The sequence below is a fragment of the Callithrix jacchus genome, chromosome 9 (genome assembly GCF_049354715.1).
Source record: "Callithrix jacchus isolate 240 chromosome 9, calJac240_pri, whole genome shotgun sequence".
In the NCBI taxonomy this organism is placed as follows: domain Eukaryota; kingdom Metazoa; phylum Chordata; class Mammalia; order Primates; family Cebidae; genus Callithrix; species Callithrix jacchus.
In genome coordinates this window covers 43,408,101-43,529,996 of record NC_133510.1, presented here as the reverse complement: position 1 = coordinate 43,529,996, position 121,896 = coordinate 43,408,101, and the positions used below count along the sequence as shown (strand labels likewise).

At 40.8% G+C, this 121,896-nt stretch overlaps 3 protein-coding genes and 1 pseudogene across 6 annotated transcripts; 2 read left to right on the top strand and 2 right to left on the bottom strand.

The window, feature by feature from the left end:
- Window positions 1-6,735: 6,735 nt before the first annotated feature.
- On the top strand, window positions 6,736-65,337 carry MRPS35 (mitochondrial ribosomal protein S35). 2 transcript variants are annotated; one of them, XM_035255968.3, is made up of 8 exons: window positions 6,736-6,859; window positions 12,020-12,057; window positions 13,491-13,658; window positions 16,654-16,714; window positions 30,141-30,280; window positions 47,608-47,717; window positions 50,043-50,112; window positions 64,213-65,337. In XM_035255968.3, the coding sequence occupies exons 1-8, from the start codon at window positions 6,748-6,750 to the stop codon at window positions 64,480-64,482; spliced, it is 969 nt and encodes a 322-aa protein (XP_035111859.2). In that variant the 5' UTR covers window positions 6,736-6,747; the 3' UTR covers window positions 64,483-65,337. The 2 variants fall into 2 exon arrangements, with proteins under 2 accessions (XP_035111859.2, XP_035111860.2); XM_035255969.3 differs by lacking the exons at window positions 47,608-47,717; window positions 50,043-50,112.
- LOC108590568 (cyclin-Q pseudogene) lies at window positions 7,029-8,769 on the bottom strand (annotated as a pseudogene). The gene has a single exon (XR_004728735.3). The product of XR_004728735.3 is annotated as a cyclin-Q pseudogene (transcript).
- A 2,699-nt stretch (window positions 65,338-68,036) lies between the features above and the next one.
- MANSC4 (MANSC domain containing 4) lies at window positions 68,037-80,966 on the bottom strand. 2 transcript variants are annotated; one of them, XM_035255965.3, is made up of 3 exons: window positions 77,346-80,963; window positions 73,017-73,151; window positions 68,037-69,626 (listed from the first exon to the last, which is right to left on the bottom strand). In XM_035255965.3, exons 1-3 carry the CDS (start codon window positions 77,572-77,574, stop codon window positions 69,007-69,009), a joined length of 984 nt encoding a protein of 327 aa, XP_035111856.1. In that variant the 5' UTR covers window positions 77,575-80,963; the 3' UTR covers window positions 68,037-69,006. The 2 variants fall into 2 exon arrangements, with proteins under 2 accessions (XP_035111856.1, XP_035111858.1); XM_035255967.3 differs by lacking the exon at window positions 73,017-73,151 and having other exon boundaries at window positions 77,346-80,966.
- A 5,427-nt stretch (window positions 80,967-86,393) lies between these two features.
- Window positions 86,394-109,921, top strand: KLHL42 (kelch like family member 42). The gene is made up of 3 exons (XM_035255964.3): window positions 86,394-87,587; window positions 99,868-100,061; window positions 104,763-109,921. The coding sequence occupies exons 1-3, from the start codon at window positions 86,716-86,718 to the stop codon at window positions 105,212-105,214; spliced, it is 1,518 nt and encodes a 505-aa protein (XP_035111855.1). The 5' UTR covers window positions 86,394-86,715; the 3' UTR covers window positions 105,215-109,921.
- Window positions 109,922-121,896: the final 11,975 nt, after the last annotated feature.

Genomic DNA, 121,896 nt, shown 5'->3' with positions numbered 1-121,896 from the left:
AATAAGGAGTACAGGAGGTGCTATTTTTTTTTTTTTTTTAAAGACAGGGTTTCACCATGTTGGTCAGGCTGGTCTTGAACTCCTGACCGCAGGTGATCTGCCCGCCTTGGCCTCCAAAGTGCTTGGATTACAGGCGTGAGCCACCATGCCGGGCTCAGGAGGTGCTATTTTATATTGAGTGGTGAAGGAAGGCCTCAGCGAGGAGGAGGCAATTAGCTAGACATCTGAAGGAAGACATCGAGCATCAGGGCAAACATTTGGGAAAGAGTGTTCTAGGCACAAAGAACTGCAAATGCAAAGATCCTGGAATGGGAGTGGATGTGAATGTGGATAGCAAAAGAGGCTGACATGCACGGAGCAGAGATGAGTTTGGAGAAGTAGCCAGCAAATGGATCAAGCTGATCAAACTTGTAAGCGGAAGTAAGGACTCAACCATGCTGAGTGATGGGAGACAGAAATGTCTTGACTGACCTGCATCTTAAAAACCTCCCCTGAGGCGGGCCTGGTGGCTTAATCTCAGCACACTGGAAGGCCAAAGTGGGTGGATCACTTGAGGCCAGGAATTCAAGACCCGCCTGGCCAACACGGTGAAAACCCATCTCTACTAAAAACACAAAAATAAGCCAGGCGCAGTAGCACATGCTTGTAATTTCAGCTACTCAGGAGACTGAAGCAGGAGAATCTCTTGAACCCAGGAGGCGGAGATTGCAGTGAGCAGAGATCACGCCACTGCACTCCAGGCTGGGTGACAGAGCAAGGCTCTGTCTCAAACGAACCAACCAACCAACCAATCAACCAACCCTCACTTGATTGCTGGGGGGAGACCTGATGGTAGAAGAAAAATAAGAGAAGCAGAACTCAGACAAGCAGCTGGGAAGCTATAGTCATCCAGATGAGAGAAAAAGGTCACCTGGAGCACAGTCGTAGAGGAGGAGGTATGAAGAGGTCAGATTTAGGATGTAGTTGAAGGTAAAGTATACAGTATTTGCTGATGATTGGATATGGGTTTGAAACATGCAACAATTAGATGCTGTATTTCCAAATGTCTTAAATAATAAGAATACACACAAACGCAGAAATAAATTTGTCTTTGACTTTCCTTTATCCATAGAAACCAAAAGATGGAGAAAAGCATTTTAGAGAAACAGTGCCAGCGTAGGTGATTGCCAGACAGGCACTGTGCGACTGGTGCCTTGCTGAGGAAAAAGTAAACATGGGCAAAGGAGATCCCAAGAGGCAAAAATGTCATTATACATATTCTTTGTGCATACTTGTCAGAAGGAGCACAAGAAGCAGCACCCAGCTGCTTCTGTCTGCCTCTCAGAGTGTCCTAAACAGTGCCAGAGAGGTAGAGGTCTGTGTCTGCTAAAGAGAAAGGAAAATTTGAAGACGTGGGAAACGCAGACAAAAGACCCATTATGGAAGAGAAAAGAAAACCTATGTCCCTCCAGAAGGGGAGACAAAAAAAAAAAAAGCCCAAGAAGCCTCCTTTGGCTTTTTTCTTATGTTCTGAGTATTGCCCTCAAATCAAAGGAAAATGTCCTGGCCTATCCATTGGTGATGTGAAGAAACTGGGAGCAAGGTGGAATGACACTGTTGCAGATGACAGGCAGCCTTATGAAAAGAAGGCTGCAAAGCGAAGGAAAAATATGAAAAGGATATTGCAGCAGACTGGGCTAAAGAAAAGCCTCATGCAGCAACTAAGGGAATTGCCAAGGGTGAAGAAAAACAAGAGGAGGAAGAGGAAGGAGGTGATGATGATAAACAAGTTTGTTGTAGCAGGTTTTTTCTTGTCTATAAAGCATTTAATGACTCCTTTACACAACTCACGCCTTTTAAAGCAAAAAATAAAAATAAAAATTTAAAATATAAGGCTGCGTAAGATTTGTTTTTAAACCTTCCAGTGTCTTTTCTTGCACAATTAACATGTTACTGAATGTCCCTTTAGATAGCCCTGTCCTGGTGTTTTTAATTGACATTAACCTTGCCTGGTACAATACGGGGGTTGTAACTGGCATGGAAATTTAAAGCAGGTTTTTGTTGGCTCATAGCACAGATTAGTCATATATGAGGATAGTTTTTTCATCTTCATTTTTCTCTGATGCAGCTTATACAAATAATTGTTGTTCTGCTAGCTGAATACCATTCTCTAATTGAAAAAAAAGTTGCAGCTGTTTTGTTGACATTCTGAATGCTTCCAATCAAATACAATTCTTTAATTTAAAAAACATTTTAGCCCTTTGCCTTCAGTAAACTGGGCATGAATAGGCCCAGGTGGCATGTTTTAAAGTTGTTAAGCAATAATTATTCCCACCTTGAATGCTTCTGGGAGTTTAGGTTATAGTACCCAGTCACTTAATGTTTCCTTGGTGTATAGTGACCCTTGTCGGCAGGAATGCTGTGTGGAATACACTATCAAGAAGGAGGTGACGTGAAGAACATGCAACTTGGAATCAGATGTGGATTTGAGTTTCAGTGCTCATAAGAGCAGAGTCAAGTGGCTTAACTCTTTGTTTCCTTATTTGTAAAATGGGAATTACTTCAAGCATTACATGCATTGCTTAATGGGGATATGTACTGAGAAATGCATTGTTAGGCAATTTCATTGTTTCGGGAATGTAATAAAGTGTACTTACACAGGCCTAGACAGTACAGCCTACTACACACCTAGCCTATGTGGCATAGCTCCTAGGCTACAGACCTATACAACATGTTACTCTGCCAATACTACAGGCAACTGGAACACAATGGTAAATATTTGTCTATCTGAACATATCCAAACACAAAAAAAGGTACAGTAAAAAGAAGGTATAAAAGGTAACAAAATAGTACACCTATATGGGGCACTTACAATGAATGGAGTTTGCAGGATTGGAAGTTGCTGTGGGTGAGTCGGTGAGTGGTGAGTGAATGCAAAGGTCTAGGACATTACTGGATGCTACCGTAGACTTTACAAACACTATTCACTTTATAACTTTAGCTGCACTAAATTTATGAAAGAATAAAGTAATTGTGCTATGACTGTACAATAGCCACAGTGTCACTAGGCAATAAGAATGTTTCAGCTCCATTATAGTCTTATGAGACCACCTTCATATATGCACAGTGGTTGACTAAAACATCTTTATGTGGCACATGACTGTAACTCAAGGGAGACAAAGCTTGTGGAACTATTTTCTATACTAAAGTGTAAGCTAACCAAAATTTCAGAGAACCTAGTACAAATTCTAAGTATTCATGTTATAAAGAGCTGAAAGCCATAAATCAGAGTCACCATTTTTTTTTCCAGGTGAAAATTAAAATGTAAAGCTTTTGTTGATTTTAAAAACACTGCATTCTCATTTAATTTTTTTTAAAGCTATATGCTTGGTATAAAAATTCAAGTACAGAAGTGGAGAAAGTGAAGTCTTCAGGAGTGTCTCCTCCATCCTCATACCCACTGCCTCAAATCTGCCGTTGACCCTTCCAGAATTTGTATTGCAAAAATAAAATATATAATGCACAAATGAGATTATGCAATCCATAAATGCTTTATAACCTGCATTAAAAAAACTTAATATATTTTGGAGAATTTTCTATACTAATAGATTTATATCCACTTCATCCTTGTTAAAGCTGACACCAGTGGTTCTCCGTCTTGCCTGAATATTAGATTCACTTGAAGAACTTAAACAAAAAACAAACAAAACCCTAGTGGTCCAAACACATCTAGACCAATTAATCAGCATCTCAGAGTGAGTCTAGATAATTAAAAAAAAATCTCCTAAGTTACTCTAATATTTAACCAGGATTGGGGCCCATGTATCTTAAGTAGTGTTGCAGGATTTTTCTTGGCTCCTTTGCTGGACTCCCAGCAGGGGCGCTCTGTCTACTCGGCCCACCACACTCAGCCCCTTTGGGGAGGAGGAGCACCTGAGAGAGCGAGTGCGGGGTTCAGCCTGCCACTTTACCAGCAAGTGTGTTTTCCTTCCTTTTGTTCCTCCTGCAAATCTTTTTAATAAACTTTCACTCCTGTTCTAAAACTTGCTTCGGTCTCTCTTTCTGCTTTATGCTCCTCGATCAAATTCTTTCTTCAGAGCAGGCAAGAATTGAGGTTGCCACAGACCCATACAGATTTGCTGCTGGTTACTGTATGAATATGATCATACTCCTTTTGTCTCTAAATTTCTATGGTATGGAACTTGCACTTGATTAAAATATACAAACTTGCAAGAACAAGAGGCTGTTGCGTTGACCCTGAGTTTAATGCCAATGCCCACCATTTATATTTATGCCTTTAATCAAGACTGTCCTAAGAAAAATATTATTGCTCCCATTTTCCTTGAAACTGAAAGTCAGAGAGGTTAGGTAGATTTGTCCAAAATCATGAAGAAGGAGAGCCTGAATCAAACCCCACATCCATCTGATTAAAAAGACCATGCTTTTGATCTTAAAAATAGTTTGAAGAGAGGAGAGAACAGCATTGGAATATGGGGGGCAGAAGGTGGTGTGATGTGTCTACCAACCAAGGAATGCCAAGGACTGCCAGCAACCATTAGAACCTAGAGATGCATGAAACATTTCATTAGAGATGCATGAAACAGATTCTCCCTCAGAACTTCCAGAAGGAACCAACTCTGCTGACACCTGGAATTTGGACTTCTAGACTCCAGGATCGTAAGAGAGTACATTTCTGTTGTTTGAAGTCATCCAGTCTATGGCACTTTGTTCCAATCCCCTAGGGAACTCCTACATTGTGCTTCTATTTTGGAACGATAACAGGACGGTAAAAGTCCAGAAAAGATGAAGATGATGATTGTTCCAAATACTTGTCCATCTCATGCTATTTATCTCCCTCCCCTACCTTACTGATTGATGTCCATGGCACACTGAATGCCTATGTATGGCTTTTTAAAAAAATGTTTTATTGAACTTCATTGTACAGAACAAAAAAATATATCCTGATTTTGCAATGATTTTCTCTCCCATGAAAGTGTGGGTAAAAAACAGTAACTTATAAAAATACTTTAGGACTCTAATAAGATAATATGTACATTCACACCTTATCTTCTCCATTTAAATGGAGAGAGGTTCACCTGAAAAAAGTTTTCCCCAGGAAGCCCTTAGAATATTGGACACCTGTTTACCTCTGCTCTACTGGTTGCATGCTTACCAAGAGTCAGTTTTGTTTATTCCTAGTTGTTTTTACTGTTATAATTTTGTCACTTTGAGACAAAATAGAAAAACAGGCCACATCCATGCCTGTAATCCTGACAATTTAGGAGGCCAAGGCAGGAGGATCACATGAGGCCAAGAGTTTGAGACCAGCCTGGGCAACATAGTGAGACCCCCCCAACTCTACAGAAAATTTACAAATAGAAAAAATAGTCCAGGTGTGGTAGCTCATGCCTGTAGTCCAATCACTTTGGGAGGCCAAGGCAGGAGGATTGTTTGAACCCAGGAGTTTGAGACCAGCCCTGACAACACAGCGAGATCTTACCTCTAGAAAAAAAATTTTTTTTAATTAGCTGGACGTGGTGGTGCATGCCTGTAGTCTCAGCTGCTTGAGAGGCTGAGGTAGGAGGATCACTTTAACCTGGGAGTTCAAGTCTGCAGCGAGCCACGGTCGTGCCACCACACTCCAGCCTGGCAACAGAGCAAGACTCTGTCTCAACAACAATAATAATTAATTAATTAAAATAAATAAAACGTTTACAAAATAATGAGAAAATACTGACTATTTTTATTAAGGCTTGCATGTTCATCCATCCTACCACAGAAAATAAGTGTTCCTCCAGGCACAGTGGCTCACACCTGTAATCCCAGCACTTTGGGTGGATGAATCACTTGAGGTCAGGAGTTCAAGACCAGTTTGGCCAACATGGTGAAACCCCATCTGTACTAAAAATACAAAAATTAGCAGGGCATGGTGTCACGTGCCTGTAATATCAGCTATTCAAGAGGCTGAGGCAGGAGAATTGCTTGAACCCAGGAGGCAGAGGTTGCAGTGAGCCGAAATTGTGCCACTACTCCACCCTGGGAGACAAGAGCAAGACTCCGTCTTAAAAAAATAATAATAATAAATAAATAAGAAAATAAGAGTGTTCATTAAGGGTTTATTTTCTAAGCCTGATGAGTTCTAACTTTTGTAATTCTAATTTGGTCTAACAAGCTAACTGTGTATAGCTAAAAGTTACAGGCTATGCACATGCGGTGTTCACTGTATGCCAATGCTGTTCATAAACATTTGACTATGCTAACTTGCCTAAGATCACACATTCCAGAAATGGTGAAGTCAAGTTTGAAACTCAAGCAGTCTGGCTCAGTATACTGCTCCTCTCCCCTTAGCGCGTATCACTTGCATTAATTGATGATTTCTTTAATCCAAGTAAATGTAGACAAGCAACAATTACAAAGAACCAGGAGTCCCTCGGGTAGACTGCCTGACTCTTGGATCATCTGAAGTTCCACCCAGACCACGCCTGCCTTTAGTGAGCCATATTTCCTCCATCCCTATGGTCCTTATCTGCAATTCTGTATGAAGTGATTGATTCGATTGGTAAGGAACTTTTTGTTTTCTTTTCATTACTTCTTTCTGTTCGGGGGTATCTTCCTGATATTTGACTCTGCCCTGAATGCGGAGAACCACGTATTTCCTGTTTCTCCGCCTAGGGCGGTGCCAGCCCAGGGAGCCTGCGTTTAGCCGACCCAGGCCCGCCCCTGACGCTGAACTGCGTGTGTCCCGTCCGGCTTGCCGTCCTTGCAGCTATGGCGGCCGCCGCGCTCCCGGCATGGGTGGCTCTGCAGTCGAGAGCAAGGACTCTGCGTGCATTTTCCACCGCCGTGTACCCGGCCACTCGGATCCCGAGACCTGGCCTACGTGAGTGTTTGTCTCGTCGCCTCCGGGCTTTGGGGGAGGTGCAAGGGCGGAATACCGGCCTTGTGAAGGCTGCGGCGGTGGCTAAGCCAGCGCCGCCTGGGAGAGGCCGGTGCGTCCGCTGCCAGGCCCGCCTGGTAGGAGAGCCGCGGACGTGCCCGCGTTGCCCGGCTCCTAGCCGCCCGTTTCTGCTCTGGGCATATGCTCAGAAAGCTTACATCTCCCTTTCCTGTAACCTGCTCCTGTGGTGCCCCCGCCCATAGCCGCTGGCACACGTAACTGTTCTGTATTGTTTATCGATCATCGGCAGTGTTGAACCGTGGATTTCCCCAAACATTAAGAGAGGCATACGGCAGTGCTAGGATAAATTGCTGCCTTGAATTCCAGGCCACCAAATGGGTGGCCTTCATTGAGCAGGCGTTGATGACTTCCATTTGACAGAGATTATAGCGATGTTTGATAGCGTGCTTACCCCGGAGGAGTCTAGTGGAAAATACAGATTTATTTTTTTATTTTTCCTGTTGATTAGTATCACATTTTATTACACAAAATAAATTTCATCCATGTTGCACATTCATTCTCGCTATAAATCTGGTTTTAAAAATCCCTCATCTATTTCATGATTTTCCTTTCATTGACATCATGCCTCTATTGTAGTCAGAGTCCTCTCAAAGGACAAAAGCAGATGTGGCTGCCTTGGGTCAGCTGCACACAGTGCGCTTCCGGCCTGCCCGCTAGAAGCGCGGCTCCCATCATCATCTGGACCGCGACTGCTTGGTACTGTCAAAGTGGCAGCATGTCATCGCCTTCACCAGCCCTTCTTCAGCAGCACAACCAGTCCTCCCAGCTGGTCCTCTGGGGACCAGCCGTCATGGCGACGTGGTGGCAGTGTCCCCAGGCAGCCGAACATCCTGGGCTTCTCTTTGTGCAGGCCTGGGCCAGGGCCTTAGGGTATCTCTGTGTCCATGGTATAAATCTGAATGAGCTCAGACACAATATTATCAATGATTGGCTTGGTAAGGTCGTCACTAAATACCTGCCACCATGGCTTCGCAGCCTCGACCTCAGCAGGTACCTTGACTCCGTAGACCTGCAGGGTCAGGTAGAGCACTGCCACGGCTATGTGCTGGGCCTGGAAGCTAACCCCCGTGGTAGCTGTCCCACAGCAGGGCCCAGGCAGTGATGGCGACAGGAGTCCGCTGCCAGCTGTGGCGGTTCAGCCAGTTCTTGAGGGAAACTAGGTAATGGAACAGGTACTTGTGTGGGTGCTGGAAGGAGACCTGGAAGCGCAGAACTCGCAGCATGAGAAGCTCACACTGCACAATGCTGTCTTGACGCTCCCAGAAGCGGGAGTCAAACTCCAGGGGCTCACCGCTTGGGTTAAAGTACCTGTTGGATACATTGATGATATAACGAGTCCGCAGATGCTGCTCTTCCACTTTGCCAGCCAAGTAAATGGAAGACATGGCGATCAAGTAAGGGTCATAGGCGTCCAGGTTGGTCTCGCAGAAGAACTTATGGTAAATGGTGCAAGCAGTGGCAATGGGAATGGACCGCATCCCCAGCTTGACAGCTGCCTCCATGATGAACCTCACCACTCGGAAGTGCACCCTGGCTTCGGGTGCCGACCGTCCCTCGGGGCCCCGCGCTACGGGTACCCGTCCTCCGCCCTTTGGGCCTTCCATGAGGCCCCGCGGCCCCGGTGGAAGGAAAAGCGGCCCAGGCGGAAGGAAAGCAGCCCAGACGGAAGGAAAAGCGGCCCAGGCGGAAGGAAAGCGGCCCAGGCGGAAGGAAAAGCGACCCCAGCGGAAGGAAAAGCGGCCCCGACGCGCAGAGGCCGGCAGAGCGGGGGCGGGGGGTACTCACGGCGGCCGCAAGCGCGCCACCCCACCACGGAAAATACAGATTTATTAACGGAGAAGTGCTATTTATTGAGAGTTGATATGATAGAAGTGTGGCTAAAGTGATCCGGGCATTGAGGAGGAACTGGCATGAGTCTGATCAATCAGTGGATCCTGCCTTTGCTGCTCCTTGTTATATCTCTAATTTACTCTCCTCATATTACCAACAACCTAGTCCAGGTGACCATCTCATTTCTACAAGTTTCTTTTCCGTTTGCTGTTTCCCCTCTTGCTCGCCTACGTTGAATTATCACAACAGTCAAATGAGGTTTTCAAACTTTAGATCTTGTCTTGCTGCTCCTGTGTTCAAGATCCACAAATGGTTTCCCATTGCTTTTCAGATAAAGTATAAATTCATTAATGCTTCATACTGGCTCTTCATAGTTCTAATACTTGTCTATTTTTAATTTTTCATTCTTTCCATGAATACTTAACTCCTGTTGTATACTATGCAATGTTCTAGACCCTCACTGGAGATACAGCAAGGTGGAGAAGTCAGAGTATAAACAATCAAACAACTAAATAAGATGTCAGATAGGGTTTAAGTTATGAAGAAAAATAAAGCAGAGTATTGAGAATGATGGATTGGTGGGGGAGTACTGGCCATAGGGTAGATAGGAAAGATATCTCTGAGAAAGTGACTTTTGAACAGAGCCCCCAAGCCATGCAGAGATCTGCGGAAAGAGCCTTTGGGATATTGGGAACTGTAAGTGCAAAGGCCAAAAGTTGAGAACAAGCTGAGGGGTGTGTTCAAGGAATGGAAAGAAAGCCAATGTGACAGGAGCTAAGTGTGAGTAGAGGAGAGAGTGGAGTGGTAGTATAAGATGTCAAAGAGTTAGTTAAGTAATGATCTGCTCTCTCAAGAGTTTGTAGACGTTTCATTTGGATTTTTGGCTTGGGTTTTATATTGGAAGGCTTTGAACAGGGAACTTAGATAGTGTGATTTGCATTTTTAAGGGATCACTGGCTGCTTTACTGGGGTAAAAGTGGAAACCAAAGACCTGTTTGGGGCCATTGCAGTAGTAAAAATGAGATGATGGTGACTTGGATTAGAATAAAAGTGGAGAAGGGGGTGTAGTTGTGTTTGCGATATATCTTGAAGATAGAGTTTATAGGATTTACTGATGGATTTGATGTGAAGCTTCAGGACGACTTAAAAAATCCTGTTACGTTTTTGTACTGAGCAGTTGGATGAATGATGATTCCATTTATATGAGCTGGAAAGACTGGAAGAAGAAAATCAAAAGGTCTGCCAAGAGGCTGGGCATGGTGGCTCATTCCTATAATCTCAGCACTGTGGGAGGTAGAGGCTTGTGGATCCCTTGAGCCCAGGAGTTTGAGACCAGCCTGGGCAACATGGCCAAACCTTGTCTCTACTGAAAATACAAGAAATTAGCCAGGCATGGTGATGCATGCCTATAGTCCCACCTACCTCAGAAGCTGAAGTGGGAGAATCACCTGAGCGTGGGAAGTCGAGACTGAAGTGAGCCATGATGGCACCACTGCTCTCTGGCCTGGGTGACAGGAGTGAGACTCTGTCTCAAAAAAAGAAAAAAAGCTCTGCCAAGGATGCATTACAGTTAAGAAACTTGTTAAGTGTCTTCGGCCTCCTCTTTCTCTCGTTTCTCTCTCCTAGTCTTAAATTTCAGCCATACTGAATTTGTTCACTTTGATTTTTCCATGCGCTGTTGCTCTGTCGAAACACTTTTTCTCACCTGCCTGCCTTCATGGCTAAGTTCTGCTCATGTTTCAGGTTTTAGCTTTAAGTTCACTTTCTTAAGGAGATTTTCCCCAACTGTATTAGTCAGGGTTTTCCAGAGAGACAGATGTAGCTGTAGGATAGGACAGATGTAGATGTAGATATATAGATATATGACAGGGGATTTTTAGGGGAATTGACTCACCCCACAATAGGTTGTCTGCAAGCTGGAAGCCCATGTCAGTTCAAGTCTGAAAGCCTCAGAAGCAGGGAAGCCATGTCATTTTCAGACTAAGGCTGAAGGCCTAAGAACTCAGAGGGCTGCTTGTACAAGTCCTGGAGTCCAAAGGCTGGAGCACCTGGAATTCTGATGTCTAAGGGCAGGGGAATAGTATCCCAGGTCCAGAAGAGAGAGAATATGTTCATCTTTTATCTACCTTTTCTCTCTTTACCCTCAGCTGATTGGATGATGCCCACCTGCATTGAGAGCAGGTATTCCTCACTCAGTCCACTGACCCACATGCCTATCTCCTCTGGAAACACCCCCACAGACATGCCCAGAAATAATGCTTTACCAGATATCTATGTATCCCTCAATCTAGTCAGATTGACACCTAAAGTTAACCATCACAGCTGAGCACGGTGACTCTCACCTGCAATCCCAGCCCTTTGGGAAGCCAAGGTGGGTGGATTGCTTGAGCTCAAGAGCTTGAGACCAGCCTGGGCAACATGGTGAAATGCTTGTCTCTAAGAATTAGCCGGGTATGCTTATGCCTTTAGTCCTAGCTACTTGGGCTGCTAAAGTGGAAGGATTGGCTTGAACCTGGTAGTTTGAGGCTGCAGTGAGCCGAGATTGCGCCACTACACTCCAGTCTGGGTGAGAGTGAGATGACCTTGTTTCAAAAAAAACAAAAAGAAAAAAATTTACCATCACACCAGCTAATTGACTAGGTTTAGTTACCTGCTATGTGTATTCATAATATTAATTACTGTTTATTGAAATTATTTGTTAAAAAGTTGTCTTATTCAACAGACTATAAGAGTCATTTTTTAGATGATGAGCTTACTGTATCGGCAATCATATTCAAATAACTATAGAATTTTTCTTACTGGGTCCGGGCACGATGGCTCACACCTGTCATCTCAGCACTTTGGGTCACCTACGTAGGTGGATAATTGAGGTCAGGAGTTCGAGACCAGCCTGGCCAACATGGTGAAACTCCATCTCTACTAAAAATACAAATTTAGCAAGGCATGGTGGGATGCACCTGTGGTCCCAACTACTCAGGAGAATTACTTGAATCTGGGAGGCAGAGGTTGCAGTGAGCCAAGATCACACCACTGCACTCCAACCTGGGCGACACAGCGAGACTCCCTGTTTCTGGTTTTTTGTCTTCATTAAGATGATTTTGGTCCCTGAGCTTACCAAAAAAAAAAAAAAATGGGGTTGTTTTATTGTTATGTTACTGAATACCTTACACTGTGTTGGAATAATGTGATCATGACTGATGTTAACTAACTTGACATTATAAAATTCTCTTTATTATCTTTTATGTACAACAGAAAGAACATCCAGAAATGAAAGGCCGCCAAAAAGAAAGGTAAAAAGTTCATATACTCTACTATCTTAATGGTTTCTGGAGTTCTAAAATAAGGCAGATATTCATGGCAGAAAGGTATTGGCAGAGAAGACTTCACAAGGTCATGTTTACTGGGTGATTGCCATAGCCTTGGCAGAGGTTAGTCTTTGCTTTTCTTCAGTACTCAGAGACTGGATCATCTTTGAGAGGTCGACTTACTGAGGAACTCCTAGGAAACAGGTGTATAAACCAGAATATGGAACAATTTCGAATGCTATCTTAAGTCCTGCAGCCTGGGACTTAAGCATTAATATAACTAGTTTGTTTATTTATTATTTTTTTGAGACAGAGTTTCACTCTTGTTGCCAGGCTAGAGTGCAATGGCACAATCTTGTCTCACTGCTACTTCTGCCTCCTGGGTTCAAGAGATTTTCCTGCCTCACCTTCCCAAGTAGCTGGGACTACAGGCACATGCCACCAGACCCAGCTAATTTTTTATATTTTTAGTAAAGCGGGGGTTTCACCATGTTGGTCAGGCTCGTCTTGAATTCCTGACCTCAGGTGATCCACCCGCCTCAGACCTCCCAAAGTGCTGGGATTACAGGCGTGAGCCACTGCACCTGACCATAGTCTTAACTAGTTTAGTCTCACCCTGTGGACATTTGGATTCCTTCCTTCTATGAATCTAAACTGTAAGGAGGAATCTAAACTGTAAGGTCAGTTGGTGAGCATAGCATCAGAACAAAGGCACATTAGTTGGAAGTTAAATGATATCAAATTACAATCATCAAGAGCAGACATTTCCTCAGGAGTATTACCTGCTTCTAGGACGTCGACTACACTGGTTTTGATACTGCATAGATGGGGCATGGCTGAATTTTGCCACTGTAAACCCTACTTTTGCCTGTGGCGATCCCCTAGTATTTGATTCCATTAAAAATAAATGTAAATGTGATTGACTAAGCTATCAAGTACTAGTTTTTCTCCGGGCCTAGGAGACATATAATTTCTCAATATGTATTTATTGAATCAGTTGAACCCTAATTATTCTTTTTACCTTTTCTTTTTACTTCCAAGTACTTAATGCCCTCATGTATTACTGACTTCCATCAGAGAACTTTGAAAAACTATTTCAAAATATATTACTTCATCTCTTCATAAGCAAAATGTACAAATTTTGCTAAAAGTCTAGTTAAAGAAAGAAATTTTTAATGAAGAAAATGTGATATTAAAAGGGATCCTTGCCAAAATGTTTGAAGAAACAGTGCAGAGATACTTAGGTAGATTTAGTGTTTTTAAAATTTGGATAGCAGCAGTTTTGTGGGAGATTTTACATACGTTGCAGATTTGCTTCTGTTTCTTGTAATTGTAGCTTTTTGCTTTAAAATTAAAATTCTCTAAAAATTAAAGAATGTGTTTATATTTGAAATACTAAAAGATTTTGTATTTCTTAGGCACTACCTCCTAGAACAGAGAAAATGGCTGTTGACCAGGACTGGGCTAGTGTTTACCCTGTTGCAGCACCATTTAAACCCTCTGCGGTACCTCTTCCCGTTCGAATGGGGTATCCAGTAAAAAAGGGTGTGCCCATGGCAAAGGAGGGAAATCTAGAACTTTTAAAGGTAAGACAAAACTTACATAGAAATAAATGCTGATCTTTCCCCCTCTTTCTACTCTCTGATGCTTTAAGGTTCAGTATATAGCTTATTGTATTTTAATTGAACTTTTTAAAAGTAATAGGTATTTTATTATACAACACCAGATAATAATAGGTGTTATATTTTGATTGTCGCTGGTAAAGAATATTCAAAAGAATCCTAAGCATTTAAGAATGTAATTAGTCAGCTGGGTGAGGTGGCTCACACCTGTAATCCTAGCACTTTGGGAGGCTGAGGTGGGCGGGTCACTTGAGGTCAGGAGTTCAAGACCAGCCTGGCCAGCATGGTGAAACCCTGTCTCTACCAAAATCATGCACAAAATTTGCTGGGTGTGGTGGTGGGCACCTGTAATCCCTGCTACTTGGGAGTTGGGAGGCCGAGACAGGAGAATTGCTTGAACCTGGGAGGCAGAGGTTGTGGTAAGCCAAGCTTGTGCCACTGCACTCCAGCCTGGATGATAAAGTGAGACTCTGTCTCAAAAAAAAAAAAAAACCAGAATGTAATTAGTCAATCTTGTGGCTTCCCTTTCCTGTTGTATCTTTTTTCCTTTTGGAGACAGCGGTCACTGTGTTGCCCAAGCTGGTCTCAAACTCTTGGGCTCAAGAGATCTGCCCACCTCAGCCTCCCAAAGTACTAGAATTACAGGTGTGAGCCACCACACCCAGCCTACGTATCTTTTCTATATTGTATCTTTTTAGTGGTATTAAGAAAAATGCAATAACCTAATTTGAGATTGAGAATTGGGAGGTGAAACTTCCAGTTTAAAAGGAAGAATTTAAAATTTTTCTGTCCAGAAAGGTAGAATATGATTTAGTATTATTATTACAGTCTACCAAATATAACTTTATTGCTTGAAGCAAAATAGGTTAAGGTGAATGCTTCATTTGATAGCATTTATGATGGGTGTTTTAAAGAAAATATAAATGCTTAGTCTGGGAATGCGTATCTTAGATGATTTCTTCTTAAATACAGTGAAAGTTATACAAAGGAAAATGAACTGTTTTCTATTAGATGAGAAAGTTATACAAAGGAAAACAACTGTTTTTCAAAGACCCAGGAGAATGGGTATGCTGGTGCCGGAGATGGGTAAATGAAATTTGGAAATGGTAATGTTTGAAAACTCAATAAAGCATACATCAAGGAAAACAGATCTTTTCTTTAAATAAAAGAAGTGAATTTTGTTTAGAGAGGTCTTTGGGGGAATCACTGAGTGAGAGGGTAGCAGTATATTTGCAATACTACTAATGGTTGTGAATCATATTTTAGTAAACATAAAAATCCAAACATTTAATGCACGCCATCTATTTGTAGTGATGGTGTCATTGAAGAAGCTTATTAACTGAGCTACTATATGTAAAGTACATAGAACTGTTCCTATGTAAGTCCATGTAAATTGTCTATTTTTCCTTTTATGATTTTTGAGGTTTATATGTTCATGTTTAAAAAATCAAAATCTATCACTGCGATCTGTTAAAAGTAAGCCCTTGACAGTAAGGTTTATAATTTTTAAAATGTATAAAAAGGAAAAAAAAATGAAAAGTAAAGTAAATGAAGCCACACATCCCCAAATCCCAGTTTTCAGTGCCTATTTTCTCTTGATTAAAACAATATTTTCTGTCCAGGCACAGTGGCTTACACCTGTAATCCCAGAACTTTGGGAAGCCAAGGCAGTAAGATCACTTGGAAGTCAGGAGTTTGAGACCAGCCTGGCCAACGTAGCAAAATCCTGTCTCTGCTAAAACTACAAAAAAATTAGACAGGTGTAGTGGTGCATGCTTCCCAGCTACTTGGCAGGCTGAAGCAGGAGAATTGAGGCGGAGGTTGCAGTGAGCCAAGATTGTGCCACTGTGACAGTGAGATTCTGTCTCAAAAACAAAAAACAAATATTTTCTGATCAACACTCAAGATAGTTGGCATAATTCTTGGAGTAACTTTCTGCTTATTTAAATTTTCTTTCCAAATGAGCCTTTAAGCTAAATTTTCTCTTTTGAAAACTTAACATTATTGAAGAAATGACCTAATAAATGCTAATCATTTATTTCAAGGGATCAAATCTCTGACCATTCCTGAATTTTCATTCACATTATGAATGATTCAGTAGCCTTTTAATGTATCATCATAAATATATTCCTAATTTCATTAAACTATCCTGTTAAGATTTTCTAGCTTCACTTATTAGTTTATAAAATGTGGGTTATGTACAAAATGGAAATACTGTCATGCTATGCAGTCCAGGGGAATTGGGATGATTAAACAGTGATTCTTATCCTGGCAGGGCACAGTGGCTCACTCCTATAATCCCAACACTTTGGGAGGCCAAGGCAGGTGGCTCACCTGAGGCCAGGAGTTCAAGACCAGCCTTGGCAACATGGTGAAACCCCATCTCTACTAAAAATACAGAAATTAGCCAGGCATGGTGACACACGCCTATAATCCTGGCTACTTGGAAGGCTGAGGCAGGAGAATTGCTTGAGCCTGGGAGATAGAGTTTGCAGTGAGCCGAGATCATGCCACTGAACTCCAGCCTAGGCGACAGAGCAAGACCCTGTCTCAAAAAAATAAAAAATAAATAAATAAATAAACAATGATCCATGTCCTTAAGTCATTTCAGTTTTATAAAGGAAATATACATATGTACCTGTAGATTCGTGACAGGAAGAATACTATCAAAATGATGTGTAGTTTTTCCTTGTGATTGTCATTATGAGATGTTTGGTAAAAGACTAAAGATTTATATGATCTGAAGACAAGGTATCATTGTAAATTACTTGGTACTGAATCTATATTTTAAGAAATTCATTTCTTGAATTGACAACATCTGTGACAAAATCAATATTGTAAAAAAACAGATTTTATTTACTACATGGTTTATTGGGCCTGTGATTTAATATGAGAAAATTACCTTTTTCATGTTTTCAGGACATTTAGGTAATTTATTCTTTAAATTTCTCTATTTAAGATTCCCAATTTTCTGCATTTGACTCCTGTAGCAATTAAAAAGCACTGTGAAGCTCTTAAAGGTTAGTGATTATTTTCTTATGTGAATTTTATATTGACTTTGAACATATATTTAAGAATTTCTGTTCGAATAGAATATATAGTCTTATATTCAGGTTGTTTTCAGTGAATTGTTACATGTCAAATCTGCAGATTATTTTTGCCAACCACTACAAGGTATTAGGAATGATAATTAGAAACCATGATCCTTGTCCACAGGTAGGTTAAGGACTGACTGTTGAGTTTTAGAAAACATGCACGTAACTCTGGGCACGGTGACTCACGCCTGTAATCCCAGCATATTGGGAGGCCGAGACGGGCAGATCACCTGAGGTTAAGATTTCGAGACCATCCTGGCCAACATGGTGAAACCCTGTCTCTACTAAAAATAAAAAAAAATTAGCTGGGTGTGGTGGTGAGCACCTGTAATCCCAGCTACTCTGGAGGCTGAGTCAGAAGAATCGCTTGGACCTTGGAGGCAGTGATTTCAGTGAGCCAAGATTATGCCATTGCATTCCAGCCTGGGCAACAAGAGGGAAACCCCATCTCAAAACGAAAAAAAGGAAACATGCATATAAGAAGACTGAAGAAAATGTTGCAGATACTTCAGAGAGAATTATCGTGAAGAAATTATTTAAAATTAAAAACAATTAGTAGGTGATACATGCATGTGGTAAATCAAATAATAGAGGAGCTTATGATGAAAAAGCACTACCAGCCTTATGTGCTTTCTTTACCATTCTCAGTCCTTCATCCAGAGTGTTCTCTTTTAATCATTATTTAGTTCAAGTACTTCCAGAGAATGTGTGTATATTTATTTATGTATATGCTTATATTTGTAATACTCTATATATAGTATATATATTTGTGTGTACTTACATACTCTCTTTAGTGTATATGTGTGTTTATGAAATAATAGAAGTAATCACTGGAATTTGATTACACTTTCAGTTCTGGATTTATTGATTTTGCAAATCTAGTGATTCCTAGGTATAAACACAGATTTCATGTACTTACACTACTACTTCTCCTCTTTCCTACATGCATGGAGGTAAAGGAAAATAACATTATTTAACTCATGGTTCTTTGTATGCTTTTATAATTATGTACATATCCCAATTTAAGTTATGATTGATTAGTTTAATTCAGGAGTTGGTACCTTTGGATAAAGTTTTAATATAGTCATGTTGATTTAAAGGTGTTGTATATACATGCTCAGTATACTTATTAAGGCTTTTCAGGAAAGAATGTGAAACCTAGAAACACTTCACATGTATCCCGATTATGTTGGGAAGGAGATGTAGAATAATAAACATAATTATGATTAAATTTGAGCTTTTGAAAGGGCCTTCCATTTAAAAATATAAGGAAGAATATATAAAGAGGTGCTAAAACATAGGAATAATAACTTACTCTTGAGATGAGGGAAGAAAAGTCTGTTTCCTTTCATTTATTTGGTCTTCTATTTTAGGACATTGGGATGCTTTTCTGTCCCTTTAGAGTATGTGTTTCTATATTCATTCATGCCTAGAATTAGACTAAAACTGATCACTTCAAAATTTGTTTCCCAGGCTGGGCATGGTGTCTCACACCTGAAATGCTTACACTTTGGGAGGCTGATGTAGATGGATTGCTTGAGCTCGGGAGTTCAAGACCAACATAAGCAATGTGGTGAAACCCCATCTCTACAAAAAATACAAAAGAATTAGCTGGGTCTATCAGGGTCTGACCTGTAGATTCTGACCCCGCAATGGATGAACAAATTCACTGAAACACAAATCTCCAGGGGAAGAGTGGGCTGGAGGTCTGTGGCCACTCACAGACACTTCTGAGAGATAGAGCAGCCACCGCCCTGACCAGCTGGTGCTCTAGGCATTTATTTAGTATAGATTTAATAACAGAGGCTTTGAGTCAACATACTTATGGATAATATTAAAAGCCAGATTCCCAGGCCTAAAGCAAACATCATTTGTGGGTGATATATCTGGTCGCCCTCCCCCAAGAGGGAGGGAGACCCTCTTTAATCTTTCTGGCCCATGAAAGATTAAAGTTTAGTCTTAGGACCACAAGAGCGAATAAGTTATTCAGATCAACTCCCCACATTCCCTAGTTATTTGCTTTTATCAACTAAAGATAAATGGGATTAGGCTGCCTTCAACCAAAACTTCTACTGAAACTATGCAGACCTATTAGCCTTCCAAGAAGGTTTGTGACTATATTCCATAATTTTGCAATCTTTCCAACCATCCTGACTGATCTCTCACATTTCCCCCTTTTCTCTTTTTTTGCGTCAGGTGTTGTTGATTGAAGATTACAAATGTATGCAGCAGCAGTTTTGTCAGGCAAGGAGGTCATTGCTCTTATTCCAGCTTTGCATCCTAGAAGTAGTAAATAACATAAGACAATCATGAGTATAGTTAGCAACATTCTTTTCCAGTCAAAGAGTGTACCCCAGGAACGGGGGTCTAACCAGGAGAGATGATCTTGTACACCCTTCCATATGGCTGTTTGTTGGGTATATAGATCTATGGTGTAAAGGGATTCTAAAATTTTAGTTTTAAGTTGCTTTATGTCTGCTGTTAAATTGTCATGAAAGATTCCCCAGAGGTGGTGTTTCACTTCATCCCAACTATGAATTGATTGATTCCATGGTAGAGAAGTGACATAGATATGTTTTTATGTACCCAGTCACAATTTAATTGATGTCAGAATGCCAGCACAACCTGTCGCTCTCCCACATATGCCATGGCAACCTCGAGGGCTTGCAGACATGTAAGAATCTTTTGATCTATTCTTTGCTGCAAGAGAAGTTCATTAGACACATTTCTGGCCAAATTATCTACAAAGGCAACTATTTGTACTGAATCAGCAATGGATGCCACAGCAATGCTAGCTGTTGCCAGGATGACTGTGGCTGAGACTATAAAGGCTATTTAAGTGTAACTATGAATATTTTGTGTCTGACTTGGGACAGGGCATGTTCTAACGTGGCAAGGGCAGAGGAACCTTGCCAGTCATATGTCAAATTTACTAGTAGGAATGCCTCAGGTTGTCTTCTTAATACCATGACACTAGTAATATTTAAATTAGATATATTGTAATTAGCGATACATGAGGTGAACCAAGCCTGTTCCTCTACCATTGTAATTAGTGATACATGAGGTAAACCAAGCCTATTCCTCTACCTGGGTCATAAATGTGGAGCTTTGGAATGTAATAGAAATACTGGTTCCCATAAGGAAAACATATGGATGGATAGTGCAAATCAGACACTGATCAGTGTGATTATGAATAAAGGTTATAGTATAATTATAACCGAAATTAGGCTGTGTCCCATGTCAGCTGTCAAGGGAGGTGCTGAGATGTCCCAGGTGCCATAGAGTGTCTTGGGGTGGCATGGACTTTAATTGGTCTGGGATATCTCATCCTCCACATTGGCCCAAATCATAGAGGAATGGGATGTGGCTATGAAACTGATTGATGCCATGATAGATGAGGGTATTAGTAAGGCTGCTCTGCAGATGGCTGTGAGGGCTGCAGTTTAAGATGTCATAATTGCCTAACTGGAGGCTACATGCCTGTCCCCCATGACAGACCTCCCAGCTAAATTGCATTCCTGCCTTTGTCCGTTAGCACGGGAAGGAGTGTTAGGGAAAGCGGCATTGATTGCATTACATGGTTTGAGGCTACCTGCAGGTAAGGCTGTTAAGACATTTCCTTTTCCATGATGTAGCCATAATTGTGTTTGGGCAGGTACACAGTAAGGGTTGTAACTTACACACAGTGGGAGGATAGTGGAGTGATATGTAGTGTTACCTGGCATCTTAGTCCGATGTATGCCATTATTGAGGGACCCCACTAGGGGTAAATCTCTCCCTCCTAGCCAAGCAGTTATTATAGGCTGGGAAGGGGGTGTCTGCCCAGGTAACAGGGCAAAAGAAAGGCATGTCTAAAATATGAGCCCAATAGAGTGTAGCAGATACAGGTTGCAGACAAAGCAAGAGCATAAAAAGGATCAATACCCTATGCAAGTTGCAATGTACAACAGAGAACATAGCAAGGAAAAAATTATCTGGAGTGAATGGTGTCTGTGTCCAAAGCAGGATTCACTTATCCTCTTGAGTTGTCTTCAGCATCCCCCATGTAGTTAGTGTCCAGGGCATGTGTTGTCCAAGGAAACTGTATCCTCTGGGGTTGCGGGTCCTGTAAGGTCAGCTCCTTCATCTGTGGTATTGGGTTAGGTCCTAGCCATGCCATGCCATGGTATGGTGTGATGCATCATGCTGGAATCCAAAGAGGACTGCAGGGGGTGTGAGCACAAGGATATCCTCTTCCCCACTTTAGCAATTCATTTGGACCACACCATTCACTACTATTTACACCTTTCCATAAAACTGTAGGTTTTATGACTTGAGAGGATTTAGCAAAGTGCTTTTCTACAGCTGATTGAAATTTGTAATCGAAATTTTAAAAATTAAGGGTAAACAAGGCTTGTGCTAGTAGTGTTGCAGGGTCCTTGCTCATGCTCCCCTTTTTTGTTTTCTAAGCATATTTTTAAGGGTAGGGTGGGCACATTCTACTAGGGCCTGTCCTTGGGGGTTATACAGGATGCCTGTGGAATGTTGACTGTTTCACCTATGACAGAATTGTTGAAATTATGAGCTGGCATAAGCTGGACCGTTATCAGTTTTAATTTTTCTAGGCCGCCCCACAAATGCAAAAGTTAAAAGAAGATGTTTAATAACATATCAAGTAGACTCTTCAGAAAGAGCATGTGCACTAACTAGACAAGTGTTGGTATCAACAGATACATTTACATATCTTAATTTTCAAAAATCATGGGTGTGTAACGTCTGTTTGCCATACTGATTAGGTTCTAGTCATCTGGGGTTAACTCCTGTTGAAGGAAGGGATGTACCCGTGAGCTGGCAATCTGGCATTACAGGATAATTTGTTTAGTCTTTGGGTACGTTGAAATTGTTTAATTTTCTCCAGTTTTGTTGGAAAAATTGATGCAATTGTATGGCTTGGTCAAGCACAATGTCATCACTTGTAGGTCTGCTTCTTCATTGCCATAAGCCAATGGGCCAGGCAGTGAGCTGTGGGCTCGAATGTGTGTGATAAAAGTAGGTTGTATGTGTTGATCCAGCAATTGCTGAACCCGAAGAAATAGTGCAAATAGGGAGGGCTTGAGTGAGTTCTTTATCAGAGCTGTCTCAAGGTTCTGTAATAAAAATACAGAGTAAGCAGAGTCACTGACTATATTGATGGGCTGAGCAGAAAAAGTCTCCAATGCCAATATCAGAGCTCCAATCTCAGCTCTCTTGAGTGCTAGTAAATCCAGATTGAGTGAGTGAATTATGTGGTCTCCACTAGACTGCTGCTTTTCCATGTTTAACCAAACCATCAGTAAACAGTGGTGAGATCACAGGAGTACAAGATAAGAACTGAAGGAGTTTGTCAGCAGGAAGGACATTTTCTATCTGTCCTGTGTAATCAGAGAGTGCTATCTGCACTCTCCATTGATAAGGTTAATACTGTTTTGAATTGCTTTTTACTTAAAGGAATCCTGATGATATCAGGATCATAACCTAGCAACTGACTGCATCATCTGTGGCCTGAATAGATTACTAATTAACTGAATATAAGGGGACAGCGTTTTAGTCCCAGTATGTGAGCAAAAAACCCATTCTAGGAATCGTTCTGGGACCATTTGTTCTGTTTACCCTGTAGGAATGTGTTTGGTGGGAAAGACAAACAGCTGAACTGAATAGAGTGGATCTATGCTATCTAACTCTTGTGAGAAATAGCTTGTTCTATTTCCTCAATCTCTCTTTTAGCTGCAGGGGTCAAATATCTAGGAGAATCCAGATATTTGCCATTTTTTTTTTTTGAGATGGAATTTCACTCTGTCACCCAGGCGGGAGTGCAGTGACATGATCTCAGCTAACTGCAACCTCCACCTCCCAGGTTCACTCAATTCTTCTGCCTCAGCCTCCTGAGTAGCTGGGAAGACAGGCGCATGCCATCACACCCAGCTAATTTTTGTATTTTTAGTTGAGATGGAGTTTCACCATATTAGCCCAGTTGGTCTCGAACTCCTGACCTCATGATCTGCCCGCCTCGGCCTCACAAAGTGCTAGGATTACAAACGTGAGCCACTGTGCCCAGCCTGTATGCTTTTTAAGATAGAAAACGGTTTTTGTAACTTAACTGTAGTAATCCCCAAGGTGGGGTGGAGCCAATTAACATCACCCAGAAATTGTTGATAATCATTTAAGGTATGTAAGTTGCGAGTATTTAACTTAAACTTTGAGGCTCGGGAAGTAAGTATGTATCCAAGACAGTTCTAAGGAGAGCACATTTGTACTTTTTCATGTGCTATGAGTAGGCATCTTAACTGTGTGTTCTTTATGACAGACTTATATAAATTCAAAAGTACTGGCTCCACTGGGGCTACCAGTAAAATATCATTCATAAGATGAATAATGCAATTGAGAAATTCCTTTGTACTGGAGAGCAAAGTCAGATCTACCTAATACTGACACATAGCAAGATGAGGCAGCATTTTCCAATGAAATCTGCAAGCTGGTCTTTCATCATTAATAGCTGGCAATATAAATGCAAATTTTTATCTGTCCTATTCTGCTAGAAAAATCATATAAAAACAGTCTTTCAAGTCAATAACAATTACAGGCCAGTCTTGAGCAATTGCCATGGGGGAAGGGAGCCCCAGTTGCAGAGGTCCCATAGGTTGTAATTTAGCATTAATAGCCCCTAAGTCATGCAAAAGTCTCCATTTGCCAGAATTTTTAGGAATGATGAAAATTGGCAAATGCCAAGTTCTGGTTGAAGGTTCTACATGTGTAGGTTTTAATTGCTCATCAACTAATTCACGGGCTCTCAGTAATTTCTCTCCCTTCAGAGGCCACTGTTCTACCCAAATAGGATCTTCAAAGAGCCATGTCAAGGGTAGGGGAGGGATATTAACAGTGGCCATTATTAGAAAGGGGTCTGCAGAGTGACCCCCACCGTTGGGCTCATGGGTCCCATCCCCAAAGGTTAACAGGGATAGGCATGATTAGAGGTTATATAACTTCCTTTCTCCCTTCTGAATTGCAGTATGTTAGGGGGTGCGTCCTCTCCTTGGCTGTGTGTGCTTCCCAAATTCTGACAATTTTTTGTTCCTGAGTAACATGAGGCCAAGTTTCTGGCTAGTTTTGATCACTTATGAGACGTCCACCCCTGTGTCCAATAAGCCAGTAAAATTCTTATTTCCAATTTTTAAGGTAATCACGGGTCTCTGATCAGTGATTAATTGATTCCAGTATACTTCTGTGGCTCCTGTGCTTGTAAAACTTCCCTTTCCCCTTTCCTTTATGTGGGCACTGGGGACCCAATATGGTAAAAATCAGTAACTGAGCTATTTTTGATCCAGGGGGAAGAATATGCAGACCTTTACATCCCATCATAACCAGTATCCAACCTTGATAATCACTATCAGTTACCCTAGTGAGCACATTAATTCCTTTACTGGACAGGCTAGACTGCCCTAGGACTAATCCCACTGTTCCTAGAGGCAATGGGGCCCAGATCCCAGTTGCAACCCTTTTAGGGTCTTTTCCTTCTTTTGGCAATAGTTCATTGGGGCAGAGTAAGTCCAATCCTGTGCTCCCAGTGGTGGCTGCTCTGAGAGAGGACTATGGGGCTTTCCATCTGACCAAGGAAAGCCACTGGCATTGCCCCAGTTTGAAGCGGGGCCTGGGGTAAGCCCCTCATGAAGTTTTGCACCTGGTTACTTACGGGATTTCCATTTTTATCAAATTTTGACCTGCATTGATTTGCCCAATGTTTCCCCTTTTTATATCAGTGGCATACAGAAGGGGGTTCTTTCCCCTAGTTACCTTGGTTTCTACTATGGGGGCATTCTCTATCCTATGACCTGGCTCTCTGCATAGAAAGCAATTTGGGTTTTTCTCCATTTTCATTTTTGGAGGCCTTAATGCCATAGCCAATGTCTTGGCTTTGTGTGTCTTAGTTCCCACTAGCTGACATGCTCATATAAGCTCCCTGACTGTGGCTGCCTTTCCTCTGATTGCCTGCATTGCTTGCTGGCAGTCTACATTAGCGTTTTCAAAAGCCAATTGCAACAAAAAGGTATCAGCAGCCTCAGTATGACTAATTTGTCTCTTAATTGCCTGGGTTAAATGATTGATAAACTCAACAAATGGCTCCTGAGGCCCTTCTCAAACATTTACAAAAGATCCCTGCTGAAATTCCGCTTTCAGGAGTTTGGTTCCAAGTCCTGAGAGTGCACAAACACACTTGAGCATAGCCCTGGGATCAAAATCTTGTTGTTGTACATTGGCATGAGGACCCCTCCCCTGGAGCATATCAGCTGTTATGTCTTGCCCAGCCGCCTGATTCCGGTTGGCTTTTTTGCACAACTCATCATATTCTGCCTTCCGGAGGAGGTATTGGCTAGGCTCCAAAGTTGTTTCAGCTAACATTGACCAGTCCCATGGGGTCATATGGAAGTGATCTGCCAAGGCATCAATCATTGCTGTCATAAATGGGCTAGTAGCTCTGTTTTCTTTAATGCTTTTTCTTAGCTCTTTTTAAGCGTTAAAAGAAATGGGTTCATGTACCTGATGGCCTTGTCAGTCTTGCATTACTGGTCAGGGTAAGAGCTCAGTTTTTGCACAACTCATCATATTCTGCCTTCCGGAGGAGGTATTGGCTAGGTTCCAAAGTTGTTTCAGCTAACATTGACCAGTCCCATGGGGTCATATGGAAGTGCCACTTGCTTAAGACAGGGTCCCATAGCTGGAGCGTGTCTGTTGTCCTTTTTCCTATTTATTGGAGGAGGAGGCTCAGGCAAGACCTTTGTTTTCTCCTTGTTATTTTGGTCCGGTGATACTGGGACTGAGGGACTCAGGGATGATAAAGTAGGTGACGGTTCTTTTTCCTTCCTGCCTTTCTAAGGCTCTTTTGTGTATAACAGGGCCAGAGCCATCCTAACTAGAGCCCATAACATTAGAGATGTTCCTGGGACCTGCTGCCTTTGCACAAATTCCATTTGACCTAGCAATCCCATTACTGGGTATATATTCAAAGGATTATAAATCGATCTACTATAAGGACATATGCACACCAATGTTCATTGCAGTACAGTTTACAATAGCAAAGACCTGGAACCAACCCAAATGCCTATTGATGATAGACTGGACAGGGAAAATGTGGCACAGATACACCAGGGAATATTATGCAGCCATCAAAAACGATGAGTTCATGTCCTTTGTAGGGACGTGAGTGAACCTGGAAACCATAATTCTCAGCAAACTGACACAAGAACAGAAAATCAAACACCGCATGTTCTCATAGCTGGGTATTGAACAATGAGAACACATGGACATAGGGAGGGGAGCATCACACACTAGGGTCTGTTGGGGGGAAACGGGAGGGACAGCAGGAGGTGGGGAATTGGGGAGAGATAGCATGGGGAGAAACGCCAGATATAGGTGATGGGGAGGAAGGCAGGAAATCACACTGCCATGTGTGTACCTATGCAACAATCTTGCATGTTCTTCACATGTACCCCAGAACCTAAAATGCAATAAAATAAATAAATAAATAAATAAAAAGATTTCTCCCTGCTTGTTCCCAGATCTCTAAATCTAATGTGACTTTTGCTGGGAAGCATGGATTATGGAAGACAGCAGTTGGCTTTAGGTCCCTTCATTGAGTCTGTGAAACTGAGGCTACACTAGGTTTAAGCAGCTGTTTCAGTACTTTTCTATACTGCTTCTGTTGAGCTGATAACTGTTGTCCCATGATGAAACTCTAGCCTGAGTAATTCCCCCTCCCACTGAACTTGGTAATCCCAAGTGGGTACCAGTGACTTACTGACTCACTGTGCAGTATCTTTTCACCTCCATTTTTGGGGTTTCTGTCATGATCCTCAATCCATTACAGCTCTCCTCACAAGTGGGTACCAGCTGTCAGGGTCTGACCTGCAGACCCTGACCCAGCAACAGATGAACAAATTTACTCAAACACAAATTCCAGTGAAGGAGTAGGCTGGGGGTCTGTGGCCACTCACAGACACTTCTGAGAGAGAGAGCAGCCATGGCCCTGACCAGCTGGTGCTCTAGGCATTTATTTAGTATAGGTTTAATAACAGAGGCTCTGAGTCAACACATGTATGATTAAAGGCCAGGTTCCAAGGCCTAAAGCAAACATCATTTTTTGGTAATGTATCTGGTCACCCTCCCCCAGAGAGAGCCATCTAGCCCATGAAAGATTAAAGTTTAGTTTTAGGACCACATAAGTAAATAAGTTATTCAGATAAACTCCCCCACATTCCCTAGTTATTTGCTTTTCTTTATCAAGGTAAAGGGGATTAGGCTGCCTTCAGCCAAAACTTCTATTGAAACTATGCAAACCTCTTGGCCTTCCAAGAGGGTTTGTAACTATATTCTATAATTTTACAATCTTTTCAACCATCCTGACTGATCTCCCACATGGGTGTGGTGGCACGTGCCTGTAGCCCCAGCTACTCAGGGGGCTGAGGTAGGAGGATTGCTTGAACCCAGGAGGTTGAGGTGGCAGCGAGCTCAGATTGAGCCACTGCACAGTCAGCCAGCCTGGGTGACAAAGTTAGACCCTGTCTCAAAACATTAAAAAAAAATAACAAACTGTGTCCCATTTGGCACAAATCATGTATCACTATTTGATCTTCTATAAAGCCAGTTAACAAATGGCATTGAACTGTGAAAAATTCCATGTTTCTTCTTTTTAAATGTGTGTTTATGATCTAGAAACTTGTACTTTTAATAAAATATTTCTATAATACTTTCTAATTTTTAAATGAAAGGCTTTTGACAGGGCATGGTGGCTCACGCTTTTAGTCCTACAGCACTTTAAGAGGCCAGGGAGAAAGGATTGCTTGATCCCAGGAGTTTAAGATCATCCTGAGCAACATAGTGAGATCATGTCTCCACAAAAAAAAAATTTAATAATTAGCTGGGGTGTGATGGCGCATGCCTGTGGTCCCAGCTACTCTGTAGACTGAGGTGGGCCTGGACAACAGAACAAGACTCTGTCTCAAGAAAACATAAAAATAAAAAATAAGTTTAAAAAAATTAAAGGCTTTCATACAGTACATTACAAAGAGTGGCATTATATTTTACTGTACTTAAAGAGTGTCTTAATCTTTCCTTAACTATTCCTTTACACTTCTGCCAGCCTCTGGATTTAGATTGCATCTTCCATATAACTCAAAGGCTTTTCAAGTACTTCTTAGTTTTCTTTCAAAGTAGGTCAGTTCAGATTTAATATCTAACTTGCAGATGGAAAATCTGAAGCACAGGAAAGTTAGGTAATTTACCAAAACTTTAATAATCAGTGGCAGAAGTTAAATAAAAACCAAGGTCTTCCAAAGTCTTGTCTATTGCTCTATCAGATGAGTAAAGGCTAATAGGAGACTATTATGTACTTTTCACTTGGCTGTGTTTTTAGACATATAATTTAGCTAATTTAATTTGAAAACTGTAATTATCATTTGGTGATTGAAATGACTTATTCACAGTTTCTTTAAAAAAAATGAAAGAATTACTGCAAACCCAAGAGCTCACAAAATTCCCCATACTAGTCTCTCTTTTAAAGTGCCTGGCAGTGATGCATCTTATAGTGCAGGATATTGGAATAAGTTCATGATGGGAATGAAATTCAGCCTCAACAATCTTGCTCTGCTCATGTTTTTTAAATGTTAAAATGATCTTAATTACAGAGACACTTCTTTCCCCTCAAAGCAACTGGCTATTGATCTTTTAAACACAATGTTTAAGGGATGGTGTGAACTGTACTTAATTTGCTAACATATTTAGTCCCAGATATCAGAGAGTCTTTGTAATCCAGAGTGACATTTTGCCGACTCTGATTTTAAAGCCTAAATGAGAGCTAAATATAATTCCTATTATAACAAAATTGTTAGCCCAGGGAAATGTTATTGGCAAAGGACTTCTCACTGTCCCTTAGATTATCACCTAGAAGAGCTCCCACACCTGCCTATGATTATGACCAGCCTCTTCTACAGTTATGCCTTTTTTCACAGGAAGCATGGATCTATGCAGTCTAATATGTTTGACCCAAGAAACCAGTTACTTTTAGCTGTTTTTAGAGTGAGGCTGTTTAAGAAAAGAGATTTCCGGCCAGGCGCTGTGGCTCACGCCTGTAATCCCAGCACTTTGGGAAGCCGAGGAGGGTGGATCATGAGGTCAAGAGATCGAGACCATCCTGGTCAACATGGTGAAACCCCGTCTCTACTAAAAATACAAAAAATTAGCTGGGCATGGTGGCGTGTGCCTGTAATCCCAGCTACTCAGGTGGCTGAGGCAGAAGAATTGCCTGAACCCAGGAGGTGGAGGTTGCGGTGAGCCGAGATTGTGCCATTGCACTCCAGCCTGGGTAACAAGAGCGAAACTCCGTCTCAAAAAAAAAAAAAAAAAAGAAAGAAAAGAGATTTCCATTGTGGAGAGCCTGATAGTGCCGGAAGTTTTCATCTCAAGCCGAAAGTTCTTTACCACACCAACTTGATTGAAAATGGGCAAGATGAAGTCAGCTGTGATACCTGGGGGATGCTGGGAGCTACCTCTTTTCCTTTAAGTTTCCCCCCTCCACCCCGTATTCAGGACCTGAGTTTGTACTTCTATGTTATGGCGATAGAGAGGCATGTTCACAGTGCTGGAGCTCCTGTTGTGGTCTATGTCTCAGACCTAGAGTTGCTCCAATGCTTGCCCCACTTGCTCTCTATGCTGTCTTGCCCCAATATGAGGACAAGGCTTTCTTTCCATTTAGCTCCATTGGCACACAGAAGTCACGTAGGAGAAATATAAGTCTTAGAAGAATCCATTTAAGGGCTTAGGCTTTTGTACCTGTTTGAGTTGAGGTTCTTTTCAGCCAAATTTCTAGATGGTTGTTGATTCCATCTCCGTTCCTTCTTAGGGCTTTTTGAGAGCTTCCCATTTTTTCAGCTGATCTTTAGTAACCTTTAGTGATTAATATTTTCTGTTACTTTTTTGAAAACAGTAATGCTCTGGGTACTATGAACTGTTTGCTTTTAGTTGGTATGGAGGAAGTAAACTGTCCCATAACAGATATGTGCAAAGCTTATAATAAGCTTCCATCAAGGCACTTCTCTTTTAACTGCAAGTACCACTACCACCAAATGGGAAATATCCAGAGAATCTCCTTAATTAAATTGCCTCATTTAGGGTGTACCTAATAGAAAAAGGGATAAGGGATGATAGTATATATGTAAAGGGCAGAAGAGAATCTGTTCTTTCTTAAGACCTGGCAATGATCTCAATAATTTGATATTGTCTGGTATGTATTACAATGAGAATTTACTTTCAAAAGTGTAATTGAAATTATTTCTTTTATTCTCAGATTTTTGCACTGACTGGCCAGCCGCACTTGACAGTGATGAGAAATGTGAGAAGCATTTTCCAGTTGAAATTGACACCAGTGATTATGTTTCATCAGGACTATCTGTTCGGAACCCCAAAGCACGAGTAGTAGTCTTAAGAGTAAGAGTTTTTTTGTTTTTTGTTTTGTTTTCAATAAGAATCATTCTAATACATTATTTAAAGATATCTTTGGTGGCTGGGCACAGTGGCTCACGTCTATAATCCCAGCACTTTGAGAGGCCACAGTAGGAGAATTGCTTGAGCCCAGGAATTTGGCACCAGCCTAGGCAACATAGCAAGAACCCATCTCTAAAAAATAAAAGAAAAAAAAGTACTTGATATGTGTGATTATAAAACTGTAGTATTTATCACAGAAATTTTGGACAATACAAGCTTTAAATTATAGGCCAGGCACGGTGGCTCATGACTGTAATCCCAGCACTTTGGGAGGCTGAGTTGGTTAGATCACTTGAGGTCAGGAGTTCGAGATCAACCTGGCCAACATGGTAAAACCACATCTCTACTAAAAATATAAAAAATTAGCTGGGGGAGGAACTCAAGATGGCGCTGTGACAACAATCCAGGATTTAAGCTCTCGGTTAATCCGTGGAGAGGTGAGTCAAAGCTGCATTTTCAGACTGATCTTTGTTGCCCACAGAACGGGGAAATTCCCAAGTATAAAGGAGACGCGGGACACCAGGCAGAGGCTCTGCCTGGAGAAGCCGGCAACCGGGGTGGCAGTGGCCGGCCCTACCCAGCGATCCCCACAGGGCGCGCTTCTCTGGGTGCCCTGTTGAAACAGCAACCTGAGACTTGAGAGGGCTGAACTCAAGACTGAAAGGGACTTGGGCAGTGGGCCAGCCCAGGGGATTCCAGGGACACAGCGTGTGGGATAGCGCAGTGGGACAGACAAAACGGCGATTCCAAACGCTCGCCATGGAGACTGTCCCTGAGGCGCTCCATGGGGGAGGGGCGTCCACCATTACCGAGGCAACCCGCCCCAACTGAGACTCACGCCCACTGCTGACGCAGCATGGAGTTGCCGAGGCAACCCGCCCCTACTGAGATACACGCCCACTGCTGATGCAGCCTGCCATTGCCGAGGCAACCCGCTACAACAGAGAGACTCTGCTGCAGGTCGTAGCCCGTGGTGGAGAACGCAGCAGAACAGCAAGAGCCTGCAGCAACAGGGCGAACCTCACAACATCAGGGCGGAGCCTCGGCAGTCAAATAGTGATTAGACTGCCTCCTAGCTGGGCAGGACACCTCAACAGACATCCAAAAACAAAGCCCCAACCCCCCAAGACAGAGCATTTGAGAAAAAAAGGGGTTTTTTAATGAGCTCTGTTGCAGCAGAATCAAACATAGCAGCCTAACAGCCCTGAATGAACAACAGAGCTCACAGCTCAGCAATTGAGCTCCTATAAAATACAGACTGTCTCCTCAAGCAGCTCCCTGACCCCTCTATATCCAAAAGACTGACATTTGGCAGGCATCATCCTGGGACAAAGACAGCAGAAAAAGAAACTGGTAGCATCTCTCACTGTTCCGCAGCTGCTATAGGTGTACCCCAGACAAGCAGGGCCTGGAGTGGAGCTCAGTAGTCATACAGCGAAGGGGCTAGACTGGTAGAAGGAAAACCAAGTAACAGAAATACTTCATCACCAACAATCTGGGTGTCCACTAAGAGACCCAATCGAAAAGTCAGCAACTACTCAGATGACAAGTGGATAAATCCACAAAGATGGGAAGAAACCAGCTCAAAAAGGAGGAAAACACGCAAAACCAGAACACGTCGCCTCCTAGAAAGGACCAAAACTCCTCACCAGCAAGGGAACAAAGCTGGACGGAGAATGACTGTGATGAAATGATGGAATTAGACTTCAGAAGATGGATAATGAGAAACTTCCATGAGCTAAAAGAACATGTTCTAAATCAATGCAAAGAAACGAAGAACCTTGAAAAAAGATTTGAGGAAATGATGACAAGAATGGATAACGTAGAGAGGAATATGAATGAACTAAAGGAGCTGAAAAACACAATACGAGAACTTCGCGAAGCATGCACAAGTTTCAATAGCCGAATTGACCAAGCAGAAGAAAGAATATCTGAAGTCGAAGATCAACTCAATGAAATAGAACGAGAAACCAAGATCAGAGAAAAAAGCACAAAAAGGAATGAACAAAGTCTCCAAGAAATGTGGGACTATGTGAAAAGACCTAACCTACGTTTGATAGGCGTACCAGAAGGGGACGAAGAGAATGAATCCAAGCTGGAAAATACTCTTCAGGACATCATCCAGGAAAATTTCCCCCACGTAGCAAGACAGGCCAACACTCAATTGCAGGAAATACAGAGAACACCACAAAGATATTCCACAAGAAGAGCAACCCCAAGGCACATAATCGTCAGATTCAACAAGGTTGAAATGAAGGAGAAAATACTAAGGGCAGCCAGAGAGAAAGGTCGGGTCACCCACAAAGGGAAGCCCATCAGACTCACAGCAGATCTCTCGGCAGAAACACTACAAGCCAGAAGAGAGTGGGGGCCAATATTCAACATTCTTAAAGAAAAGAACTTTCAACCCAGAATTTCATATCCAGCCAAACTGAGCTTCAGAAGTGAAGGAAAAATAAAATCCTTTGCGAACAAGCAAGTACTCAGAGATTTTGTCACCACCAGGCCTGCTTTACAGGAGCTCCTGAAAGAGGCACTACACATAGAAAGGAACAACCAGTACCAGCCATTTCGAAATCACACTAAATGCTAAAGAGCATCAACATAATGAAGAATCTACAACAACTAACGGGCAAAACAGCCACTTAGCATCAAAATGGCAGTATCAAATTCACACATAACAATATTAACCCTAAATGTAAATGGACTAAATGCACCAATCAAAAGACACAGACTGGCAAATTGGATAAAAATCCAAAACCCATCAGTGTGCTGAATTCAGAAAACCCATCTCACATGCAAGGATACACAAAGGCTCAAAATAAAGGGATGGAGGAAGATTTACCAAGCAAATGGAGAGCAAAAAAAAGCAGGAGTTGCAATTCTCATCTCTGATAAAATAGACTTTAAAGCAACAAAGATCAAAAGAGACAAGGAAGGCCATTACATAATGGTAAAAGGATCGATACAACAAGAAGAGGTAACGATCCTAAACATATATGGACCCAATACAGGAGCACCCAGATATATAAGGCAAGTTCTTAACGACTTACAAAGAGACTTAGACTCCCACACAATAATAGTGGGAGACTTTAACACTCCACTGTCAATATTAGACAGATCAACCAGACAGAAAATCAACAAGGATATCCAGGGCTTGAACTCAGACCTGGAGCAAGCAAACCTGATAGACATTTACAGAACTCTCCACCCCAAATCCACAGAATATACATTCTTCTCAGCACCACATCACATCTACTCTAAAAATTGACCACATAATTGGAAGTAAGGCACTGCTCAGCAAATGCAAAACAACTGAAATCATAACAAACAACCTCTCAGACCATAGTGCAATCAAGTTAGAACTCAGAATTCAGAAACCAACCCAGAACCGCACAGCTTCATGGAAACTGAACAACTGGCTCTTGAATGTTGACTGGGTAAACAATGAAATGAAGGCAGAAATAAAGAAGTTCTTCGAAACCAATGAGAACGAAGACACAACATGCCAGAATCTCTGGGACACATTTAAAGCAGTCTCTAGAGGAAAGTATATAGCAATAAGTGCCCATATGAGGAGAATGGAGAGATCCAAAATTGACACCCTATCGTCAAAATTGAAAGAGCTAGAGGTGCAAGATCAAAAAAACTCAAAACCCAGCAGAAGACAAGAAATAACTAAGATCAGAGCTGAATTGAAGGAGATTGAGACACGAAAAACCCTTCAAAAAATCAATAAACCCAAGAGCTGGTTTTTTGAAAAGATCAACAAAATAGACCACTAGCCAGACTGATTAAAAATAGAAGAGAGACCAACCAAATAGATGCAATAAAAAATGATAAAGGGGAAATCACCACAGACTCCACAGAAATTCAAACCATCATCAGAGAGTATTACAAACAACTCTATGCACATAAACTAGTAAACCTGGAAGAAATGGATAAATTCCTGGACTCCTGTGTCCTCCCAAGCCTAAACCAGGAGGAAGCTGAAACTATGAATAGACCAGTAACAAGGTCAGAAGTCGAGGCAGCAATTAAGAGCCTACCACACAAAAAAAGCCCAGGTCCAGATGGGTTCACAGCCGAATTCTACCAGACACACAAAGAGGAGCTGGTACCATTCCTTCTAAAACTATTCCAAATAATCCAAAAAGAGGGAATCCTTCCCAAATCATTTTATGAGACCAACATCATCCTGATACCAAAACCCGGCAGAGACCCAACAAGAAAAGAAAACTTCAGGCCAATATCCATGATGAATATAGATGCAAAAATCTTCAATAAAATATCGGCAAGCCAATTGCAACAGCAAATCAAAAAACTTATTCATCATGATCAAGTAGGATTCATCTCGGGGATGCAAGGCTGGTTCAACATACGCAAGTCTATCAGTGTAATTCACCACATAAACAGAACCAAAAACAAAAACCACATGATTATCTCAATTGACGCAGTGAAGGCATTTGACAAAATTCAACAGCCCTTTATGCTAAAAACCCTCAATAAACTCGGTATCGATGGAACGTATCTCAAAGTAATAAAAGCTATTTATGACAAACCAACAGCCAATATCATACTGAATGGGCAAAAACTGGAAGCATTCCCTTTGAAATCCGGCACTAGACAAGGATGCCCTCTTTCACCACTCCTATTCAATATAGTACTGGAAGTTCTAGCCAGAGCAATCAGGCAAGCAAAAGAAATAAAGGGTATTCAAATAGGAAAGGTGGAAGCCAAATTGTCTCTATTTGCAGACGACATGATAGTATACCTAGAAGACCCCATCGCCTCAGCCCAAAAACTCCTGAAACTGATAAGCAACTTCAGCAAAGTCTCAGGATATAAAATCAGTGTGCAAAAATCACAAGCATTCGTCTACACCAATAACAGACTTAAAGAAAGCCAAATCAAGAACGAACTGTCATTCGCAATTGCTACAAAAAGAATAAAATACCTTGGAATACAACTCACAAGGAACGTAAGAGACCTCTCCAAGGAGAACTACAAGCCACTTGCTCAGCGAAATCAGAGAGGACACAAACAGATGGAGAAACATTTCATGTTCATGGTTAGGAAGAATTAATACCCGAAAATGGCTATCCTGCCCAAAGTAATTTACAGAATCAATGCTATCCCCATCAAGCTACCATTGACTTTCTTCACAGAACTGGAAAAAACCACCATGAACTTCATAGGGAACCAAAAGAGAGCCCGCATAGCCAAATCAATTCTAAGCAAAAAGAACACAGCGGGGGGCATCACACTACCGGATTTCAAACTATACTACAAGGCTACAGTAGTCAAAACAGCATGGTACTGGTACCAAAACAGAGATATAGACCAATGGAACAAAACAGAGGCACCGGAGGCAACACAACATACATACAACTATACAATCTTTGATAAACCTGACAAAAACAAGCAATGGGGAAAGGATTCCGTATTTAACAAATGGTGTTGGGAAAACTGGCTAGCCATGTGCAGAAAGCAGAAACTGGACCCCTTCCTGACACCTTACACTAAAATTAACTCCAGATGGATTAAAGACTTAAACGTAAGACCTGGCACGATAAAAACCCTAGAAGGAAATCTAGGCAAAACTATCCAGGACATAGGATTAGGCAAGAACTTCATGAACAGAACACCAAAAGCATTGGCAACAAAAAAAGCCAAAATAGACAAATGGGACCTAATCAGACTCCACAGCTTCTGCATGGCAAAAGAAACAGTCACTAGAGTGAATCAGCAACCAACAGAATGGGAAAAAAAATTTGCAATTTACCCATCTGACAAAGGGCTGATATCCAAAACAAACAAGCCCATTCAAAAGTGGGCAAAGGATATGAACTGACACTTTACAAAAGGAGATATATGAGGCCAACAATCATATGAAAAAATGCTCATCGTCACTGGTCATCAGAGAGATGCAAATCAAAACCACATTGAGATACCATCTCACGCCATTTAGAATGGCGATCATTAAAAAATCTGGAGACAACAGATGCTGGAGAGGATGTGGAGAAAAAGGAACACTTTTACACTGTTGGTGGGAGTGTAAATTAGTCCAACCATTGTGGAAGACAGTGTGGCGATTTCTCAAGGCCTTAGAAATAGAAATTCCATTTGACCCAGCAATCCCATTACTGGGTATATACCCAAAGGACTATAAATTATTCTACTATAAGGACGCATGCACACGAATGTTCATTGCAGCACTGTTTACAATAGCAAAGACCTGGAACAAACCCAAATGCCCATCGATGATAGACTGGATTGGGAAAATGTGGCACATATACACCATGGAATATTATGCAGCAATCAGAAATGATGAGTTCGTGTCGTTTGTAGGGACATGGGTGAATCTGGAGAACATCATTCTCAGCAAACTGACACAAGAACAGAAAATGAAACACCGCATATTCTCACTCATAGGCGGGTGATGAAAAATGAGAACACATGGACACAGGGAGGGGATTACTAAACACTGGGGTCTATTGGGGGGAAAAGGGGAGGGCCAGTGGGAGGGGGAGCTGGGGAGGGATAGCCTGGGGAGAAACACCAAATGTGGGTGAATGGGTGAAAGCAAACAGAACACACTGCCATGTGTGTACCTATGCAACTGTATTGCATGCTCTGCACATGTACCCCAAAACCTAAAATGCAATAAAAAAATAAGAAAAACAAACAAACAAACAAACAAAATTAGCTGGGTGTATACATGCCTGTAATCCCAGCTGTTTAGGAGGCTGAAGTAGGAGAATCACTTGAACCCAGGAACCAGAAGTTGCAGTGAGCTGAGAGTGGGCCACTGCACTCCAGCCTGGGTGACAGAGCGAGACTCCATCTCGAAAACAAAAATTATAAAATTGCCCATAAATCTACCATTTGTAACCACTGTTAACTATAGTAGCTCATTTTAGTATATATTCACAGCCTACTTTTGTGTATATTAATGGGATTATACTGTGTGTTCATCAGTCTGTTCTTTCTTACTGAACAATAAGAATTAAACATATCCCAATAATAGTAAACATTACTTAATTTAATTTTAGTTTGAATTTTTTTGAGATAGGGTTTCATAGCTGGAGACTAGGGGCACTAACATAGCTCAATGTGGACTCCAATTCCTGGGCTCAATTAATTGTCCTGCCTCATCCTCCAAAGTGGCTGGGACTACAGGTGTGAGACACCATGCCCAGCCAATTTCCTAAAATTTTTGTAGATGCAGGGTCTCATTTTGTTGCCCAGGCTGTTCTTAAACTCCTGGGCTCCAGCACTCTTCCCCCTTCAGCTTCCCAAAGCACTGGAATTACAGGTGTGAGCCACTGCACCCAACTTAATTTAATTTTAATGGCTACATAGAATAATGTATAAATGAGAGACTGTTACGTACCAAGACAGTGTTCAAGTCTGGGGGTGTAATGTTGATCACTTCAAACTTAGCCTTTTTTCTGAGACTGAAGTGTGATATGTAAATAATTTCATAATATAGATCTACTAGAATTTTTTTGTTTTTTAAGATGGAGTTTCATTCCTGTTGCCCAGGCTGGAGTGCAGTGGCACGATCTCAGCTCATCACAACTTCTATCTCCTGGGTTCAAGCGATTCTCCTGCCTCAGTCTCCTGAGTAGCTGGGATTTCAGTTATGTACCACCATATTTGGCTAATTTTTGTATATTTAGTAGAGATAGGGTTTCTCCATGTTTGATCAGGCAGGTCTCAAACTCCTGAACTCAGGTGATCCACCCGAATCTGCCTCCCAAAATCATAATTTATTTAAGTTATCTGTGTGATGGAACCTTTAGCCTTTTTAGTGGTTTTCTTTGTTAGAAAAATGTTTTAATGAATATCCTTAGGTATTAATATTTGTATGTATTTCTAATGGTGTTCCTAAGATAACTTCCTGAAAGGAGAACTGTGAGGCCAAAGGGTATAGCTCTTGAAGTTTGTTTATATATATTGTAAAATTCCTGCAAGAACGGTAAAAAAAAATAACAACACCAGCAGATTGTGAGAAGGCTTGCTTTCCTATGCTCTCATCAACCTACATATTACCTATCAACTTGATAGATAAAAAATTTATTTAAAATTTGTATGTCTTTAAATACTAGTGAGGTTGAGGGTTTATTCTTTTGCAAAACACTTATTTTTGTCATTTGCCCATTTTGATGGTGTATTGATTTCTTGGATACTTTTTTTTTTTTTTTTTTTTTTTGAGACAGGGTTTCACTCTGTCACCCGGGCTAGAGTACAGTGGCTCGATCTTGGCTTACTGCAACCTCTTGCCTTCTGGGTTCAAGTGATCCTCCCATCTCAGCCTCCTGAGCAGTAGCTGGGACTGCAGGTGTGTGCCACCATGCCTGGCTAATTTTTTGTATTTTTGTAGAGACAGGGTTTTGCTATGGTGCCCAGGCTGGTCTCAAATTCCTGGACTCAGGCAATCTCCCTGCATTGGCCTCCTAAAGTGCTGGGATTGCAAATGTGAGCCACCGCTAGGCCATTGTTTCTTTTTAATGATGGCTTTATTGAGACATAGTTCACTTGCTATAGAATTCACCCCTCAACCATCCTCAAGCCCCTTTCACCCACTAATTTACTTTCTGTCTCTAGATTTTCCTATTCTTCACATGTTATAGAAATGGAACCATGCAATATGTTTTCTTTCACTTAGTGTAATGTTTTCAGTAGGTTTCACTTGTAGCATGTATTATTTTATCTCTTTTTATTGCCTATGCTTCGTGAATATACACATTTTATTTACCCATTCATCACTTGGTGGACATTTGGGTTGTGTCTGCTTTTTGGCTGTTATGAATAATGCTGTTGAACATTCATGTGCAGGTTTTTGTGTAGACATGTTTTTCAGTTCTCTTGGGTGTATACCTAGCACTGGAATGACTGAGTTGCATGGCACCTCCATATTTAACATTTTGAGGAACTGCCAAACTGTTTTTCAAAGTGGCTATACTATTTTATAATTTCATCAGCAAGTTTGAGGCTTTCTTTTTCTTCACATCCTCACTAATGTTTGTTATTACCCGTCTTTTAGTTTTAGCCAGTCTGATGACATGAAAGTATCTCATTGTAGTTTTGATTTGTGCCTCCCTAATAAACACCTTTTCATGTGCTTATTGACTATTTGTATACGTTTGGAGAAATGTCTGTTCAAATCCTTGGCCCATTTTTTAATTGGGTTGTTTATCTTTTGATTGTTGTAAGGGTATTTTATGTATTCTGGATACCAGCCCCTTCTCAGATACATGATTTGCCAACATTTCTTCCATTCTTTGGGTTGTTCTCTTACTTTCTAGATGGTGTCCTTTTTAAGCACCAAAGTTTTAATTTTGATGAAATCCAATTTATGTAAGTCATGTGCTGCGTAATGATGTTTCGGTCAATGATAAACACATATACAACAGTGGTCCTAAGAGATTATAATACTGTATATTCACTGTACTTTTTCTATGTTTGGATATGTTTAAATACACAAATATAATTGTGATACAATTGCTTACAGTATTTAGTACAGTTACATGCTACACAGGTTTGTAGTCTAGGAGCATAGACTACATTGACTATACCATGTAGTCTAGGTGTGTAATAGGCTGTACCATCTAGGATTGTGTAAGTACACTCTGATGTTTGTACATGACAAAATCACCTAGCCATGTGTTTGTCAAAAATCATTGTTAAGCTGCGTATAACTGTATTTTTTCTTTTGTCTCTTGTGCTTTTGGTGTCACATGTAAGAAATCAGTCTTATTCAAAGTCATAAAGATTCTCTCCTGTTTTTTCTCCTAAGAGTTTTATAGTTTTAGCTCTTACATTTAGATCTATGACCTATTGTTTATTAATTATCATAGAGTTGTTTCTCGGTATCTGTTTGGGATTGGTTCCAGGATGGCTTGCAGATATTTAGATGTGTGGATGCCCAAGTCCCTGATATAATATGGCATAGTATTTGAATATTGAATATTACCTAGTACATTCTCCCATATACTTTAAGTCATTTCTAGATTATTTATAATGGCTAATACAATGCAAATGGTATATAAATAGTTTTTACACTGTATTTTAAAAATATGCATTATTTTTATTGTCGTATTCTTATTTTTTCTGAATATTTTCAATCCACAGTTGGTTGAATCCACAAATGTGGAAGCTGTGGAGACAAAGGGCTAACTGGATAGGGAGTGAAGCCAGGGTCCAGCTTCATTCTTTTGCATTTTTTTTGCATGTTGATCCAGTACTATTTGTTGAAAGATTATTCTTTCTCCATTGAATGGTCTTGGCACCCTTGTCAAAAATTGTATGGTTATCTTTTAACTTTCGACTTGGCTGCTTTACCAAATTCCCTTTTTAAAATTTTTATTATGAAAGTTTTCAAATATATGGAGAAATACAAAGAGGCTGGTATAATAAACACCCAACTCACATGGCATCTTGATTTAGTAATTAATATTTTGACAGATTTGCTTCATACACACATATATACATCTAAGTACCTTAACATTTCTGACGCATAATGTTCCACACTAAAATACTTGTCAGTGTGTTATCTTTAAGAATTAAGGAGATGTTTAATTCCAATACTATTAACACATGTAACAAAACTGTCAATAATTCTCAAATATCATCTAAAATATCTACTCCACACTCAAATTTTCCCTATTACCTTACAAAATGGTATTGTTTAAGCCCTTTTATTGAAGCCAGAATCCAGTCAAAGACCATTGTATTTGGTTGTGATGTATCTTATGTTATCTGGAATGGCAGACAATCCCACCTCCCTCCCTTCTCCCTAATGAATTTGACTTGTTAAACAGACAGGAATTTTATCCTGTAGCATTTCCTACCTTCTGAATTTGCCTTATTGCATCTGGATGTTGTTTACCTTATTTCTTTATCTTGTGTATTTCACATAACCTGGATGTTAGATTTAAAAGACTGAAAAATTCTAGTTAAATATATTTGTCAAGAATACTTTATAGATGTTGCTATGTATTTTATATTACATCAGGGGCATGTAAAGTCTGGTTGCCTCATTCTCAGTTTGCTGAAATTGAGCACTTGGCTAAGAAGCTGACAGCCTCATCATTCCTTTATGAAGTTTTTTGTTGTTGTTTTGCTTTTCCCTTGAACAAGTAATATGTGGGTGGATATCAAGTAAAATCATTATTATTATTTTTTTGATCCTCGAAGTATATCTATCTAACTTTGGCCAGTGGCAACTCTTTTAAGTTGGTTCCTCTGTCCTTTTGTTACAGTCCCACTAGCATTTGAATGTTTCCTTATATTTTAACACAAGATGACTCAGGCTTCTGTTTATGACTTTCTTATCCCAGACCGTTTCTCAAGGAACCCTGATACCTGCCAGTGAACAATGGCGTTTACAGACCATAATCTGGATGCTTTTCAGTTGATTCTTTCAGAAGTTTCTCAAGAAATAATTGATAAATAATGGTAGTTTTAATTCCCTTTGTCAAGTATCCACAGCTTGTTTTTCTTTTGTCTTTTAAATTTCTGAAATCATATTTCTGTAGTCCCTTATGCTGTTTCATACTTTTAATTGGCTGTGCATCTAGTGTTTAACCTCAAGTATGAAGTGGGATTTCAGTGAGATAATGGTCTTTATTATATTAATGATGTATCCTATTCTTAGATTGCTAACATTTATGAAATTACCTCCTTTGAATTATTGAAGTCATAAATTACATGAATAGGATTTCAGTATTCTGATGCATTTCTGAACCCTGGTCAGTTCATGGTGTATCATTCCTTTGTTCTACTGCTGATCTGCTGTGCTAGAATTTTACTTAGGATCATTTGTCCGGGTGCCATATTGCTTTGGAGAAACATCAGATCCCTGCTCTTACTCACCTGGACCATGCCACATGCCTTTGCACTTTCAAATGTCTGCCCTAGTAACTTCTAATTTCATATTTGAAGCCACTGTTTCTTTGTCAAATAAATCTTGGTACACATGGCATATCTTTTCACACAGCAGTCATGGAACAGTTAACTGATACACTTTTTTAAAATTAAACTTTTTATTTTAGATGGTTTTTAATTTACAGAAAGGTTCCAAGAATATTAGAGAATTCCTATATATTTCGTACCCAGGGTCTCCTTTTGTAAACATCTTAAAATATACTGTGGTGTGTTTGTCACAGCTAGTGAATTAATATTGATACTGAATCAATATTGAATTTATTGTTATTAAAGTCCTTACTTTGTTCAGATTTTCTTATTTTTTTTTTTCTAAAACCTCTTTTCTGTTCAAGAATCCCATCCAGTTTACTACATTATGTTTAGTCATCATAACTCCTTAGGTTTCTCTTGGGTATGATGTTTCTCAGACTTGTTTTTAATGACCTTAACAGTTTTGAGAAGTACTAGTTGTATATTTTATAGAATGTCTTTCAACTTGTTTTGGGGAGAAAAACCCCGGAAATAAAGAATGCCATTCTCATCACATTACATCAAGAGTATAGACTAATAAGAGTATTTGTTTTGTTTGTTTGAGACAAGATCTCATTCTGTCATTTAGGCTGGAGTGCACTGGCACAATCATGACTCACTGCAGCCTCAACCTTCCTAGGCTCTAGTTAGTGATCCTCCCACCTTCACCTCGCCAGTAGCTGGGACTACAAGCACAAGCCACCACAGCCAGCTAACTTTTGTATTTTTTGTAGAGACAAGGTTTTGCCATATTGCCAGGGCTGGTCTCGAACTCCTGGGCTCAAGTGATCCTCCCACCTTAGCCTTCCCAAGTGCTGGGATTACAGGCAGTGAGCCACTGCGCTGGCCATGATTTGTCAGTGATGACGCTAATCTTGATCACCTGGCTGAGGTAGTATTTGTCCATTTTCTTCACCGCAAAATTACACTTCCTCCCCTCCTTTCCATACTGTACTCTTCAGAAGAAAGTTACTATGCAGAGCCCACACTTAAGGATCAGGAGGTATGCTCCACTTCTTTGAAAGGTCACGTAAATTATTTACAATCCTCTTATATGGCAAATTTGTTCATTCTCCCGTATTTATTTAATCATTTATGTCAGTATGGACTCATGAACATTTATTTTATACTCTGCGTTATAATCTAATAAAAGGTTATTTGTTTGCTCAAATTGTTTTGAGTTTAGCCATTGAGAACTCTTTCCACTGGCTCTTCTGTTCCTTTGCCATACCCCCATCATTTGTTTTTTTAAGCACTTCAAAATGCTCTGGGCTCTTTCCCTGTCCCATTCCTAGAATCAGCATTTCTCCAAGGAACCCTGACTAATGTGCTTTTGATTCATCTAGAAGGTGACTGCTACCTCTTTGAGGTGCCTCCTTGGACCCTCAAAATATTAACTTTTGTAGTCTGTGTAGCCTATGTTTTAAGCCAGAACATTCAAAGTACACTGCAAAAATGTGTTGAAAATCTATGCAGTCATTTTTACGTTACGTACTAGCAAATAATCTCTAATTTCTGGAATTTTCCGTTTTTTTCAGTGATATTGCTGTTCGATTTGTAGTTGTCTTTCTTTGCTAGGTTTCAGTAGCAGGGTTGTACCATCTTTTAAAAAAAGTTTTTAAATATAATTTTATTTTTTGAGACAGGGTCTTGTTCTGTTGCCCAGGCTGGAGTGCAGTGGCACAGTCTTGGCTCACTGCAACCTCCACCTCCCCAGGTTCAAGTGATTCTCCTGCTTCAGCCTCCCAAGTAGCTGGGATTGTAGTCATACTCCACCACATCTGACTAATTTTTGTATTTTTAGCGGAGATAGGGTTTCACCATGTTGGCCGGGCTGGTCTTGAACTCCCGACCTCAAGTGATTTGCCCTCCTTGGCCTTTCAAAGTTCTGGGATTACAGGCATGAGCCACTGTATCCGGCCTGTACCATCTTTATGAAGTGAATTATGAAGCTTCCCAACCTTTTTTATTTTATATAACAGTTGAAATATCACAACAATATACTTAAGTTCTTAGATTGAAGCTATTTTTAAATCACAGATAGTATATGTTTACTGTATAAAATTTTAAAAATCCCAATAACAGAACAAAACTGAAAGTTCAGCCGTAATTATGTCATTTCAGATTCATATTTTTAAGAACATATTAAATGTTATCTATTTTTCATAATAATGGTAACAACCACAATCAACAGTTGTTGAGCTCTGTTTTGTGTTGAAAAATCTCTGAACTGAGAGTCAGAAAACCTAGATCCTAATTCATGTTACTCACCTCACGTTTTGTGGGCCTGTCTTTAATCGTAGAATTGACATCTGATGTCCCTACTGGTTCTAAGTTTGCTTATTTTATTTCACACAAAAATAATCTCATTGCTTTATATGAAGGCCGGCACCAGATCTCAATTCTTAAATCACACTTTTCCTCTTGTCCTCTGTGCCTCATGCTAGCCTGTGATGCCTTCATTGCTCCCTTGTACCCCTTCTGCTGACTTGTGTCTGCCCTGCTAGACTCTGCACTCCACCTGCTGACTGTTGAGGCTCAGTGGTGGTGTCCTGGATGTGCCGTGTAGTTTAAAGGTAAACAGGTTAAACAGATGGCCTAAAGCACATGCAGTCCAGCATGATTAAAGCAATATTGTGAAGGTAGACAACTGTTATAAACTATTATTAGATCTACTCAAATTTTTAATTCATAAAAAATTTTGATAGTCATAAAAAGTAGTTTAGGATTAAAAGCAACTTATATTTATGTATAACTTCAAAAGTGTTTCTTTTATTAATCTCATTTCTGACAAAAATTCTGGAATTAAGTGTTCCTGAGGAAACTGAATCTCGGGGAGATAAATGATTTGTTTGAGGTAACATATTAAATGGCACATCTACAAATCAAACCAATTCTTGTCTTATATGTAATACCAGCATTCTTTAACTAACCACATCATACTTGCATATAGAGAAAATATTTCACAAGTTTAGACATTTCCCAATTTATGTAGCTCTTTTTGTGTTAAAATATAGGCATTTAAAGATATATATGTATGTGTGTGTGTGGTGTGTGTGTATGTGTATAACCAAAACCTTCTTTGATTTGAAATGTCAGCATTATTTTGGGATGTTAATAGTATTATATTGATTCTTTGAAATGTATCAATTGAGGGCAAAATATCTAAGTATTTTGAATTTTGATAAAAGACAGTGAATGTCACTTAGCCTTTGAAGTATGAGCCCAGGTTAAAGTACGATGTTGCAGTGCCTTTGAGTGCTACCAGGTGGCGTGAGTGCACCACACAACTGTATCTGAAATATTTATGATATTTGGCAAAAACTCCATATAGTTTCTGAACATTAAACTGTTAATGAAGTTTTAAATGAATGTGAATTTGAGCTTACATTACATTGTTATAGTAATGATCAGCATTACTTCCTCTTTTTGGACCACTTCTTATATAAAAAGCTAGAATACTTAAGTTTTTGAAACTTTTATATTCATTGTTAAGCATTATTATGATTTCATTGATGGGTGTTTTAAAAGGCAAGATCAGGACAGTCTCACTATCCTAATGTAAAAACTATTCATTTTTCTCTCCTTACTTATTCTGTATACATACATATGTACATATATTTGTATATACATAATATATGTACATATATATAATAAAGGTATCTTTTATTTTTTGTAATAAATTCTTCATACTGTTTTTAATTAGAGTATAAAATGGCTTATTTTACCTATCAAGTCAGTGACCTGGTAGTTGATATGTTCTCTTTCTAGAAAACTGGTGATTCACATCATCTAACAACATGTAAACATTTTATTGGATTGAGAGTTAATATTCAGTATTCATACTACTTGAGTTCTTTTTTTTTTTTTTTTGACGGAGTCTCATGGAGTGGTCTGGGCTCACTGCAACCTCCACCTTCTGGGTTCAAGAGATTCTCCTGCCTTAGCATCCCAAAGTAGCTGAGGCTACAGGCATGAGGAGTTCTTTTTAAGAGTGCATTTATATTTATCTATTTTCTCTAGTTCAAAAACGAAATACAAATACAAAAATTCAAAGTGTTTTAAAAAAAACAATATATCCTCCCTTTTAAAAATTTATGTGTTCACTTAGAAAATATTTGTTGCATGCAATTTAAGAGTTAGGCCAGTGCCAAGAATGAGATAGACATCATTCTTGCCCTCAAGGGTTTCAATTCAGTAGGGAAAAAAAAAGGGAAAATAAATAGGCTACTATACTGTGAAGTCTTGAGGGAAGTGTAGGATTATTGAAGCTACAGAAAACCAAATGGATTTCAAAATTCCATTTAGCTGTTTTTCTTCTTCAGATAGTTACAGCTCTTTTTTATTCATAATGCTCTCCATGGAAGAATAATCTATACCTTATTTAATTGTGTTCTGGTGTCTAACCTAACCTATCTTCTTGTATCAAACATAATCATCTCTAGACACCTTTAGTCCATGCCCTTATTCTCTGCAAATTAAAAAGTGTATTCATTTGGTGTAGCACTTCCCAATATATATCTAAGGAAGACTAGTGTTGTGAGCTGTCCCTTGAAAAGTGGAATCTGAGGTGAAATAAATTTGAGAATCATTACATATCAACACTGCATTTTGAGATTTCAAGATGCTTATTAGCATATTTTGTGTTCTAAGAAATACTACCTTAAAAAAAAATTGACCTCAGCATTTCCTAAACATTTTCAACAGAAAGAGCCTTTTACAAAAATTCTTCTTAACCTATGGGACTAGTGTTAACATTTTGAGAAACGTTGAGCTAAATTTTTTCAAGTGCTTTGATCCTTCTCTGGTGCTGTATTCCAGCTTCCATGAGATGTCTGTAGCTTTTTAAAAAAAGCTTGTTGCCGTGATACAAGTCTCATAATTGCATGGTAGAACTTGTTGTAATGATACAAGTCTCATAATTGCATGACAGAAATTTCTTAAAGCCCTTATGTTTTATCTATTTATTTCTATATTCCAACTTTACTAACACTAATTGAGTTTAATTCTATTAGTGCTACTCATAGCACCATAATTTCATTTATTTAGCAGACATGTCATTAGTTCTTTCAGGGAAGGCTCTGATGGCCAGAACTTTCAAAGAACTTCAAACAGCGTGTTCCCTTTCCCCTTACTTTTTTTTTTTCCATGAGTAAGATCAGGGTTTATAATGTGTCCCAACAGCTTGCTCTGTATAGCTCCTTTTTAGTGGATTTAATGTTAATAGGAATAACATTGCTACTTTTTTTTTTCACTGAACAAAGTATATGAAATTATTTTTTCTAATAACTTTTCTTATTTTTAAGATAAAGCTTTCCAGTTTGAATTTAGATGACCACGCAAAGAAGAAATTGATTAAACTTGTAGGAGAGCGATACTGCCAGACCACAGACGTGCTTACCATCAAAACAGATAGGTAAGGGGGAAAAGGTTCAGCCGACTACTCACATGTGTTTCCTCATTGTCCTCCACTTCCTTGGCAGTGCTTTTTAAAGAAATTATATTGAAGATGGAGGAGAGCATAGCCTTTTCTTACTAAGCAGAGATCTCTAATTCATATTTTTAATATCCTCACACTAGCTACTATTGCTGTGATCTTTATGCAGAGGCATGCTTAGCTAATTTAATGTTATTTTAACCTTGATTTTAATATATCCATGTATATAAGACTCAAGAGAGATATCAGAAGAAAAAAGTGTGATTTGCTAGTGATTAATGCTTAAACAGGCTTTTACACATTCAAAGCATATAAAAATCTTATAATTTAGAAGTATTATTAATGATCTATGTAGAAATTGGTCAAGGCACATTTCTAAATAGTTAGAATTTCAGAGCCAGGACAGATGCTTGTAAAGTCAGTCTTAAATTTATAATATATGAATTTATAAATTGGGTCATTTTTATTTGAAGTAAAGAAAGGTTATTGGTATGTTTTTACTAAATGGCTATTTTATTTTTAGAATTATACTTTAGTTGTTTTTAATTTATCACAAAATATGAAAGACCCACTTTTAGAGATAAGTAAGTGGGTCGATCTGCTTTCTTCCTGCCTATCCCAGTTTGAAAGCATTTGGAGGCGTCAATATCGATTAGGTCTCATGATTTGCAGCGGTGGGAAGAAGGAGCCTGACACACACGCAGAGATTGCAACAGTGTGGAGGCAGAAAAAGCTTGGGACCATGGTTTGTGATTATTAACATATGGGAGAAAGATTTGAAATACATTAGGAATAGTCCTTTTACTATCTTTAGATAATATTGGCTTTTTTTAGTTCATGCAACTTAAAAAGATGCCTTTAAAATGCTATTTGAAATTCTGTGAGTATCCAACAATGTTGCCTTTTTGCCTTTTTTTTTAATTAACAGAACACTTCAAGTTTCCAGGCATTTTTTTTCTTTAACTACTTTTACAAGTGTTAGTGTATGAATGTTTTATGGTTAACAACTATTTAGAGTAGCGGACTTAAATGTAAGTACAAAGTAAGCAGTACAGTTGAAGTTATTTGTCATATGATGGATTTCTTTGATATTTAAAGAAATTAGAAGTAATTATATCTTTCTCTACATTATTTTATTATCCTTAAAGCTCAGTGTGTCATCTCATGTATGTAGAAGTTTTACCTAGTTTAAGGTTATTAGTTCCATTTTCAATACAGCAGCAACAGCACAGCATTGGGTAGTGTAACTCATTTTTAAAAGAATTAGCTCTAGGAAAATCAGGATTAACATTTAGATTAGCATCTGTCATCTTTCTGTAGCTACTTATTTTTATTTTTTATTTTTAAATTTTTTTAGAGATAGAGTGTCACTCTGTCACCCAAGCTGGAGGTCAGTGGCACAGTCATAGCTCACTGAAGCCTTGAACTCCTGGGCCTATGCAGTCTCCTGCCTCCGTTTCCCAAGTAGCTAGGACTACAGGTGTGTACCACCATGCCTGGGTAATTTTTTGCTTTTTGTAGAAACAGGGTTTTGCTGTGCCGACCAAGCTGGTCTCAAACTCTGCCCTCAAGCAACCCTCCCACTTTGCCCTCTGGGATTACAATGAGCTACCATGCCCAACCCTATATCTACTTTTTAGGTGAGCTCATCAGATATGTTCATGTTATCTGGCAGATTCTTGGCACTGAGATGGTGAAGGGAACTTGTATTGGACACAATCATAGTAAAAGTAGTGGGCCAGGCGCTGTGGCTCACACCTGTAATCTCAGCACTTTGGGAGGCCGAGGCAGGTGGATCACCTGAGGTCGGGAGTTGGAGACCAGCCTGACCAGCATGGAGAAACTCTGTCTCTACTAAAAATAGAAAAATTAACCAGGTGTGGTGGCGCATGCCTGTAATCCCAGCCACTCGGCAGGTTGAGACAGGAGAATCGCTTAAACCCGGGAGGCGGAGGTTGCGGTGAGCCCAGATCACACCATTGCCCACCAGTCTGGGCAACAAGAGCGATACTCCATCTCAAAAGCAGTGCGATGCGGGGAGTGTAAAGCTATTATTGTATACAATATAACTCCATTACTAATGAAAACAAAGAGATACTCAAAATAAGTTAAAATAACACCAGTATTTAGCTTCTTCAAGTAATGAACCACAAAGACTATTTGTATTCCAAAAACAGTTTTCCTAAAAGCAGAGAAGGAATACCTGAAAACATTGTCTTCTGTATTTAGTATATTGTGTATTTTGCAAATCATTCTATATACTGAGTTTTTAGAATTTTGATTTCTCCTCTTTCTCCTTAATAGGTGTCCTTTAAAGAGGCAAAATTATGATTATGCAATGTATCTACTAACAGTGTTATACCATGAGTCTTGGGTAAGTGTCTGTGCATAGTTAATGATTTTGTCAGTGTAATTTAGATGATGTTAACCTTTGAAAACATGCTGTGTGGCAAGTACTCAATTGAGTATTTTATGAACTGCTAAATAATCTAAGTATTTATGAAATGTCACAGATAGAGTATACTGATTTTAAAAGTGAAGATCTTGAAATAGATTATTCAGTTCATCTCAGGACCATGCTGAAATCATATTCCTAAAATGCCTTAAAACTTTAGAGTTTTTGACTTTGTTTTTTTGTTTGACTTTGGGTGAAAGTTGTTAGCTATAAAGAGAATAATAGTTATCTGTATAATTTGAGAATTTACAATTCATCCTCTTTTTAAATAAACTGCAGAACAAAACTTTATAGAAAGGTATTTTATGTTTATTGAAATTTTTAGTTAACATGTAACATTTTGTGTGAACATTTGACTCTTATACATTAGGGACAACTAAAGCAATTAATTATAGCTTGAGTATTCCTTATCCAAAATGCTTGGGAACGGAAGTGTTTCAGATTTTAGATTTTTTCAGGTTTTGGAAATATTTGCATGTGTATAATGAGATATCTTGGGGATGGGACCCAAGTTTAAACAGGAAATTCACTTGTGTTTCATATATACTTTTTACACGTAGCCTAAAGGTAATTTTATACAATATTTTCAATAATTGTGTGCATGAAATGGAATTTTGACCGTACTCCATCACATGAGATTAGGTGTAAATTTTCCATTTGTGGTGTCCTATCGGGGTTCAAAAAGTTTTGGATTTTCAAGCATTTCAGATTTTGGATTTTCAGATTAGTAATGCTAAACCTGTGTTTAAATAATATTAAAAATGATCAAGTCTGAACTTAAACAGAGTTTTCATATAAGTATGTACATTTATAAGGAAGATTTTGCTGTGCTCAAGCAATAGCTCATCTGATTTGAAGTTGGTAGCCCATATGTTTAGGTAACTCACAGTTTAAAATAGTAATTTTTAAAATGAAAATAATTTTAGGTATGCATTTAAATTAAACTTTTTGTGCCTTACCCAACACAGGGGACTCAATAGCATTTTGTACTAGGAAAATTCAAAGTAATAAAGATAGCTGAAGAAGGGGGTCATGCTCTTTAGAAAGGACTTCATATGTCAGTGTCTATAGAAACAGTGAAGAAAAGGAAAACGAAGTAAAGAAAAATCTAAAACATAAAAGATTTCATATGAAAAAGGGCTTACATTTGTTTTTAATGACTTAGAGATACAACAAGATAAAAACAGTAGTAAGAGATAGACTTCAATTTAGTGAGAACTTTTTTTTGTTTTTCAGACAGTATCGCTCTATCACCCAGGCTGGAGTGCAGTGGCACCACCTCAGCTCACTGCAGCTTCTACTTTCTGGGTTCATGGGGTTACACCCAGCTCTTTTTTTTTTTTTTTTTTGTATTTTTAGTAGAGGATTTCACCATGCTGCCCAGGCTGGTCTCAAACTCATGGCCTCAAGTGATCTTCCTGCCTCAGACTCCCAAAGGAGAACTTAAAAAAACAAAAAACAAAACAAAACAAAAAAAACGGGTTTTACTCCATCGCCCAAATTGGAGTGCAGTGATGCAATCGTGGCTCACCTCAACCTCCACCTCCCAGGCTCAAGCAATTCTGCCTCAGCCTCCCGAGAAGCTGGGATTACAGGCATGCACCACTACTGCCTGGCTAATTTTTGCATTTGTAGTAGAGACGAAATTTTGCCATGTTGGCCAGGCTGGTCTTGAACTCCTGACCTCAGATGATCCACCCAAATTGGCCTCCCAAAATGCTGGGATTACCATGAGGCGTGAGGGCCCAGCCCTCCCAAAGGGAAACTTTCTAAAAGAGCCATCAGAAGATGCAGTGGACTATTTTGATAGGTAGAAAACATTCCATCCAGTACTCACCTAGTGAAGATAGGCAAAAAAACCAAAACAAACAAAAAAGCCATATTCCTTGAATAGGTAGTTAAATCCTATGGTCTTTGGAACCTCCTTTCAGCCCTGAGTTACTGTGATTCTGTGAATACATGCAGCTGTTTTCTAAACTGCTCATGGCTTTTCCTTTATATTATGATAAAAGAGTTTTAACACAAGAGGATGAATGGAAAGTGAAAGAAAAAAATTTTGTTGTGAGATTAGTAGAAGACAAAAAGTAGCTGGTAAGCTCTTTTCCTCTTTACAGTTATTTCTATTATCACAATTTATCTGGATTTTCTAGTTCCTGGCTTCAGGAGCAACTTCAGAATAGCAGTTAATCTCTCTTTCCTGCACAATTGATTTTAGGAATACCATTGGCTTAAGATAATTAAGTTTCCTTTTGAACCAGCAACACGGCTGAATTCGCTATAGCTTTATGGCTGCTGCTGAAAGAGTTAATAACGAACAAGAAATACAGCCAGTTTTGACTCTTATTTTGCCAGCATCTTATAAAATGAATTTGCCCAGAAGGAAATGATAGGTATAAATTCAATGGAAGTTGATTTATGGGATTCTTTCTGTGGTTCTGTGACATAGAATCCGAACGGGGTTGCATTCTGGATTCACACAGAAGCCTTTGATTTTTAATGCTAGTTACTTTGATGCCAGGATAAGTAGCCACATGCAACTGTCCAAACAGGTATACCTGAAGACTTCCTATATTAACATTGGTTCTTGGTCCTTTCTAAACAAGTACCATCAGTGAAGAAGCTTTTGAATACAGATGAGCTATGAGATTTTTGTGGAGCTGCTACAACAGAATTTTTATTGAATTGAAATATATTTTCTGTCACCAACATGGAATTCATTCTTGAAATTGATGTTATCACCTGTTATTTAATCAAATAGTTAGAGAGCCTCTTTTTAATCCATCACCTGATTTTGCATAAGCTAGCTTCTGAGCATTTAATACACAAATACATATTTCTCTTGGCTTTTTTTTTTTTTTTTTTTTTTTTAGAGAGAGGGTCTTGCTTTGTTGCCCAGGTCCCAGAGTGCAGTGGAACAATCATGGCTCACTGCAGCCTCGGCCTCCTGGGTTCAAGTGACCCTTCCGTCTCAGCCTCATCAATAGCTGAGACTACAGGTGCATGCCACCACACCCAGCTAATTTTTGTATTTTTTTTTATAGAGACGGGATTTAACTGTGTTGCTCAGGTTGGTCGTGAATCCCTGGGCTGAAACAATCCACCCTCCTTGCCTCCCAAAGTGTTGTGATTACAGACATGAGCCACTGCACCCTGCCTTCCCTCGGCTTTTTAAGCTTCTCCTAGAGCTTACCTCAAGTAACACTGAGGGGAAAGTAGCTGATACTTTTTTGTAGCTTGTAGTACTGAAATTCCTCTGGAGAAGTGATCATCTAGACTCCAGTAGAAGAATATGATTGTTGTATACTACTCAAAACAATTTAATTATGGAAGTGTCAAAATAGACTTCAGTAAGCATAGACATCACAAAGCATAAGCTTCAGGCATAAAAGCTTAATAATGCCTCAAAGAACAATTATTTCAGTGCTGGGAGGGGGATAAGAGACACATATTCACTGGACCATTCATTTATCCTTCAGCAGTTTAAAGAAGCAAGGATGCCAGGCACAGTGGCTCACACCTGTAATCTCAGCACTTTTGGGAGGCTGAGGTGGGCAAATTGCACAACTCAGGAGTTCAAGACCAGCCTAGGCATCATGATGAAACCCTGTCTCTACCAAAAATAGAAAAAATTAGCCAGGCATGGTCACGGGCACCCATAGTCCCAGCTACTTGAGAGGTTGAGGCACAAGAATTGCTTGAACCTAGGAGCTGGAGGTTGTAGTAAGCCGAGATCACACCATGGCACTCCAGTGTGGGTAACAGAGCAAGACGTTGTTTGTTCTTTTTTGCATTGAACAACTGTTTAGTTCTTGTGTACAAGATATAGTACTAGATGCCACTACCAAAATGAATGACTTTCTGCCTCAGGTACCTTGATTTCTGGAGGGAAACTGTTGGTTATAGTAATAGTCTGTTGAGCTTAATGGAAGTAGGAACATAGTGCTGTGAGAGGCACAGACAAGGGTTAACTCTCCCTGAAAACTGCACAGGAATGCTGATAGGTTTTAGAAAATGAATAGGAGTACACCGTACACAGTGAGTGAAGTACTTTCTAGGCCTTGTGGGTTTAAAGAGCATGCATAAGTTTGGTGTAGCCAGCTTATAGTCCAAGAAAGGAGGTGAGGCAAACAGTAAGTCAGAGACAGGCTGTGAAGCCTGTCATGGTGCTTATTTGCAAAATGTTGATTTGTAACCAGAGGGCAATATTGAGCTGATACAGTATGTTACTAGTTATTTGAAAAAGTACTTCTCACTATTTTTGTTTTATTTGATTTTATTTGGGGGGCTTTTCTGTGTGCTTGTGTTTTATTAGACAATTTTAGAAGTTTAGTTTTTCTTTGGAGACTGAGTTTTGCTTCATCACCCAAGTTGGAGTACAGTAGTAGCACAATCATAGTTCACTGCATGCAGCCTCTGCCTCCCAGGCTCAAATGATCCTCCTACCTCAGCCTCCCTAGTAGCTGGGACCACAGGCAAGCAAATGTCACCATGCAGAGCTAACTTTTTTATTTTTTTGTGGAGATGAAGTCTGGCTATGTTGACTACACTGGTTCTCGAACTCCTGGGCTCAGGTGATACTCCTGCCTCTGCCTCCCAAACTGCTGGAATTACAGGTATGAGCCACTGCACCTGGCCTCCTCTCACTGTTTCACTGTTCATGAAAGAGTAAACCATACTGTATCATATGTTAAGTGCACTTTCATTGGCTGGGCACAGTAGCTCATGCCTATAATCCCAGCACTTTGGGAGGCTGAGGCAGTGGATCACCTGAGATCAGGAGTTTGAGACCAGCCTGGCCAACATGGTGAACCCTGTCTCTACTAAAAATACAAAAATTAGCCAGGTATGGTGGTGGGCACCTGTAATCTCAGCTACTTGGGAGGCCGAGGCAGGAGAGTGACTTGAACCCAGGAGGCCGAGGTTGCAGTGTGCTGAGATTGCGCCACTGCACTCCAGCCTAGGAGACAAGAGCGAAACTCTGTCTCAAAATAAATAAATAAAATAAAAATGGCAAGTGTTTATGGTCCATTTCCTTGGGGTTGCTGGATATGAAGGTTAATAGATTGTGGGAAAACCATTGTTTCCAGTTGAAGAACCCTCTAGGGGGAGCAAGGAGGTGTAATAATAAATATTAAAAAAGTGTTAAGATTGTCTTAGTTTGAGCTGTTATAACAAATTACCATAGACTGAGTGGCTTAAACAACAGAAATGTATTTTTCACAGTTCTAGAGGCTGGGGAGTTGATCAGGGTGCCAGCATGGTTGGATTAGGGTAAGGGCCCTCCTCCTCGTTTGCAGGTGGCTGTCGTCTTACTGTGTTCTCACTTGGTGGAGAACAGAGAGAGAGGAAGTTCTCTCCTGGCTCTATCATATTGAGGGTTGGGATTCCAATATCTGAATTTGTTAGGGGGACACAAACACTTGGTCTGTAGCAAGGGTTGTATAATTTGCTATTTCATTTGTAATTCTTTTCTACTTATTTATTTCTTGTATATCTTTCAAGACCCTGACCTGCTTTGAGGCTGTTATTCTTTGTCTGACTCCTGCTTTGTATAGATAGCAAGTTATTATGTCTTATTTTATTTTCTATGCTGGTCCCTAGAACACCTGACTGCAGTTAGTTGTCTTAGTCACTGATTGTTCCATTTACGTTTTGTTTTTCTAACTTCAGGACCTCATTAGCAGGGTTCTGACCTATTGTACTTTGTACTTCAAAGTGTCTAGGTCAGTGCTAGGTAAGAATACTACATGTTGAATGACAGCTATTGAGGCTGGGCATGCTGGCTCACGCCTGTAATCCCAGCAGTTTGGGAGGCTGAAGCAGGCAGATCACTTGAGGCCTGGAGTTTGAGACCAGCCTGGCCAACACAGCAAAATCCCATCTCTACTAAAAATACCAAAAAAATACTAGCCAGGCGTGGTGGCTCATGCCTGTAGTTCTAGCTGCTCAGAATGCTGAGGGACAAGAATCTCGGAAGCCCGGGAGGTGGAGGCTGCAGTGAACTGAGATCACACCACTGCACTCCAGCCTGGGCAGCAAAGTGAGACTCCATCTCAAAAACAAAAAACAAAGAACAGCTATGGAAACATTGCCTATTCTGAATTTCCATAAATAGACTTTTGAAGTAGGTTTTCAACTCTGCATATATTGCAAAAAAATTTACAACAATTTGAGATAATTTGCATGAATGATTTGGATTATGTGTTTATAAGGTTTTTCATTTGTTTTTTTAAAGTACTTTTAAAATCTAATTCTACATCAGTTTGTAAGTTCTCTACAAATACTTGCTTCTGTGAGTTTAGTTTATGATGCAAATTTATAGTTGACAATGTTAATAGAATCTATATACTAAAATTGGCTCTTCCTGGCAAGATGTATCTCTTTAACATGAAATGTATGTTTTTATTTTACACTTTATGCATAAACTTACTAATGTTACGGTGTTGATTAAAGAAAAAAAACTGGCCAGGCACAGTGGCTCATGCTTGTAATCCCAGCACTTTGTGGGGCTGAGGTGGGCGGTCCATGAGGTCAGGAGATTGAGACCATCCTGGCTAACATGGTGAAACCCCGTCTCTACTAAAAATACAAAAAATTAGCCGGGCATGGGGGCACGTGCTTATAGCCCACTTACTCAGAAAACTGAGGCAGGAGAATCGCTTGAACCTAGGAGGTGGAGGTTTCAGTGAGCCAAGATCACGCCGCTGCACTCCAGCCTGGGCACAGACGGAGACTGTCTGAAAAAGAAAAAAGAAAAACAATAACTACACACATGCATTGAACGCCCATGAGTCTGAGCATTAGTGGTTGACTAGTAATGGTAAAGAGTGACTACATGCCACAGTTTTACTTGATTTGAAACAAATACATCTGGCCTTTTTTCTAAAAAGTGATGTTGCTCTGGTAGTTAACTGGGTCTCTGTCTCTGACTTTCTGACTTTAACTCTGTGTTGCTTCAACTATCACCTTGCATTAACACAAAAGGACACCAAAAAGGGGGTCAAATAGTTGTTGCATCTCCCCTACAAAACCCAGAGTGAGTCAGGGTCTTACTTGGTTGCCCAGGCTAGAGTGCAGTGGTATGATTTTGGCCCACTGCAGCCTCTGCCTCCCAGGCTCAAGTGACTCTCCCGCCTTAGCCTCCCAAGTAGGACTGCAGTCATGCCACCATGCCCAGTGTGTTCCATCTTTTAAAAGTGCTTCAAAATTGTTTGTCTTTTTTTTTTTTTAACACAAAGCATTTAGTGGAGCCATCCATTTAAAATTAGGGCTAACTTTGAAGATCAGGAATCAAACAGCTTAATCTTATTATAGCCTTTTTATTTTATACACTGAGAAATTAAGATTTAGAGGAAAGGTCAGGTACTTTGCCCAGGGTTACAGAGCTTTTTAGTGGAGGAACTCAGACCTGGACTGAAGCTTCAGCGTTTCATATTTTTTCCATGGTATCATATTATTTAGTTTTATTCAACTTTGACTTTCAAATGTTATGAAATAAGAGATGAAATCAAATCTGACTTTACCTGCTATTTACTCTCTTTTCACATTGAACAGTTGACTAATTAAAAATTCATTTCCATAACCTGTTTTCAGCTGGGGGTTTTATCAGTGCCACTTGGGAAGCTTTTAAAACTACAGATGCTTGGGCCCTGCAGAATCAGAAACGCTAGCTGTGAGACCCAGGTGTATACACTTTCAAAAGCTCCACAGGTGATTCTGGTGCTAAGCCCTGATTGTGAACAATTTCTCCAGTCTTCTAGTGTTGTAAATAAGGAAAATGATTAGATTGGCTTGTCTTTTTTAAGGCTGTTTTGTACATATAAGTTTAAGTATCCCTAATTTGAAAATCTGGTATCTGAAATGCTCCAAAATCTGCAGCTTTTTGAGCACTGACATGATGCTCAAAAGAGCATTTCACATTTCAGATTAGGAATGCTCAACCAGTCAGTATAATGCAAATATTCTGAAATCCTTTAAAAAACCGAAATCTGAAACACTTCTGGTCCTAAGGGTTTTGGATAAGGGACACTCAACCTATATCTAATATCAGAGCTTGAGGGCAAGGAGTGGTAATTAGAATGAAAGGGGCAGGCAAGAAAATGGAGGGATTTTTCTGTTGTACATAAATAGGAATTCAGACTTGATGTGTTAGGCAAGAGGCAGTGTTCTAGATCCCTGAGTGGGATGTGCTACACAGGAGACAAACTCATACCTCTGCCTGCAGGCAGGACTTCGTTTTATTGCATACTGAAAAGACCTTTAAGAAAAGCTCACCTTCTTCCCGCACCCAGTGTCTGAAGTCATAAATTTGAGAGTTAACAGTTTTCTTTCTTCTCTCCTGATGCTTAATAAGTTACCAAGTCTTTCAGTTTTTGCTTTTAAATAGTGGTTAAAACGGTTCCCCCTTCTTTATCCCTACCACTACACTCTAGTAAGTTCTCATCATCATTTCCCTGAAAACTACAATAGGCTTCTAATTTATTTCCCTGTCTCATCTACCTTCTATATTACTGTTAGAGTAATTGTCAAAAAACAAATCTCTTGTACCATATTCCTTTACAGAATCCTTCAGTGGTTTCCCATTACTTAGGTTAAAGTCTGGACTCTTTAGCATGTCATTCACAGCAATTTGCCACCTCATTACCAGCACTCAGGAAATATACGTTATATAGCCTATACCTTAGCCATAATGAACATAATATGTTCTTTCATAACTTAGCATATGTTACTCTCTTTTATGCTTATAATTCTTTTTTCAAATTGATCAGCTTTGCAAATTCATATGAATCTTTTAATGTACATCAAATGTAACCTCTCTGTTTCCTGCCCATTCCCTTTTCCCTCCTCCAGTTAGCATTCCTTTTATTACTTTTCTGGTAATTGCCTGTATACAAGTCTGCTCACCCCATTAGACTGTGAGATCACTGAGGACAAGGACTGTATATTCATTCATCTTTGTATTTCTAGCATCTAGTACAGTGTCTGGCAAATTTACATTTAGCACATTTTTTAAAAACCAATCTAAATTAATTCCTCGACATAGTTAAAATTTGGCTTTGGTAGCTGAAAGAATTGACAGTAATTCTTTTTTCACTTTTTATGAATATTTGCCTCTTCATATTTTTTATGATTTTCAAATTGCTTGGGATTTTTATAAATGGTTAAACTGTTTTCTCTCATACAGCACAAGGCCTTACTTGTAATCATGAGAAGTGGAATATTACTATGATTCATGTCCTAGGCAAAGAGAGTTGTAAATAAGAAGGTAGGAGGTGACAGGCTGTGTGTTCAGTGGAGCAGATGTTTCTTTGCCTTCTGTTATATCAGAATTTAACTGACTCTTGCATGAATTAGCTATTATGTTTTTCTCTGTATTAAATTCATACTTATAAGGAAAAAAAGATGATAGATTCAAATTATATTTTTTGTTAATCTTTTTATCGTACCTCGAGGTTTCTTAGAACATGTTGTTCTAACATTAACAAGCAGTGTGGTTTTAGGCAAATTATTCAATTGCTCTGGGCTTTAGCTTCCTGATCTGTAAAACAGATGATGATAATACTAACTCCTAGGTTTGTTGTGAGAATTAAATGAGTTAATACATGTAAGGCAGTTAGAATAGTGCCTGGCATATAGTGAGTATTCCAACAGCTGTTCAGCCTCAGCCCATGCCACTTCCTTCTCATTGGCCTTCATTTATTTCCTCGATTATGTTAAGCCCTTTCCAGCTTCCAGGCCTTTGTGGATGCTTCTCTACTGGGATCACAATATTCATTTGACTGGCTCACAGTCGACTTCAAGTCTCTCATTAGACTGAACATTCCCGGAGAACACTGTGCCTGGCAGAGTAGTTGTGCAATAAATATTTATTGAATTAATGAAAAAATGAATAATCGAGCTAACTGGAAAAGAGAACAGGATCACATGGAATGGAAAGTTGCTTCTTCAGGGGTTCGGGTCAGGGCAGATTCTCTTATTGCAGGCAAGAAGGAAAAGAAAAAGTGTGTGTATTATATATACTTATAAATTAAATGGTGAAATTGTAAGTATTTAATAGTGAAAGCATTCAAACAGGAGTTGACAAATTAATTCTTTGCCTAAGTTATGATCAATTTGAGTTTAAAATGGTATTTTTAATTGCCAGTTATTTTAATATGCTGTTGTTTGTGCTTTAAAATTAATATATTCCAATCACCCTTCAATAAAAGAAACTTTTTTTGTGTGATGGGGTCTGACCCTGTCACCCAGCCTGGAGTGCAGTTTTATTATTTTTTCGGTTATTTTTTTTTTTTTATCATGCCTCGAGGTTCCTTAGAACATGTTGTTCTAACACTAGCAAGCAGTGTGGTTTTGGGCAAATTATTCAATTGCTGGGCTTCAGCTTCCTGATCTGTAAAACAGATTATAATGGTACTAACTCCAGGTTTGTTGTAAGAATTAAATGAGTTAATACATGTAAGGCAGTTAGAATAGTGCCTGGCAAGTAGTGAGTATTCCTACATGTAGCCTGTAGTGATCTCAGCTCACAGCAACCTCCGCCTCCCAGGCTCATACAATCCTTCCACCTACACCTTCTGACTACAAAAAAGGAAACTCTGAAACAACTAAGGACTTCAATCGCTGGATGTGATTTTAGAAGTTGAAAATTTGATAGCAGGAGCCAGGCATGGTGGTACCTGTCTCTAATCCCACCTACTTGAGAGGTGAGGTTGGAGAATCACTTGAGCCCAGGAGTTCAAGTCCAGCCTGGGCAATGTAGTAAGACTCCACTTCTTTTAAAAGCAATTGATAGTGAACTATAAGTCAGGGTACAAAATTGTAAATAAAATATAATCATAGCAGGGTTTTAAATAACGGATTTAAGATATACACCAAGTGTTACCAGTGTTGATGGGCCATCTTTGGGTAACAGAATTATAGATGGTTGATTTTTCTTCTACTTTTTAGTGATTGCCATCTTTTCTAAGAAGATGTATTTAAAATTGCAACCTGCTGATATCGTATCAGAATTCAGTTCTGGGTTATTATCCCATTAGCATTAACCTCCTATTTTTAATATGACACTGAACTTTTGCCAAAAGACCCTGAAGTTAAAGAAAAGTGTTAAGGAAACTGTTACCCAAAAAAGCCATTTTAAGTCACATATATATAAACATCTTATTTCAAAATTGTTATTTTTAAATATAACATCTTGGAAACATACTGCTTACTTGTAAATAGTATGGAGTCGGTGACAAAGATCTAAAGACCTCTTGTTTCTGTATATTTTATCTAATTTTGTAAATATCACTATGATTTTGTGAGTGGGAATAATATGGTGAAACATTTGGACAGTTGTGTGTTTATTTATATTTACCTTTGCAGTTTTAGTTTACTGCTTCATAGTGGTGGTAGAGTGCATGTCATGTACACTTTGAAGCCATTGTCCAGGTTTGTGGAAACCCTTGCTTCCAATACTCCTCCCCAAACCCTTGGCATAGGTACATAGGTTTTAGAGATAGGGAAATGTCAGTTTGAAACCCACTCCTCTTTGAAGGTGTATTATTAACAACAACATTTATGTAATGTTTACTGTAAGCCAGGTCCTCTAAGTATGTGGATATTCCTTACCACTTTAAATCTTCAGAATAGCCCTGTGAAGTCAGTTCTTACAGGGATGCAAGTTCAAGGAACTCATCTATCACGGTAGTAAATGATGAAAGTTGGGATTTAAACTGAGGCCTGGGAAATACCAAAGCCCATGGTAAATGCCATCTTATACTAACTTCCTGGATGACCTTGAGCAAAACTTAGCTGTCTCGGCCCCGCGTCTGTAATTTTGAAACCCAAGAAGCTTTAGAAATTGTTAGTCTTTCCATAACTTATTTGGTGGCAAACATGTGACCTGACTAGATGAGAGGCTATTTGTATTTTTTGTTCATTCCATTTAATGTATTCATATATGTTGCATTAAAAATTATGTGTTGGATTAGGTGGTGCTGCTATAGGCCCCCCTCTAAAGGTGTTAAAAAATATATGCTATTTGCAGCACATTCACTTTCTAAAATACAAAAAGTTCTGAAATCTGAAATTCCCCAATAGATTGTGGTCCTCTGTTTTACTTCCATACTACTTAGTTTTCTTATCTATGTAATTCTTAAAATCTATCCCAGTGAATCTTAACAAGAATTATATGTAATAGTGTACGTAAGCATTTGAAGGATTCAAAGGAGAATTTCTTCTTCTAAGCCTCTTCCTTTTGCCTTGGTGATCTGAGCAGGGTTTGCCAAGTGGTGTCATCCCCAGTGGCCTGTTTGTGATTCATGGGGCTCCTCTATACCCCTTGAGGAACATATCTCCAATGCTTTCTTTTCATAGGCACTTGTAGTGGAGATGGGGGTGGGAGGGTGGCACCAGTGGAAACCTTACCTGCTTCTTGGTGCCCACTCAGCTCTGCAGAGCTTTGAAACTGTCTACTCAAGCTGGGATCTCTTCGAAGGGGATTTTCCAGTGGTAAAATATTATTTCTGACAGCCTCACAAATATACTTATCTTTTAATATTTTGCCACCTCTAAAACTTGTTACTCAGAGTAGTAGGTGATTCCATAGCAGCCTGTAGCTCAGAATATTGTTATGTGTTAATTTGGAAAAAATGTGACTGGTATTCAGCACTTCTTTGAACCAGTGTATATTACTTATTAGCTGTGTTGCTTGATTTTTCACAGACTGTTACATGTCCATTTAAATTGTAAATCTGAATTATGCTGTGTTACTGTAAAGCCTACCAGTATTCCCTAGCATGGTAATAATTTTTGTAAGAAGTAATAGTAACAAAACATTGTTCACATTATGGGAACAGAAAGATAGTAACAAAATAAAATTCCAGGATAGGCTGGGCTTGGTGTCTCATGCCTGTAATCCCTCCACTTTGGGAAGCCAAGGCAGGCAGATCATTTGAGACCAGCCTGGAAAACATGGTGGTGAAACCCCATCTCTACCAAAAATACAAAAATTAGCTGGTCGTGGTGGCAGGCACCTGTAATTACAGCTACTGAGGAGGCTAAGGCAGGAGAATCGTTTGAACTTGGCAGGTGGAGGTTGCAGTTAGCTGAGATTGTGCCACTATAATCCAGCCTGGGCAACAGAGTAAGACTGTGTCTCAAAAAAAAAGAAAAAGAATTCCAGGATATATGAAGTTATTATGACTAAAAACCATGTATTACGTACATGATATTTTTAATTTTGTTACAATAATTAATCTTCCTTGTCATCCACAGCATATTACAGAGATAAATACAGACTCCTCTCAGCTGTCAATATTTTTAATAACGAGCTCCTTGGTACTAAAGAAGTTGAAGATTACAACTCAGAAATGCAAAGTGTTGGGCCAGGCACAGTCACTCACTACTGTAACCCAGCACTTTGAGAGGCAGTGGCAGAATAAGCACTTGAGCCCAGGAGTTTGAGACCAGCCTGGGCAACATGGCAAAACCCCATCTCTATAAAAAACACAAAAATTAGCTAGGCCTGGTGGTGGGCACCTGTAGTCCCAGCTACTCAGGAGCCTGAGGTAGGAGGATTACCTGAGACTGCGAGGTTGAGGCTGCTGTGAGCTGTGATTGCGCCACGGCACTCCAGCCTGGGTGACAGAGTAAGACCCGTCTCAAGAAAAAAAAAAAAAGAAGATGAAGAAAAGGGAAATGTTGATGTATTTGGGTTTAGAGAATAGCTGCAAAAAATGATTTTCCATATCTGCTGGAGGACAGCGTGTCTTTGTAAGTAAAGTTTGCAAGGCAGACAGATTGTAATTTTGTGGATAGAGTTAGTGAGTGGTAACAAAGCTGGAGAGACCACTGTTCCCGTGACTAAGTGCAGGTGGCTAACAGTGCTGGGTTAAGGGGCCAAAGTCTACAGACAAGGCACTGGCCCTCTCCACATTTTGCAAATTTCACTTCTTTTAAAAAGGAAAAAAAAAAAAAAAAAGGAACTTGATATTTCTCAGAATTCAAAACTCATTTTTTTGTTTTGTTTTGTCTCAGAAAACTGAAGAATGGGAAAAAAGGAAGACTGAAGCAGACATGGAAGAGTATATATGGGAAAATAGCTCATCAGAAAGAAATATTCTGGAAACACTTCTCCAGATTAAAGCTGCTGAGAAAAATACGGAAGTAAATAAAGAAGAGCTCCTTGGTACTAAGGAAGTTGAAGAATACAAAAAGTCTGTTGTTAGTCTTAAAAATGAAGGGGAAAATGAAAATTCTGTTTCTCAGTACAAAGAATCTGTGAAGAGACTATTACATTTGACATGAATTACGGAGTAGAAAAATCTGCTTGATTTATTAATTTTATGATATATGTAATCAGTATCTAATTTGATATAAAATTGAAAATGTTTTAAAAAATTGTTTTTCATTAGAGTTAAAATTATTTCCTTCATACTAATGCTCAGTGGCAATGATTACTCCATAGTTTTCTTACTTTTACACTGGGGCAGTAGACTAGGAGATCTCTGATTTCTTCGTGGTCTAAAGTGTTTTGATTTCATTTCTACATAACAGCTTTGGTGTTTGTGTATATATATGCATTTAATTGTTATTTTGTCACTTTCCCTATGTCTCTCCACACAAGCTGGCATTCAGTAGTTGCTTCTGAGTAATGGTTTTGGTTAAAGGTAGGCCCAGAACCCAGTTCCTTTACTTGAAGTTCCAGGCTCTGTTCACATGACTGCTATCTAGCTGATGCATTTGTCACAGTTGTCAATTCTGGTTAGAAGCAGGTCCTCAGGAGTATTTTCTAAAAAGATAATGTTGACTCAACTTTGTTTAGCATCCTACTTTCTGTATTGTGGGGCTCATTTTGCCAGGCCGAAGCTACCAGAAAAATAGAAGTGGAGATTACCTGGTATGTATCCTGCTGGGTGCCCCAGTTAGAGCTGCCACAGCTCAGGAAAAAGATGAGGCATAAGGACCTTGGATTTAATTGGAGTAAGTGACAAAGTAAGAACTACCCTGGGAAACGTTGCATTCAATTTAGCTGTCAATTCAGTATTTTTAAGTACATCTGTAAGCTGTTTCTTACCACTTCTGTGGTTGTGACTAATTTAAGTGATTAAATTCAAAATAAGCAATTAATTTAAAATTAAAATAAAGGAATTACTGAGTTTATTTGCCTAATAGACTTACTTTGCCTAACAGAATTAGAGAGTATAAATGAAAGCCAAAATGAATTTTACAGCAATTTCCTAAACCATTTGTATCAAATGAAGGTATGACTTGGTGTGAGTGACACAAGGAGTCTGCAGATGATGAAGGACAATATGGTCTTGAGTACAAAACGAAGAGAAAGAGGCATGTCATGCCCCACTGTGTGGAAATAGTGGATGAAAAGCAGTATAGATAAAACCCAAATTTTAGATCATGTCTAGAGCATACTTCAAGAAACATATCAGTACATTTAGAGACTCATATGAAGTTAAGAAAAACTCAGCTTCCTAACAGTATTGAAGAAGAAACATTTTGAAGAGTTGAGGCTGAGAAGAGATGATCATTTGGGAAAATGTAAAGGAGTGGTAGCTTAGGGTGGTTCATCCTGTGTAATAACACAGTGCAGATGAAAGCAGAGAGGAGGATGTGCAATAAAGAATTTGACCTTACCCAGAAATCTGGTCTTTGCCCTGGTCTTCTGGGATGTAATCTGTATCATACCTGATAGGACTGTCTTTGTTTAGCAGGTAGCTGGCCCCAAAAGATCTCAGAAAGTCATGACCAACGTGCCAGAAAAACCTACCATGTATTTAGGGTGGGGGCTTTGAGTCACATGGCAGCTGTCCACTTGGCAGCTGAGATTGACTTACCAGACAATCAGCAATCATACCCACATAGTGGAGTCCAGTAAAATCTTTGAACACGGAGGCTTGAGTAAGCTTCTTGGGTTGGCAATATTCCATGCCTATTGTCACACACTGACATTAGGAGAGTAATGTGTCCTGACTCTGGGGTGGTGGGGAGGCATCAGAAGCTAAACATTTGAACCCTTCCTGAGCCTCAACTTAGGTGCTTCTTCCATTGAGTGACTTTAATGTATCCTTTCCCTGTAATAAACTGTGGTTGTGAGAATAATAGCTTTCATTCAGTCCTGAGTTCTAGTGAATTATTGAACCTGAGGTTGGTTTAGGGAATCCCCCCCCAAACTTACAGTTGGTGTCAGAAGTAGGACGGCCTTGTAGAGGACTCTACCCTTTTTTGCAGTTTGGACAACTCCAAGTAACCTGAAAACTCTTAAGTTATAATCATTGATGCCTAAGGGTAAAATCATAGGATTAATACAAAACTGCCTCAAAAATAGAACAGTTGGACCAGGTGCAGTTGCTCATGCCTGTAATCACAGCACTTTAGGAGGCTGAGGTGGGAGGATGACTTGAGGCCAGCCTAGGCAACATAGCAAGATCCTGTCTCCACTTTAAAAATGTATGTGTAATTTCTGTAAATAAAACTTTAGGATAATTTAAATCTTGCCCCCACCCACCATCACTCCCTGCTTCAAATAGCATGGAGTTATTCCCCCCAATGTATTAGAGGAGAAACTGATAAAATTTATGACACCTAATTTTATGAATTACTACAAGTTAAGATAAATTGACATTTTTTTTTTTGAGATAGAGTCTTACTCTGTTGCCCAGGCTGGAGTGCAGTGGCATGATCATGGCTCACTGCAACCTCTGCCTCCTGGACAGCTTCAACTTCCCAGGCTCAAGCAATCCTCCCACTGCAGCGTTCCAAATAGCTGGGAATACAAGTATGTGCCACAATGTCTGGCTAATTTTTTAATTGATTATGCATTTATTTATTTGAGACAAGGCCTTACTCTGTTGCCCAGGCTGGAGTGAATAGGCACATTAATGGCTCACTGCAGCCTCAACCTCCCGAGCTCAAGTGATCCTCCCACTTCAGCCTCCCAAGTAGCTGGAACTACAGGCACACACCAGCACACCCAACTAATTTTTGTATTTTTTGTGGAGATGGGGTCTTGCCGTGCTGCCCAGGCTGGTCTCAAGATCCTGGGCTCAAGTGATCCTCCTGCTTCAGCCTCCCATAGTGCTTGGATTATAGGTGTGAGCCACTGTGCCCCTCCTTTTGATTAAATTTAAAAAATCAGACTTCTAATTGCAGTTAGTATTCAACCACAAGAGATTTTAATTTTATATTTTTCTTTTATATTAAAAGAAATAGTCATTCTCTCTTTCCACCCAGTATTACTACCAGGGAAAGAGAAAAATATATCTTAAGCCACTGGACTTAGAAAAATTTGGGTTTTCTTTTTCTTTTGAAATTAAATGTTTTATTTTTATGTATTTAAGGGTACAAGTGCAGTTGTGTAACATGGATATATTGTGTAGTGGTGAAATCTGACATTTAGTGTACCCACGGATTATTTGTTTTAACCTATGAGGGAACAGTACTATTTTATAAATATTATAAATAGGATTTCCCCTTATTTGTTCTTTTTTTTTTCAGCAGAGTCTCACTCTGTTGCCCAGGCTGGAGTGCAGTGTTGCAATCTTGGGCTCATTGCAACCTCTGCCTCCTAGGTTCAAGTGGTTCACCTACCTCAGCCTCTTGAGTAGCTGGGATTACAGGCGTGTGCCACGACACATGGCACATTTTTGTATTTTTAGTAGAGACAGGGTTTTGCCATGTTGGTCAGGCTGATCTTGAACTCCTGACCTCAGGTGATCCTCCCGCCTCGGCCTCCCAAAGTGCTGGGATTACAGGTGTGAGCCACCACACCCAGTCCATTATTTATTCTTTATGCTTATTAACTGTCTTTTAATATCTGTTCTCACATTAAAAACAGGTTTCAGGAATGAGATGGCTTAAAAAGCTTAAGTTTATTAGAGACTTGAACTACAGTATTCCACTTAAGAGTCTTCTAAGATTTCGGGGACAAATCTGGTGTAAGATTTGGACAGAACTGAAACACTCAGAGCTAATCTTTACACCTGGGAAAACAGAATGTATACAAGTGAGGGATGTAACTAAAACTCCCAATCTTTATTCAACAGAAATCAATACAAAAAGCTCAAAGAGCTCAGTAGCACAATTACTGAAAGGAAGATGAAGATGGGTTGAGATTGAGAAGGATTAATCAATTGAATGCAAGAAAGCTAGATTAAGATCGGGAGGCATTTGTTTACGGGTTAGTAACTGTTAGTAACTTCTTTTGCTCACATTACTACATGATTGTATTACTGTACATGACAATAATTTGACCTTGACTGGGTGGCAAATATGATGATAATGATGATATTGTGGTGTTTTCTTCCTGATACTGATTTTTCATCTTTTTGGGAAAATAGAGGCTCTTAACAGTGATTTTTGAGCATGGACTTGAACCAGACTGCCTGTGTTTAATTAAGTCCTGACTTCACTACTTAATACTTGAGTGTCTTTAGGAAGTTGCGTAACCTGTCTTCACCTCAGCTGCCTCATCTGTAAAATGTCTGATAACAACAGTATCATGGTTAATAGCAGTATACCCACCTTTCGGGGTTGGAAGGATTCAGTGAGTTAATCCCCCTAAAGCACTGGAACAGTGTCTCTTACTCAGTACTAAGTAACAACTGTAAGGATCAGAATTTTGCAGTTCTCCTGCCTTGGCCTCCCAAAGGGTTGGGATTAGAGGTGTGAACCACCACGCCCAGCCTAATTTTTTTTTTTTTAACTGAACTGCCCTTTGTTATACAAAACTAAAAATGATATCCTTGAAAGCATATAATCTTGCTACAGCTTTTACTATGAAGAGTTCTCCTTCATATGGTTACAGTTTTTAATTTGCTAGGATTCTGATTTTCTCTGTCCTAGTTTATACTGGCCCTGCTGCTTTCCACAGCATCCAGATGCCAGGATGACTATACAACAGCCCAGAAAGATGATAGAGGTGCAAAGGGCCACAGAAGCCAGCCAGGTCCTTGAAGTCACAGATACCTCATCTTCATTTGCAGATGTGTGGTTTCTGCTATTGTATCCTTTGGTTTTGTTCAGTATTTGTTTGCTGCTGTTGAGTCGGGATGGAATAGGCATATGATAAAGTTTTGTGTCTATGGATACAAAGAAAGGAGAAATCGTCTTATTATCTGGATTGCTGATGACATCAGAACTTGGTGACACCATATTTACCTTTGTGGTAATGGTGTCATTCAGGGAAGTGAATCTTGCCCAAAAATCTGTGGTTAATTCTTTGGAATAGCCAGTACTGTTTGTATTTACAACCAAATCTTGATGTGTGGTTGAGGGTGGAGCCTCTGTGGATGGCAGCACATGGTTTATCACAGTGGTTTGTGGTTTATCTAAATTTACAGCTTTTAGAATCCTTAGTCTGTCCCATCTACTGGATGAAGAATGAGTGTTTAGATACATGGGAGATTGTTCAAAAACCAGCAAATCCGGATCTATACCTGAAAAATAAATAAGGCATCATTCGTTTTATTTTTACTTTCAAAGTGAAAACCTTTAAGTGCAGTTTGGAGAAGGGCTGGCTTTTGCCACTGTGAGTTATTGAATGAAGCTAAATTCACATTCTAATACTACATACTTCTGAAAGACTTCCAAATGGACTTCCAAACATGCTATATTGCCAGGTGCAGTGGCTCCTCTACATCTGAATTTATCTTAACTTTCTAAAACACTCTTTTTTAAATGAACAAATTAGATTACACCCAAGCAGAAGGTTTTATGTCTGTTAGGGTTTTTGTACAGTAGTGAATGTTACTTTGAGAGCTGTAGAAACAATAACCATCTGATATACAATATAGCATTTATTATTATTATTATTATTTTTGAGACAGAGTCTTGCCCTATCCCCAAGGCTGGAGAGCAGTGACGTGGTCTTGGCTCACTGCAACCTCTGTTTCCTGGGTTCAAGCAATCCTCTCACCTCAGTCTCCTTTGCTGGAATTACAGGTATGAGCCACCATGCCATGCTAATTTTTGTATTTTTTGTAGAGATAGGTTTTCGTCACATTGCCCGGGCTGGTCTCGAACTTCTGAGCTCAAGCAATCGGCCCTCCTTGGCCTCCCAGAGTGCTGGGATTATAGGCAGGAGTCACTGAACCTGGCAATATAGCATCTTTAAATCAAGTTAAACAAAATAGAACCTGAGAAGGGTGACTATAAGCAAAATCATGAGCAAAGCCTTAAGTCTCATTCCTTTTCGACCTGTGAGGGTCTTGCTTTGTCTTTAGTATTTTCTCCCTTGCATACTTCCCTCTGACTTCAGACATGAACAAATACTGCTTTGTCTTTAAAGGAGAAGAGAAAAAACTCTCAACAGCTTTCCAGTGGTCCCTGTTAGTGACTCCTCTCTGTCTGTCTGTCTCTCTGTCTGCCTCTCCTCTCCTCTCTCTCTCTCTCTCTCTCTCTCTCTCTCTCTCTCTCTCTCTCTCTCTCTCTCTGCCTGCAAACATGCCAACATCCACTGCTTCTGAGGTGCTCAGTTGTTTTCTTACTTCCTGATCGATCACATCTCCTTGCTTTGGCTTCTCTCTTGTCCTTGATACTGCCAGCCACCTTCTTAAAATTATTCTCCTATGATTCCCTGAACCCTGAACCCCTTGACATTTTTCCCCAAACTGCCTTCCTCTCACTTTTGCTTTCTTTTGCTGGTTCTCTTGTACAACCTCACTGGTTGTGTGGTTTCCACAATCTTCAGTCCTTGGTCTTCAGCTGTATTTTCTCTTCACTGCCCCCTCCCCTCCAACACACCCAGAGATTGTGCTCAATTGGCACCACTACATTAATGGCATTGAAATGCCTATCCTGTGTTTTCCCTTCTTTCTTGAGCTCTGATCTCATTTATCCCGTGTTCTACTGGAGGTTTCCATCTGGACCTCTTACATCATCCCTTAATATGCCTAAAGCCAAAATCATTACCTCCACCTCCTTGTCCCCTTCATTGGCATCATCCTTCTTCCATCACCCACACTGAAATCTTCACTGTAAGGTGATTTTTTTTTTTAAGAGACACCTGTCACTCAGGCTGGAGTGTGATAGTGCAATCATAACTAACTGTAACTGTGAACTCCTGGGCTCAAGTGATCCTCCCACCTCAGCCTCCTGAGTACCTGGGACCAACCACAGGCACACCACCATCTCACCTGCCTAGTTTTTTTTTTTTGTAGAGATGGGGTCTCTCTCTGTTGCTCAGTTTGGTCTCAAACTCCTGGGTTCAAGCAGTCCTCCTGCCTCAGCCTCCCAAAGTGCTAGAATTACAGTCATGAGCCACTGCACTCGGACCTGCAAAGTGATTTTTGACTCCACTCACTTCTTCATTTCCTTTATTAAAAAGGTGACTTAAGTCCTTATTCGATCTTCCCAATGCTCTGGTAATTATCCCTTCTCTTCATTTCAGCTACAGTCACTTTGGCAGACTCTAATGCTTTCCTGACCAGATTTTCTTACCAATACCTTCATATAATTGTCCTGGATTAGGACAAATAGCTATCACTTCACATGCTTTTTCATTAAATGCCCCGTTCTCTGTTTCTGACAAAGTCAAACCAAAATTCTACTCTGTCCATGGCCCTTATGATACCTGTCCCCACCTTATCTTAGCCATATTCTCATTGCAACTCTACGTCTCATTGTGGCCGGATCTGTTTGCTTACTTCCCTGTGGCATAATGTAGAACTCATTAGCTGCTGCTTCTGCCTGGCTTCTCCCATGAACCTCCTCTGAATACACTGGCTTTCACTAGCGTCCCCTTCTTTGAAACTTTGCACTGAGGCAGCTTCACACGTTTTTGTATTTAGTTGTGTCTTAACACTAATCGTAAGACTTGTCACATCAACTAGATTCTAAAGGGACTTGAGGGCAGAGATCTGGCTGCGGTCTTCCACAGTGTTGATTCCAGCCTGGGGCATCGGGTGTTCAATACATTACAGATTGATGATGAAATATATCTCCTTTGCTTTTGGATGGCAAAAATCTCTTTTTTTATGATCACTAATTTACACCCTGAGATAACATACATGGGCACAAAACACTTATATATTTAAAATAAAATATACTGGTTATCTTGAAGACCAATGATGTGCTAATGTATGTCAGCACACAGTGGTAAGTTTCCCTGAGCCTGACATCCCTCTTTACAGAATCCTGTATGCAGTGTCCATGGCCTTCAAAACTGCCATTTAGCATCTTCTTTATCTCCTAGTGGCACCTTCAGCCACTGCAGGAGAAACGCTTCCTTTGGCTTTGCTGAGAGTTCTTGAGATTCATTAAATATACAGTCAGTAAGCCCTTGTTTGATCACAGATGATTTATAATCTGGAGTGAACTCTTTGCTGAACACATCAAACTAAAGAAAGTTTTCTGGCCGGGTGCGGTGGCTCACGCCTGTAATCTCAGCACTTTGGGAGGCCAAGGCGGGTGGATCACGAGGTCAAGAGATCGAGACCATCCTGGTCAACATGGTGAAATCCCGTCTCTACTAAAAATACAAAAAATTAGCTGGGCATGGTGGCACGCGCCTTAGTCCCAGCTTCTCAGGAGGCTGAGGCAGGAGAATTGCCTGAACCCAGGAGGTGGAGGTCGCGGTGAGCCGAGATCATGCCACTGCACTCCAGCCTGGGTAACAACAGCAAAACTCTGTCTCCAAAAAAAAAAAAAAAGAAAGAAAGTTTTCTTTCAGTTTTCTGTCCTAGTTATCCAAAATTTTTCCAAAGTTCACTGGAAAATAGTGATTTTAGGGACTCACATACAGCTATTGCTACCCAGTTTCTCAGCTATATGCCTCTACTAGAGTATTGCCAGGATTCTTCAAAAGTCTTCAGCTATGTAATCATTACCATCTGTTATGTTGTACAAAATGGCACTGGTTCCAGGCTGTAATATGCAGCTCTCCAGTGTTGGGCAGTGAATATGGAGGCAGTTGATATTGTCATGAATAGGATCGTGGTAGAAGACAGCCAGGTTACAGGAAACTGAAAGGGAAACAAGCGAAATACATCTGCAGATGGTCTTGATTTCCACCAGTTTCATAAACTCTGAGTAACTTATATTTGTTTCAGGAATACTGGATTAACAGTATTTTTCAGGGCAATGTGCAGACATTTTGCGGAACGTTTATAAACTACTGTAACTGCTTCTGTGAATATGGAAAATACTTATTTTTGGTTTTTTGGAGATAGGGTCTTGCTCTGTCACTCAGGCTGGAGTGCAATGGTATGATAACAGCTCACTGCAGCCTAGACCTCCCAGATCTAAGCAATCCTTCCAACTCAGTCTCCCAAGTAGCTGGGACTAGAGGCACACATCACCATGTCAGCTAATTTTTGTGTTTTTTGTAGAGGCAGGGTTTCATCATGTTGCCCAGGCTGGTCTCAAACTCTGGAGCTCAAACAGTCCACCTCCCCAAAAGCTAGAATTACAGGGAGGAGCCACCACAGCCAGTAAGAATATGCCTTTTTAAAAGAAAATTCTTCTTTTCTCAAAGTAATCTTTCATACTTTCCATCCCACACAGGATATTTGGAATCATTCATTATATCCTGGTCCCCGAATTTTGTGTTCATGAAAAATTAGATTAGCTACAAAAACCTCTGGGGACTGGTGTGTGGTAGCTCACACCTGTAATCCGACTACTTTGGGACACCAAGGTGGGTAGATCACAAGGTCAGGAGTTCAAGACCAGCCTGACCAGGAGAAACCCCAACTCTATTAAAAATTCAAAATTAGCCGGGCATGGTGGCTCATGCCTATAATCTCAGCTACTTGGGATGCTGAGGCAGGAGAATCACTTGAACCCGGGAGGCAGAGGTTGTGGTGAGCTGAGATCATGCTATTGGACTCCAGCCTGGGCAACAAGAGCAAAACTCTGTCTCAAAAAAAAAAAAAATCTCTGGGGATTTATATCAGGTTTGTAGGGACAGTGTCCTTTCAGAATGCTGAGTCTGGGGGTCCTTAGAGAAAGAAATAGGAAAATAAAAGGATAAATGCTGTAAAGAAGAAGAGGGAGTATTGGGAAAGGCAAAAGAATAACACCTAAGTGGCCCAGATGGTGGAAAGGCTGCAGGCTGTGTGAACAGCACCCTTGCCCTGACTGAAGATGTGCACTCTCCCCACATGCAAAACCACATCCAAGGAAAAGCCTCATCAGTGTCATTTAAAGAGGCAGGGACTGGACAGGCAGGGATGCTAGCAGGTAGAATTCTAGCAGGTAGGGACACACTTGGCACATGCTGTCTTTCCTTTCCTAAGCAAATTTGCATTTTAAAACATGTTTTCTGACCAGGCGCAGGGGCTCACACCTGTAATTCCAGCACTTTAGGAGTCCAAGGTGGAGGACCACTTGAGGTCAGGAGTTCAAGACCAGCCTGGCCAACCTGGTGAAACCTCGTCTCTACTAAAAAAAATACAAACATGGGCTGGGCATGGTGGCACGCACCTGTAACCCCAGCTGCTACTCAGGAGGCTGAGGCACAAGAATCACTTGAAACCGGGAGGCGTAGGTTGTAGTGAGCTAAGATTGCGCCACTGCACTCCAGCTTGGGCAACAGAATGAGACTCTGTCTCAAAAACAAAAGCAAACAAAAAAAAAAAACTTGTCTGACAGAGGAAGAGAAGACTTGAAAAAATTTCCCTTATTTCTGGAAAACCCGAAGCAGATTTGTGTAATGCAAATTTTCAGTCTATCCTCACTAAAGTGCAACACAGATTTTATTTCTGCTGAAGTAAAGTAGAGATCATGTGATGTGATATATCCATTGGCCAAAAGGTATCAACTTTTTTTTTCAGTCACCCAGACTGGAGTGAAGTGGCACAATCTTGGCTCACTGCAGCTTCTGCCTCCTGGGTTCAAGCAATTCTGCCTCAGCCTCCTGATTAGCTGGGGTTACAGGTGTGTGCCATCACGCATAGCTAATTTTTATACTTTTAGTAGAGACAGGGTTTCACCATGTTGTCCAGGCTGGTCTCAAACTCCTAACCTCAAGTGATCTGCCTGTCTCGGCCTCCCAAAATGTTGGGATTAGGGGCATGAGCTACTACGCCCAGCCAAGGTGTCAACCTCTTTAATAAAATAAGATTATAGAGGGCTAGCGTCTGATTACCAGACCTCAGAGTATTCCTAAAACTGTGGATCTGCTGCTCGCAGAACCTGAACTGTTTCTGTGTAAGGTGAACTGTGAGGAGTTAATCTCCATCATTACTCGTAGGACATCCTCATGTTTCTGCACTCTATTTTTCCAGGACAAAGAATAATACAAAAATTAGTCAATAATACAATGCAAATAAGTTACAGATTATAAATACATTCCCTGAGAACTGTGCTGTAAAGCTTAAAAGAAAGAAAATAATATTCAAACTTAAGACTTTTACATTTCTGATGAGAAAGAAGTTGATTCTGTAGAGGATAATTTTCAAATATGTTTTACATTCCTTGTATACATTTCAGCATCCCAGCTCTGAGCAGGATTGTGGCATTTTTAAAGTTATGGCTTCCAGCTAAAAACTGGAATGTGCCTTCCTGTTCTTTCTTATTCTGAAAGAAAGCCACAACTGGGAAGTTACAGGGACTCTAAAATAATGGGATTGCCCTATATGCTTACAGTATCCCCAACAGTCCAAAGGCCAGAGCTTTCCTGCTGTAGAGTCAGGTAAATTCATGCTATGGGAAAATTCAAAAAAATGTACTGCCCCTCCACTATCTCTCCTCAGTGTGGCCTTATGGGAGTTAGATGCATCTAGAAGGTGGAAATATGGATTGGCTATCTTTTCAAAAAGATTTCCTTTTATTAAATTAATCATAACTCCAGTTTTCATCTCAAAAATCTTACACACATAATTGGGCAAGAGACACTGGAAGTTAACAAGTTGATATGAAACCATGGAAAGAAAGTGTAGAACAACCAAGGGAATTATTTTAAAGTGCTGTGTCGCTTTTGCTGTTTCTTTTCAAGTAGCTTTAAAATATTGGAAAAATGAAAAAGAAATGAAAGCTTTTAGGCAATTATAACTTGAAATTCTGTAATAATAAACATTCCTAATTGCAGGTCTTGATCATATTATATGGATGCAGTCTCCACCCAGATTCCATATTATAGACAAAACATCTATGAGGAATATTTGGAAATATGATTTGGGGCAGGTATTTGACATATATCACCCTATTTCTTTCAAAACATGAATCACACTCTAAATTCTTTTTTAATACATTCCACATTTAGTAAACCCAAGACAGCACATTTTAGTTTAGGGGGATGTGTGTTTATATATGTCTGTGTGTGTGTGAGAGAGAGATAGAGCGAGAGAGAGAGAGAGAGAGAGAGTGTCAGTCTCACTGTATTACCCAGGCTGGAGGGCAATGGCGTGATCTTGGCTCATTGCAACCTCTGCCTCCTGTGTTCAAGCAATTCTCCTACCTCAGTCTCCCAAGTAGCTGGGATTATAGATGTCTGCCACCACACCCAGCTAATTTTTGTATTTTTAGTAGAGATGATGTTTCGCCATGTTGGTCAGGTTGGTCTCCAACTCCTGACCTCAGGTGATCCACCTGCTTTGGCCTCCCAAAGTTCTGAGATTACAGGCATGAGCCACTGCACCTGGTCCAGCACATTAAAAAAAAATTGATGAGATACTAACATCACCAAGATGTACTTTGAAAGGGAAATTATAGTAAATATTTGACTGGGTTAGTGGTTCACATCTGTAATCCCAGGACTTTGGGAGGCTGAGGCAGGAGGATCACTTGAGCCCAGGAGTTCAAGACCAGCCCAGGTAACATAGTGAGGCCCTGTCTCTAAAAACTTAAAATAAAATGAGAAGTAAATAAATATTCAAAAATCATATATTTTATATTTTGAGCTGTAAAAATATTGTGAATTAATTTTGGGAGAAATATTTTCATTTAGCATTTTGGTGAAGAAAAGAGGATGCTGTTTCCTGTAGGTTCTATTGAATTCTAGGTCATTATTAGATCTGCAAATAGAGCCTGCTCTGGCCCAGACTTTGAAATCAGTTTCAATGGCTCTCTTTCCTCTCCCTCTCTCTCCCACACCCCAGGGCATCTTCTCTAGTCCTTTGCAACTATTTACAGGCCTCTACCTAGGGCTCTTCACTTAGGTCTTTATCCTTGGAAATTTTCTCTTATTTTTGCCCAAGCGTATCATGACTACTTACCATCCTTCTGAAGACAGCAGCTCCTACTGCACTTCTGGCCCGTGCTTTCAGAATAATACTTCAAGAACTGGGCTCCCAGCTTCTGAGACTCCTCCAGATCGACTAGAAGACCTGGGAAGCGACGGATCCAGCAGTCTCTGTAAAAAATGGTGGGTGAGCAGAGAGAGTCTGATGTCCATCCCATGCTCAGAAGCAATATTACGTTCACTACTACCACTGCCACATGCATTTTTCCTGTATGAAGGCAGACTCGAAGATAAATCTGATTCCAGACAGAAGCTGAACACAGGAGTTTAGGACAGTCTCTGGAATGTCAGGGGTGTTGCTAAGGGAGAGCTTCCTTGAACATTTCTGTAGAGTCACTTTCTAGAAAAATAAGATGTTTCTTTGACTGCATATTGATTTTTCTTTTCTTTCTTCCCAATTGAGCCCCAGGTGAACATTTGATTTGCCAGCGTTCTTTCTGAGCACTTTCCAGGCTATTTCAATGCTGTGTCCCTTAGCGTCTTAAGACATGCATTCTCTTTTCTGCTTTTCTTCTTTCTCTGAATGTGAATAGTCACAGACACCTTTTGCTTAGTAAATATAAAGACAAGTGGAAACCTTAGTCAAGAGTCTTTCTGAGGGAAACAATAAGTTAGTCACTTGACATCAGATAAAGAAGTATCCATTTCATCATAAACAAGACACGATTTTGTGAGGGCACTTCTGTTTGATTTTTAAGAACTTGTGACTGCAGATTGTATTTAAAAAAATCATCTCTATTTCTTTAAATTTAAGTTCCGACATTCAGGTTCACTAAAAAAAAGTTTTTGCACTGGTTTGGGTTTTTGTTCTTAATTAAATAAAAACCTTGGTCAGGCACAGTGGCTCACACTTGTAATCTCAACACTTTGGGAGGCTGAGGTGGGAGATTGCTTGAGCCTGAGAGGTGGAGGTTGCAGTGAGTCGAGATGACACTACTGCACTCTAGCCTGGGTGACAGAGTGAGACCCTGTCTCAGAAAAACCAAACCAAACCAGTCCAAACAAACTAACAACAACAAAAAATACTAGGAAATGGTGAAATGTTTTTAAATTTCTAAATAGTAATAAAATCATTTCAATTGCAATGCTTAAAAAGGCAGTAAAAATGGACTCTCGCTTTTGTGAAAGTTGTGGATTTCATATCCAGTGACGTCCAAGGTGACAAATTAGTTCAAAGCATAAAACTGCTGCTTTTTTGTATCCAGTTTTGTATGAAGCATTAGTGATAATCAGCTTTTGGCACAAAGCACTGTACTGTTTCTTTTTTAAAAAGAAACTTTCTAATCTGTGATCTCTATTTCTTTTATACCTTTTTATACAATGACTCATTCACCTTGACACAAAAATCATTAGCATTCTTTGAACTTTCATCTCTTCACCCATTTCCTAATAGTCAGTCTAATTATTACATAATTTTTTATTTTTAGAAGCATATGATAATAATTGATAATGAAAAGGAAAGTAGTTAAGACTGAACAGCTTTAAATATGAAACACTTCATAAATATTAATTCTTCTGAGCAAAAATTATATTATACACTAACTCCTAACTCTGCCTAAGGCACACAAAATACACAAAATGATAAATATTTTATTTTAATGAACTTCTTATAGAAAGCAAATTTCAGTTGCTTACCTGCAAAGACTCAGACGATTCCATCTGTTCTGAAGGGATAGGGAAGAGAGTTTTATAATGGCAAAGGAAGGGACAGATGAGTAACAACAAATTACTCTTGTTTTTTTATGAGATGCCATGGCTATTTCCCTTAGAAAATGCCCTCAAGACATAAACACAAAGGTCTGCTCTCTAATCTTATGATCATCAAGTCTTTGAGTCATATTAAATATAGGTTCTTTTGTGTGCTATGTATTTGCTTGAAGTTCTCATGTTCCCTTCAGGGATAATAGAGCAATCCAAGATTAACCACGATTAACCCTTTTGCTCTCAGATTGTATTTAAATAAAGATCAAAGTTTCATTTTAAAGGATCTACAATGCCTATAATCCCAGCACTGTGGGAGGATGAGGCAGGAGGACTGCTTGAGCCTAGGAGTTCGAGACCAGTCTGGGCAACATAGGGAGACAGGGTCTCTACTAAGTAAGTGAATAAGTAAGTAAGTAAGTAAGTAAATAAATAAATAAATAAATAAATAAAGCCCTGCAGGGGCTGGTGCTATTAAGAAAAAAAAAGAAAAAGAGGATCTACAAAAAATTTTAAAACGTGTTTTAAAATTTTTGAACTTTTTTTTTGATGATTGCATGAAGTCTGGAAATGGATAACTTCTTGGGGCCAAGTATTTTGAAAAGAAATGGTAGAAGCTAGAATGCAGAGGTAGAGGGAGACATCCATAACAATCTCAAAACTTGTCCTTGGGTGCTGAAATTGCAGAAACCATGAAACAATGCAACTGAATCAAAAGTTGGTATAAGGTCTTGTTATCAAATACCCACAACTGTTACACTGTTGCAATGTGGCAATACATTACATTTTTTTCCAATAGGGTGCTTTTGCTCTGCAGGGGAGTTCACAAATGTGATCTGTACTTTAAAAGTCACTTATCTCTCCCAACAGCCTGATTCAATAGCTGTTGAGTGGAGGAGAGTGGCATTCTTATTTTTACAGGAGTCCCTGGTGATTTCTTAAGATGTCTGGAAAACACTGATACAGATAGATGACTGAAATAAATGGAAGTTGTACCTAAACAAGAGTGCTCAACTTGAGTTAAACAGAGCCATTTTAAGACCATGTACTATTATCTCATTTATATCACCCCATAAGATTTGATGAATGGAAGATACTTCAGTTTTGCTTGTTAAAAAGCAGCAATAGGCCAGGCATGGTGGCTCACGCCTGTAATGCCAGCACTTTGGGAGGCTGAGGCAGGCAGATCACTAGAGTTCAGGAGTTTGAGACAAACCTGGGCAATATGGTGAAACCTCATCTCTACTAAAAATACAAAAATTAGCTGGGTATGCTGGTGCACACCTGTAATCCCAGCTACTCAGGAGGCTGAGGCAAAAGAATGACTTGAACCTGGGCAGTGGAGGTTGCAGTGAGCTGAGATTATACCACTGTGCTCCAGCCTAGGAGACACAGCAAGGCTCCATCTCAAAAAAACAATACAAAACAGAAAGTTGTTTTAGGAATATCAAGGAACTAAAATAATCAAAGAGAAATAATTTTTAAATGGCAGTGAAGTAATAGCATAGCTTTAATAAATTCAAGACATTTGGAAAACAGTCAATATTTCTTATTTATTTATTTGAGACTGTCATTCAGGCTTGAGGGCAGTGGCACAATCTTGGCTCACTGCAACCTCTGCCTCCCAGGTTCAAGCTATTCTCCCACCTCAGCCTCCCAAGTAGCTGGGATTACAGACATACAGCACCATGCCCGGCTAATTTTTTTTTTCTTTTTAGTAGAGATGGGGTTTCACCATTTTGCCAGGCTGTTCTTGAACTCCTGACCTCAAGTGATCCGCCCACCTAGGCCTCCCAAAGTGCTGGTATTACAAGTGTGAACCACCATGCCTGGTCACTTTTATTTTAACATTGCAAGTTGTTTTATTTACTTATGTTTCCATTTCATGTGCTGATAAAATTAATAAATATTATTTTTTAAAAAATGGAACCTGAAAAATTTAAATGTTATTTTTTTCTTTAAAAATGTTTTTGCTTCTATTAAATTGGTATATGTTCACTTTAAGAATTCAAATCATATAGAAAAATACAAAAAGAGAAACTATTCAAGCACTTACCATCTTAATAAACATCTTTCTGGATATTACTATTTAAAAAGCATAAACCGTCAAAATACAAAATTACAACAACTTTAGTTAAAGATCTTAATTGGCTTTTATTTGTGATTCCAAATAGGGCAACACCTCATTCTATAAAATCCAATAAACTGAGCAGAGGAGGTGGCTTCGTTGATGGAAAGAGCTGAGGAAGGCAGAAACAGAAAACAAAAAGCAGATTGGTCATTTCAAAGTTACTTTCCTGGTAAAGGTAAAGCAGAGGGCACTTCCTTATCATGATGGTTAAAAGTGGCCTCTCTGGGGATTTGGTGATTATGTCTCTCCTGAGTTTTTCAAAGATCAGATACAGATGTTGGTTCTGGCTTGGTGGCATCATGGAACATTAGTGTGAGTAACTCCATTTTGGTTTCATCTGCTGGGGCTACTGAAGGAGCTCAGCTGAAACCAGTGGTCTTGGTGGGCATGGTGGCTCACACCTATAATCCCAACACTTCCTCAGGTCGAAGAGGAAGGATTGCTTTGAGCCCAGGAGTTTGAGATCAGCCTGGGCAACACAGGGAGAGCCTGTCTCTACAAAATTAAAAAGAAAGAAAATTAGCCAGGTTGAGGTGGGTCCCATGAGGTTGAGGCTGCAGTGAGCTGTGGTTGTGCCACTGCACTCCAACTTGGGCAACAGAGCAAGACTCTGTCTCAAATAAATAAGTAAATTAACCCATGGTCTATACATTTTATGTATTTTAAATTTATTTTTTATTTAAATTTTTTGTAGAGACAAGGTCTCACTATGTTGCCCAGGCTAGCCTCAAACTCCTGGCCTTGTGCAATCCTGCCTTGGCCTCCCAAAGTGCTGGGATTACAGGAATGAGTCACTGCACTGGCCTCCTATAAATTTTATTTAACAGTATATAGTTTTACATAAATGGAATAATACTGTTCTAAAATCTGTTTTTTTAAAAAAACAATGTAAAAGTTTATTTTTTGGCTGGGCATGGTGGCTTACATCTGTAATTCCTTTGGGAGGAGGTGGAAGGATTACCTGAGGGTAGGAGTTCGAGACCAGCCTGGCCAACACAGTGAAAAACCTGTTTCCACTGAAAATACAAAAATTAGCCAGGTGTAGTGGCGGTCACCCATAATCCCAGCTACTCAGGAGGCTGAGGCAGGAGAATCACTTGAAGCCTGGAGGCAGAGGCTGCAGTTAGCCGAGGAACTGAGATCACATCACTGCACTCCAGCCTGGGTGACAGAGTGAGACTCTGTCTTAAAAAAAAAAAAAGACAGTGGTCCTAAAGAAAGATCTACACAAAAACTTCTAATGGCTCTTTGGTATTTCATTCTACCATATCAAAATTTACTCTGCACTTCTGCTTCCTCAGCTGTAAAATAGTATTGTAATCCATGTAAAGCACTTATGACAGTACCTGGCACATGCTAAACACTCAACACATATTAGCTACTATTATTATAGATTATATGGTTTTCCAATTTTTTATTATTAAAAGCAATACTGTGATAAGCATCTTGTACTAAGATTTTTTTTCTACTTGATATTTTAAAAGGGATATTTTCCATAAATTCTTTTAAAATTTACCTACTTCAGCTAGGTTTGGTGGCTCATGCCTGTAATCCCAGCACTTTGGAAGGGTGAGGAGGGAGCATCGTTTGCCCCCAGGAGTTCAAGACCAGCCTAGGCAACATAGCAAAACCCCGTCCCTACAAAAAATATAAGAACTAACTGAGCATAGTTGCACATGTCTGTAATCCCAGTTACTTGGGAGGCTGAGGTGAGAGGAGCGCTTGAACCTGGGAGACTGAGGTGAGAGGAGCGCTTGAACCTGGGAGGCTGAGGTTTCAGTGAGCTGTAATAGTGCCACAGCACTCCAGCATGTAGTCCAAGCCTCTTTGATACAAGGGGCGCCTCCCAGCAAAATTTCTCCAGCCTTATGCTTAATATTGGATGTTACATTCTACCATCCTGAAGAAGCAGCTAAATCCATAATCACCCACTCCCCCTCCTGCTCCAAAGCCTATCATATCTCACTGTACCCTCATAGAGAATAGAAGTGTAAGGGTTGATGTGAAAATGGAGTTTTATCAGTAACGATTTTAAAAAATAGTTTAAATTTAAAAAAAATTACCTGACTCTATTTGACCATTAATCTTTTGTAAAACAGATAGTCCTTGATAATAATACTACAAAGCCAGTTTTTGTTATTCAATGATCAGTCAATAACAGATCTATAAAATTATACCTCCAGTTATATAAAGCAGTATTTTCAGGAAGCCAGAACTTATTTTAGGTCTTTTTTAAATAAAGGAGTTAATATTGCTCTGACTTTGCATTTCTAGCTTAACAGAAAACTTGCTGTGTAATTAATTAAAATGATTTGATCATTTAAGATGCTCCCAATCCTAAATAATGTTATCATTTTGGGAGTCAAAAACTCACAAGATCAATGCCTAGTATTGTGAGACTAACACCCCAGATTCCCTGTCCAACCTTATCTTACCCTGATAATGTTACTGTGCTTGAATTGCCTTTCTAATGCACATGATTCTTTGAGCATATTTTTTTGGTCTGTTTCAAAAAGGCAAGAAAATACCAGTCTGAGGCATATCTATGACGGTTGGGAAACAAAAGCATCCATTGGTGAAAGATTCAAGAGACAGAGGAGAGACTGAGAGCCTGTTCTTTGTGGCTGACCCACTGAATCTGGCATTGTTGCTGGTTGAGGCACAGATAAATCGTAGGTCCAAGCCTCTGATACAGGGGGCGCCTCCCAGCAAAAGTTCCCCAGCCTGACGCTTAAAACTGGATGTTATACTCTACCATCCCGACGAAGTTGCTAAATCCATGATCACCCACTCCATCTCCTGCTCCAAAGCTTATCATGCCTCACTGCACCCTCATAGAGAATGGAAGTGTGAAGGGTTGGTGTGAAAATGGAGTTTTATCAGTAACGACTTAAAGGCCAGGTGAAACCAGGGGAAGAGATGCATATTTTTTAATAGAATCCAAGAAAACAACTGAATAAGTCATAGATCCATTTTTATTTCCTTCATTTATTCCAGGGAGGCCAGAAAATATAGAAAATTTTATATGTCTTTTATTTTTTAGTTCCTTATTTCTAGCATTATTATAAGGAAAATAGGCCAGGCACAGTAGTGCTTTGGGAGGCCAAGGCAGAAGGATCACTTGGGGTGGCAGGATCCCTTGGGGCCAGGAGTTTGAGGTTAGCCTGGGCAAGGTAGCAAGGCCCTGTCTCTATGGAAAAAAAAAAAATGCATTTCCCCCCCCAAAATAAAAAGACAAACTTCCTTTCCAAAGTAATAATAATAATAAAGATAACACCTCTCTGTGAAGCAGTTAAATGACAGTGAGAAGCATGAATGTAACCAAACTGTGTTGCAAGGATATCACCTACAACTTACTTCTCTGTTTTTTTTTTTTGAGACGGAGTTTCGCTGTTACCCAGGCTGGAGTGCAATGGCACGATCCCAGCTCACCGGAACCACCGCCTCCTGGGTTCAGGCAATTCTCCTGCCTCAGCCTCCTGAGTAGCTGGGACTACAGGCGCGCGCCACCATGTCCAGCTAATTTTTTTGTATTTTTAGTAGAGACGGGGTTTCACCATGTTGACCAGGATGGTCTCGATCTGTTGACTTCGTGATCCACCCTCCTCGGCCTCCCAAAGTGCTGGGATTACAGGCTTGAGCCATGGCGCCCGGCCTCTTCCGTTTTTTTTTTTAACCGTTTCCTCTTCCTAACATAACATGGTAGGATGTATCTTCTTTAAATAGGGGAAATGTACTTTTTAAATAAGATATTATTTAACAACCTGTCATTCAGGAAGAAAGCTGAAGCTTGTAATAATAATAAAAAATCCAAATACATATTCTCTCCAAGTTAAGAACTGTTTATCATAGGTGGTTCTCAAATGTTGGTTTGGGGGAAGTTTTCAAGGTTTTCTGTTTTTGTTTTGTAAGTTAAGAGTGAACACCCTCTGCATCCTCCCAATCCTGCTCTCTCTTTTCCTACCCAAAGATAACCCTAACAATATATTTCTCCCCCACCCTCTTCCTGAGATCAATTCATAAGCAACACAAAAAGCCCTTCCTATTATTATTTGGGGTGGGCCTTCTAATTACAATGTTCAGTGAGCGAACATAGGAAACAAGTGGTTTGTCTTTTCCGAGACGAAGTCTTGCTCTGTCGCCCATGGTGGAGTACAGTGGCACGATCTCGGCTCACTGCAACCTCTGCCTCCCGGATTTAAGCAATTCTCCTGCCTCAGCCTCCCGAGTAGCTGGGATCACAGGCACCTGCCACCACGTCCGGCTAATTTTTGTATTTTTAGTAGAGACAGGGTTTCACCACGTTGGCCAGGCTGGTCTCTTAATTGCTGACCTCATGATCCGCCCGCTTCGGCCTCCCAGAGTGCTAGGGTTCCTTGGCCAAACTGCACGTGTGCTCTCTCTTAATAGTTCTCAGATGATGGGGGCAGGGTAGGTGGAGAAAGGGGGTGACAAGAAAAGCTACCTCTGCAGACAACCATGAGCCAATTTTGTCAGACCTGCGCCAGGATAACATTCCGTAATAGATAGTTCAGCCAGACTTAAGTAGAAAAGCAATGGCTCGTGGAAAACATGGTTTAAAACCAGAAGCCTGATGTAACTTTATTTGGGCTGCGCTTTCATCTTTCTTTAAATAACTTAGGGACCGAATAACGGGCCCCACCAGCAAATGCAAGCTCCCCTGCCTCCCAACCCGATTCTTCTGAGAACCTGCTGCCATCTGCGTGGAACTCCTGTAAGATGGCTCCTACGCGACGACCCTGCCAGAGAATCAGCTATACGTGCCACAAGCATGTCCACAGATCGCCTGCGTGCCTCAGCCCACTGACACTCGATGGGGCGAAAGGGTGACCTCGCATTTGATGCCTTTTGTCTCCCTGAACCAGACTCCCTCTCCTTCCCTTTCCTCCTACGCTCATTGCCTTTTCCTTAGCCCCTGTAACGCAGCGTGGGAGAGAAAACAAACTTGATTTCTTCTTCCGGGGATACCCCGGAGCATCGCTGCAGACCTGGGCAGGCGGCGGAGCCGGCGCGCCCCAGGCGTGCGGAGAAGTTGCGAGGACGCGCGCCGTCCGCCTCCCGCTTCCCCCGGCGCGCGTCCCTTAACCTCTCCGGCTTCCCAGAGGCCGGATGCAGCCAACGGGTCAGGCTGGCGGCTGGGGTCCCGCGGGCGGAAGTGAGAAGGGCGGCGGGGGAGGAGGCTGCGGGCTGAGGGCTAGGATTCCCTTCCCGCCTGGCGCCGCTCGGGAGAGCCAGCGTGAAGACGCCCGGCGCGCTGCGCCCGCCCTTTTTTGGCGCTGAGAGAAAGAAGGGCAGGGCCGCCGCCTCGCGGGAGTGGGCCCCGGGAGGAGGGGCCGCCGGAGAGGCCGGGCGAGCGCGGGTTGCCCTCACCTCGCTGCTCCTCCCGGGCCGCCATCCCTCGGCGCCCCACCCGGAACCGGCGCGCGCGTGGGGGCGGGGAGGCCAGCGCGCAGATCTGGCGGTGAGCGCCGCCGCCTCGGGGCTCCCAGCCATGTCGGCCGAGGAGATGGTGCAGATCCGCCTGGAGGACCGCTGCTATCCGGTGAGCAAGAGGAAACTTATCGAGCAGAGCGACTACTTCCGCGCCCTCTACCGCTCCGGCATGCGCGAGGCCCTGAGCCAGGAAGCAGGCGGCCCGGAGGTGCAGCAGCTGCGCGGCCTCAGCGCGCCAGGCCTGCGTCTGGTCCTGGACTTCATCAACGCCGGTGGGGCCCGCGAAGGCTGGCTTCTGGACCCGCGAGGGGAGAAGGGCGGCGGGGTGGACGAGGACGAGGAGATGGACGAGGTGAGCCTGCTGTCCGAGCTGGTGGAGGCGGCCTCCTTCCTGCAGGTCACGTCCCTGCTGCAGCTGCTGCTGTCCCAGGTGCGGCTTAACAACTGCCTGGAGATGTACCGCCTGGCGCAGGTGTACGGGCTGCCCGACCTGCAGGAGGCCTGCCTGCGCTTCATGGTCGTCCACTTCCACGAGGTGCTGTGCAAGCCCCAGTTCCACCTTCTGGGATCTCCTCCCCAAGCCCCAGGGGATGTCAGCCTGAAGCAGAGGCTGAGGGAGGCCCGGATGACTGGGACTCCTGTCCTCGTGGCCCTTGGTGACTTCCTGGGGGGACCCCTGGCCCCTCACCCCTACCAGGGGGAGCCCCCGTCCATGCTCAGGTACGAGGAGATGACTGAGCGTTGGTTCCCGCTGGCCAACAACCTTCCTCCCGACCTGGTCAATGTCAGGGGCTATGGGTCCGCCATCCTGGACAACTACCTCTTCATAGTGGGCGGGTACAGGATCACCAGCCAGGAGATCTCCGCTGCGCACTCCTACAACCCCAGCACCAACGAATGGCTCCAGGTGGCCTCCATGAACCAGAAGAGGTAAGCACCCCGGCAGAGTGCTGATGCCTTCTCATTCATTCACTTGTTCATTAGTTCATTGCCCCCGTGTTTACTGAGCCAGTAAATAGGGGAGGGTGTGCTGAGGTGGAAATGACATCTTCAGGAATGTTGTTGGCCTTAGTCCTGGCAAAATTCCCGGTGAACTAAGAAATTGCAAAGAGGAAGTCCCCAGTGAGGTCAAGTAGCTGAGTGGTTTTTTGGCAGGTATTGTGCCTTTAAGTGAAACTGCTTTCTGTGGCTCTGTCCTTGTGAAAAAAGATGTTGTGGTTTCCTACAAGAATTACTTTAAAAGAAAGTTACTCCTTAATTGAAAAGAAGTTTTGTCTTAGTTTTTAGGGTGTGAGCCTGATGATAATGATACATTGGACAGTAACCTGTAACACTGACTTCGGGTTTTGTTTTGTTTTTCTGTTGTCAGTGACTATGACAACAGAGCCTTCCACACTGTGACATCCAGCCATGATCAAGAGATAATTACGGGAAATGTGTTTATATTTGCAGTAGGGGTTGCTTTTCTTATTTTATCCTCTCTTTTGCTTCCTTCCCTGGACAGCCATCATCACTGACCCAAAGCTCGAGGCTGGAAGTGTTCAACTTCAGAATTGGAACATTTTCATTAATCCAATCTTCTCCCTCTCCCATCCTGCGAATCCTTCCTGCCACCAACTTGGGTGGCTTGAAGAAAGGAAGAGGAGGAGCTTGGGGAGTGGGATGAGAGGGGAGAAGGGAAAGGAACCAGGGAAAGAATATGAAAACAAGAGCAAAGAGCATATACAGGAAGAGATGGTAGGAAATAAAGATGGTAGCACCCAGGAGGCCTCAGAGTCATTCGGAAGCGGGGAAAAGAATCCATGTATCTCAAGAAAGGATGAAAATACCCTTTCTTACCATCCACCTGTTTCCACCTCAGTCCTCACAGGATCCTGGTCCTGAAGTGTGGAGCAAGGAGTTGGGGAACTCATAGCTAGGCAAAGAAAGTCTTAACAGTAACAGTGAAGCCATTATATATCTATTGGACTTGAGGGTCCTCCTACGCCAGGGATCATTTGGGGAAATAACTGGCTTGCTTTCTCCTATAATATGAAATTCATTTTGAAAAGTATGCTTTTTTTTTTTGCCTGATAATATATAGTTGCAGAAAACTAGAAAATGAAAAACAATGAAGAAGCAAAAAGATGAATATTCCTACTCGCTCCTCCTAGAGGCAGTAACTGCAGGTTGACGTATTTCCTGCCAGCCCATTTTTAATGCATTATTTACGCCGTTGAGATGATGCCATGTTTAAAATTTGGTATCAGGAGGGTTATTTTAAAACAAATTCTATGCGCTGTAATTTAAACAACAAAGGAACATTGTGTGGCTATAGGCGGTGGTCTGAGTAAGGGTGGACAGTCCTGAGTTCTCTGTCTCCTTTTGCACTTGCCTCCAGCTGCATATCATTTGGTGCTCACCAGGCCATCCTTAGTGTCACAGTACCTCACATTTCTTCTTCCCTTCATACATCCTTGGTAGTCTTTGTCTTTTTTTCTGGGAAGGCCCTTTTCATCCCCTTAAAAAAAAAGCATTCAAGTAATGCATGAATGCATGCTTCTCAGAAAAACTGCAAATTACACCAAAAAAGTGTAGAGTAAATGTCTGCTCTCAGGGTACAGAAAGAAAAAAAAAAAAAAGACTGTTATCAACAGACTTTTGTTACCTTTAGATACTATAAATGTATAAACATTTATATTTGTAAATTATATATATACTTAATATAAATACAGTTAACCCTTAAACAATGTGGGGGCTAGGGACACCAGCCCTGCATAGTACAAAATCCCTATATAACTTTTAACTCTCCCAAAACTCAACTACTAAATAGCCTGTTGACCAGACGCCTTACCAATAACTTAATTAACATGTTTTGTATATGTATTATATACTTCATTCTAACAATAGAGTATGTTATAGAAAATAAAATGTTATTTAAAACTCTAAGGAAGAGAAAATTAAGTAGAAGTGGATCATCCTCATCCTCTTCATGTTACATAGGCTGAGGAGGAGAAGGAGGTAGAAGAGGGGTTGGTTTTGCCGTCTTGGGTGGCAGAGGCAGAAGACAATCTGAATATGGGTGGACCCTCTCAGTTCAAACCTGTGTTGTGAAAGGGCCAGCTGTATAAGTATGTTGATAGTGGTTAGCAATAGGGGAAAAGTATTTATGTATATTAATGTGCATGGGGGTATGCATATTAACTTACACGTTTTTTAAATTCTAAAATTGACTAGGTTGTACTAACTATTATGGCACTTGATATTTCCACTTAACCATATCTGAGAATTGTTTTCTGTGTCAACAAATGTAGATCTACCTCACTCTTTAATGACTGTATGGCATTCCAGCCTAGGGATGTACCATAATGTGGTCAGCCTTTCCCTTATTTATGAACATTTAGGTCACTTCCATTTGCATTAGCTGTTTCAATAACCATTGCCATATTGAACATCCTGGTAGATGCATTGTGTATCTTAGTAGGCATATGTGGGTTGGTTTCATATGTCCAATTTGTGGAATCCCTGGATAAGTAGGGCAAAGTGTATGCATGTCTCAAGTTTTGTTGAAGCTGGGTGCAGTGGTTCATGCCTGTAGTCCCAGCTACTTGGGAGGCTTAGGCAGGAGGATCACTTGAGCCCAGGAGCTGAAGGCTGCAGTGCACTGTGATCAGGCACGTGAATAGCCATTGCACTCTAGCCTGAGCAACACAGTGAGACCCCATCTCTATAAACAGTTAAAAATCAATAGATTTTGGTAGCTCCTGCCAAATTGCCCATCAAGAAAATTGTTCTGTCCCTCTTCCATCAACAGTATTTGTGTTTGCCAGTACCATATACTCTTGCCAAGGTAGAATATTATCATCTTTTTTTCCCCAAACCTAATGGACAAAAACACTAGTGTGATTTTTCCCAATTAGAAGAGAGATTATTCTTTTTATATGTTGGTTGGCCATTTGTATTTCTTTTGTAAATGGTCTGTGCCAGTCTTCTAAAAATTGGCTTTTCTTCACATTCATTTTAGCAATTCTGCATATGAATAGAGACATTAATCTCTTGCCTGTTACATAATGTTGTGTATGTTTTCCCATGCCATTATTTTTCTGCATGGTTCAAGTAACTGGGTAGGTGAAATTGTTGCGTGGAAGGGTGCATGGGAGTTATGATGAAGCCAAGAGCTATTGCCTTACCAAAAGAGGGCTCCACCTTTCAGCCACAGCTGGTTACTTCCACGTGGAAGTGAGGAAATTTTGCCAGACATTCAAATATCCCTTTGTTTTTCTCTTTTTTTAAGAGATGGAGTCTTGCTCTGTCACCCAGGCTGGAATACAATGGTGTGATCATAGCTCACTGTAACCTTCAACTCCTGGGCTCAAGCAATCTTCCTGCTTCAGCCTCCTCAGTAGCTGGGACTATAGGCATGCAGCACCGTGCTTGGTTAATTTTTAAAATTACACTTTTTTTTTGTAGAAATGGGGGCTCACTGTGTTACCCAGGCTGGTCTTGAATTCCTTGCCTCAAGTGATCCTCCCATCATGGCCTCCCAAAGTGCTAAGATTACATGCCACCATGCCAGGCCCTCCATTATATCTTCTGATTATTGATGCTTTATTGGAAATTGTACCCTTCTTTAGCTCCCTTCTGCTTTGACTCAGGTGTGACATATCTCCCAGGAGTTCCTTCCTGAACTCTCACTTGGGCTGAGTGTTTTATTTCTGCTCCTCTAGCATCTCATGCACCTCCCCAACTTGAATTGAAATTCTCTGTTATCTTTCTCCCTTCCCATCAGGAACTAGGACTTATTCAATGCTTATGTATAGTCTTACTCCTAACAAGCTGTCCAGTAATAATAGGTGCTTAAAATACCTGTTTTCTTTTTAAAAAATTATGGAATATATTTTTACATTATTGTAATAAAAGTTAATGTATAATTTTATATTTTGCTTTCTTTGTAACACTGTAGTGAACATTTTTACTTTGGTAACAGTCATTATATTTATTTAGAGTAGCTGAAGAATAATGAGAGACATCATTTAATTGAACAGTTAACTCTGCACTAGGTACTATTCCCACTACTTTTCATGTATTATCTCACTTATTCTTCTCAAGGGCTGTTAGGCAGGTTCCCATTTTATAGAGACAGCAAGTGAAGCACAGAGAAGTTAAGTAAATTGCTCAAGGATGTGTAATAAGTACAATAACCAAAATGTAAATATTCATGGAGTAGTTATAACCATTTAAATTGTTTAGAAGTTTTAGTTTTTAGACTTACAGGGACCATCTTCATGCACATATTCTCCCTTCTTTAAAAAAAAAAAGTATTTCCTTCTAAGAAATAGAGCACAGATATTTTGTGGTACTGTGCTGCTTTTCAGAATTTCATCATGTGTGCCTCAGCTCCACCACAGCCTGTAAGTCCAGCATTTTTCTAGTCACTATTGGATACACAGAAACTGGTCACACAGTTGCTGCCCTCAAGAAGTTTAAAATTGAGTTTAGATGATGAGACATAAAAAATGAAACCTAGCATGGAATTGTTCCTGGATGATGCATCCAATACGGGTTCTGCATGCGCCGGAAGAAATTTGGAACCTTGAGAAAGAAAAGCAGATTTTGGCCTCTGCTATGCAGAATTTCACATCTACTTTGATTCACCTCGTTGGAAACTGCTTTGGGATGTATCAGTATCTTACTTTTTTAAAGGGGACAAATGTAGAGCAGTTCACTTTTCTCAGAGACTGAATAGTGCAGTGATCCAGAATCTTAAATAGCAGGAACTCTGGAATTGAGATATTTTGGGCCGGGCGCGGTGGCTCATGCCTGTAATCCCAGCACTTTGGGAGGCCGAGGCGGGTGGATCACGAGGTCAAGAGATCGAGACCATCCTGGTCAACCCCATCTCTACTAAAAATACAAAAATATTAGCTGGACATGGTGGCGCGTGCCTGTAATCCCAGCTACTCAGGAGGCTGAGGCAGGAGAATCGCCTGAACCCAGGAGGCGGAGGTTGCGGTGAGCTGGGATCGTGCCATTGCACTCCAGCCTGGGTAACGAGAGCGAAACTCCATCTTAAAAAAAAAAACAAACAAAGAGATATTTTATAAAGCCTTTTGCACTCTGGTGAAGATGGTGCCAAATGACCATCAGGGGGTTAAAAAAAAAAAGTTTTGCTCTGTAGGCCAAGGGTGCAACACTGCTTGATGGTCTGAATGTGGGTTTGATCTCAAAGGTTGTCAGAATGTAACTCTTCACATGTAAAAGCTTGTGAGACTTCCTGCCACAATGGCTCACACCTGTAATCCCAGCACTTTAGGAGTCTGAGACAGGCAGATCACCCGATGTTGGAAGTTTGAGACCAGCCTGGCCAACATGGTGAAACCCTGTCTCTACTAAAAATACAAAAATTAGCCGGGCATGGTGGTGGGCACCTGTGTTGCAGCTACTCAAGAGACTGAGGCAGGAAAATCAGTAAAATTGCTTGCATCTAGGAGGCGGAGGTTGCAGTCAGCTGAGATCCCATCATTGCACTCCATCCTCACTTTAGTGATAACTTGCAGGAACTGACCACTGTTACAGCAGTTGGTTCATTAATGTTCTTCATTTCCAAAGTTTTCTCTAGTCTTTTTTCCATTGCTCTGCACTTTGGCTCTGAAAATGGAGTTGGGGTGAGTCTTCCTGTCCTGTGTGTGAATACAGCAAGGCTGGGAGAGAGACTTAACAAATGTCTCCTGGCAGAGATGGAATTGCAGTTGTCAGCCTTAGCGATTGCTGAGCTGTCCCTTCTCCTCTCAGCCAGTGTTTACCATTTTTGGAGCATTTCTGTGGTTGAGGTTGTAGTAGAGCCTGGGAATAGTGCAAGAAAGAAAACTGTATGTCTGTTCACAGTCCCCCTCCCCATGCCCATTTAATTTTGGCCAACAGTTTAAATTGCTTTTTTCATCTTTGCTTTTGGAGTTTCTCAGAGCTGGGCATAGGTAGCAACAACTACTTCTGTTTTCTAACCTTTCCCCTTCTCCCCTTCCTAGTCCCTAGGGGAAATTAATGCATGGGGATATGGCAGAAGGCAAGTAGATGAAGGAGAAAGAGGAGGCAAAAGGACCTGATGGCCCACAGGCTTAAACGCTCAGGTTCTGAGTGGTTGAGAAAGGACTTTCGAAAGGAGCTTGGTGTTTTGTTCTAATTTTTACTCTGGTGGTAGCAAACTTCTTTTTCTACATAGGGAGTCATAATGATGGTTTTTTGAGCTATTACTCTGGGTCAGGTATTGTAGTCACAACTTGAGGTGTCAATATTAATGCTCACATCATCTCTGTGAGGTAGATGTTATTAATCCCATTTCCTCAAAGTGGAAACTGAGGCTCAGTGAGTTTAATTACCTCCCACATAATCACAGGGCTAGACTCGAAGCCACCAGACTTCTGTGTCATCTTGCCTTCCTATGATTGTATGTAGCTACTGTTAATCCTTGATAACCGTATGCTGGTGTTTAGCATGTTTCATGTTACTTAACTTTTAGGGATTTAAAGAGCTTTTTAAACCAGGCACAGTGGCTCATGTCTGTGGTCCTAGCTACTTGGGAGGATGACTCAGGAGGATCACTTGAGGCTGGGAGTTCAAGGCTGAGCCATGATCAGGCCACTGCATTCCAGCCTGGGCAATGAAACGAGACCCTGTCTCTTTAAAAACTCTTCTTTTTTTAAAAAAAGTTTCTTTTAAGTGCCCTTGAAATTCACCTGTGGTTCTATCCAATTTTTTTCACTTAAAACAGAAATTTTCATGATAATATTTTTATTTATTGCAAGTAACAAGAAGTAACAAGTATATAGCTATGATAGATGCCTTGTTACTTGGTCTTGAAATTCTTTGTTTTACCTCCTGAACATAGTATGTTAATATTAAGAAAACACTGTAGAGATGATATTTTGAAAAGTGGTTGATAGCTTGAGTTTATACCTTTGCCATTCAGGAGGTGAAGAGTGGAAGAGTTATTTTCATAAAGTTGGAAATGAAGCAGTAAGTGATGAGAATTTGTGGATGAGTGAGCACTTTATAGAGAGTTCCAGAGTATAATGGTCAGTGACTGTAGCAGTTGACAAATGAGAAACCAACCCTCCCGAGGTTAAGAAAAACTTAGGACACCCAGAGAAGCCCACCAATGGAGAATGACTTATCTCTGCAAGTGCTGTCCTTTTCAGCTCTTACTGCATGCCAGACATTGTGCCCTTCTTATGCCCACTTAACAGATGGGAAAACTGAGGAACAGATGAACAGATTCAGTAATTTTTCTAAGGTCACACTGCAATTGATGTGTGATGATGTCTGAGGTTTCCCTGTGTAAGCCTGGACTCATAACCTTTAGCAGTATGCCTCTTTATTAAATGGCCTGTTTTTAGGTGGCAATTTCATCTTAAAACAAATTCAGCATTAAAAAGTGTTTCTCTTCAAGTGAATTTGAGCATGTTGGGGTCTGGAGAGATGGAATCGTTTAACTGCCTATTCAGTGAGCCTCAAAAAGAAGCCCCTTACATGTTTGCTTAGGACAAATGATTATGCTGGATAAATACTAAAAACTGTTTTGATCTTACAAAATTTACCATCTGTGTACCTTTGGGGAGCAAAAACAAACTGCGGCTGGGAAAATTTAGTACTTGTTTACAAGCTTTATTTCCTTTGGTTCCCCAAATTTGCACACACAAAGAGGTCATCATGGTTGGACTTTAAGGGCCATTGGCAGCAAGAAAGGTAAGCAGCGGGAATCAGGGACCCCCCAGTACCTGCCACCCTGATGTCTGTTGGCACGAAAAAATGTCTGGCTGGCTGGCTTTAAAGGACAAGATGAGGCTCTTGATGAAGACTCTATTCACGCTCTGATTGGAAAACACACTAAAACACATTTAGATAGATATAAACATGATAGGAACTGTTAAAAAGTCTTAATTGTTTAGTAGTTGCCTATTACCAATCTATTTTTCATAGTGCAATGCATCAGTTTTATTGAATACTTTTTAAGGGATCAAGCATGGGCTTCTTGTTTACTGCTTATTCTTTATCTATCCCCTTGTGTGATTTTTTTTGTGTGTGCATAGCCTCTACTTCCATTATTTCTTAGGACATTATTATTTTTGAAAACATCATTGTTTTGGAGTTAGATGTGGTCTTGAAATTCACTTGGTCTAGCACTTTTATTTCAAACACTAGAAGACAGAAATTTGAATGATAATATTTTATCTCTGTGTAGTAGTTTCTGATAGACAATTTGATTAATCATCTCTAACACCTTGTGATGACTCATGCCCATTTTACAGATGAGGAAGTGAGTTGGTTGGATTAGGGTCAGATAGCTGGTTATTAGCAGAGCTGGGACTAGAACTGCGGTCTTCTGATTGGTGCTCAGGTCTTTTTCTGTTGCATCATGCTGCTGCTCATACTCTTGGAAACTTGTGACTGTTGCACATCTCACAGCAGACTAACCCAACACTCCCAAGTGTTCATCCTTCCTGGCTTTCTAAGGTCTGATTAATCCTTGAAAGCTACATCAAAACAAATTAATTTTGTGTTACTTTTCAGTTCAAAAGTCATAAGACTTATCTAGTGTCTGAAGCTGATAAGCAGCATTTAATTATTTACTGAATATAGAGCTGGAAGCCATTTTTCTTCTCTTTTAAAAGTTATTTAATTTTATGAAAGATGAGCATTTGTTGATAGAAGTATTTGTTGAATTAACATGTGTAAAAGACCCTGAGAATGCTGGATCAAAGTATTTTTTTTCTTTTTCTTTCTTATTTTTAGTGCATTTTAGGTTTTGGGGTACATGTGAAGAACATGCAAGATTGTTGCATAGGTACACACATGGCAGTATGATTTGCTGCCTTCCTCCCCATCACCTGTATCTGGCATTTCTCCCCATGCTATCTCTCCCCAACTCCCCGCCCCTTGCTATCCCTCCCCTATTTCCCCCTGACAGACTCTAGTGTGTGATGCTCCCCTCCCTGTATCCATGTGTTCTCATTGTTCAACACCCACCTATGAGTGAGAACATGTGGTGTTTGATTTTCTGTTCTTGTGTCAGTTTGCTGAGGATGATGGTTTCCAGGTTCATCCATGTCCCTACAAAGAACACGAACTCATCGTTTTTGATGGCTGCATAATATTCCATGGTGTATATGTGCCACATTTTCCCTGTCCAGTCTATCATCGATGGGCATTTGGGTTGGTTCCAGGTCTTTGCTATTGTAAACAGTGCTGCAGTGAACATTCATGTGCATGTGTCCTTATAGTAGAACAATTTATAATCCTTTGGATATATACCCAGTACTGGGATTGCTGGGTCAAATGGAATTTCTATTTCTAAGGCCTTGAGGAATCGCCACACTGCCTTCCACAATGGTTGAACTAATTTACACTCCCACCAACAGAGTAAAAGTGTTCCTATTTCTCCACATCCTCTCCAGCATCTGTTGTCTCCAGATTTTTAATGATCACCATTCTAACTGGCGTGAGATGGTATCTCAATGTAGTTTTGATTTGCATTTCTCTAATGACCAGTGATGATGAGCATTTTTTCATATGTTTGTTGGCCTCATGTATTTCTTCTTTTGTAAAGTGTCTGTTCATATCCTTTGCCCACTTTTGAATGGGCTTGTTTGTTTTTTTCTTGTAAATCTGTTTTAGTTCTTTGTAGATTCTGGATATCAGCCCTTTGTCACATGGGTAGACTGCAAAAATTTTTTTCCATTCTGTTGGTTGCCGATTCACTCTCATGACTGTTTCTTTTGCTGTGCAGAAGCTGTGGAGTTTGATTTTATCCCATTTGTCTATTTTGGCTTTTGTTAACAATGCTTTTGGTGTTTTGGTCATGAATTCCTTGCCTATGCCTATGTCCTGAATGGTTTTGCCTAGGTTTTCTTGTAGGGTTTTTATGGTGTTAGGTCTTATGTTTAAGTCTTTAATCCATCTGGAGTTAATTTTAGTGTAAGGTGTTGGGAAGGGGTCCAGTTTCTGCTTTCTGCACATGGCTAGCCAGTTTTTCCAACACCATTTATTAAGCAGGGAATTTTTTCCCTATTTCTTGTTTTTGTCAGGTTTGTCAAAGATCAGATTGTTGTAGATGTGTTGTGTTGCCTCGAGGCCTCTGTTCTGTTCCATTGGTCTATATCTCTGTTTTGGTACCAGTACCATGCTGTTATCATTACTGTAGCCTTGTAGTATAGTTTGAAGTCTGGTAGTGTGATGCCTCCTGCTTCATTCTTTTTGCTTAGAATTAACTTGGCTATGCAGGCTCTCTTTTGGTTCCATATGAAGTTTAAGGTGGTTTTTTCCAGTTCTGTGAAGAAGGTCATTGGTAGCTTGATGGGGATAGCGTTGAATCTGTAAATTACTTTGGGCAGTATGGCCATTTTAATGATATTGATTCTTCCTAAACATAAACATGGAATGTTTCTCCATCTGTTTGTGTCCTCTCTTATTTCATTGAGCATAGCAAAACCTGGCAGAGACTCAGCAAGATAAGAAAACTTCAGGCCAATATCCATGATGAACATAGATGCAAAAATCTTCAGTAAAATACTGGCAAACCAATTGCAACAGTACATCAAAAAGCTTATCCACCATGATCAAGTAGGATTCATCCCGGGGATGCAAGGCTGGTTCAACATACGCAAGTCTGTAAACATAATTCACCACATAAACAGAACCAAAAACAAAAACCACATGATTATCTCAACTGATGCAGAGAAGGCCTCTGACAAAATTTGACAGTGCTTTGTGCTAAAAACCCTCCAATAAACTAGGTATTGATGGAATGTATCTCAAAATAATAAAAGGTATTTACGACAAACCAACAGTCAATATCGTACTGAATGGGCAAAAACTGGAAGCATTTTCTTTGAAATCTGGCACTAGACAAGGATGCCCTCTCTCATCACTCCTATTCAATATAGTATTGGAAGTTCTAGCCAGAGCAATCAGGCAAGAAAAAGAAATAAAGGGTATTCAAATAGGAAAGGAGGAAGTCAAATTGTCTCTATTTGCAGATGACATGATTGTATATCTAGAAGACCCCATTGTCTCTGCTCAAAATCTCCTGAAACTGATAAGCAACTTCAGCAAAGTCTCAGGATACAAAATCAATGTGCAAAAATCACAAGCATTTCTATACACCAGTAACAGACTTAAAGAGCCAAGTCAAGAACGAACTGCCATTCACAATTGCTACCAAGAGAATAAAATACCTAGGAATGCAACTAACAAGGAACGTAAAGGATCTCTTCAAGGAGAACTACAAACCATGGATCAAAGTATTTTTGAGGCCAGTTGTGGTATCTGGTACTATAATTTCAGCGCTTTGGGAGGCTGAAGGAAGAGGATCACTTGAGGCCAGGAGTTCAAGACCAGCTCAGACAACATAGTGAGATGCCATCTCCACAAAAAAATTTTATAAAAAATTAGCTGAGTAGACTTGAGTATGGTGGTGCATACTTGTAGTCCCAGGTACTTGAGAGACTGAGGCAAGGAGGCTCTCTTGAGCCCAGCAATTCAAGGCTGCAGTGAGCTATAACTGTGCCACTACAGTCTAGCCTGGGTAACAGAGCAAGACCGTGTTTCAGAAATAAATTAGTAAATAAATAAATACAAACTGTGAATTTGTTCAGTGCTGACCTCTCCCTATTTTGTATGTTGTGAAGCAATATGAGGCAGGGCCAGTGGTCTGCTCAGGTGTCCTGGTGGTGCAAAGATCTCCTGACCCACCCTTTAGCAGTCACCCGTCACAGCTGCCTGTCTGTCTAGGCAGCACCAGTGTGTCTAAGATGAAGCCATGCTACTCAGTAGGAAGAATGAAATAACCATTCTGAGCGGTAAAAGACAAGGGGGTGAAGTGGGTGCCTTTTTCCTCTCTTAGCCTTGTGCCTGCCCCTGAAAGAGTGTGGAATTTAGTGTATACACATTGTCTTTGGTTGCTGGACTAAGGCTGAGCAAGATTAATAACTTGTTATATTGAGCTGCTTATCTTCAGAAGCCAGTGTTTGGACAGTGTGCCATTCCTGTGGAATCTTGGGGACAGGAGTGAGATTTGAGAAGCCATCCTTTCTTCCTCTGTCCTCAGGCAGAGTGGCTTCCAGCTGGGAGAGCTAATTTTCTTCAGATGTCCAGGAGATTCTAGTAGTTCATGCGATTGTCATGCTTTTCATTGATTAGAAGAACTAACTCTGGGGCCTTTGTGTCTCTCTTTTAGGTCTAACTTCAAACTTGTGGCTGTTAATTCAAAACTCTATGCCATTGGAGGGCAGGCCGTTTCTAACGTTGAGTGTTACAACCCTGAGCAGGATGCTTGGAATTTTGTGGCACCCTTACCCAATCCTCTGGCTGAGTTCTCTGCCTGTGAGTGCAAGGGAAAAATTTATGTCATTGGAGGATACACTACCAGAGGTAAGTGAAGGGAATAAGTAGGTGGTCTGGCCATGTGTAGGTGTCGGCAGCTGGGAAGGGCAAGACGGTGTCAGAGGAAGCTCTGATGTACCCGAATGTCATTTTATGGTTTAATACTGTACACTTACACATCTGGAAGGAAGTGAGTCCCATTTGGGTGGGGTGATTGAAACAAGAGGAATCTTTTGATAACTGTGTGAGCATGAAAATCAAATGGAGAAGGGAGGGCTGTGAAAAAAACATGTTATTATTATTTTTACTTCTGAAAACCCAGTTTTTTGGTCAACTGTCTTGTGATTTGGCTGGGCCTGGTTTGTGGGGGTCACTCTCTGAGGTTGGGTAGGTCTTTGGAGAAGATTATCTGGGAACTCCCATTTTTATCTCAAACACATACCAAATCTGCCCCCATCCACCATTATGGAATTTAGTGCCAGAGCATCCTTGCAGATTAGTTCTCATTTTCTCTCTTTGTGAGCACACACACATCAGATAGAGGTTCCGGAAACCCAGCTCCAGGACACTGTTCACATATCACAGGAGGAGCAAGAACATGAATACAAGAGTTCTTTCCTGATCAGCAGTGGGAGGTGGTTGTACTATCTATTTATTTGTTTATTTATTTATTTTTTGAGACAGAGTCTCCCTCTGTCACCCAGACTGAAGTGCAATGGTGCAATCTCCACTCACTGCATTCTCTGCCTCCCAGGTTCAAGTGATCCTCCTGCCTCAGTCTCCCTAATAGCTGGGATTACAGGCACCCACCACCATGCCCAGCTGATTTTTGTGTTTTTAGTAGAGACAGGATTTCACCATATTGGCCAGGCTGGTCTGTAACTTCTGACCTCAGGTGATCCACCTGCCTCGGCTTCCCAAAGTTCTGGGATTACAGGTATGAGCCACCATGCCTGGCCTGGTTCTACTATTTATTAAAATGTACATGTGTGTTTTTCACTTTTTTGGTGGGCATTTTATAGTTAATAATTTGGAAATAAAAAATTTCTACAGCAAGTTTTTTTTTGTGGAGACGAAGTCTTACTATGTTGCCTAGGCTGGTCTTGAATTCCTGGGCTCAAGTGATTATTCTGCCTTGGCCTCTCGAAGTACTGGGATAACAGGCATGAGCTACCATGCCTTGCTAACCAGCAAGTTTTATACTGCTGTTCTTGGTAGGGAATTGTCTCAGGTAACAGTGATACAGAACAATGTGGTTGTTGGCGGGACACAGTGGCTCACACCTGTAATCTAACACTTTGGGAGGCTGAGGCAGGAGGATTGCTTGAGGCCGAGAGTTCAAGACAGGCCTGAACAACATAGCAAGACTCCTTCTCCAAAAATGAAAAGAAAAAAAATAGCTGGATGTGGTGGCATGTACCTGTAATCCCAGTTACTTGGGAGGCTGAGGCAGGAGGCTTGAGGACAAGAGTTCAAGACAGGCCTGGGCAACATAGCAAGACCCCTTCTCTAAAAATGAAAAGAAGAAAATTATCTGGATGTTGTGGCATCTACCTGTAGTCCCAGGCCCAAAGATCCTTTTTTTGAGTAAAATCACCATTCACAGGTTCTGGGGATCAGGAAATTGACATATCTTGTTAGGGACCACCATGCAACCCACTGAAGCGATGTGTATATTTATGTATTTAAGGAGAGGCAAGACAAAGAGAAGTGCATTGGAAGCAATGACCTTCCCCACCCCGCCACTCCAAGTTTCAGTCATTTGTCAAGCTATTCCCAATGTCTCTCCCTGGTGACTCTCCACTGAAGATAGTTTTCAACTTTTTCTTTAAATATAATTGGGAAAAAAAAGAGACTTAGTAGTCATTTCTTTGACCTTCAATATTGGTTGTCAGGTTACAGAGATTAACTTTATAGGTTTAGACTAAGCCATGGGCCCTTCAGCCCGCCAGAACTCCTGTGTTTGTATAATAATCCTCTCTCTCTCTCTCCCCCCTTTCTCTCTCTCTCTCTCCCCCCTTTCTCTCTCTCTCTCTCCCCCCTTTCTCTCTCTCTCTCTCTCTCTCTCGCGCGCGCACGCGCATGTGTGTGTGTGTGTGTGTGTGTCTTTTCTTCTAGGAAAGTAAATACAGTTATTTACCTATGAGCAATTCTAAGAATTCTGATTCCTCTCTAGATTGAGTAACACAGATTGCATCTCGTGGACTGACATAATGCACATGTGCTTTGACTTCTCTTCTGAACAAGAGCTGTTCAACACTGACAGGCAGCACTGTAACCCAAAGAGTACCTTACTGGTAGACTCCTAGTTTTTCCATGACCCTGGCTGAGCAAATGTCCTTTAGATTTGACCTAGAAAACCCTTTTTGTGTGTTTTGTAGCTTCACAAGCCACTGCTAATGTACCTTCTTCACTTGGGCCACCCACTGTGATTTCTGTCCTGGATTCCCTGAGCCAAATACCCATGATGGGATGGTTCAGTGATGTGGATGGATGGCTATTTGTGTATGGGCTGAAACTAGTTTTCTAAGATGGGAGAGCTGGGCAGTTACTTACATGCTGAAGCCCTCCTTCTTCTTTGGTGGCGCTTTCCAAGCACTGCCTAATAGTTCCCTGTATTTAAGATAAGTCATGATTGTTAGGAAAAAAAGAAAAAAAAGTTAATTTTGAGACTCCTGAATTCTTAAGTCAAGTAAGACTCTTAAAATATAGCAAATAATAGCTCATGATTTTTATGATGGCTGTTTGATTATTTTAATTCCTTGGCAGCACTGAAGAAATTCAAAGAAGTTCAGTAGTGAGTAATAGCTATAAAGGGAAGAAGGGTGATTTGTTAAACTTCAGAATCAACTTTAAATGTAAAAACAAAAAGATCATTCCTCCAACTCAAACCACCTCATCATGGTCTGAGCCCTTGTTGAGTGAGGAGAGAAAACATTTACAGAACACCTGGAAAGACCTTCAGGCCTGGAGCTGTGAAATACGTGGAAGCCTCACTAGAATGAGTTCTTTATTCATTTGGTGGACAGCCAGGTTACTAAGGAGCACTTTTTAATAAATTATTGACCAAAATCCCCTTGGGCCATCTCCTAAAATGATCTTTATCATAATAGCTATAGTAAAAAGAAATATGGAGAGGTATTAATACGGCTGGAAATCAGGACAGTTTCCAAACACTGTGACTTACACTTCTGAGATTTCTGCAGGCATCAGGACATCTGCATGTACAGGACTTTGCTGTCTTAGGAGGTACCTTAGTTTGTATCAGATGTGGCTTTGGAGGGTGCTCTTTAAGCACTGCTAATTATGGGTGGGTTCTTTTCAGAAGGAAGAACTGAAAGAGGTATGAAACTTCTGAGAAAATGAGCTGTCTTCTCTTACCAGCATCTGCAGCCATCAAAATGTTGTAGGCTTTAGTTGTCTGCCAGTGCCCAAGCTGAGCTGTCTCCTTCATGGTTAGGATTTATTGTTTAGAAAAAACAGCAACATTCTGTTTATAACTCAGAGCATTTGTGTTTTCTGCTGAAGCTAAAATACTCATTTATTCTTTCCTAGAGGAGAAAAGAAAAAGAGAACAATTAAAAACAAGAAAAGCAAAATTAGATATTCTAAATTTCTTAAGCATTTTTCACAAAGAGACTAGGCAATTTTTTTCCTTAAAGAAAATCACCTTTTTTTTTTTTTTTTTTTTGAGACACCAGGATCCCTGTCACCCTGGCTGGAATGCAGTGATGTGATCACAGCTCACTGCAGCCTCACCCGCCCAGGCTAAATAAAGCCATCCTCCCACCTCAGCCTTCTAAGTAGCAGCTGGGAACATAGGTGCATACCACCATGCCTGGCTAGTTTTTTATTTTTTTTGTAGGCGGGGGGGGGGCGGTCTCACCATGTTGCTCAGGCTGGTCTTGAACTCTTGAACTCCTGGGCTCAAGCAGTCCTCTTGCTTCAGCCCCCTAAAATGGTGAAGTCCTGAGACACCATGCCTGGCCAAAAATCATTATTAATTAAAAATGCCAGAGAAGCCTTTTATCTAGACTTTGATGTTTTCTACACTGCAACTATCTCTTGGGAAATGGGAAAAGGGAGAGGGAGGACCTTTGTTATTGTCTCTCTGGTGATATAATTGGGAAACTAAGGCTGGGCATGGTAAAGACCCAGTCTTTACAAATAAAAACAAATTGGAAAACCGAATTGCCAAGTGATTCTGTGGCTTGGTAGAAGGCTGCAGGTGAGACTGCTGCGTTCCTCCTGACTTGTAACGTTGTGTCCTTTTCACTAGACAGCCTCTGGAGAGCCTATGTTGCTACTTGTCATGTTTCTTAGGATCAGCTGTCAAGGACAGATGTAGTTGCTGATCAGCCTGGCTTCTGTATTAAGTAGTCGGTAATTTTGTAGCTATTGATGAGAGTTCTGAGGCACTTAGTTTTTTTGCCCTGACCTGGTGGTTCAAAGGTGTGGGGGCGGGTACCAGGGAGGAGGGGCTGTGTGAAAGTCAGAGCTGCTCTTTTCCCTGGTTTTATCCAGTCTGAGTCTCCCAAGGAGATATTTGGGAGGAGGAGGCGAGTGTGGCTGGATCTAAATATATCTCTTCCCAGCCATTTTGAAAACTGTTTTACCAACTTGTGCTTTTTCCGAAACAGTTTTTTCTCTTTGTTACCAAATTATGCAGGTAGAGGTAGACATTTCTGGGCAGCCTCGCCTAATGGTGTTAGTGGGGGCGGTGTCATCACTTATCTTTCTTTCTTTCAGACCGGAACATGAACATTTTGCAGTACTGCCCCTCTTCTGACATCTGGACCCTCTTTGAAACTTGTGACGTCCACATTCGCAAGCAGCAGATGGTGTCTGTGGAGGAGACCATCTATATCGTGGGGGGGTGTCTCCACGAGCTGGGGCCCAACCGCAGGAGCAGCCAGAGTGAGGACATGCTCACCGTGCAGTCCTACAACACCGTCACCCGGCAGTGGCTCTACCTCAAGGAGAACACGTCCAAATCGGGTCTTAACTTGACTTGTGCACTCCATAACGATGGCATCTACATCATGAGCAGAGACGTCACCCTGTCGACCAGCTTGGAACACCGAGTGTTCCTCAAGTACAACATCTTTTCAGATAGTTGGGAAGCATTTCGGCGTTTTCCAGCTTTTGGACATAACTTGCTGGTGTCTTCTCTTTATCTGCCCAATAAAGCAGAAACATGACTGAATTGAATTCGTAGATGAAAGAAACTGGTTCAAGATTTTTTTTAAAAACGTAGTGTCCCATTGCAAGGGAGACTGATTCCTAAAGGGTAAAGAAGGGTTAAAATAGGTCACATATATACAGTAGCAGCTGTAAATAAGCTTACTTGAACTAATTACTTGAAAACTTGTGGAAAAAAGAGACCAACTTTGTTATTTTTAAAATTATTGATTTTTAAATTATGGGAGCAAATCTATCTCCAGACATGATACTCTTGGGCCAATGACGGATCATCAAAATATAGATTCATTGTGACTGCATGGTAAAGGGCCAAAGTCAATAATTGGAACAAATGGTAAAGATGATTTTTAAAATCTGTTGTATTTAGGTCCCTTTACATATCATTAGCACCTTATGTGAGAGATTTTCTTTTTCTTGCCAGTATACTTGACAAGCATTCGTATTAACATATTCATTCCCTCTTCTCCGTCAAGCATACCCACACATACATCTAGTATGTTTAAAATAGGGTTCTGTGTTCAGATATTTTGTTTGCACTCTACTTCTTAGGAAACTTACAATGATGGAGCCCTACAATGAATCCTTGCTAGTGTTCAGTCCTCCTCAAAACTTGCATAAAAACATTCTCAGCCATTTTTCCAGCCTTCTTTGCAGGTACAAATGCTGGATTAATAGATTGATACAACCTCTTATTTTATTTATGTGGCAGATTACATATTTATGTGGCCACATAGGTTGCATTGCTAGGTGTTCTGTATTTTAAAGAGGATATATTATTTAGAAAAATGAATATATGAATATTTTAAAAAATTGAGTCTTAAATTTAAATGGGAAGGGAAGAAAACACCAAATAAGACATAAATTTGCCTTTGAGAGTTACTTTTATTGAATGTATTTGACTTAGTTCTTATTTCAAGACTTAAAAAAAGTTTACCATATTTAAGTCAGGCAACTAATTTAATCTTAGCTTTGTAATTAATGTTTTGCTTTTGTGGACTAAGGTAAGGACAGCATTTAAACATAGGTGCTGGAGTAAGGAAGAAGCCCTTACAGAAGTGGAATGGCTTCTGGTAGTATTTTTGAAGTTAGGTAAAGTGCTTTACTTGCCTTGGTTGTGAATTGAAATAGAATGCAGCTCAAGCAGTTGTTTTCACTGAGGGAGTTAACAATAAAAGTTTCTGCCAATCAGATCAGCATTCTTCAAAAATATATATACTCATACTTACAGAACTTTTATTTTGAGTGAAAAACGCTCTAAAATTATCTGATATTTTGTAATCCAATCAGTTCAACTGTGAGCTGGATTCCATCATTCTGCAATAACAGCAGGCAGAACCATTTCAGTTAGTGTGTGCCTCACTTTAAGAAAATCCTGTTGGGGGAAAATCACTGTCAGCAAATTCATGCATTCCGCAAACACTTATTGAGTGCCTGCAATATGCCGTCCACTATGCAGATGTAGGACGGGGCTAATTACTTAGAGTTTTTCAGTTTATTCTAGGAGTCACTACAGGGTTTCTTTACAACCATGGCCTCTAGTATACTTAAAATAAGGGTCCACTTATAAAAAGCCTCTTTGCACAACTTTTTGGGAATACTTCTATTAAGTTAAATGAGGTAAGCCATTATTTTGGACATAGAAACAGATCTTTGTATCTTGTCACCAAATAATCTTATCTCTAGTCTACTTATAACTTTGTAAGGGTTTCTAAGCTGTGCCCATTTATTCCCAAATATTAAGCCCTTAAAAAAGTAACCTCTGAAAAAAATCTTCCCAGTAATAGTACTTAATAGATTTTAATGTTAATTTATATTCATTGTAGAATTGAATTTCCAGTGACCTGTATTTCATTACATATATTTTTAAATCTAATTTATTTTAGATGGTGTTAACTTTTTGTTGCTGAAGAGCTTAACTTTTTAAAGGCTTAGTAAATGTATATTCCTATACATTTAGAAGATGAGTCAGTTGAATTAGTACTGGACAAACAGTTGGAGATTAGCTTGCAAATAAGCACATCATATCAAATACAGTATTCCTGCCAACCAGTTAATTCTCTTCCTGATTACATTCTTTGGATCTGTTTGCCTAATGTTAACAATTAGATTTTTGGACCAAGTGGAGGTATACTCTGATCCACAAAGCTCTTTTACAAACCAGGTTTGGATTGTATGTGTGTATGTTTGGATATTATAGCTCTCTTTAAGACAGACATCTATCAAGATTGTGTTATTCTGGACTGCCAGCAGTACTTGAGAAAGGTAGAATGTGCAATAGGAACAGATTTGTGCATTTTGGGACATCATCCTTCCTGCCGTGCACATCAGCTGTGTTGACATTTTGAGGATAGTTTTAATTTAGCTGTCTTCTTGTTGGTGCCAGTATTACATTGAAGACCCTACCTACGATAGAGGCAATGTTGCTTTGAAAATCTCCTTTCGTTCCCCAGGACTGTCCTTTACTCTTTGATAGTTACTCTCCATTTTCTTCCCAATTCTCTAAATGCTTTATCATTTTTTTTTTGGAGTTGCTTCTGAGGGATCCTGACCTCCCACTATGGGGATGGGGTTGCTTGGAGAACCTGGGGTGACAGCCCACTGACCAGAAGCACCCTATTTTATAAATAGCGGTTTGAATGGTAGAGAGTGAGTCTCGTGTGGGTTGTTAGAAGGCTGATTTGTCCTGTCGTTCTCTCTGGCTTTCCTTTCAACCCCCTCAGTTTCAGAAGCCTCTCCCCTTAGCATACTTTAAAAGGTTTTCTGATGAATGTCTGCAAGAGTTGATTATTTTGACAGTATTGGTTAAGTCACAACGACGAAGTACTGAGAAGGTTATCAGTACCAGGAAAACAGAAGTCTTAAGATTAGAATGAGAACCAAAGAGAATTTAACCCTGCTATTTTTTTTTAAACACCAAGATCCTAAGTAATTCCAAATGCCTTAGATATCAATGAAAGCTACACACCATTGAGATGAACAAAATTATCTCTCTGTGAAAGGAGTAATCAAGTAAATGCCTGTTCTCTTTCAATGGACTGTTGCTTATTGAGCATTGTGGATAGTGTGTTTTCAGAGTTCCTGTTCTGACCCTACCTGTTTGGCCAAATACGTAAATTGAGAGGAAAGGCCTTGGTCTTCCTGATCAGCCAGCATTTAATCAACAGTGGCTTAATGCAGATCACTCAAGAGGCAGCACAGCAGTGTAAAAGGAATGAAAGTAGGAGTTGGATGCCTTTTTCCTAGGCCAGGAACAGGGACTACATAACATCTGTGCCATCATTCTTCTAAGGAGGCATTATGAATGAGTGCAGCATTCCTTTCCTCTGTGCCAGGATTTGGTCTTAGAATCCATGTCAGATGGGTACTTCCAGACATCTATTCCCAATCCATCAGCTATTTGCCACCCCTGCCTCAGACAGAGGAGTGAAGGAATTAAGAGGGTAGACACCAACTGAAATGGCTTTGAAAGCAATAAGCTGATTCATCTCTAGTCCTGTGGTAACTAGAAAGTGTCTGTCATGTGCAAGACAATGCTAAGAACTGAGATTACAGATATAAATAAGCCATGGTCCATGACCTTGAAGAGCTTACAGCCTTATAAAGAGGTTCACTGTAATTGTCTTCACCAGGGCATCCTTCTCAAAGATGCCTACTTTTGTCTGGCACATAGGGGCTTGGTGGTCTGGTGGTCCCTTCGGTCTTGGCCCTATCTATCCTTTGCTTTTGTGATTTACTAACAATTACCATGAACCAGTTTTGTTTTCCTTTTAAATTTGAACATCACATCCTGTGTTTTAGTTTTTTCCTCTATGCTTTTCTTTCACTGCTTTTCATAGTCTTCTATGTACTTTATTATTATGAAAACAATGAAAATCACATGTAATTTGCTTTATTTTGAAATGCTCACTAAGCACTGCAGACTTTGCAGTTGGAGGCCCAGCTGCTTGGTCCAGTGGAAAGGAAGAGTGAAGCCAGGGAAGTTAGTATCCAGGAGGGGCAAGTTGATTGCATGTACATTTATACCTATGCCTTTAAAACATTCCTGTAAAAAGAATAAAGAAATTTCCATTCCCCACTAGTACCGATGAAAAGACACTTGATTTTGCCTTGTGATAATTATCAAAGGATAGTTTTTCATCCTCAGGTTTAATTCACATAAGAGTTTTTTTTTCTTTGTTAACTTAGGAACACATCAATTCACATCAACTGACATGTTGCTGATGTCTGTACTTGACATAACCATTTTTATTCCTGCAGCAAACATTAAATATAAAAGATGGTCAATTCTGAAGAGTAAAAGGGTGCTGAAATGACTTGTAGGGTTGGCTGGTGCTTTCTCAAATGGATTGCTGTAGTTTATTACTAGTAAAGAAGAGGAAAATTTGATTTACGTTATTGTCGTTTTTTCTATTAAAAAAAAAAAACCTTAAGAATGGAACACTTTAGCTGTCCCCACAATGTTTTCATATCTAGTAGTCATTTTAGGGAAAGTGATAATCTGTAGAATGAATAGTTATGTTTTGATATGACTGATACTTTCTTTGTTAAAAAGGTTGTATTAAGTCTTCAATTTCAAGTGTAGCTTAAAAGTGTAAACGTGATTCATTTGAATACAAGAATGCCTATGAAGTACTCACTATAACAGCATTCCTTTTGTGTTTAGAACTATAGAAGAAAAGATCTTCAAATAAAGTAGTTCTCAGTCACTTTTTGTTGTCTAAGTTCTGTGTATCAGCTGCATATTCAGGGCTGTGCCAGGACTAGGAGGAAATGGGTGAAGCAACTTGGGAACCTGAGGAGCGAGGATTGCTTGGGGCCAGGAATTTGAGACCAGCCTAGGCAACAGTGCAGTCCTGTCTCTACAGAAAATTAAAATAAAATAAATTAGCCGACGTGGTGGTGCATGCCTGTAGTCCCAGACACTTGGGAGTTTGAGGCTGGAGAACTGCTTGGGCCCAGGAGTTTGAGGCTGCAGAGAGCTCTGATTGCACCACTGCACTCCAGCCTGGGCAAACAGTGCAAGACCCCAAGTCAAGAGAAATCTATGAATAAATGGACAAATTTCCTACACAGGACACACTAAAGGAGGAGGATGGCTGACCCAGCAGAGTGACACCCAAAGCTAACTGAGCATTTTTTTTTTTTTTTTTTTTTGCCGGTAATTCTAAGCATTTTTAATTTATTTAATCCTCACAAGAATCCCATGTGGTAAATACAAATATTATCCTCCACCTTAACAGTTGAGAAAACTGAGGTACTGTTGGTTACAAATTGCCATTTGGGAAAGAGGAGAAGGGAAAACTACATACAGCGGTCGCTTGTCTAAAAGGTATCCTTTCTTTTGCTGGTGGAGGGGTGGGTTTCTGAGTGAGCCAATCTGGGAGCCTCTGGTCCTGCCTTTGCAGCAGTGTTCCATGGCTGGCTTGCACGGAGGTGACATGGCAGCCTCTTCCTGTCCATGGTTACAGGAGGTGTGTGGAGGGGAGCTGAACATTTCTTCGGAGGCCGAGGATCCCAGGCTCCTGTTTGTAGGCCATCAACATTTCCTTGGCAATCAAACTTTAAAAATCCGTTTATGGCTGGGCCTGGTGGCTCACACCTATAATCCCAGCACTTTGGGAGGCCGAGGTGGAAGGATCACTTGAGCCCAGGAGTTCAAGGCCAGCTTGGGCAACACAGTGAAACCATGTCTCCATTAAAAAAATAAATAAAACTCAGATGCTGGTAAATCCAATCTCCTGCAACTCCGTAGGATAAACGCCCAGATTTAGAGGAGCCCAGTTTCTTTAGCTTAGAGCCCATCGGTGTGATGTCTGTGTTTTAGTCACAGGCTTCCTTTTCATGCCTTCACCCTCAGTTTGATGGTGTCAATCTCTCTCTTAGCTTCGGGATCATCTGAAACTGTAGGGGTTTGCTGTTCCCAGACTGCATCCCAGGGAATGCTGCATTAGTAGAAATGATTACGTCTGTGTGGCAGGAGGTGTTTAGAAAATAAAATTCCCACCCTATTTCTCTTCCTCCTACTCCTTCCGGCTCCCCTTCCCTCATCCCCCTCCCTGCTCCTTCTTCCTCTTTTCCTCCACCTCCTCTTCCTCTTCTACTTTTAGAGACAGAATCTTGCTCTGCCACCCAGGCTTGAGTTCAGTGGTGTGATCACAGCTCACTGCAACCTTGACCACCTGGGCTCAAGTGATCTCCCACCTCAGCCTCTAAAGTAGCTGAGACCACAGGCACATGCCACCACACCCAGCTAAAATTTAAAAAAATTTTGTAGAGATGGGGTCTTACTGTGTTGCTCAGGCTGGTCTTAAACGATTCTCCTGCTTCAGCCTCCCAAATGCTGGGATTTACAGGTGTGAACCACCGAGCCAGGACCCCCACTCTACTACTTTGCCTTCTCTGGGAGCCCAATCCTATATTTTCCTGCCTGTTCATGCCCCATTAACTAAGGCAGAGAACCTGGCTCCTATAGTTCTGCCAGGCACATACTGTGTGATTCTCTGCAGTCTGCTGGCTACAGGCAAAAGGGTGAAAAGCATGGACTCTAGAGCAAGACTTTGCTTCCAAATTCTGCTACTTTCTAGCTATAGCTTTGGGTAGGCTACTTAATCTCCCCAGGCCTCAGTTTCTTTATCTGTAAAGTAGAGATAACAATAGTATCCACTCTGTGAAATTGTTGCAAAAAATTGTATGAGGAAATTCACATGATATATTCAGAATGGCATCTGGCACGTAGCACACAATGAACGCGAGCTCTTACTATTTCCAAAGCGGTTTCCTTTATACCTTCAAATGAGCCAGCTTCGATGGAAGCTTATGCCTTTCCTAAAATACCTTAGCAAAGCCATTAAGAGGTAGCTAACAAATTCCAGATCCTGGCACGTTTCTTTTCTTCTCCCAAAGAGCCAACTTGAATGGTCTGAGGCCCGAGATACAGCAGCTTAATCAGTTGCTTTGCTTCACACAGAAGGTCAGGGATGAGAAAAGTCTATCTACCCCATTCCTTCCCTTGATTTAGTTGGTTCCATATTTAAGCTTTAGATATTTACAACATCCAATCCCAAGTACCAAACCCTTTATTAAGACTTATTTGAACCAGCCCAGGTAATGTGTCCATTTCCGAGGTAACCACTGTGGCCAGCAGAATGGAGGAGAAGCTCCAGTTCAACCACGTGGAATGAAGTCATCTCAGTTGATAGGGGTCAGCTTACTAGAAGAAAGGGGTGTTGACGGTTGACTTGTAAAAGGAACAGCTGGACAACCTGTTGGTCAAGTGAAGTCAAATTTGTTATGCTTACTGCCGAAAAAGCCTTAGTAGTGTCTCAGAAGAGATATGTCAGGGTTTTGGGCCTGGGCTGGGTGATTTTGAAGTAGGTCTCTAGACCAGGCAAATTTTCTGGTACAAGAACTTTGGGCACAGGACTCTGTGGCCACAGTGCAGTGAGAGTCCCAAAGCTAGTCTTGAGAGCTTGTTCGGAGGTTCCATCAGGGGAGTGCAGCTACTCGTACACCCTTGACTGAAGACTGATCCTCCTCTATTGGGGATGGTCAATCTCTTCGACTGAGTGTGCAGCTTCGGGAGGGACACACATGGAGTGGTGAGGGTGGAAGTGGATACCTGCCGAGCCAGCCAGATCAACCGAATCAACCCTGATGATCAGTGGGGTGACAGATGTCGCGGCCAGATTGCCCTCACATCCCCAAAGCTAGTCTTGATGGGGAAGCTGTGAGTCTTGGTAAGTAAGCTAGCTGGTTGTCTTACAGTGTTATGGAAGATGAGTCTTGGTAAGTAAGCTAGCTGGTTGTCTTACAGTGTTATGGAAGATAAGCCTTCTGAAAATACTTGTTTCTGGTTATAGCTTCAGCTGTCTCTCAGGATACACATACTTGTCTCATAGAACAGTTCTTATGTGTTTGTCTTATTCCTCTTCTAGACTGTCGTTTCCTTGATGATAGAGTGTTTCATTAATCCTTTTATCACTCTATGTTAGGACATACACCAGAGCCATGTAACACAGCAGATTCTGAAAGTATTTGTGGTATTGGAAAGATTTTGAAGTTCCCTTGGGTTTTCTGAAAATATATAGGTTTTGGTTTATGCAGCCCTAAAATTTCCTTACAGGAAAAAATAGTGTTTTCTTGATGAACAACCGTTATTAGGAAAACAGTACTTTCTCTTGTACCGACGTAGATAATATGTCACACGTTGGGAGAAGTCTCAGCTTCTGGCCAAACACCTAGGAGCTCAGGGGCCCTGCAGGCAAATGGAATGGAGCCCCATCACTTCGTTTTTCTCTTGTCACTGGAATCAGTATTAGGGCTTGAGTGATGTGATTGTCACTCATAGAACTGTTTTTACCTAAAATCTGAATTGAATGGCACAAATATACAGTTACCAGAATTTGAACGCCAGCGGAAAAGAGATGTAGAAAAGGTAGGTGATGTTATTGTCAGAAAGTGTGGTGGTCTGTGGCTGAAGGCCAGTTTCCCACTGTGGTCTGACCCCTAAGTGGGCCTATGGAGGGCTTCCTGAGGAAGTCTAGGAGGCAGACATACCTCTGCTTAGGCCACTTTTGGCCCTGGTGGATTTTGAGATGGTGCTGGGTAGGAAGACAAGAAGTCAGAGGCAAGTGATCTAGAAAGAGGCACTGTAATAACAAGTGGTTAGTGGTGACTTTCCTTATACAATCTGGTGTGTATGTATGTCTGTCTGCTGGTTTTATTTATTTATTTATTTATTTATTATGGAGTCTTGTTTTGCTGCTCAGAAGTGCAGTGGTGCCATCTCAACTCACTGCAACCTCCGCCTCCTGGCTTCAAGCGATTCTCGTGCCTCAGCCTCCTGAGAAGCTGGGATTACAGGTGTGCACCACCAAGCCCGACTAATTTTTATATTTTTCGTAGAGACGGGGTTTCACCATGTTGGCTAGGCTGGTCTTGAACTCCTGACCTCTAGTGAACTGCCTATCTCGGCCTCCCCAAGTGCTGGGATTACAGGCAAGAGCCATCATGCCTGGCTGCTTGCTAGTTTTATTTTTCCAATGCTTCTGCAATTGAGCCAATGTCTTTTTGAAAGTCAGGAGGGCACTGTATTAGTTTCCTAGGGCTGCTATAACAAAGTACCACAAACTGGGTGGCTGAAAACCACAGAAATGTATGGTCTCACACATACATGGAGGCAGAAGTCCAGAATCAAGGTGTTGGCAGGGCCATGCTTCCTCAGAAGACTGACGGGAATCCTTCCTTATGTCTCCCTGGCTTCTGGTTTGCTGGCCTCTGGCATTCCTTGGCTTGTCTCTGCTTTCATCATCACATGGTGTTCTCCCTGCATGTCTCTGTCCTCACATGTCAATCAGTCTTCTTACGGTCTTACAGACACCTGTCATGTTGGATTAAAGGCTCACCTTGGTCAGTTATGGCCTCATTTTAACTAAACTAGTTACGTTTGTAACAATCCTATTTCCAAATAAGGCCACAATCTGAGGTACTTGAGCTTAGGACTTCAGCATATATATACACACACATACATACATATATGTGTGTGTATGTGCATATATACATATACATATACATATACATATTATATATATATATATATATATATATATATATAAGGCGGGGAGCACCATTCAGCTCAAAACAGGTACTAAATCTTATCTCAAAACCCTTTTAAAATGTGCTATTTGCTTCATATTCCATTCATTTAGAAGGGGCATGTTGCCCGAAATGAAGTTTGCTTTGAGTTGCCTACCTTCCCCACCTCCCACATCCCCATGATGCCTATCATTTTAATGCCTAATAATGTCATGTTAATAAATACAAGTCTGAAAGAACAGGATAGGTAAATCTTATACCGTAAGACATGCTTTGATTTCAACTTTTAATGAAAAAACACGGCACCTTTCTTAGCCGAGTGCATGAGTTAGCAGGTACATGTTAAATGATGTCGGCAAACTCAGCGCTGTCAGTGTTCAGTGTTCCATGGACGCTCATTTCTGTCACCTTCCGGTACCTGGTGAAGGCACCCATCAGTGAGGGTTTTTTTTTAAAGCAACAGACACTGACTCTAGCCAATTAAAAAGAAAGAAAGAAAAGTTACTAAGATAGGATTTAGCTCAATCTTTAATAGAAAATGAAAGAAACAGAAACTACGGCAGCTCTGGCAGTTGGGAACTCAAGGAAAATCTTTTCAGGGCTCCACCAATGGGATAGAAATTCCAACCCACTTTAGGTCTCCTGCCATGAGCCCTGAATGGAAATTGAAGGAGTGAGCACCCTGATTGTCCTGCTGGGGTCACATGACCAGCCCTAGGCTGGGCCCCTAGGCAAGTCTCACCGAGACTGTACCTGTTGAGGGAGAGGGATTCTCTGGAGCAAAGTCAAGGGTTCAGTGGTAGAGTCAAGACAGCATTGTTCTAATCCCAGGAATCATCTGACACCTTTGCCTTATGTTTCCTTTTTCTCCCCACTCTTTTATGAGACAGAGAGAAACTCTGTTGCCCACGAAGTGGCACAATCTTGGCTCACTGTAGCCTCGGCCTCCCAGGTTCAAGCGATTCTCCTGCCTTAGCCTTCTGAGTAGCTAGGACTACAGGTGTGCCACCACAATCGGCTGATTTTTGTATTTTTAGTAGAGACAGGGTTTCACCATGTTGGCCAGGCTGGTCTCCATCTCCTGGCCTCAAGTGATTTCCCCCAACTCAGCCTCCCAAAGTGCTGGTATCACAGACGTGAGCCACCACACCTGGCCACCTTTGGCTTCTGTTTCTGAGGATCAGAGTCATCCTAAGCTTCCTAGCCTGGGCAGGTTCTCTTGGGAAAAGGGAAGTCCCCAGGGGCCTGCTCCATTACTATTTTAAGAAAATAACACAAACGGACCCAAGGCCAGGGCTGGCATGATGGCATATTAGACAGCATACGAAGACTGCTGATTTATTCAGTTCTCTTATCTGATGGCCATTAAGGGGAGAAAGAACAGATGGGGAACATTCATTAGCACTGTTTATTATTATCTTCATGGACTATTTCACAGCCCAAACTGTGGCAACTCCATAATCCTTCTGAGGTGTTGATTTGGAACACGCTTTATTTTAACCAAGGCAGCCTAACTGTGAGAGAACATTCTGTATTTTTTCCCATTTAGTTTGCCCACAGTGATGCCATCTATGTTACCCTGGATCCCAGCCATCTCATGACTTTTGCGGCCCTCAGCATTTTTGCCTTCCTGGGCCCGTTCCTAGGTTAAAAAAAAATTTAAAAATATATTTTACTACTCTGTATAATGACCAATATAATCCAGGCTGGACTCATTATTACACGTTCACTCATTATTGTCATACTCATGTTTTTCTTCATTTTTAACATTTTTAGAGATGGGGTCTCGCTCTGTTGCCCAGGCTGGAGTGTAATGATGTGATTATGGCTCACTACAGCCTGGCCCTCCTCAACTCAAGGCATCCTCCCGCCTCAGCCTTCTAAGTAGCTGAGACTACAGGCCTGTGCCACCATACCTGGCTAACTTTATATTTATTGTAGAGATCGTGGGGGGCATCTCAGTATGTCAGTCAGACTGGTCTCTAACTCCTGGACTCAAGTAATCCGCCCGCCTTGGCCTCCCAAAATGGTGCTGGGATTTCAGGCATGAGCCACCACTACGAGCCCTTTAGCCCTTTCTTCTGGTTTTAAAATAAATTGCAATGAAAACACTTTTATGGACCTCCAAAAGTATGATGCTTCACCTGTGTGCCTTGGCTCTGCACTAAGTCATCCTAGATGTGCACACCCTTGTCCTATGCCTAGCACAGTTCTAGAATGATCCAGAATGCTATCCCCAGATCCCTTTCTGAGAAGTCTGGAGTCGAATGGCCTGGATGCAAATACCAGTTTCATTCTCACTAGCTAGTGACCTGCATTTAATCCCACAGACCTCAGTTTCCTCATTTGTGCCATGCTGGTAATAATACCGGCTTCTTTATTGGTTTCTTGTGAGGATTACCAGAGAAAATGTCTGTAGACACTTCCCACCGGATCTCACATATGCTCAATGCTCCGTACATGATAGCTGCATGTATTTCTTGTGATCACTATTCCTAGGTCAAGAAAATCATAACCTCACAGAAGGTGCCCCTGAAGGAAATCCAGTTATTTAGTGACTTGCTCCCTTTCCCATTATCTGGCACATCTGCAGAAGGGGCTTTGGTGAGGGAGTGCGGGCAGGTCACATGTAGTCATTGCCATTATTAAAAAAAAGAAAACTTGGCTGGGCATGGTAGCTCACACCTGTAATCCCAACGCTTTGAAAGGCCGAAGTTCGAGACCAGCCTGGCCAACATGGTGAAACCCTGACTCTACTAAAAATACAAAAATTAGCTGGGCATGGTGGTGTTCACCTGTAATCCCAGCTACTTGGGAGGCTGAGGAAGGAAAATTGCTTGAACTCGGGAGACGGAGGTTGCAGTGAGCTGAGACCACACCATTGCCCTCCAGCCTGGGGGACAAGAGCAAAACTCCGTCTCACAAAACAAAACAAAACGAAACAAAACAAAAAAACCTCATACACAAAGTAGTAGGGAAGGACTTCCAGATCTGCATTTTATTTGGAAGAGGTGTTGTAAGGAAGAGAGCTGAAGCAGTTACATGGAAGGCTGTGTGTTTCATAGGATTGTTGGTGCCACTGTTGGGTTCTGGGTTTGGGTGTGGACACCAGGCTGTCCTGCTTACAGCCAGACCCTCCACTGCAGCAGATTCATGCAGGGTGATTCGGAGCCACTAAAATGTAAAGAAAAAGACTGCGTGTTTTCCCAGCTCAGTTTTCAGAGCGGTGGGTAGGTGTTTTCTAGTAGTGCCAATGTTTATTTGTTTTGAAGTCTTTTCCACTCTGTTGCGGGTCTGAAACTTCACCCATCTTCAGAGGCAGCTTTGTAAAATGAAGTGGGGTTTTAATGTCTCATACTCTTGGATTTGTTGCATTGCTTCAAAATATTTTCTACCATGGTGCCTGCTCAAAGGTCTCTGTAAAGCGTGGTGGTTATTGTCTCTCTGGCACAATTGTCCTTCTGTTTCCTTTTGAAGTCTGTAAAGTTTTTCAGGCTCTACTGTATAAGGAGTAGGGTCAATTTTACTGGCAGGAGGCCGAAATGAAACGGCAGCTGCTGTGAATGCTGTGTAGAGTAAAACCTGGCATCACACACCCTCTGCCCTGCCTAGATTCAAATGCATTGACACAGAAAACCCCCAGCGAAGAAAATTTCAATGCTGAAAGAGAAGACTCGAGAAAATTACCGTAGAATCAGATATGTCTGCATGTCTGTGTGCATATATGTGAGTGTGGAGGAAGTGGTGGTGGGTGGGGTGTTTAGTGAAGAGGAGATGAAAAAGGCAGACTGTGTGAGGCTTTGCACACTAGGCTAGGGTTCTTGACATGTGTTTTATAATCGAAAAATAAATCAAAGTATTTTATTTACAGACGTAATGGGGCCAGAGTGGGCAGCTTCTAAATAGTTCAGGAAATAAAAAAACAACTGACTGAAGTAAGGAGGCAGCAGTAGACTTAGAAAGGAGCCCTGGCTCTCACGAACATATTGTTAAATTTTTAAGTATTTTATGAGCCAAATGTTAAACCTTTTGTAACTTGAAATTGGCCATATTTACACCACAGAAATTGGCAAACACTGCAAATGAAGCTTTAAAGAAACTAATTTTATGGGAAATGGTTTGACCAGTACACCACTGAGAAAGATTTCAGACAGACATTTGGATGAAACCGATAGGCCCTGATGATTGGTTGGGGTTGGTCTGGGGGTGAAAAGTTCTTAAAGGTGGTACTGAAGTTTCTTATCTGAGATTTTAACTCTGAGTGACTTGCAGGATGAAGATGTCACTCAGCAGGAACATCAGGAGACTAGGTTTTTGGGAAAAGAAGCTGTGTGTGATTTGCTACATGAATTTGGGGGTATCACATGACATGCATGTGGCTTGTCCAAAAAACGACACTGAAGCCTGTGTTTGATGCTCAGACCACTCAGACCTGGAGTGTAGACTTGAAATCAGTTGTCTAGAGGTGATGGTTGAAGCTTTACCAGTAGAAACATTTTCCAAAGATAAGGAGCAGAGTGAGAATAGACAGCAGAGAACGCTGAGGATGCCTGCATTTAAGGGGCATGCTGTGAAAGAGGCTACGGAAGGAGACTGAGAATTCAAGAAGCATCTCTTTGCAAAACGGAAGCATATTCTCATGTTCAAAACCTCATTCTGGTGTTTTTTCTAGATATTTGCTTGGTCCTTTTCTCCTGTTTTGGCTTCTAGATTTCAAGGAGATTGTCAATATCAATAGTCTCAACCCTGTCAGATGTGATACTTCCTTTTTATTATATGTTGTAATATTATCTTTACTACTTTGAGATGCAATTTAGAAATAACATGATCTCCTTACACACATGATGAAAAATCAATGTTGCCCTGATGGTAAGAGAAAAGAGAAATAAAAGAAAAATAACTACAATCAAATAATGTTTGTCAAATGTAATTGGGCACAACTATCATAAAAAGAGTCATTAAAGTAGTGACATGCCAGTACCTGGACACCGATTTTATGAATGTAACACGAATGCAGACTGGTCAAGTTTTTTTGTACCAGTGACCAATACCCATAGGGGCCTTGACATTGGTGATTTGGATTTTTATCATTAAACAACTCTTGGCAAAATTCTGAGTGCAAAAAGGTACCAACTTCTTTTGATTTACATAGTAGTTGTATTCCTGGAAGATTCAGTGTATAGTCATACTGTACAAAAAAATACTCAATGCCTACATTTAAATGGACTTAGGTTTTAGGTAAGAAAATAGTGAACAGATTTTTTTAAACCTATGAGTGTCTTTATTGCCTGGGATGCTGTTCATTGCATAGGACAGTTCTGTTCACTGCAGATTATCTAACATCTAGATCACTGTGCACTATGTGCTTGAAATGTTAACCAAAACACCTTGCCAATTTTCTTTCTTTCTTTCTTTCTTTTTTTTTTGAGATGGAGTCTTGTTCTGTTGCCCAGGCTGGAGTGCAATGGCACCATCTTGGCTCACTGCAACCTCTGCCTCCCAGGTTCAAGCAATTCTTCCACCTCAGCCTCCCGAGTAGCTAGCATTATAGGCAGCCACTATCATACCTGGCTAATTTTTTGTATTTTTATAGAGATGAGGTTTCACCATGTTGGCCAGGCTGGTCTTGAACTCTTGACCTCGGGTGATCTGCCCACCTCGGCCTCCCAAAGAGCTGGGATTTCAGGCATGAGACACTGTGCCCAGCCCACCTTGCTGGTTTTCTAAATGCCCCCTGAGGGCAGTACTATCTGCATTGAGAACATCTGGTCCTATTCAGTGCTCAGTGGTGTTTGAGGTACAAAAGCCTGTGGAACTGAGATCAGAGGGCACTAACCATGGTGTACAGACACCTCTTATTCCTGGGGAACTTGGGGCAGATGGATCTGCAAGTCAGTCTGGCCAAAAGGGATCATAAAAGACAAACTGCCATAACTTGGAAGGTTTTTGTTCCTTCAAAAGTTAAAGAGTCTTTGGTAGAGACCTGGAGGACTTGATTTAGAAAACAGTCTTTTTATTTTCTTGGTAGAGACATGAGCTCACTATGTTGCCCATGCTGGTCCCGAACTCCTGGGCCCAAGAGATCCTCCTGCCTTGGCTTCCCAAAGTGTTGGGATTACAGGCACGAGCCTCCATGCCTGGCTAGAAAACAGTCTTTAAACAAGTTATAATAATAATAACAATCCAAACTGATTGCCTAAAATCTATCCCCCTCTACTCATGGAGCTGAGAAGAAAACCAAGTCATTTACTACACATGTCTCTCATCCTCTGAATTTTGTCTCCTTTCTTTAACAAGATTTGAGAAGAACAAAAATCCTTCCCTTTTTCCTTCCCTTCTTCCCTCCTTCCCTCCCTTCTCCTTCTCCTTCCCCTCCCTCCCTACCTTTCACCCTTCCTCCCTCCCTCCTTCCCTCCCTTCCTTCCTTCTTTCCTTCCCTTTCTTCCCCCCCCCCCCCCCCCCGCTTCCCTTTGTCTTGCCTTGTCACCCAGGCTGGAATGTAGTGGTACAATTCTAGCTCACTGCAGCCTCGAACTCCCAGGCTCAAGCGATCTTCCTACCTCATCCTTTTGAGTATCTGGGACTATAGATGCATACTACTATGCCTTGCTAATTTTTAATTGTTTTGTAGAGATGGTGGGGAGGGGGTGTCTTGCTGTGTTGCCCAGACTGGTTTTGAACTCCTGGCCTTAAATGATCCTCCCACCTCAGCCTTCCAAAATGCCGGGATTATAGGCATGAGCCACCATGCTTGGCCATGATTAACTTTCTTACATTTGCTTTTAAATGTTAAGACAAAGCATCAAACAGGGATTCCAGGAAAGCACGATTGGAATAGGTATTCAAGAACTCCAAATTACTACCCATAGTGTGGAGGAGAGGTCACACAGTTCCCATGAACTTCACTCCTTTCTCACCGTCTTATTGCTAGTGAATTCTCTCCCTCTCCTAAAGTTCAAAACTGCCAGCCCCAACTTGGCAGCCACTTGGGAGACAGGGCAACAGGAGCCAGGGTGGCAGCAGCTGTAACCTCTTGCAAATCACCTCCTTCTCTGAGTCTAAATTTCACAAACACATAGTTCAACAG

What these genes read in the sequence shown, in the direction of transcription:
- MANSC4 (XM_035255965.3), bottom strand. Translation starts at nt 77,574, where the DNA reads ATGCATGTGGCAGTGGTAGTAGTGAACGTAATATTGCTTCTGAGCATG. An exon ending in CTGCTGTCTTCAGAAGGATG is followed by an intron (nt 73,152 to 77,345) that starts GTAAGTAGTCAT and finishes TTTCCCTTTCAG; the next exon opens with TTTCCTGTAACCTGGCTGTC. An exon ending in TTTGTACAACATAACAGATG is followed by an intron (nt 69,627 to 73,016) that starts GTAATGATTACA and finishes TTTATTTTTCAG; the next exon opens with GTATAGATCCGGATTTGCTG.
- KLHL42 (XM_035255964.3), top strand. Translation starts at nt 86,716, where the DNA reads ATGTCGGCCGAGGAGATGGTGCAGATCCGCCTGGAGGACCGCTGCTAT. An exon ending in GCCTCCATGAACCAGAAGAG is followed by an intron (nt 87,588 to 99,867) that starts GTAAGCACCCCG and finishes TCTCTCTTTTAG; the next exon opens with GTCTAACTTCAAACTTGTGG. An exon ending in TGGAGGATACACTACCAGAG is followed by an intron (nt 100,062 to 104,762) that starts GTAAGTGAAGGG and finishes TCTTTCTTTCAG; the next exon opens with ACCGGAACATGAACATTTTG.
- MRPS35 (XM_035255968.3), top strand. Translation starts at nt 6,748, where the DNA reads ATGGCGGCCGCCGCGCTCCCGGCATGGGTGGCTCTGCAGTCGAGAGCA. An exon ending in GATCCCGAGACCTGGCCTAC is followed by an intron (nt 6,860 to 12,019) that starts GTGAGTGTTTGT and finishes TATGTACAACAG; the next exon opens with AAAGAACATCCAGAAATGAA. An exon ending in AAAGGCCGCCAAAAAGAAAG is followed by an intron (nt 12,058 to 13,490) that starts GTAAAAAGTTCA and finishes TGTATTTCTTAG; the next exon opens with GCACTACCTCCTAGAACAGA.